Source organism: Botryllus schlosseri, chromosome 14 (genome assembly GCF_051294905.1).
Source record: "Botryllus schlosseri isolate E-star chromosome 14, Bs_hap1, whole genome shotgun sequence".
Lineage (NCBI taxonomy): Eukaryota > Metazoa > Chordata > Ascidiacea > Stolidobranchia > Styelidae > Botryllus > Botryllus schlosseri.
In genome coordinates, this window is record NC_137249.1 from 8901804 (window position 1) to 9044873 (window position 143070).

The 143070-nt window shown below is 41.5% G+C and overlaps 13 protein-coding genes across 17 annotated transcripts; 5 read left to right on the top strand and 8 right to left on the bottom strand.

The window, feature by feature from the left end:
• Positions 1-2964: 2964 nt before the first annotated feature.
• Positions 2965-8105, top strand: LOC145455747 (H/ACA ribonucleoprotein complex subunit DKC1-like). Its single transcript, XM_080333726.1, has 14 exons — positions 2965-3109; positions 3329-3360; positions 4901-5082; positions 5181-5365; positions 5574-5638; positions 6033-6159; positions 6392-6666; positions 6727-6847; positions 6921-7039; positions 7114-7217; positions 7343-7412; positions 7590-7641; positions 7824-7924; positions 7979-8105. The coding sequence occupies exons 1-14, from the start codon at positions 3088-3090 to the stop codon at positions 8033-8035; spliced, it is 1512 nt and encodes a 503-aa protein (XP_080189852.1). The 5' UTR covers positions 2965-3087; the 3' UTR covers positions 8036-8105.
• A 5157-nt stretch (positions 8106-13262) lies between these two features.
• LOC145454939 (uncharacterized) lies at positions 13263-30950 on the bottom strand. The gene is made up of 10 exons (XM_080332870.1): positions 29511-30950; positions 25146-25576; positions 24905-25079; positions 24314-24838; positions 21940-22084; positions 20896-20994; positions 19229-19368; positions 18841-18975; positions 17145-17273; positions 13263-14427 (listed from the first exon to the last, which is right to left on the bottom strand). The coding sequence occupies exons 1-10, from the start codon at positions 30225-30227 to the stop codon at positions 13825-13827; spliced, it is 3099 nt and encodes a 1032-aa protein (XP_080188996.1). The 5' UTR covers positions 30228-30950; the 3' UTR covers positions 13263-13824.
• A 10306-nt stretch (positions 30951-41256) lies between these two features.
• On the top strand, positions 41257-73984 carry LOC145455850 (low-density lipoprotein receptor-related protein 6-like). Of its 3 annotated transcripts, none has more exons than XM_080333868.1 (27): positions 41257-41853; positions 43640-43812; positions 44167-44408; positions 45443-45643; positions 47038-47297; positions 50859-50990; positions 51049-51255; positions 51310-51478; positions 52430-52560; positions 52615-52750; positions 53598-53808; positions 54342-54575; positions 60204-60430; positions 61060-61383; positions 62418-62617; positions 63411-63607; positions 64884-64988; positions 65049-65182; positions 65426-65575; positions 66941-67227; positions 67407-67526; positions 68019-68348; positions 69097-69210; positions 70020-70135; positions 71928-72284; positions 72345-72478; positions 72723-73984. In XM_080333868.1, the coding sequence occupies exons 1-27, from the start codon at positions 41784-41786 to the stop codon at positions 73495-73497; spliced, it is 5736 nt and encodes a 1911-aa protein (XP_080189994.1). In that variant the 5' UTR covers positions 41257-41783; the 3' UTR covers positions 73498-73984. The 3 variants fall into 3 exon arrangements, with proteins under 3 accessions (XP_080189994.1, XP_080189993.1, XP_080189995.1); XM_080333867.1 differs by having other exon boundaries at positions 41258-41853; positions 43637-43812; XM_080333869.1 differs by lacking the exons at positions 41257-41853; positions 43640-43812; positions 44167-44408; positions 45443-45643; positions 47038-47297 and adding an exon at positions 47349-49910.
• A 2545-nt stretch (positions 73985-76529) lies between these two features.
• LOC145455857 (NADH dehydrogenase [ubiquinone] 1 beta subcomplex subunit 10-like) lies at positions 76530-77435 on the bottom strand. Its single transcript, XM_080333876.1, has one exon. The coding sequence runs from the start codon at positions 77292-77294 to the stop codon at positions 76695-76697; it is 600 nt and encodes a 199-aa protein (XP_080190002.1). The 5' UTR covers positions 77295-77435; the 3' UTR covers positions 76530-76694.
• Positions 77436-77836: 401 nt separating this feature from the next.
• On the top strand, positions 77837-79360 carry LOC145455858 (microtubule nucleation factor SSNA1-like). Its single transcript, XM_080333877.1, has one exon. The coding sequence runs from the start codon at positions 78883-78885 to the stop codon at positions 79225-79227; it is 345 nt and encodes a 114-aa protein (XP_080190003.1). The 5' UTR covers positions 77837-78882; the 3' UTR covers positions 79228-79360.
• Positions 79361-80429: 1069 nt separating this feature from the next.
• On the top strand, positions 80430-86064 carry LOC145455853 (uncharacterized). Its single transcript, XM_080333872.1, has 7 exons — positions 80430-80588; positions 81583-81784; positions 81874-82007; positions 82512-82661; positions 84596-84845; positions 85474-85610; positions 85746-86064. The coding sequence occupies exons 1-7, from the start codon at positions 80501-80503 to the stop codon at positions 85832-85834; spliced, it is 1050 nt and encodes a 349-aa protein (XP_080189998.1). The 5' UTR covers positions 80430-80500; the 3' UTR covers positions 85835-86064.
• A 12462-nt stretch (positions 86065-98526) lies between these two features.
• On the top strand, positions 98527-103352 carry LOC145455852 (serine/threonine-protein kinase RIO2-like). The gene is made up of 7 exons (XM_080333871.1): positions 98527-98903; positions 100479-100616; positions 101712-101928; positions 101987-102168; positions 102235-102354; positions 102420-102525; positions 102769-103352. Exons 1-7 carry the CDS (start codon positions 98668-98670, stop codon positions 103252-103254), a joined length of 1485 nt encoding a protein of 494 aa, XP_080189997.1. The 5' UTR covers positions 98527-98667; the 3' UTR covers positions 103255-103352.
• On the bottom strand, positions 101128-105025 carry LOC145455854 (ubiquinone biosynthesis protein COQ4 homolog, mitochondrial-like). Of its 2 annotated transcripts, XM_080333874.1 has the most exons (6): positions 104897-105025; positions 104713-104839; positions 104320-104519; positions 103650-103758; positions 103487-103589; positions 101128-103424 (listed from the first exon to the last, which is right to left on the bottom strand). In XM_080333874.1, exons 2-6 carry the CDS (start codon positions 104810-104812, stop codon positions 103271-103273), a joined length of 666 nt encoding a protein of 221 aa, XP_080190000.1. In that variant the 5' UTR covers positions 104813-104839; positions 104897-105025; the 3' UTR covers positions 101128-103270. The 2 variants fall into 2 exon arrangements, with proteins under 2 accessions (XP_080190000.1, XP_080189999.1); XM_080333873.1 differs by having other exon boundaries at positions 103487-103758.
• Positions 105026-105959: 934 nt separating this feature from the next.
• Positions 105960-109692, bottom strand: LOC145455851 (histone-lysine N-methyltransferase EHMT2-like). The gene has a single exon (XM_080333870.1). The coding sequence runs from the start codon at positions 109690-109692 to the stop codon at positions 106342-106344; it is 3351 nt and encodes a 1116-aa protein (XP_080189996.1). The 3' UTR covers positions 105960-106341.
• Positions 109693-109742: 50 nt separating this feature from the next.
• LOC145455855 (retinitis pigmentosa 9 protein homolog) lies at positions 109743-114449 on the bottom strand. Its single transcript, XM_080333875.1, has 4 exons — positions 113969-114449; positions 113338-113498; positions 111234-111325; positions 109743-111162 (listed from the first exon to the last, which is right to left on the bottom strand). Exons 1-4 carry the CDS (start codon positions 114010-114012, stop codon positions 110788-110790), a joined length of 672 nt encoding a protein of 223 aa, XP_080190001.1. The 5' UTR covers positions 114013-114449; the 3' UTR covers positions 109743-110787.
• Positions 114450-114643: 194 nt separating this feature from the next.
• Positions 114644-117368, bottom strand: LOC145455720 (vacuolar protein sorting-associated protein 16 homolog). The gene has a single exon (XM_080333695.1). The coding sequence runs from the start codon at positions 117366-117368 to the stop codon at positions 114804-114806; it is 2565 nt and encodes an 854-aa protein (XP_080189821.1). The 3' UTR covers positions 114644-114803.
• A 35-nt stretch (positions 117369-117403) lies between these two features.
• LOC145455721 (uncharacterized) lies at positions 117404-118811 on the bottom strand. Its single transcript, XM_080333696.1, has one exon. It carries the CDS (start codon positions 118792-118794, stop codon positions 118120-118122), a length of 675 nt encoding a protein of 224 aa, XP_080189822.1. The 5' UTR covers positions 118795-118811; the 3' UTR covers positions 117404-118119.
• An 8924-nt stretch (positions 118812-127735) lies between these two features.
• LOC145455845 (uncharacterized) lies at positions 127736-136154 on the bottom strand. 2 transcript variants are annotated; one of them, XR_013920433.1, is made up of 7 exons: positions 133624-136154; positions 132300-132478; positions 131642-131813; positions 130919-130979; positions 130736-130860; positions 129247-130628; positions 127736-129215 (listed from the first exon to the last, which is right to left on the bottom strand). XR_013920433.1 is itself a non-coding variant. In XM_080333863.1 (6 exons), exons 1-6 carry the CDS (start codon positions 133748-133750, stop codon positions 130516-130518), a joined length of 777 nt encoding a protein of 258 aa, XP_080189989.1. In that variant the 5' UTR covers positions 133751-136154; the 3' UTR covers positions 127736-130515. The 2 variants fall into 2 exon arrangements, 1 of the variants encoding a protein (XP_080189989.1); XM_080333863.1 differs by having other exon boundaries at positions 127736-130628.
• Positions 136155-143070: the final 6916 nt, after the last annotated feature.

Here is a 143070-nt window from a genome sequence, read left to right on the forward strand (position 1 = left end):
GCTTTGTCATAGCAGTTCCAACCAATTGAACTTCGGTCCTATTCATTTATTCTGTGACCCAAAGTTGAACTTGGAAGCAAAGGCATACCACGAGTTGGTTGATATTGAACCTTATCAACAACTTCCTCCGGCGATTGAGCACTTAACTGATGAAGAGATGGAAGAATGCCGCGAGAAGCCTCTGATTTTGTTTCATCCATGCCACAATCAAACAGTGGAACGACCTGTAGGCTAAAGCTCGTAACAGAAGCATCAGAACAAGTTTCGGGATTTGAAAGACGAGATGGCCTCATTCGCCAAAAAAACAAGTCTCGTAAACTGATGAAAAAATTTGACACAAAAATGCATTTTCAATAAGTCGTTAAATGTGAGTGTTTCATTTTGATGTTTTGAACCGATTTTAAAAGGACTGTGTTGTGAATATGTTTGTATTATGGGCCCAATATTCGGTATTGTCAGTGTATTACTTTTCTTTTCAAAAAAACTGATGACGGATCACAATTCGTCAGAATAAATGCTGAATTTCAACAAAAATGTGTGTATATATTGTTTTTTGGTATAACTCATTTTGTGTTCACAATAGAGAAAACTTTCTTCTTAAGACCGATAGAAACATGATGCTTCCGCAGATTTTGAGCTATATATCATGACTCTACGACCAGCGGTTGCCGAGATGGGGGGTTGCCGGCTGGAAAATGGGGGTAATACCCTGAAGTCACTTGTTATTGAAGTTTTAGGTCATTTGTCAGGATTGAGGAAGCCCGTTTTTCGATTTGAAAAAAAAAAGTCATTTTCATTCCACCCTGCCCAGGATATGGCCGTACAGAAATGAACAGTTTACAAAAACCTAATAAAAGCGACGTTGTCATTACAATGCGATGATACATTACACGACAGGGCATAGTGCAGCGGTTCTCAACCTTTTTGACACGCGCCCCCCTGACCCCCCTTACATTTATCGTCATGTCAAAAAGAGCACATCATCTAATACAGAGGTGGGCAACCTTCTTGCTAATCATGGCCGCATTTCGATTAGCCTACTTATGTAGCCTAAGGCCGCATTCCAGGGCTTAGCCGCAATGAACGATCTGGACGCAAAATACCTATGGTAAACTGTCCATATCCATTCCCGGTGAACTCCGGACTATTCTACCTTTCACATCGGCCTATTGTACGCACCGAAATCGCGAGTGGCAATGGAATGGTTGCTGGGAAAGCATATTGTCGCGCGGGGCGCGAAAATTTTTCAGAGCCGCGAATGAATTGTTATTTCTTAAGTATTCCCATTCCTGCTCCAATTAAGAAGGGCGCTACTGCATTATAATCGAAAAATAAAGTCTTGTTGAGTTGCGCGGAGCGAGAAGAAGATTTCGAAATTAAATAAAATCTCTCGAAAATTCGGGCATGAATTCGTAATTGCAATTTGCATGTCTACGGCTGCCAACACATACTAATTGAATTAGGTGTCGACGGCCGCACAAATTCCCTTCTACGGCCGCATGCGGCCGTACTGGCTGCCCATGCAGTGCCCACCTCTGATCTGATAGTATACATAAGGTATATCTTAGCCAATTTTGAATCCGCATTCCAGTTATTTAGTCTTTTACATTGTTGACAACTTCCCCAAACTTGTTTGAAAATAACAAAAAAACATTGAAAAGGACATCAATTAATTTCAAGTGAGGTTGCACTGAGACTAATCCTGATGCTGGTAGTGACTACAGAGAAAACAGCGTCGTTCTGTCCTGCCATGCTAAATTTGATCAGTTTGGGAAATGAATTAAATTGTGTTGATTTATAGCCAAATTGAGGGTGAAACCTGGCAACCTATATTGCATCTAAGTCTGTCTTAGGCAGTGCAGTTCGCCAGCTATCAACAACAGCTACCTAGCGCACAGAGATTTAGGCTACTGCCAAGGCTATAAAGTAATGAAAGACTTGCTCGAAGGAATTTCTCTAAATCTTCAAAGAATATCAAAAATTTGCTCAGATGAAGTTGAAGTCAGCCTATACTCCGCTGAGCGCGACTGCTGGAATTTGAGCTTATTGGCAAGCCTTCTAGAATACGAATTAAGTTTAATCTTCAATAATAATCGTCTCTTCAGAATGGTTGTGACACACATGTTTAGTCACAATTTATACAGACATTGAGAAAATTGACAAAAATTTCTCGCGCCCCCGTGAGAGCCTCCCGCGCCCCCCATTTGAGAACCCCTGGCATAGTGCCTTGTAAATTCTGGGCGAGTATACAGAAAAGTATATCTCTGCTCGAAAAAACGTCGCCGCCGGACTGGAAGAAAACCGGTGTGAGTTATAATCGAGGTTGACGGGCGGTCAGATTGGTATATTTATATACGAAGACGTGTGAATATATGTATGTGTAGGTATATTTACATACGCATAGATATATTTCACTATAAGATTACTTCCAAGAAATCTATAAAATTCAGTCTTTCCTTGCTGATGTCGAACTAACTTGTATTTACAGAAGACAGACAGCAGAGATGAGCGGATTTGAAATTTCTATGTCCTAATCCAATCCAAATCCGAACCTTCAAATCCAAATCCATATCCTAATCCATAACTTTTTCATATTCAAGTCCATGTCCAATCCTAATCCGATTCCAACTGGAAATTCAGAAAAAATACTAATTTATGCAAAGGAGGGATTCGAAAATTTTCTTTCACAACCAACGATTAACTTGATTCAAGATAACTTAGTAACCATAAGTACATTAATAACTGATCTGAATAAAGTTTGTCGCCATTCGCCACACGACATTTCAATCTCCCAGAAAATATGTAAATCCAATCCTAATCCGTTCAGAAAAAAATGTCTAATCCATATCCAATCCAAATCCGACAAAATTTCACAAATCCTGTTTTTTTAAAACCTAATCCTAATCCATGCTCATCTCTGACAGACAGCACAGACAGAATGTGTGAAGGATAACCAGCGAAGCATGGAATTCGCTGCACGCGGTCGCATTGCGATCACCATGTGGTCTCATTCGCTGAGATCTCGCAAGCGACGAGCACGTCTTTATATTCGTCGTCTAGGGTAGAAGCCAGGCATCTACACGCATCATGGTAGCAAACGGCGATAAAGGTAAGAATATTTGACTGATATATAACAGTGTTCTGCGTGCTGTAAAATATAAATGCCACCGAGTAATGCTGAGGTATCTTGCACTGAAACTTGTGAATAATTATCAGCATGCGTTAATTCTCCGCGTCACTCCATATATGCAATGATATTGCTGATTAATCATGAGCTCGCGCAATCTATCGTTTCATCAACTTGCAATATGTATTTTCTTCATTTCAGCACGCAAGATTAAAAAGGAACATTCAGTTGGGGTAAGAATGTAGCAAAGTGATTACATAAAGTCGGCACTTTACGAATTTAGAAATGAAAATGTTGAGTTTAAGCTATTTTAGGTTTGGGACATTAGTTTTAAGAATTCCTTCTAACCCAATATCAAACTCCTGACATGAAACAATTGTGACAAATGACCGCAGGGCTGCAGTGCCAATAAAACAGTGGTTCCCAACCATTTTTCACACATGTATGTATACCATTTAGAGTTTTATGCAGTGCTCGCATACCACCAACATAAAGTTGAGCGCGCCAAAGGCGGTAAAAATGTTTCCACCTTGTTGAGCTTCAAGCTGCTGAAATCAGCGAAGTTGAAAACATACAGCGCTTCTTCGATAGTAGGAAGACATCAAACAATGTTCACCATGATCACCAATGCATGTTTCTCGTGAACACGTCAAAATGAATTGTTTTTTTCCTTTATAGTGACTGATATATTTAGGTTGGGAGAGGGTTAGGTTCAAAGTTGGAGTTGAGGCATCCCAAGGTTAGGGTTGGATATCGTGCCCTCACCCCAAACCTAATCTTGAGATACCCTATCATCCCTCTCCAATGCAAATATTCCCCTCTTCCAACCCTAATCTTTGGATACCCGAACCCCAACTTTGACCCTAACCCACCTCCAACCCAAATATTCCTCCAATTCTTATATCCCCCCTCCTCCAAGGGTAATCTTCGGATACCCTAACCCACATCTTGCCCTAATGTCTTCCAACCTGACCCTAATGTTCCTCGCCCCTAATCCCAATGCGGAGAAACACTAATTGGTGATCATGGTGAACATTGTTCAAAGAAGTGCCAAATGAACTGCCCATTTTAAGGCGCAGGATATGATTTCTGTAGTGGATCCATTTTGTATTCTTGTGGTCAAATATATTGAAACGGAATTTGGTAAGGTAAGAATTCCAATGCTTTACGACTAGATCTCTTCCCCGTGGGCAGTCATTAGTGAGATTGCCCCTACCCATGGCGACGACGGCTTCCAAAATCTCCAAATAAACCCCACCTGCTGGGTTGATAACTCCCTTCGGTAAAAAAAAAACAGAATCTACTCCCGTGCCACAGATTAGGAACCACTGCAATGGAAGAATAGGTTATGACTGACTTGAAATGTTTATGTAGTTGTAATATCATCTATTAATAAACATGAGTTGACAAGTTATACTAAGACTTCATCGGAATATATGGTAGAACATAGTATGAATATAATAGATTGAAGTGAGGTGTTTGATATTTTACTGCTAAACCAGGAATTCATGATATCTTGATTTGAATATATTGATAGATCATTAAATTCTGAGTTCACATTAGTTCTCCACTTCGATAAATAAGTGAAGGCGTCTCTTTGATTGTCCGCGTAGTGTTTTTGCTGACTGGGTTGAGTTTGAAAAAGATCAACGCGCGTTAGTCAACTATAAGATGTTAAAGTACCAGAAAAACTGATTCACTCTATATACTTAGTTCTAGTCTCTCAGAGTAGCAATACGAGCGGATGCTTGACAACTTCCTCTTTGTTTCCAGGATATTCAGCAAACGGCAGATTTTCTTATAAAGTCCGAAGACAAACCACCTCCCAAACTTGACACTTCTCAGTGGCCGTTGCTTTTAAAAAATTACGATCGTTTGAATGTTCGAACAAATCACTATACACCCCTTCCGTCTGGTTGCTCGCCGTTGAAACGAGATATTGCGGAATATGTTCGGTAAGCGAGTACGTTGATTTTCTGTACACTTAGAACATAGTTCCTATGTCCTAGTTGAATTTCAGGCTGAAGCTAATGTTCCTTTGTATCCTTCACAGGACTGGTTTTATCAACTTGGACAAACCTGCAAATCCGTCGTCTCATGAAGTGGTGGCGTGGATTCGTCGTATCCTGAAGGTTGAAAAAACAGGCCACAGTGGTACTCTTGATCCCAAAGTTACCGGTTGTTTGATCGTTTGCATCGAACGTGCCACCAGACTTGTCAAATCACAGCAATCTGCAGGTAATGCTTTACTAAACGAATTGCCTGCGATACCCGATTGTCACCCATGTATGACAGATGGTGATGACATACAAACGCTGAACAGAATGATGTTCAAATTTCTCTAATTTTTTTCTGATGGCAGTCATGAGTGACGATTGTAATGCTAAGATTGTTGCCAATTTGATTCCTGGATGTAGTATTAATCACTTCATATTCTGTTTTCCAGGAAAAGAATATGTATGCATCGTTCGGCTACATAACGCTATTGAAAATGAATTGAAACTTGCGAGGGTAAGCTGCAACGGTTGTGTGTTTGACAATATAGTTTTGCAACATGATGATAAGTTGATCCATTCTCCGAGGCGTTTCAGACTTCTGACTCGTGCGTCTTTCATTCCGTGTATCGCACGAGGGTATTCCTCTGTGACGCTCAGGTCTGATTGTCGTGCTTGTCAGCGGAACCTTACACTCAGTGCTACGTCATGCAGGCCGACCGTGTCGATAAGGCTTCACGGATTTTTGTCTTGTCTTATTGATCGTGCTAGTCTGCAGGGCTTTGCGAGTTTGTGTCTTGTCCCGTCGGTCTTGTTATGCCTATGATGTTTTCAACGTTCCTGATTGCAACCTGTGTTTGATAGTTTGTATCATGATTAATTATGGCTCGAACAGTGGTTTCAATTTGCAGGCGATATCTACCTTGACGGGTGCATTATTTCAAAGACCTCCGTTAATATCTGCGGTAAAACGACAGTTGCGTGTACGTACGATATACGACAGCAAACTACTTGAATATGATGAAGAGAGACGGCTGGGTAAGTTTGTCCTGTCTCCATTTCAATTCTCTATGTTAGCATGTCTTGGAACTGTACGTGTCTTGACGTGGTGCGATCAGGGTTAAGACGTGCGATATTAAATGGATTCCCAGATTGTCACTCGTAGAAATGTGTTTTGACAAACTGCGTCTCTCAACACTACCAGAATATACGCATTGCATAATTGTGTGCCCTATCATTAGCAGAGGAACAAATGTTTCATCGTTTGCAGGTGTGTTTTGGGTCAGCTGCGAGGCAGGAACGTATATCCGAACATTGTGCGTTCATTTGGGACTGCTGCTAGGTGTTGGCGGTCAAATGCAGGAGCTCCGTCGGGTGCGATCAGGCATCGTGTCGGAAAACGAGGGGCTTGTGACAATGCATGACGTTCTAGATGCACAATACCAGTATGATTATCACAAGGACGAGAGTTACCTGAGGCGGGTGATATGTCCTTTGGAAAAGCTACTAGTTTCTCACAAGCGAATCATAATGAAAGACAGTGCGGTGTGTTTTTCTGCCATTGGTCAGGTTTTTGGATGTGACATAATTACTTTATTTGTTCAGGTAAACGCGGTCTGTTACGGTGCTAAAATCATGCTGCCTGGAGTGTTGCGGTACGAAGATGGCATCGAAATGAATGAAGATATCGTAATCATCACCACGAAGGGCGAAGCGATTTGTCTTGGTAGGTGTTTCTTTGTGTTCTGACGTCATGATTTTCTTGTATGATTCTAACTAGTGTTTTAATCTATCGTTAGCAATCGCTCAAATGACAACTGCGGTCATGTCGACTTGTGACCATGGTGTTGTTGCTAAGATCAAACGTGTCATCATGGAACGGGACACATACCCTAAAAAGTGGGGTTTGGGACCGAAGGTAGATGACCACATTCTCTTCGTGTTGGCACCCTACACCAGTTATTTAGAGATATATTTCTTCTGTTTTCTTAGGCTACCTTGAAAAAGCAAATGATAAAGCAGGGTCTGCTTGGAAAGTTTGGTAAGCCGAATGAAAAGACACCGAAAGACTGGCTCACCAGCTACAAAGATTACTCGTGAGTAACTTCACCTCGTTTAATTTTGAGTGTAGTGACTAATCCCACTGTGGTGTCCACATGATAAACATTTGTCAAAAGCTTGTAGTGATTGGTGCCTTGAGCTCTCATCTTTATTTTGTTAGGAAGTCAGAAGATGCTCAGGCCCTTGTCACTTCAGTTGAGGCCAAGGAAGATCTCACAGTGTCTAAGAAGGTATGTGGCAAATGTAATGTGCATTGAAGGCCAGTCGAAGTGACCAAAATCTGTGATGATACCCTATCCCTCTGATCCAAGATTTGACGAACAATTCCTCGTTTCTGAGGATTTTGGTGAAGTGCTGATATGCGATATGTGATTGTATATTCTTGATTTCAACTGAGCATTTTACAGAGGAAGTTGGACGACACAATGAATACCACGCAAGATGACTCTGATGAAGCTGGTGAGTTACAATCTGGCCGTGCCAATGCTGATACCTGGTTTGAAATGATGAGTTTTTCGCGTTAGACTGCTGAAAATCTTATGAGAGACATTTTAACTGACTGATCAGACCCAATGTTGCTGTGTCATGGGTTTATAATTATCTGTAGCGACCTGGTCTGATTGGGCAATGTTCTTGTATAGATGAAAAAGCAAAAAAGAAGAAGAAAAAAAAGAAAAAGGAAGCGGATGAATCGGGGCCTGAAGCGTCACAGCCAACAGAAGCTGATGAAAGCATCGTTAAGGTATGTGACTCGATTCGCTTGTTAACAAGTTTTTTTATATCCAATTACTTCTAGACTCCAAAAGAGAAGAAAAAGAAGAAGAAAAAGTCAATTGTGAAAGAGGAAGACTGAGTTCATTTTCAAACTTACAATCATGTTTTATCACTGCCTTCTTTTGAAATTTGCAATCTTCGATTTTCGAGTTGGGTTTTCTATTTGGTATTCGGTAATGGGAGTAGATATTAGCTAGGTTCTGACGTCGAAACGTGATGTGACGATGTGGTCATTTATATGTAGTGGCCTAAATTGATCAGTATGAGGAGGTTGGGCTGGGTTTCTCAGCCGCTGGATTAGTCGGGTTCAAAAGACGAGTGAACGACGTGATCGTTTTGCACCTGTTGGCATCGTCATTTTTTCCGCAGCAGGACGATTTCAAAGAAGGTGCGCGTGCCCAAACAGTCCATCAGTAAAGCGTACCTACCACAGTTCTTAATTGATTTGTCTTTATCAGGCCGCTTTTCGACAACCATCATTGGTTTATTAGCAATTTTATCAGTTCAATACCCCACAAAAAATGCGATACAATGAAAAGACAGGAAGATGTTGAAGCGACTTGGAGTAGTCTATGGAATCAGACACCCACCTTAGCCTAGGCCAATGATTCTTAACCTTGTCTCAAGCGCCCCCCCCCCCCCAAGGGGCGATTTGGATTTTGAAGGGGGCGATATCGGGAGCGCTGGGCTCAGGAGGGCGGTATGGGGGCGCTGAAGAAAAATGGCCTCGCATCCAGGCATGTTATGCACATGAACAGGTCGTGTGTGATGTGCACCACGGCGCTTCCATATTCGATATCGATGCTCACTGCTCAGGTATAAATTTCTCGACAACGTCAGTCCCAGCAAGCTATATTCTTGACATTGGCCATTCTCGGTAATGGCAATCTCGGTAATGTCCATTCTCGGTAATAGTATAGAACCAGTTGCGGTCTCTTACTGGCCTCGACCTAGTGCCCGATGTCAATTCGATATTTGTCTCTACTCCGCGGCTCTTTGCTGCTTTTTTATTCCTTGTAAGTGCGCTCTTTCATCGTGTCTTTTTATCGCCGTAAAAACAACGACGGGGGAAGAGAAGTCCAGAAACCTCCGACGCGGAATCGAACCCGGGCGGCAGGCGCTTATCGTCGCCACTGCGCTATCTCCCCTTAGCGGTCTTCCAAAATCTGAAATCAGATCACGGACCGCAAAATACGACATCCCGCGGCGACGTGATGGCAGGGAAAAACGGGGCAGTAACTGCCGCACCTCGTTTTTTTCCGAATGCACCATGTGATCGACCCACTACTACTACTCGTGCTTCTATATTCTCTCATTATTGCATGATGAACCCTGAATAAGAAAGGGTGGGGCACAATGATACATCATGAGCCATTCTAGCAATCGGTATGTAGAATATACATTAGTTTCGATGATTTAGTACCGAGGTCTCAACCACGCGGCCCACATGCGGCCCGCGAGAGCATTTTGTGCGGCCCGCGACGGCATTTTGGAATTTCATGTAGCCTATTCCACAATATATTGAAGTGTCATATATCTTTTTTAAAAATACGAACTTAAAGTTCACCCTAAAAGTACTATAAAATCACTGAAATCTCAGCAAAGTTCATTATCACAAAACTTTCAAAAGCTTAAATGCGGTAGAAGATCAGAGAGAGAGAGAGAGTCTTTATTTTCATCAAACCAAAATACATAACACACGGCAGTGGTGGTGGTACAGAAAATTATGCATGCACAGTATTCGGTATTAGATAGGAATGATCGATAAGACCGTGAAGGTCATCTAGTCTGATCACACCAGCATCAAACAGGTACACTTGACTCTAAACAGTCTGGCTGTGAAAAATGTTACAGAGTTAAAAAAAATAAAATAGAAGAAAAATTAAACGATGGTAGCAAATGATCAATGCAGCAATGTCTGGGCGAGGTAGGGCAACAGTGTTAGTGTAACGATAAGAGGTGATCAAGTAGGGCTTTTTTGAATCTATTATAGGGCAATTCACGGATATGTGGTGGTAATGCATTCCAGATGATAGGTCCCGAGTAGTCGATGGACCTCTTAGTTAAGTTGCTATTGGGTGGGGGTAAGTAGATATTTCCTTTAGACGAGGATCTCGTGTAATGGGAGTGGACATTTTTAGCAGGCATGAAAAGGTCATCAAACATCAGCTATTACGTCACATTTCCAGTTCATGATGATAAAACATGACCCGTTGATGATTCGTGACTGAAAATAGTGATTTGGTTTGGTGCAAACTTCTCGTAAAATTACTCGATTTCGGATTGACTTGGTGATCAAATAAAAATGACTCGAGTTCAGTCGGGTCAAACGTTAAAATCGAGGGACTTACGACTGGGAACGGTGACTTGGTAATCCTACGGCCGCAACAATCTATGAAACTGTCATGGGGAATAGTAATATATCAAAAGGTCATAGCTTGCGATGCGTATGGTACATAGCTATCTAATCAGGTCAGTATGGATACCATTGGCTTTCTGTGACCCCCGTGACGTAGTCGGTTACATGCTGGGTGTTGTTTGTTCTCTTTATCCATGTAATTATCGGTGGCGAGTAGGATTATAGGGTATAGTACGCTCTACAGCTGTACCACCAATGAATTTTTCGCCGATTGGACATTTCTATTTCAGGGATTCTTAATCAGGGTCCGTAGACCCCATCGGGGTACGAAGCACCAAATTAGGGTGTGCGAGATGCATTGTGTGTCCTATTTGCGGAGGCATATTTTCTTGGCCAATTTATTCAACTGGAAATAGTCTTCGCGCTACGTGCGATTTTATGTGAATTAGCTTTCTGATTTTAATATAGGCTAGGTACCATCGGAAATTGTGTTAAAATGTACAGAGGCTACGATAAATCTTATTGGAAGCACAATATGGGTACGATCGCTAAAAGGGTTAAGAAGCAATGCTATTACTATGGCCCAGGAATGATTATATTTAAGTTGTTATTGATATGTTCCTATAATAATCGAAGGCAAAATCTAACGATGATTTAATTTGACTTTGGCAATGACAGTATAACAATAGCCTATACTTATCACGACTATATCAAATCCAGGATTAGGCTGCACTGCACAAATGCTCTGATATCAGATCCATCTTCAATAAATTTCAAAATATTCTACATAAAATTGTAGTACGTCAAAGCTCCACTAGCTGCAATATTACAACCCGACAGTTTTTGGATGTCCTGATGCATCCTCTCGTATGAGGTCTATAACTCATTAATTAAAAAACAATTTTATTCAAATATTTTAAAATGTGATTTTTTTTCGTGTCAAACGTGAATAATACAATAGTAAATTACATTTCCACGATGTTTGTGGAATGCCTGTCTGCAAGGGCCCGTCAAATAAGGCCTATACTTGCAAATTATACATAGACTATCCCTATTATCGATGCTGCGGCCCGCGACGTCATCAAAAACTAGGAAATTGGCTCGCGAGCACATTTGAGTTTGAGACCTCTGATTTAGTATAATGTCATATCAGCCGTAATACTGATGTGGTTTGATTTAGCCAGGGTCGCGCTGTCTATGGGATAAAATGACGGTCTCTGATTAATTTTGCTAACCTGCGTGAATTAACAACGCTACCTTTCAACCGTGTTTTAGGGGGTATATCTCGTTTGCTGTGCTTGAAATTGATACACAGCTTAGTCAGGGCTATTAAAAGTCGCCCTGTATGATATTTTTGACGCAGAATTGCGATTTTGAAGTTTTTTGGAGGGTTTGCTCTGAAGAAGTAGGTGGGGCAAATCGGTACAACTTGGCTGGGGCACAATGGTCCAATGATATCCAAACACAGATTTTGTAAAACATATAAAAATTAACAGAAGCGTGCGTAGAAGCAAGATCGTCACTAACACTCCATTAGCGGGGGACATAGCGTAGTGGTGACGATAAGCGCCTATCAATCTGGCGGACCCGGTTTGATTCCCATCGGAGATTTATCTGGGCTGCTCTTCCCCCGCCCAGAAAAAGACCCGACCAAAGAAGCACTCACACGGAATGGAAAGAACCAACACAAAGTGCCGATGCTTCAAAAAAGATCGAAAAGGACTGTGACATCGAATTTTCATAGGGCCAAATTTCGTTGAAATAAAGTTTTTTCATGTAAAAATTTGTCAGTTTTTATGTCAAAGAAGTTTTTTCAGGCCAAAATACTTCGGACAGACAGTTCCAACCGGAAATGAAGAGAAGTATGCTGTTCTAAATTATGTGGGAAAACACCTAATTTATATACATGAGGTCAAAATTAGGTTTTTTAAGGTCAAAGTCTTCCGTTTTTTTGGTCAAAAAAATCGCCCTAATCATAATTATCACATTTTCTCATTGCAAAACGAATTATCCACAATTTTATAAATAGATATTCGACGTAGTAGTATAAGTGATTGAAAGAACCACCGCAATGCCGTCACATTGGAGGCGAGGCTAGGAGGGGCGAAAGGGGCTACATGCCGCAAAAAACATCAAGGACAAAAATAAACTACGTCCTTTCCTTTTCCTTTCCCCAAAAACAATATTTTCGAATTTTTTCATCGTTGAAGTATTTTTGAGCAGATCTATTCAACTTGAAATTTTTCTTCACGCGATACACAATTTGTTGATTGTTGAGTACCCGCCTCTCGATGAATCAAAATAAAAAATAGGGCCGAATAATAAAATAAAAATACGCATGAGGTACAGAATTGAATCTAACCGTATTCGTGTATGCCGCCTGTGGCTGCGGGACTATGAGACACCAGCTTTTCGGCGCCAAAAAGACACACCAAGGCAGATAAGTTTTAGCCAACACGAAGTGCGATACCAGAAAGATCGCCAGTGATAGAACCTTGGCCGAAGATCGCTCGGGATGGACCCGGGGCACAAATGCGACAAGCAGGTGCAATCAATATTACGCCCCGTGAATAAATGCAAATTGGGAATCCTGCGCATCCCACCAAAAGCATTTCTCTGTTAATTGGTTGTGGTACGTGCGAGTGATCTTTTGAGTTGCGAGAACTTTCTTCGGAGGTAAGAACATGGTTCAACTCCTCTATACATAACATATACGTATTCCTGTCGTCGCGAAATTTCAAAAATATTCCCAATGGCAAATTGTTATCGTTGGTCTACATCGCTCAGCGGTTCGCCACAACTACAACCGACCACCCCATCGTGCGAAGGCAACTCCGATAGTCGAGAGTATGCTATATTCTCTTCTCAACCCATTTCTGCATAAACTTTTCTGCTCTCGTCCAGTAGTTCACTATATGTGAAGAGCTACCGTAATTATGCCCCAAGATTTGGAATATTAAAAATAATATATGAACAAAAATAGCATGGAACTTTCAAACAGGAAGGAAACATTAAGAAAACCGAACTTGTAAGCAAATTATTAGGCAAGCTCGAACTGGTGTATATTCCAAACAGATGATCATTAAATATTTTTTATAATGCGCACACAGTCTGAAAATAGTAAAGGAATTGATGACAGACGTTACAAATGCTTCAATCAATCACCGTACTGCTTCGTCGTCAATCGCGCATGGTCAGTCGCTGCTCAGGGAGATTTGTAATGCATAGCAGGTCGATACACGAGATTATCAAGGCGCACGCGGGATACATCGAAATTTGATACATGACGGGCGTGTTAATGTGTCTATACACCTTGTTAGATTCGCGGTAGATTACAAGTAAAAATAACGTGCCAAACGCAATACTGTCGTTACCATACGAAAATGTAAATTCGATACGAAAATACATGTGTCTGAAATAAAGAGGGTTAAAAACCGTGAAATTGTCACTAAGTCTGGCAAGGTGACCGCATAGGAAGAAAAGATATCAAGAAAAGGTTGCATCGCGTCTCAAACGTCGACTACTTTAGTTAAAATGGTTTTACCCGGGCTGTTTACGGGACACCCTGTGGTTTGCGGGGAAGGCAGAGCAGCCGATATTTGATTTTCGCCTTCGGGAAAATGCAAGGAAGACCGCTCCGACGAAGGGGTCGGTGACCCCGATGATTGTTGCGAGTGGTAGCCTTCTGAAGGCGAATCGACTTCGTTAGAAGCGGAATTTTCCGTATTGCTGTTGACTTTATCATCTGCGTGATCTAGTCCCGTATCAGAGCAGTCTACTAACCCCCGATCAGACTTCAGGTTCGGTGCGTTACGCTGCCGCAACGACGATCTGCCGCGTCCACTGTTATGTAACTGCGCACCATCGTCTTTTACTTGTTCGTTACTCGATTTTTTACAATTCGTTTTCTTTCCGCTGTCCGGGTAAAGGCACGGGCGTTCGCTGATACTGGGGGATGATTTGTTCAAAAACGGGTTGCCGATATAACCCGCCGGCTCCGAGACGGCGTGTCTGTGCTTGCGCAGGACCGAGTACAGCGGACTCGGCGTGGCGGCAGGAGCGAATGTTGAAAGCTCTCGCAGAATAGCGGTTTGTAAGTACGTGTGTTGCAACTGAAAAAGTAAGCGAGCGCGATTATTGCTTGAGTCACAGTCGAACGGTGGTAAGTGGCCAAGTGCGGGTGCGGTCAGGAACCAAGTACTTTCGCTTTTTCTGAGTAGCCTACTCAATAATAGGTTTTACCTACGTGTACAGCTTACTCAGGTTGTTATATTTTAGACTATACTTCCACGTGTACTCAATAGTTTTTTTTTTAAAGAAAGGCAACGTACTTTTAGATTTAGGATTAAGTAAAGTAAAAAAGTGTTGGGGGATACACCCTAAATTCAAGGCGTGCAGCTAGACCAGGGGTGGGCAAACTTTTCAGATCGCGGGCCGCATTCAACATCTGAATTGATTCGCGGGCCGCACTTTAGTAGAATCGTAATTATAAGCCAAAACTCAAGCATTTATTAGATGTTATAAAGCAGTTGTTCTCGAACCATTTCAAAAGCAATATAAATCCGAGTTTTAGTCGCATCTCGCGACCCACGCCTGACACATCAAATCGTATGCATTTTAAATATGACTATGCCACATTTTGCGAACATGTATACAATATAGAGAACGCGCAGACAGCAGTCGTACGTGATCCAGCTTGAACATGTCTGACTCACGCGATTTCAAAGTGTGTTATTTGACCACGGGTCGCACTTGTACAGACATTCTACTCAGACTATTCGGTCGGTGCCAACCATTTCGACGACCGATCATATCAATATCGAAGGTATTTTGGTTTTATCGCCGGCAAGGTTTGGCACCGTACTTCGCCTATCGATATGCTGGCCAAAACAAAATGTTTTCACGTGTCCTGTCGCAGTAGGGGTTGGCCTCGCAAGTCCTCTCTCTCATTGTCCCGCAACCGATCGTTGCGCACTGCACACCCCCACACTAAAGCATCCTAACGCTCCCCAACAGGCTTTTTCAGAGAAACCATGATCGGACAAATCTTGTGGTGGGTTCAAACCAATACAACGGTCGGCACATTTTTATGATCAAGCCAAGTTGTTGTGATGACTTTTCTACGCGTCTCGTTGATTGGATATAGTGGTTAAAAGAAATTCAACAAATATTACATATTAAAATATCGCTCAGATGCCATCGGGACCCAACTTTATAACCTCAACGACCCATACTTTCAGGACCCCTTATATAAAGTAACCGCAGACATGGAGATAATACAAATGTGTACATATGAATGTATATGAAAACAATTTAAATGTTGATTTGATGATAACACACACGCGTCAGAAACATTACCGAGATTCTATAAACTAGCCATCCGGAATCAATTTGGCAAAATAAGGGATGTAAGAAGGTTGTGCTGAATCTTAGGATAGGATGGTAATTTGAATATGTGAGCAACGATCGGCTTACAGATATGTTGATTCTGCGTCTGGTCAAACTTCAGATCACACAATTCTGACACCGACATGTTACCTGTAAATGAGTTTCCCCATAGTGCTTACTATATTCAACTTGACTTTTTCACGTTCTTTTATAAGGACGACATCAACATAATTTACTATTGTCTCGAACATAATTCGGTTTATTCATTTTGCACTTCATAATTTGATAAACTGTGCCTATAATTCGGATGTTTGGATTCAAATCGTGTTTTGAATTGCAGCAACGAATTCATTATTGTAATGCAGTGTTATGACAAGTAATACGTATTGCGTTACCATCGACGCCGGAACGGAGGCCCACCAATTTCTAAGTTGGTTCTTTATTGATTGCAGCAGTAATCATCTTTAACTTTCCGCTTTTTTAATTGCTTTGGACTACTCATTCGGGATGAGTAGAGACCGAAGTTATGGTAACTGCGCATATAGAGGACGAATCGACCAAACACGCGTAGGCCCCTAGGTTTGGCTATTGTGCTAACAATAAAATAAGAAAATGCAACATTAAGATTATAACTTAATCAATTTCATGATAAAATCTATTTTAAAAAAAGTTCAATCAAGTCGCTCTAGTGATTTGATTTTTTATTGCACATTTTCAACAATATTTATGACACGTTTTTCGATGCCTTCGCGGGCCGCACAAAATGGTGTCGCGGGTCGCATGCGGCCCGCGGGCCGTAGTTTGCCCACCCCTGAGCTAGACAGTGTAGACACCACTTTTCGATATATTTTATGTGTTAGCCAATATTCAGCTTATCAATGCATAATGTGGTGCCGCATAATGAATTCTAGACGTTGAGGTAGATACCACATCGTGCATTGATACACACAATATTGGCCAAGACAAAATATGTTGAAATGTGGTGTCTAACTGCACGCCTCGAATTTGCATCAACGTTATGAGTGAAATCGTCATACCAACTGGAGAAAATAGCCCCTGTGCCACGGCGGCAGAATTGATATTCGAAAATTACACCTATTGTAGTGTGAACCCCGATCAGTGCTAAAAATTTGCGGACCTTGGACCAAATTTACATTTTCAAACTACTTTCCGTGGTACTATTCCGACCTACTTGAGTATTCGATGAATACTTTTTCCACCTCTAAAGTAACGTCTAGTACGAGTACACCTAGCGATTTCCAAGTAAGTATTGTGGGCTTATTGTTATGCCTAAAATCCGAAACCTGTTAATCAGACGTAGAAGCAATACAAAACCATAAACTCTTGAGTAAGTGGTGCAAGTACGTCAAATCTACTTGGACTACCCGGAAAAGTAGACGTACTTCGTTACTGACCACTTCTGGGTGAGTGTCGGGCTTACCTTGAGCATTTGCGCGTGCTGTCTTGCGAATTGTTCTCTCGATATCGGTTTCATTTGCGCCGCGCGTGATAGGTAGTCCGATGGATCCATTTCGCTGATGCCTTCGTCGTTGGATGAAGTCGACTGCCGCTGTAAACGTTGATATGCTATTAGATCGACTGCATATGGTTACCTGACGTCGTGCAATGCAACAGGCTGTGTTGTTATTGTTCGACGATCTCACCTACTTAACGACCATTCGAGCGCGTCCATTTTCAGAGTAAACATTCTAATATTTACACAGAGCCCAGTTGATATAGCTATTTGTTTTGAAGCTATACACGCCAATAGCACACCGAATTCGATGTAAACAAGCCACCGACAATGAAATTCCAGGCAGAACGCGGCCGATTATTGTACGGGAGACTGTGTCAATTTTGCGCGATGACGAAAGGTCGTGAAACCAATTGACTTAATATATCATTATCACTTATTAGCTGATATTTTATCAATTTGATATTGATAATTCCAACCATGTTCTCTCCGCCGAATCGTGCTACCTATTTTGACATCGGATATGAGTGTATTGTATTTCTTCGCTCCCAATCACGTCAATTTCCATGTGCAGAATATATCTGATGTGGTCTTTATGATGCGCATCATTGACATTTAATATGGCTGCATTGTATGCGTTTGAAGGCATTGTTTCTCATAATTGCAGAATGCACATAAGGTATAAGGCAGCTCACAACAGTCATAACCCGTCCATCTCAGGCAAACGGGTTCATACAACATTTTTGTACGATGTTGCATTGATGATGAATTACGCAGAACGATGTATAATGACTCATATAAATACTTGTGATGGCACAGTTTGTAATTAAAAGTTTCATAACAAAGGGAGTTTATATTGGCAGGTTGTGCAGTCCAGCTGACGCATTTTCAATAATTCACTATGTAACAGATTTCGCGTGCGAGCAGCGCGAAGGCATTTGTATCATGCGGGCCACATAGTTTAGTTGCGCAATTCACACTTGGACGACGCGATTGCCTCCGGCCCGAGGTGTACATTTACGCTCTAAGAGAAGCATATTTTCAGACAGGAATGTGCGTTTTTCGAATTTCTGAGCAGCCGACCCATGAAAATAGCGATTACGCAATGCCTGTAATTTTCCATTCGTGAGACGCCCAATGTCAAGAGTAAATCCCGGAAACGCAGATTGTTGGCTGCACGTCCGCATGACAGAGAGGGAGGGGGAGAGAGAGGAAGAGGGGGACTGGGAGTGTTGGATATTTGTGGGATTGCAACGTGTCAAGAAAATATTGGCGTGATACTTCATTATGCGATCCTGTACTGAACGCACAACGCAAAAGCGCATGGTAGCTCTTGGGAAATAATGTTGTTGTAACTCCCGAATTTTCGATTTGGACCAGAGGTGGAATCGGGCCGTGTCCCGTGTACATTGGGAACTCGGCCTCAAGGTTAATTGAGACTGATAAGAGCCTGGAAAGCAGTAGAAATTTCATATCGTTGATTAGTCGAGTCACACACGGTCCCGTTAAATCCCGAATAATTTTCCTTCGAGTTCAAACCAGGCTTCCACTTCTGATCCGGACACGCTCACTCCATTGTCAATTCAACTCTAATCATATCAAATCCTACGGTCACAGCAGTGGTAAGCTGGATCTGCGTGGCCTGCATCGAATCTTGGCGTACCTGAGCTACGATTGCGATGTCGTTCAATTCCCTCTCCGCCTGTTCGCGGGATTGAATGATCTTAGCGAGCGACTCCAAAAACGGCGACAGCTTCTCGGCGTACCGGTCGAGCTCCTGTTTTTGAAGAAGTTTTTCCTGAAAATGAGTCGGTTTCACGGTTATTTCACGGGACACCGCGGAAAACGGTGACAAATCAATCTTCGCCGCGTGAGTCAACGAAATATTTCACTGCGATTACGGGATTTATTTTCCGCCGCCTCTGTTTACTCAGATGGGAATCGTCAAGATGTGGAATCGACACCGATTTTATAAATTCGAGCCCCCGCCGCGACTCTGACTCACGGCAGAAGACTGCAATGAAAATGTAATTAATAGTAGCGGTCGGTACCTTGAGTGTGGCGACGTTCGCCTGCATTCGCTCCAGCGATTGCGAGAGTAAACCGATGTCTTCTTTTTGCTCCGATATTTTCTCGAGAGCTTCTTCGTACTGTTCGGCCATTCTGCGTTCGTTGTTTTGCATTTCTTGAACTGCGCGAAAGAATTTATGCTTAGGCATTGTGCCGAGGTGAACCATTAGTTGTGATTACGTGTCGCTTTTAGTTGGCAATTGATACCAGCTATGTAAGGCTAGGCTGAGTTATTTGATTGCTAATCGAGTAGGCTTACTATTAGGATTCGGATCAAATCGAGCATTGGAGTATCACTGATCATGACGCCATAAGAGTGTATCTGGTGCATGATGTGGGAAGTTCTAATATCTACATTTTATGCGACCACTGGACCAAAAAGAACGTAATGCCAGTTCCACGCCCCATAAAGATTATCTGGCATATTTCGACCATATCTATTTCATTGCACTTCGCGGAAATGCTGTGTTGAACACGACTTGGCAGATATATCATTTCTACTAAAATGCGTTGCTTTGTACTGCATGTTTTGGCTGCTGTGATCGAGGTTTCAAGAATTCGGCGTTGGGGAAAGCATCGAAGCTGCATTTTTTACATGTAATTCATTGTGCTCAGCCCTACCCTCCCGTATAATGCCTATGGTGCGCGTCTCAAAACTGAATCTAACGAGTTTGCCTATTTGTGCGTCTGGATTTCAGTCCACAGACAAAAAGTTATCTTTAGGTAGGCTACGCCTCGCTTCTGTTCGACCTCAATCTCCGTGAGTGGGACTTAGGCTTAACTTCATTCTAGACGTAACATCACTAGGGCAGGTTTTTGTTGCAGTTAAATCCGTGGAAAGTTGCATTTATTTTTGACAAAAGTTGCAGTACAAAGTTACATTTATTTTTTCACAAAAGTTCGACTAAAAGACCACCTTTCGCTCGGTTGACTAAAAGAAAGGTAAACTTCCCAGTTTCACTTCCGAAATACAGTTTTCCATCCCCATTCTCTATTGATTGACTAAAAAAAGGTCAACTTTCCGGCTCAGCTCCCGAAATACCCGTAAGAGCGTTACTTCAGTGCTGATTTACGGTATTTCAGTCGAATTTGGCCGTGTATTTCACCAGAATCGAAATACTTTCATTAAAAATGTAAAAAGTTGCAAAATGTTGAAAAAGTTACATGAAAAAAAATAGACAAAAGCTGCTAAAAGTTGCACTATAAGATTCCTTCAAACAGCTTGGAACAGCATTCTACATATCTTCCGAGTATTTAGGAAGCTGCCGGAAGCTGTAAAAAAAGTTGCAAAAGTTGCAAAAACTTGCCCTAAACATCACATTTACTAAGCATTTGTATTTGATGGCACAAAACCCATTATATCCAGAGTTATGTCGAAATTTGCCTCGCTATGTCAACAAAATCGTGCATCGCATCTCTAACATCGTGCTAACGGCATAACCTAACAGGATTTGGATCGGAAAACATTTAATCCCCGCACTACCGACATACCTCGGGGTTATGGGGCAAGTCATAACGAACACAACGGCGATATATCATATTATTACAACTGCAGAGACAAGGCACTCTCGAAAAATCCGTTTTCGATTGTTCATGTTCATATTGTGAGGCAGACGGTAAACATTCGCGAATAACAACCATTCCTTACCTTTCAATTTGTACGCCGATATGTCAGCGGACGGGATGCTATCCTCTTTGCCCGAGCTTTGCAACGTCTCCACCAGTTCCGTGAGCGTGTTTATTCTCTCTGAAGGGCATGAACAGTAACGGTAATGTTCGTTTGATGGCACAAAATTTGGACACGGTACCCCAGAGAAGCCGGTCGCGTTACGAGGCACAGCGCTAGCGGCAAGGATATCGCGTTCACGAATAGAATCGATATGCTCGAATAGGTCTTGGAATTTCACGCGACTGACGTCAGCATGAAAATATCCTACTCGGAGAGTGCTTTGAGATACACAGGCATTCTTTCTTTATGAACTCGACACCGCATGCCGTATCGTTACTTCGCTCTAATAATCCATTACAGTCACGTCATCATGCGACTGATTTCGACTAACTTAAATAGTGCCCTTTTATGATCCGTTTGATTTTTGCCGATGTTACTATAAAGGTACGGGGCCGCAATAGGTAACGTATAGTTTGAGGTTTATTTGGTATATTTGGTGTAAATAACCTATCCCAAAACATGCTAGTATTGTGTAACGTATGCATAAATAGCGCACCGAAATTCCTACATATCACGATCCTTCGAGACAATCGGACCACATTCCTGTGGCGTGCGAAGGTTAATTTTCAAATAACATAACAACCGCCCGATCGGCCCATGCTTATTCGTGGACTTTTAAAAATACTTTTGCGATCGCGTTAAAAGAAAATCTTAATTAACAGCGTGCACTTTGCGTGCATTGCCGGTTCAAATACAGAAGCGTCAGTTCAAAGGAGACAGCACAGCACTATAATTATGGTACTCTCCAACAGGCATTGGTTGAGAAATGTAAGATTAAGCCATACCCGGGGCCTACGAGCCACTCCATGCGAAAAGTCAACGTTGATACGCAATATCATCTAATGAGACTTTTGGAGGTACAATATACATTTGAATAGTGCATTCATATTGAAGGAAACTATTCACGGTTTGTGTAATCGCAAATTCCATTCGAACTCATAAAAATGCATCGTTTTTACTCACCACGTAAAATCTCATTCTCCTGCTTGGTCCTATTCGTCGTCATTTCTAATTGCGACATCAAAGTGGATTGCATATTCTCGGACTTTGTAACGGAAAGCCGAAAATTGTGGTAATCCTCAGTGACCCGCGACAGCTCTTTCTCCACCTGGAAGTTACAGAATACTGTTTTTACGGTTCAACAGGATACATTTTGCAGTCGTGACTGGCGCGTCCCGTGGAGACGGGTTTAAACGGGAAAGCATAGCAATAGCTTTTCAATGATCCTTTTCGCGTGATTCAGTCCTAGGAATACGGAATGCGGACTGGCGTCGTTCGTGGTATCCGCATGCGAGAACAGTGGCATACCGTGACGCATATGGCGCCAGGGGCGGATTCGCTAATTTGCCGCCGTCGATAACAAAATATATGTTCGAGACCGAACAAAAATAGTATCGCATACCTAAGAGAATTCACTATCGACAGAACTACTATTAACACCGTCGCCCATATTGCCGCGACACTATATCTCGACAGCGGAAATCACCGTTGACCGCATCTCATTTTGTACTTCGATAGCAATTAACAGTGTGGGTTTCCAGGGCTTGGATCGGATTCGCGATCGTAAAATCCGGGAAAATTACCCGGCAAAATAATCGATTGGCTATGTAACGGGCTTTCAGACTAACTGCACGTCCAATATACATGCAGAGAGAGAGAGAGAGAGAGAGAGAGAGAATCAATGAGTATAGTGAGAAGCTGTCGGTGTATGATTCCGAGAAAGACATCCAGTCTGACACAAACATAAAACCAATTTGCTATAGGCGAAGTCGACATGTAACAATTATCCGCGAAAAATACTTTGCCATGTTTACGCAACGTGTGAAGGCCAGACATATTTTGTTGTTGAGTCAACACACATTTCTGTTTTCATGTCTCGACAAACGTATCGGCGGGTATACTATAATAGCGGCCTCGTTGTTTTGATTGCTTCCAATGTCTGGCCACGATAAATCTTCCTTTGCGATCTCAGTCGAAGTTATGTTAGCGGGGAAATGCTTTCTGATTGTTGTGCTGCGATGTGAATCTGGCAGCAGAAATGAGTCAGACATATCACCACGGCTGGCGAAGTTTCTGTGCGCGTTCGGCTCGAATTCAATGGCTCCGAGGACCCTCGCCCTCCCTCAAGGAAATGAACGGGCGAATTGTTTACAGTCCATGGATACCACAGATCATTATTTTCCGGTAACGATAATTTCAGCAGCGCAGAGTTTTATCAAATATCGGGAGTATGGAATTTTCAGTAAGCCGCGTGGCGCGCGCGACGAATTGATCATCCTGATTTATGTGCCACGCAATGTTACAGATTTGGATACGCGCAGGTCGCGTGAGGAACATTTCCCGCTTATCTCAGGATATCAATCGTAACAAAGTCAAATCATATTCGTTACGTCACGGCGGAGGCTGTCTATCACCATCGAGTTGCTATTCATTCAATATACGTATATTTGAAAACGGTTGTGAAGGCCCGCGGATTTCCCATCATCTTCCCAATTCAAAATCATACCGAGAGTGGTACTAATAGAAGAGCCTTTACCCCAAGGTTTAGACTTATACATTGGCGTTTGTATGTTTACGTTCCGTGTATTGACCTAAAAGATTTTTCACATTCCTTCGGCAGCGTGGCATATAGAAATGAAACAATGGTATGGAATGGACGCCGTGGTTATGTCTAATCGAAAGCTGACAACCGTCACGTAGCTTCGGGCAGTAAATGAAGCTTGGCATAGTTCAAAGCTTAGCAATTACTATAATATTCGACGCATATATATTTATTACATATACTTGCAGAAGAAAGAAAAGTAACTAAATGGTGACAACATAATATTCACAGATTTCATGCGATACTAACTACCGAGGTCGACTACCGAAATATTACAGCATTATCTAGGCCCCCCCCCCCCATCTGATCCGCAAAGGCGGTGTCTCACAAAAGCCTAAAACGAAAGTGGGCCGTGCTATAAGTCGGCAGATCAGGAATCATAAGAATTCATTGGTCTGCTGTAAAACCACAACATTTTCCAATGACGTCACAGTGGCTAGAACGATCTTTGACTACTACTAAATTTCTGAGAGAGAGCGTGGTCGTTAAATCTAAGCAACTACCGTGTTATATCGGTCGAACGTACCTACTACCTACCTACAGTCTAGGGGTATTGCTAATCAAAAATTTCCGAGTCGACACTTTATTGCCTAACGGCGACGCGTATATTACATTTGACAGAAGGTCATAAAGTTGAAGCCGTCGTAAAATGTCAATCGCATTCTCGCGTTCGCCAGGGTGAAATCATTCGTACTCAGCACGAAACCGGCATTAACACTATAGTCGAGGACTCACGTTCTGATACTTCTTCACTTTCGCCTCCGACGCGACCAGTTGAATTTTGAGCGCTTCGTTCTCGCCGATTATCCTTTCCAGGTAATCAGCGCTACTGTTCGGTCGGCTATTCCCAGTGCTGCTGCTGCTTCCGCTTATGTTACTGTAGTTTTTGCTGTTTCGCTTCGTCCTCCTGGCTATCCTACTCCCTCCAGAAGAAGTGCTGGCGTTGCTGTCGCTTTTACCGAGCGAGAAATTACTGGGCGTCGCGATTGCTGCCGTGGGTTGGTTGGGTTGGAATTCGGCAAACGAGTAGGACGGCGGAGGTAACGTAACCGGCTTGTGCGCGCTTGTGTTCGGGTTGTAACTTCGCGGCTGGTCTTGCCTCGACAGCGGCTTTATTGAAAATGCACTGTTCGATGTGTTGGACGTGTTAAGGTCTGCGTGACTCGGGGTGTTTGGGGCTTGAGACGACATCGAAACTTGGTATCCGGGTGCGGTTCGTGTGTAGTGCGTCTTTCGTATAGGAGATACCATTCCGAAAGCCTGCATCGAAAACACATTAGGTGTGTAAATATGATCCGTTAGCGGCAGCGTATGTGATATATTTACCGTTTCTGAAGATTCTTGATTTGAGTCGTGGTGTTTTGTAGTTTCTGGGAAACTACGAAAGAGACTTTCGTGCGGTGGGGTACCGGCGGATAACGGATAGTTAAAGCTGTTAAAGTGAGGTGTTGTCGTCGGTAGAGCCGGCGATGTCAATCCGGCAACCGTATTTTGCGTGCCACTGTAAAAGGAGCATTAATCGCATGTTATAACATACTTGATATCGTCGTGATTACGGTCAACGTACCTGTATTCCAATTTCTTCTGACTAATTTGACCGCTCAACGACAAAGAATTCGGACGCTGTGGATAGTTGTCGTCCTTAGCGCCACTGCTCTGGGGGTAGGGTGGGGGAGGTCCTCGCGGAATCGATGAATTACTTTGCGGTGTCCCGGGCGACGGTTGTTTTGACGGTGTGCCGGGATGCTTTTGAGGTAACTGGTGATGCCCGATCGTGTTTTGGGGCGAGGTGGCATAATATGGACCGTGGTGGTTGGTCGATTGAATAGACTGTTGCGGTGTCACTCCCATTCCGGATGACGATACCAGCACCATGTTATTATGCATGTGCGAGGAGCGTGGTTTTTCATGCGACTGACGCTCAAACTCTTTCAAACTTCGCCTTCCGTCCTCGCAACGAGACAAATTAGCGAACGAGGTGTTTTCATAAACGGAAACCTGAATATATAAAATCTAGGTGTAAACATTTTAGTACTTCTTGTAAATCTATTCCAGTCGATAGTTGAATACACACTGTGACTGTTGCTATTCTGTCAATTTCGGAAAGTATTTTAATATGGTAATTGTAGATAAATCGAATTAGCTGATATTTACCGAATTCGTAATTAATCTTGAAATATACATGTTCTCTTATAAATACCGGCAATCTGGCATCTATATTATTCGTCTACCAACTATAAGTAAGCGGATGAAAGTTTTTTTTAATTTTTTTCCCTGTCGACAACGTAGTCCACATGCAACGGCCACAATTTTCAGCTTCAATAAAGCAAAACATCAACAACAAAATTGGATGTTTAAAAGGTAGCGTAAATCACGCGGCCGAGAGTAAATTCAGTAATTTGATCACATCGGAATGAAGATTACAGACATCCATCAATGACAAGATATGTCATGGCATAGGAGACGTATTAATCACGTTATAAGCCAACTGCCCTGAAGCTATTCCGCTCTAAATACCAGCGAAGAGATAAAGCCATCGATCGGACTGGAATGCGAACAATTCCGTCTGTTTGTTTGCGCGATATCACATTAAGATCTCAGCAATAGGAGGGTTACTTGAGTGTGACGACGGCTGCCCGTAAAAAGGGTTACGAACAGAATTTCGATTTTGCTAAAGGAACCGGACACAAAGTCTTGTTAAAACAGCTTTGAGAAGATAGTCGGAAATGCGTCACCGCGAAATTGAAGGCCAGTTGATTCACCCATCGATAATAATCATATATCGCGTCCTAACGAAATAGGGCGATATTTCAAATTCTCGTGCACACGCGAAGTTACATGACTGGAATGCAGTTTACGAAACCAAGTTTGGAAAGAACTTCGCGGCTCGAGTTTACATGCTCGGTATGCGATATTGCCAGTAGTACGCGAAAAAAATATTGCAGATGAGACAACATTCTTGGAATGGTTGATTCTGATTCCACATGGGCGATTGCACCTTAAAGCCCAAGAAATCGATACACTTCTGTTACTTTGAGAGTGGCTATAAAAGAAAGGCACCGTAAAACCAATTTCCCACTGGGTACTTCATAGGCGTATTCAATTATACTGTATTTGGGATCTCGTGCGAAAGTGAATAAACTATTTTAATCTCGGAAAGGCCCATGCGCTAATTTATCAATAGCGCTTTGCCAAACCCAAAAAAGCATTCCCTCTAATGATCGTCGAAGCCTCGGGGCAGACTGAAACGTTTCTTGATAAGTTCGATCCATCGGCCTGCTTCAAGGCGAAATTAGTTCACACCGCCGATCTAATTAGGCTAACTTTCTCGCAGCAATTTTATCAATGTAATTGCGATGCTGTGTCATTTTGCTCATTCAAAAGCGGATACTTGTCATTCTATTGTAAAGTCGACTATAGCGAGATGGATTTCTAGGCATTTCCGCTAATGCCGAACCAACATAATAAAGATACTAGCTTGGAGGAAATTCGCATGCCTCCTACAGAGAGGACTCTTGTAAACGCTATCAATATAGATTGTAGAACGGTAGCAATGTTCCCTAATCATCGGCATCCGGTGCTCTACTCGCTATAATCGCTAATACACACTCGCATACAAATCAAAAAGAATCTGCAACCACACTCAAACATACTGGACTTGGTTGTACAATGTACATAGGTGGGCACGTAAGTCGTAGGATGCACTGTTCTCAGCAGACTATGTAGCCTAAGATCGTATCTTGAAACGAATTGTCGATTTACCATGACTGCGAATCATTGTGGTTGATATTACAAAAGACAAGAGTGAGGTTACTCTCCGTTCAAGATGATAGTGTCATCCAAGCATCCTCCTCAAATTGCATTTTATTAATCAGAACACCGTTAACCGAACCTGTTACATTCTCCTAAGCTTGCCGTAAAGTATTTTATCAACTTAGTCTAAAATTTCTTCCGCGTAATCATTCTCAAAATCTCTACTCGTTGAACTTTTCCGACTGATTCCGTTACGCTGGTTTTGCTAATACAGACTTATTGCAACGAAATTGAGATAACTGAATCGCGTGTCCCTACATTCACATAGAGTTGTACTTGCTAAGAAGCATGCCTGGAACATTCTTTTGATGCTCTGACTTTACGCTTCAATACTTAGTCACTGAGCCGCAACCATTCTTGTGATAATGAACGTATCCTAGTGGCTCGCGCGATACGCGATAAGCCCGTTCCTTTCTCGCTTTTCTTCGACTGCATTTTCGTAGCTGCTCTACTGTTGGAGCTAAATTAATCTCTCGTCCTGTTTTCCTTTACTCTCTTGAAGCAGACTTGACAAGTACGCAGGAAAAAATCGACAACTGCAGATATACATTTCTTGCGACTGTAACCTTTACTATGTTCTATACCGATTCCGCGCCTTCCGTAATGTTGATTTCATGGAACTTTTTACATGTCTGAAATAACGCGCTTCGGAGTTCCTCGATGATCAATGAATGCTGAATAATGAACACTTTCAAACTCATGTAACCTATAACACATACAATGTACGCTGCGCAGGAGTTTAGTTGTTGTTGTTGTTGTTGTTCTCAGCTCAACTTGACTATCTAGAGAATATTTATTGTTCATTTCCATGATGACTTGTCGGTTATGTCGCTACCATTAACTGTGTGATGCAGTTATTACTTATAATCGCATATTCCATTACAACAATTCACCTCACCAAAACGTGTTCATCGGTAGATTCTATATCTTTCTGCCAGAATTGAGTATCCCGGGGGATACTGTGAAAAAGAGGACAGAATTTGGATATGCTGATAAATATCCATGTATTGCATCTATAATTCATTTCTCGCGTCTGGAGAACGATCCACGTGATAAGCCTCAGGCTAAAGAACATACCACAAAGCCAAATCATGTAGCGAAACTAAATATCGGGCGTCAACTACAAAATATAAAAACAGCCATTAGGTCACGTTTAATGTGGTTAACCTGTGGTTCGATATTAGAAATACCGGATCAAGAAAAATTCGACCAATATCGCAGTTAAAATAACGGGAGCAGCGGGAGGAAATGTGCCGAATGGCATGGTACTCCGCAAGTTATTCGAAGTATGCGGGGAACGTCCAAAGAATTTCAGTCGTTCCTGCAGGACTCACTTTACCTTCTCAAGACATCGGCCTAGCTTACTTTGAACTTTAAATAATTTGTTCTGAGCTACAACCGTCCGGATTCTTAACGGATCGTAATCTAACCACAGTTGCGACGTGTTTCGGACCCGGAATGCGGAGCTTATTATATCGGGGACCAGACATGGTGTCGTAGTGGATCAATCTCAATCTCATGAAAAACATATTCTGAGTTCGCAATTATAATTAGGCAATATCGCATGTATACATTGAAATGCAGTATGAATGACATGATCTGATGTAACGTATCATAAATTTGTATTTTGTACCAAGTAAACTCCTGAAATATAGCCTATGCGTGCCAGAATACCCCAAATGAATTCCGTGAAATGACAAGTCTAAGCTAGTCACCAGTATAAAGTAACCATATGTGAATGTGATACGTATTGGGCTTCTTTTCTTAAATAGGCTACTACGCTGCGATTTATCACTTCAGAAATATGTCGTTTTCAAAACCGCAATGATATTTACTCCGTCACATAAGACAGCGAATGACGCAGGTAGAGTAATACTGCGACACACGAAAGAGTGCAGTGACCCCACATCGACATTTCATGACAGTGGGTACTGATGTAATTTCACACCCATTCAACAAAATATTCGATCAAATGATTCCCGTCCAGTCAGACTAAGCCTTGCAGGCCATTTTAAACTATAGGATATTGTTCATATAATTTACAAATTAGACATTTAGTTGTTCTAAAATTCAGAAAATTGGGATGTTGGGAATGTATAAAGACACATGTAATCCTTACCTGAAACAATCCCTCAGGTCCAGATGCAACTTCTGGTATCCGCGATCCAAGGTTAGCATTCCCGCTCGTAGCCTCTGTGTTCACTCTGTTCCCGACTCCGGACTTAGCAACCGCTTCCAACGCTTTCGTTAGTGCCGGCGATGAGGATTTCTCGGCACTGTGTAGGGACCTCGATCGTATAATTGTCGATGCATTTTTACCTCGCCTTTTACCGAGTTTGCCGTCAGAAAGCTTATTCGTCTTTCGACTGCTATGATAACCATCTTCACCGGCACTGCTTGATTTCGGATGCATGCTAGATTTAAGTTTGGGAGTCGACAAGGTATACGGCTGAGTTGGACATTTGTACACGTCCGTTATTTCATTCGTTCTCGTTTCATCGGCCCGAGGTATGGTGATTACATCTAATGTACAAGTATTCGGCAAAATGTCTGTGAAATTTTGATAACCTTTGAACGACGACTCTGTTGCGATTGAGTTTGATTTGCTTGCTGCTGTCCAACTGTGGGATTCCGTCATTGGAGATTCGTCGCTCATGGCTCGCCTGGGAGTGGGGTACAAATTCCTACTTTGCAACCCTCTCTGCTTCACCATCGGTGAACTGTCACGCGAAGATCCCATATGTGTATCTCCAGTAACTCTGTGTTTCGTGAATGGTTGTACTTGGTATGATTTTTTCTCTTCTAACAAATGACGCAGAATTTCCCCTCCTGACATAGTCTTTCAACAGCGGCTCAAAAACTAGTAATAAATAGTCAACGCTAATTATACGGAGTTCAGTTGTATCACTCACAAGCGCACATCACAAAATGTACTACGTATTATTCTCGTACGTTTCTAAATCATGCAGACATACTCTGTAAATTTAAACCAAAATTTTTATCACATATTATGAGTGAACAATTATACATTTTCTTTGTTCACTAACAGATTTACCATGAGAATGCCAAGCTGAACGTTCTATCATCATCAAAACTAATCTCACCATTCGTGTCGGTCATGCAATCTAGTCGACCGTCGATTTATTATGTCCCAGACTGACAAAGAGTATACGATACCGGGGCCTACAATACATTTTTTCGGTCGCTGAAAAATTTATTTCGCATGATTCACTTCGTCTGATCGAAGCGTTGCTCATTTCACGAATCTTTCTAATGAGTGAATACCCCCCGGCAAATATAAAATGAGAAAATTCGAATTCCTCCGTAATTTGTAAAGTTATATCAGTCACGAAAATGGAGCGAATGAAGTGAACTCGCCCGAACGAAATCGATTTTATAATAAACAACTTCACGTGCGGGAAGAATGAACGGTATTTTCATAAATACGCTCGCACACGCTCGCGACAACAGTGATTCTGCGACAGTGGTTATTTGCAATGCGTTTTCCCTCATTCGCCAAAAATAATGGTAAATATTAGAACCATGCTTATGTCCAGAAGTCATATTTTCCAGTCATAGGCCTAATGATTGAAACCCACTTACACGGTATAAAATGTAAGTGCGTACATGATTGCTATCTTGGCACAAATCTTGGACGCGCGAATTTTCACAAAACTCGGTCAAAATAACAAGTAGACCTACTATTTAGATAGCACTATGTCCATTTGTCAAATATTGGCGTGCACACTTTCACAGCTCCACCGCGCTGCTTTACCCCTTATCGGTATATAGACGATACTCTCTACATACTGAATTACTACCTTTACATCATATGCTGTTTCACTGTATAACGGTGATCAGGGCATAGAGAGTTACAAATTGATGATGTATATGCAATGAGTTTGTGCCGAGTTTCCTCAGATGCTTTTACTGCGAGACATTCCGGTCTGCGGGCAATACCTTCTTCGCTAACAGGCAAGTTGTCTCATAACATCCAGGCAGTTGTTGTAAGCGCGAAACGGCAGGCGTTTTAGAATTGCTATTAACTACGGGACGAAGCGAAAACAAAGTTGAATTCACTCCACTCATGGAAAAAATATTCCAGAGACGAGTCAGCGACAACGGTTTATCGAAATTCATTAAATTTTAATGATTCACCACCGATAGCTATTAATATAAACTTATTGTTATAATTACATATTATACCCGAAAGCAAGCCGTGTTAAAAATGTCGCCTTTTTTAGTGCTGTTGTATGTCGAATATAGACGGGATGGTATGTAAGCACCGAAATTACACACCTGCTTTGCAACAAATCCATCGGCAAATATCACGAAACTGACCTTATAAATACGTCATTAGACTAGATAATTAAAAAATATATATAATGATCATCTGTTCATTTTGACTGCGCACGGGGCCTACGATAATAAGTTATCGTAGGCCCCGCTGCGCAATATCGAAATACGTTGTGAAGTCCTTCTCGCCAAGAACAGTGACAATTAGGAAAGCAGGTTATATCCCAGTAAAACAAAACCGCGAAAAAACAATTGCAATGCAAAGAGAATTGTGGCAACTGCCTACACACGACACAGGAATGTTGACCAACTCACCATTAGCACGGTAGGCGCAAGGACTGATTCTACTTCACACGAATAAGGGCTTCAGCTGTCAACATTTGGTGCCGAGAGAACCAGCAAGATACCTCCGTTTAATTCCTAGAATCAGCAATGACATAATAAGATCTACTATGAATATCCTGTGTGTCAGCTTTGCTTTCTACAGCAAAGTATTAGTTACAACCTCTGGTATCTGCTACATTTCATTTTTCTGGTAGCCCGAAGCTAAGCGAGCCTTCCCAAGTAACACTTGATGTTAGCAATTACATTATGTAACGTTAGGGTACATGTCAAAATGATATGACATCATAATGCTGTGAGCCTAAAATAGATACGAATAAGCTACGCGCCGCACAACATTTTACCTTAAACACAAGCCAGTTAATTACTGGCTAATGTAAGAACTTTAAAAATATATATCTGTATGATTGATGACCTTTACTTGAAATTATTATTTCCAATTCCCAGCTCTAATTTCACACTTGACGCCGACATTGCGCCTGAAAGGTCGTCAATATTGGTCAATCGACAAAGAATTCACACGATCAATATAGGATCATTACACAAATTTGTTACATAGTGTCAAGGCAAATTGTTTCTCATGTACTTTAGCAGTTTCTGATGTACTTTAATATTGCGTGCAATTTTGTATAATAAGGTCAACGTCAATGCTGGTATCCATAGGGTGGTTGTCATTTTATTGCGTTGGTCAGAGTTAATTTACGATATGGATGCTATGGAATTGTCGTTTCCTTAAAAATAAACCAGATGCTTAGTGCGAATCGTAAGCACTTCGCAGCTTTAGTAAAAATACTTGGAATGCTTAACAATGCTTCGATTGAAGCAGTAGAAAATCTTAAGTGTATTATTTTATCCTGAAACTATTATCAAAATAAACAGACATCAAATTCTTTAAAATCGTGCATCAAATTTATAAAAAAGATCTATAATAAATTACAAGTCGGATGTGGGCGGAGTCGTTATCATAGAATCGGATGTTTAATCTCACCAACGAAACGATATGGATAAAAGTAAGGAGATAAAGTTTCAAAGCGAGAAGAGCATTTTTCTAAATACCAAATGAGATATACAGTGACGCATAGCTTCCCATGCAAAAAAATACTCAAATAGTATAAGATGCATGCCATTTGAATATTTGATATTCGTTATTTATTTTTTATTTGTGATTTATTCAACTTTTCAATTTGATTACGGGATATATGGCTATACCTCTCTATGCATATGATTATCTCGGCGTATGTAATGAATGAGATAGTTATTCAAGAAACTATAATTTCGTGTCTGCGGCACATGAATCTGAAGCATATAATCGATCAGGCTATAATAATTCTTGGTAGGACAATCAGAATAAAAACAGTAGGCCTACGTATGTTTTTCTAAAAGTGGCGTCAACCGGCACGTGATCCAATATAAAAACAAGAAAATAAACTATGATCCCGCCATTTAGATATTTGCTCCTGCCTGAACTACATGAAGTTCCTTCTACGGGGTCTTTCTCGGTAATCTCATTTACTAAAGCTGGACCTGTCTAGAATTCTATGTATTGTAGTAAGATTTGCTACGTATGCCGCCACCTCAACTATAGTCAATTGATCGCATTTGTGACTCCGTGTTCCCATCTCCTTCTTATATTCACGCCAATCTCTGGCAGAATCACCGGGTGACAGTCGAATAAATGTCTAACAGTTTAATTGAAACACTTTTTTCCACTTTCATAATTCGGTGGGTCGTGTACACATTGAAGATATCGATGAAAATATCCTACGCTCGCATCCCTTAGGGAGCATTGACTACATCGAAAAACAGGATCGATAGAAACGATCGGTGTACACTAACATTCCTGAAATTCCTGATACGCTTGAGTGATGATAAGACGAATACCGATTTAAGCCTATAGAGGCCAATCTTTTCATGGATCTTTTAATGTCAAAGATATTGAAATTGAACACCCACAATTCCTGGTACATATAAGTAGCCGGTTTCAAATATCGAACCTTGCTTAGCAAATCGACCATTAAGTTAACTTACTGAATCAAAGATACAATGATGCAATCAAATGCTTGGCTATGCACGACCAATGGACGTAGTAGGTCTATTAAAATTACAAGCATGCAGGCTATATACAGTTACGCACATTTGTGGAATTGTCATTTCTGTGTAGTCTTGATCAACCCTCGCGACTGTCACACAGTGCAATGAAATTGGTATGGTAAAAAAAGGAAATAAGAAAATGTAGAATTACCATATATTCTTTGTGGTCGCATTACATGTACCTGTACCACAGCAATTTACAGCGTTGTCACGCTGTAAATTGCTATTCATGTACTGTACATCGTACGCCTACGTCATACATATTTGAACTTTTGACATCATTCATTCTGTTGTGACGTCATAATAAGTGGTACTCGAATACTCAATCCGACTAGATTTAGAATCGAATGACTCGACTTAGGTACTCGATTCCCAGCGCTATTGACGACACGACATAGGTCTCGGGTAGTGCAAAATTATTTTCTGAATACAGTTACCAGAAAGACATTTTATTCTAACCTTTATATATTTGCTGCTTTATCTGAATTTTAGGGCTCAGTCTACATTATTCTTAGCTATTAAAAAATGAGATTGTATGATAAAGAGTATGGTATAGTCCAGTGGTTCTCAACCGTGGTTCCGCGAAGCAATTTCAGGGGTTCACGAAACCTCAAATTTGCAAAATGTGTGATAACCTAATTTCTATATTTTATTTTACCCTACATTTTCCATTTGAACTCTAAAAGAGCCATACATGTCCATCAACTAATACGTCACAATTGAAAAATTGTGACGTCATCGTAGCGCAAATTAGAAATCACTGCATGGGATTCGTCGTTTGCACCGTATTTTCTCTGTAAAAACTCGTACTAATCATGCTGGTTGCCTTTATTTGAGTAATGAGTATGCAAAACTTGAGTTACATAGATCTTTTGCAAGGCATATGATATTTTTCGCAGCATAACACAATTACCATTTAGATTACCAACAGCCGTAGACAGCAGTAAAAGTATGAATCTGCATTTTACACGGTTTTAGAGTTAATGCTTCTTTTGGTGTTGCATGGCATTCCTGATGACTTTGTAGTCTGGTTGATAATTGTTGAGGCCTTCATTCGAAATAAAGCGTGAAAGGAGAGGTAAGGCATAGGTGAGGCACGGCCGGGCGATGCCTTGCCTGTAAAATATCGCAATTCATTGTAAATATCATAGAATTTATAATAACTGATATTAATCGAATGTTATTGTCGCACTGATTCCGATACGACTTCTCAATTCGGCGGTAACATAACGTTGCTCAACACGCCTATATTTCAACAGCGACTACAAAGCTACGTTATCAATCAAGAACGTGGATAGCTATGGCGTTGTTTGTGATTTGAATTTGTAATTGTGAATATCACTTCCACGGTAGTTCATTTCTCGCTGTAGATTAGGAAAACGATGTGTATTTGAAAATTGCATTGTGATACAGGTGCCGCCACGTATACAATTCTCTTTGATCAATCAACGTATCGTGCAATCCAAGATTTCTTGGCGGATACATCGAATTAGAGAGTGATATTGGTCGCCGGCGTGATAGCAACTTAAATTTGAGGGTTTTGAAAAGGGGGTCTGAGCCCCTAACCCCGAATACGCCACTGTATCAACCTTTCCACGACATGTTTATACTGCCACAAGAATAATTACTGATCGTGCTGAAGATTTAATAACAGGCTGCTGCAATATAGATAAATTAAGCACAAAAATAAAAAAATTCACAAATAGCCATATCTTATGCCCAAAAGAGCCATGTATGGCTCGCGAGCCATAGGTTCCCGACCACTGATATATAGGGTGAACGTTATATTAATAAAATAATGATGATATTGGTGCCATGTATGTTACGATCAGACTCAAAGGTGTCGTTGGATGCGCTACGCGTTTTTATTACATCCACCACCACCCATCTTTGTGGAAATTAATGGATTTTCGGCACTCGTACATGTCAAATCGACGGCGCGGATTTTCGAGACACGGCAGTTTGGGTTGCATTTCAATCATGTTTTTAACAGTGTATTAAACAAATGCCTTTTCGAAAAAACAAACTTGTGTGTTTTTCAAATGTTGTCTAATTGTGCCATACTTGTGTAAATGCGTCCGAAAACCGTGTATTATGAGCCTACGGATGTTTAGCGCACAAAATAGTCGACGCGCGGCCTACGATAACTTATGGTGAGTTATCGTAGGCCCCGGTCGACGTATACGATGTGGGGTTGCTGAAACCCTTGAAATCGTCCTCCGTTAAACAAAGGTTTTTTTCAAGATGTAAAATTATGCCATAATTGTGTAAATACTTTCCAAAAAACATGTTGTATGAGCCTGCGGACAATTGCCACCCGATTTAGCCGACATATATCGACATGTGATGGTTGGAATCCTCTAAAAAATAGTCGGTTCAAACGTTATGGTACAGATATTTCGTCAAAGGAGCTATATTTACCCTATATTTTCAATTGTCAATCTCAATCCATTATGACGCCACAATTGAATATTCGTGACGTCATGACTGAAAAAAACGTTTCAAAGTAGAGCCTTGTTTTAAACATGTTTGTTTTTATTTGATTGTTGTTTTGTGTTAAATGCAACCCTAATGATTAGACTTCTCCAATTTTTAAATGCAAGCATCAGCTTCTACGGAATGAAGAAATAATCAGAGCTCGAGGTTTACCGGACCCAGGGATATCCCTGACCGGACCACGATATAATATGCCGACGTATCCTTCCGAGTCTTCCGACACATGTCACCTCATTTTTATCGCTTGTCCTTTTTTATCTACTATAAATTTCATTCGGTTTGCGTGCCTCTTCTTTACAACTTCTAGGGCTTTAGGCCTCTAGGCCTCTAGGTGTCTAATTTCAAAGACCCTTTGGCCTTTACACATGTAAATGAGAGGCATACACAATGAATGAAAAAAAAATAACAACAAAAAATAACATAAAAAGATCAGCGATAAAAATGTTCTTCTATACATGCATTTGGAAATTTATATTTCTTCATATATCCGGCGTATGTTTTAAACACCAGATGTTTTGAGTAAGCGACCTATAGTTGGTCAGTGCGGGTAACATATTCAATGTAAGGCATAAAACTTGTAAAATGCATCCCTGCGCCGAGCACATTGCACAACTAATGCGGAATGATGACACTGCGACGTGGAATTTTGCAAGTCCTATTCTATCAGGGATAACTATCTATTGGAGTCCGACCGATTTTATAGTTTCGCTGATAATATCCAGTCGATATTATACTTTAAAAGATATATCGATTCCGGTCATATAGAGGGGGGATATCGGCAATTTTCGTAACGTCACAACATGGTAGTATAGGGAGTCAGCGAACCCTAATCCTCGACCGCTAGACTAGAATATTCCTTTGTTTGTTATCATGCCTGTGTCCAGGATAAGGATGCAGCCTTTCTTCCAGTCTTCAAAGATTTAGAGGGTGCGTAATTATACATCTTGAACTATATGTTCACGCCACACGGTAAAACTATTCATGTGTTTCTCTAGGGTGAGCGTCGGGCAGACCAATTGTCACTAATTACTTTTTTGAAGCATGCTGCTATTTCGTGACGACGGGAACTCAACAGGCGACGGGAACTCAAAAATTAAAAATATACAGACACTATATATCGCGCCAAAGCGAATAAAATTTTCTAAGTTGAATACATCTGTTCAAAAATATCTCATCTTATGTGTTAATTTACGAAAATTTTCGAAAATTATTTTTTGGGTAGGGAATGGTCCGTTTGCCCGCGCCTGGCTACGCCTATGCCTATAGTTGAACTATTTGACCAAATTTTTAACCAGGACTGCAGCATTTTTACGTCGGCGGTCATCATCATCATCAGAACACCCATACCGTACCAATGTTCTATATCTACGTGGTAAAACTGTTTAAAACACTGGTTGTTTTAAATGCAACCCTACTAATAATGATCTCAAATGGCCCATGTCCTAAAACCTGCAACTTAAACTGAAGATAGGTCTGGACAATGAGTAAAAAATAGGACGTGTACAATCGCATTATAATGATATTACATATTTGATTCCACGTCCTTGTCAGCCTGCGTTTAATTTTACCGGATCTCGCATATATGCCTCTACACAGGACCATAACTGCCGAACCCCAAACCCCCCAATTGAAGGGGGCGCGAGCTCGAGGGGGGCCCCAAATTATTTCGTAAATAAACATAAATCATATAGCATTTTTTTTGAAAATTTATGCAATTTTTTCAAATTTAATGTTGTAGATGTAGGGTATCTTGAATATTGGGTACCCTTCCCCAATATAAAAATACGCATGATTTATAGACATAGACACTTCTGCGTCGGCCATTACCACGTCACAACGCACCAAGACATTTGAAGTTACAGGCCATGTAACATGCGACTCCGAGAAGTGTGTTAGAACCAGAGGTGGTCAGTAACGAAGTACTTATACTTTTTAAAGATTTTGCCTACTCACAATACATATTAAGTAGTTGTGATTTTAGACCATTTCTACTTCTACTTGACAGTTTTCAGTTTTGTAGGCAAAAATAAGCGTAGAATACCTACTTACTTACTTACTTGTGAACCACCACTCCTACTTCTACTTGAGTTCTACTTGAGTAGCGACGGTGATTACTTTGACCACCTCTGGTCAGAACGATCAGCAGCGAGAAGACCTTGGCCGAAAAGGACTACCCTTGTTCTGACGACTAAAACTTCGATATATAACATCTGTTTAGTTGCCCATAGGCACCTAAATTAGGGTTACCATATTTTTGTGAAGCAAATTCCGGACATTCTTTAGCACCCCCTAGCGGATTTTGAAATGAGTTGTAACACATTTACCGTCAATATGACGTCACACTAGCAAAGCATTGCCCATCGACTGTATGCACTATACAGGAATGAAGTGGAACATAGGTCATGAATTGGACCATCTGTAATGTGAGCTCTGGTGATTATTATTTGCTAGGGTTTGCAACAGATTCCTCCACGGGCCAGATGAAATCATCTGGCTGGCCGTGTCTGGCCTGTCAGGATTGTGTTTGACAGCCCTGCTATACAGTTAGGTCGGTGCGGCTATCTGTTTATGTGTTTTAATCAGGTCCGAAACAACATTAATTTATCCCCCCTTCCGCCCAAAAAAGCACTGATCTTGGGCCCACCATAGGGCAGTGATGTAACTTGTTGGGCACTTACTGTATGCATCTGGCTGTTAAATTTTCTGTCAATAATAATAATTCTCCGATATATTAGCCTACTATAAAATGCACCAGCAGGTTGCACATCCGGTGATTTCCAACCTTCTATGGTCGCGACCTCATTTCCCACTTGAAAATGTTCCGTGGCAAAGCTTAAAACTTGATAAGCTGATTTCTAAAAAAAATTCAGCTTGCCCACACTTACTCACGGCCTGGGAAGCTGATTACGTCCAACATCATCACGATCCACAGATAAAGGCGGACGACCCCAAGATTTGGAACCACTGTCTGTGATTGAAGCATCCAGCCATCCAATCGGCCTTAACCAACTCTAGGAATATGCCGTTAGCTTATAATTGCGATTACAATCAGACTTATTTCAGTAAATGATGGTTATTTATATTTATTTTGATTGCATTTTGTGGAGAGGGTGTTGCCCATACTAATATCATTATACGTTGCATTAACTCGCGCGCGGCGTGAAGAACAATTTTGAATAGCATAAATCTGCTTGAAAATAATATTGTTTACGTTGATTTACGAAAAACTTTTAAGCCTGATTCCAGCCTTCAAAATTCCGGACATTTAAGCATATTTCAGAAATTCCTCCCGGACGCAGATTTTTCAGTGAAATTCCGGACATGTCCGGGAAATTCCGGACGTATGGCAACCCTAACCTAAATGGCTGGCGCCGAATGTTCCTGTCCCGGCGATCTGAGCCCCACATAAGACAAATACCATCTCGAGGGAACATTATTTGCCAGTAAAGAAATACCAATTTGAAATCGTGTAAGCTAAATCTGTTAGTTTAGTACGTTTGGGCGATTTCAATATCTTTTTACTTATCAGGTCACGAAATAGCATCACGTAACGAAGTCATTATACCAACGGGTACGGCCGAATATGCTTAATTATTATTTAGGGGTCTTACCTTTTCCAACACACCTCAGCTCTACCGGTGAATCATCTGATTACGTGAGCAGCAAAGAGAGGATAAAAATTGATGGTAATATACTCACAACACGGACACCCAATATAGATGGTAAGTAGCGGCAAAAAGTGTACAGTCTTGGCGGATCTGGGGGGCAAAAAGCCCTCCAGAAGTTCGGTTTATCGCCCTATGGGGGCACAAAACCAACGTTTTGGGGGAGCCTGACGAAGTGCTGTTACCGTCCTGACTCTACATTGTCGTTGCTTTTACATTTGATGCATTCGTATGTTCTTTTCAATCAGTGCAAAATTCGGTTTTCCTACTTCTTCATGTGTTGCTCTTGTTATATACCTACAGGCACTGCATACTAACAAAATATCAATAATCGTTGTTTTATATTTTCATTTGAACAAAACACACACAGTAGACACTGCGATAAGACACAATGCGATGTAATGAACAGATAGGAGCCTAGGAGGATGCCGAACGACGCTCAGTTGCGGTCTTTTATACTGACATCCACCTCGGCCTACAGTGCCCGCCGTCAGTAGCGGTATCAGTTTATTAATATTTTCATCATTTCAAAACACCACAAAAACTGCGATACAATGAAAAGATAGGAAGGTGCCGAAACGATTGGAGTATAGAATAGTCTTGGAGATCAGACACCGATCTTGACACCCACAGTTCAGGGATATATATAATTTAATAATTTATAAAGGCTATGGTACTACGCTATCTCCCCCGTCAAGGCGGGTTCAGGCCTACTTGATTGAAAAATACTGATCCAAGTCGTTTCAATTTTTTATATATTTATTTGTATCACAATCTAGTGATTTTTTATCGATAATTATATCAATAAAGTCAATAAACGTAACCGGAAAAAGTCCATAAAATCGGGGAATGCGAAAAGCGCCGCCGTGCGGTAGCTTTCTCCTGTCATGACTCCAGTTGATAAAGCTGTTCACTGTTCAGTGTTTAGTTCAGTGTTGACTGGCTAGCTGGCATTCTGACGGCAGCGCTATGATGAAGTGAAGTGGAAACAGTGAGAGTTGTCGACTTGTTTCGACTTTGGTCCTTGTAAATCGTAAGTCTAATGCTGTAGTGCAGTGGTTCTTGAACTGGGGGGCGAAGCCGCAGTCAACAGAAATTTATTACCTCTGTTTCCTAGTTTTTGCTCAAGTGTTGTCCAAATGTGAAATGTCATATCCGAGAATACTCTCATCAACAGCCATAACCTTCCATGCCATCAAACTAACCGTTGGGGTTTCTAGCATTCTGTTTTACCTTCTTAATATTTTGTGATATCACGATAAGGGGGCGCGAAATTTTTCACGATCATAAAGGGGGTGCGTCTTGGAAAGTTTAAGAAACGCTGCTGCTGCTGACTGCTTTAGTGCTTTCATGGTCCGTTACCGGTAAATTCGTGGTCGCAACATAGTTATCACTATGACAGAGTACCGGTAACGACTCTCTGTATTTTTCTTATACGTAAGCAAGTATACTATAATGGATAGTAATTAATGTGAGAAATATGCCTGATAACGGATAACTGAATGGATTGTGTCAGGACCAAGTTTGTCCTTACTTTGCTGGCGCTGCAAGCATGGCGTCCGTCTTGTTCAAGTAAGTTTGTTCATATTTGAATGGTAGTAAGGTACATAAATATGTCCACTGTTAATGTAAAAGCCGTAGTAGCCTACTCCATAATGCATGAATTTTTCTAGCTCTCACTGCACTAGGTCCCTTCCGTGATTTGCCACCCCAATTTTTGTCACCTGCATTTTCTATACTATCTTCTTTCACTTTTCATTCAGTGTGCATGCCTCCTCTTTACATCGCCTAGGCCAGTGGTTCCCAACATTTTTCGACCCATCGCCCCCTTTTGAAGCTCCACACCGATCATCGCCCCCCAAATATCGGGAACCGAAAAACAGCACTTCGTCACCCCCCCCCCCGAAAAAAAAACGTTGGTCTTTGGCCCCATATGGTGATAAACCAAACCCCAGACCCCCCCTTAGCCAGTGGGCTTTTTGTCGCTACATATCAGCTATAGGCCTACCCTATTTCATGTACTGTTTGTTGAGTCACCGTATTTCGCCTAAACGCGTGAAGCTCGACAAATTTATATAATTCACATTTGAATCGGTCAATATGGTCGATGTGGTATGTTGGAAAAGGTACGACCCCTAAATAATAATTAAACATCTTCGGCGGAATCGTTGTTATATTGACTTCTTTACATGATAGCCTAATATTTCGTGCTATGTCAGAAGATATGGAAATCGTCAAGACGTACCAAACTAAAAGACGCACATGATTTCATATTGGTATCTCTTTACTGTCAAATAATTGTTTCCTTGCGGGACGGCATTTGTCCTGTAGGGTTAAGGTCGCCAGGACAGGAACATTCGACGCCAACCATTGAGGCGCCAATGGACAATTAAACATATATTGTATATATATCGAAGTTTTCGGTCAGCACAAGGGCATTCCTTTCGAACTAGGTCTTCTCGCTGCTGATTGTTCTGGCACACTTCTCGGAGTCGCATGTTACATGGCCTGTAACTTCATATGTCTTGGTGCGTCGTGGCACAGTAATGGCCGACGCCGAAGTCTCCCATTTCCATAAATCATGCGTATTTTTGTTGGGTGACGGGGATCCTAACATCAAGATACATACCAATATGAAATCGCGCGCAGCGCGAAAACTTTTGAAAATGTCGCATGAATTTCTAAAAAATTACTCTATCATTCATGTTAATTCACGAAATAAATTGGGCTTCCTTTGATTTCGGCCCCTCCACTCCCAATTGGGGGGGTTGGGGAGCGGTAGTTACGGTCCCGACTTCAATATAGCCGTTTTAACGCGCCATCACCCCCCTATCGCCCCCTTCGTTGTTTTCGCCCCCCATCGCCCCCTATCACCATTTTTGCCCCCCTAGACCGCCAAATCGCCCCCTGGGGGGCGATATCGCCCACGTTGGGAACCACTGGCCTAGGCCAAGGTGGGGGTCTAATTCCAAAGACTACTCCAAGTCGTTTTGACACCTTCCTATCTTCTCGTTGTATCGCAATTTTTGTGGTGTATTGAACTGATAAAATTTGCTAATAAACCAAATCTTTTATGTGTTGGAATTGTACTATTTTGAAATTTTGTGATACAATGTGTTGAAGCTGTATAGGCTGTTCCGTGATATACATTTTTTGGTTTTTATTCTTGTGTAATCGACTTGATGTGTTGTTTTAATGGAATGAGCTTTAGCATATGTGTAATGTGTATGTAGTAGGAATAGTGGCATAATCTTGCAGTTGTTTTGATCTGATCCGGCCATATGCACAAAATATTATCTGATCTTTACGCGATATGGTAAATTGTCGTAGTTTATGAATAAAGCCTTCTTTTTAGAAGAATCAGACGGTGGCACCAAGCTTCTTCTCGGGAATCGAGCTAATATCCATGTGATTGATACGAAAAACCTTAGCTCCGTTGAGTTGATTGTTGACGACATTGAGTACACTATGTCCTGCGATTATATTTACTCGGACAACATGATTTTCTGGGTGGATGGCGCGAGTGATTTTGTAAGTAAAAAGAAAGATTTTTTCATGTTCCAGTATAGGAATATACAAATGTGATTTTTACAGTTGAAATAAGCACACTCCGTGCTTGGGACCAATATGAATAATCCATTTTTTTCAGATGATTATTGCTTTCAAAATAAAAGTAATGGCCTTGTTGATGTGAGCAACAATTAATGCCTGAGAATAACATGAAAAATTCAGACAAGTTTATTTAGGCCATAATATCTTAAAAATCAACATCGAAACCTGATCAGTGTATAGTTCAAATAGAATACGTCAATTTTATATTTAGAGCTCAGATTCATGTTCAGCCTATTACCTATACTTACATTGATTTATATCAATTGTTTCTAGAAAAAGATTCAGTCTGTATACTCCAATGTTTCATATGACGAACGGAGTAAACATGATGTCATAAGCACCGGATTAGTGCAGCCAGATGGTCTTGCTTGCGATTGGATTGGAAAGAAAATTTATTGGACGGATTCTGATGCAAACCATATTGAAGTCAGTGAACTTGATGGCAGAGCCCGGACCGTTCTTGTTTGGGATCAAATTGATCAACCTAGGGCCATCGCGCTTGACCCTTTGCGGGGGTGAGTTTGAAATATCTGGAATTTTTTCACTCCAATGTGCTCACTAACAACACTGGATACCGTACACCCCTTTAAAAGCACGACAAAAATGATTTGATCTGTTGAAAGTACTGGTGCAGGTGACTTTGTTATCGTGTTATTTCTATATGAACTGTATTTTTGATGAAATTACTTCCCTCAGTATGGAATTAGAAATAATTCATATTTTTAAAACGTCATCACTGGAAGGAAGCATATCTTCTTCATTACCGCAGATAATAGCTACATGCATAACACCAAAACCAGGCTACTTCTCATCATGAAATCGCAGCAAAACAATCTGCTTGTTCTCGAACATAACCAGGCCATGGGTCAAAAGTCTTCTATCGACAAGCACGTACCGGAAAATCATACACGTGCTGCCAATTATCATTAGGACATGTTCTCTATGTTGGCTAAGGGTCGCAATTTATTTCATTTGTCTGTTTTTGAGTCCACCATCATCACTTTGAGTCAACCTAGTCTATGACAACTGAAAGAATATGTGTATCATTTGAAAATCGTGCATTAATTTGTTTTGTTTCGCCATCTCCGTGCCTCTGCTACAGTTCTCTCGTTTTTCAAACTTTGTATTTACTCTGTGTGACATCATTGTCAGCGATACCAGTAATGATTATTGTTAAACATAGTTATTTGAATGCCCGCCTTATTGATGACGGTATCCCCTGATGAGTGTCGGCCGAAAATCTTCCAGAATAAATATGAATATGTTATTCAAATGTGTCATGAAGTTCTGTACTACAAGGCATCTATTCTCATCATGAGAAAATCATTCATGGATTCGTTTTGGATTTTAAATGTATTCACAATTTATTGCCAAACATAATTTTAAAGCATTGTTATCAACTTCTAGCCTACAGGAGGATTTTTAGTATATCTTGGAAGCCATTATTTCTGGAGTACCGGTATATCTGAACTTTACTCATGCTCAAGAGGAAAGTTAGTGAGCACTTGGGACTACATTTGTGTTTTATGTTGGACTTTGGTACTTCTAGGTACATGTACTGGACCGATTGGGGCGAGAATCCCAAAATTGAGAGGGCGGGCATGGATGGCTCACACCGAAAGGTCCTCGTGGAAAGAGATGGGATATACTGGCCGAATGGTCTAACTATTGATTATGATGAAAACAAAGTATATTGGGTCGACGCCAACTACCATTACATCAATAGGATGAATACCGATGGATCTGGAAGGTATTAGCTTTGATTATTTCCTCTATTGAAATGTATTATTTCCTGTAACATGAAAGACGAGGGAAAATTTTTTAATAAGGATTTTCGCCAATATAACTTGAGCCTTATACAAAATCGGTTTGCATTATCGGAAACCTCTCACCGATGTTCTATAGCCTATTTCACAAGAAATATCATAGGCCTAGTCGTTGAATTGGTCTCTGATTGTATACTAGGACGTTTTCAGACAGGTGTCTTGAAGTGTGTCGAAGAGGGCTGCATGCACTCTGATCATTTCTCTCAATTTGACTGCAGGGCACGATTAATAATGCGAAGCACGAGTATCAAAACATGATTCAGCACTGAATCTTAATCTTGCGATCAATGCCCGGTACGAAATTACATTTTGTGTAACTGTGACGTCACAGATTCGCATGCAATCAGGACTTCGTGAGAATCATCAGATAGCAGACAAAATAAAACTCTAACGCTCATGTATTCAAAGAATAAAATTTTGAAAACGATTTCTGATATTAGATGTGTTAGGTGGCCTGATTAATTTTTTGGGTCGCTAGTTTTCAAGCATACTATATCTGAGCCAAAATATAAAAATAATTCAAAACATGAAGCGATCATTAAAGTTAAAAATATATACTCAGAGTCCTGAAGTGTTTAATGACGAGATTGAGTGGGACATTACAAAAAATGCTAATTAGCTCTCTCGAATGCGATTGCCACATATAGTAGTGATATTAGTGTTTCAAAACATTTTGCTACCAGCTAACGCAAGAGCGCTTGGAACGTAAACTCTCCTTATTCGAAACGCAACAAGACCCAGTTTGTTTGTGAATCGACTACGTCGGCAATCACAGTGAAATGACTGTGCCGCTGTTTCTAGTATGGAGACATTGCTTTCAAGTTCCTACGAGAATATAGTTGGACCAATTTTGAAAATTGAACAAATTGAACATAAAGCTACCATTCTTCAGATATCCACTTTTTGGCTTGCCTGTCGAAAGTGTATGCCACAGTGACTTGAAAACTGATCCCATTCAGTGTCATGTGTGCATTGAAAACTAAACAGCGAAACAGGCTGGTAGTTGAAGCCTACATGCCGCTTATACTTAAAAAGTTAAAATATGTCCCAATTAAAAAAAAATGAAAGGCATTATTTTTACATATGAAGTTATTCGATCGGTCAAAATATGACAACTATTACTTCGGATTGCAAATTTCCTTTTTTTAAAAATGGGTTGATTTGAAAATGTCTTGGGAACCACTGGTTTACTCTATCCACTGTTCAGCTATCCGTGTTGGAACGCCATCATGTCTATTGCGGTTTCAATTGTTTTCAAAATCATGTCGGTGTCTAATTTCTATTAACCACTCTAATCTCGCTGCCTTTCTCTATTCAGGGAAGTGGTTGTAAGAAACACCCCTTACAGCACTGGAGATAATACTGGGAATTATGACTCGGAAAGTGATATGTCGAGCGGATTGCTTCGACATCCTTTCTCCATTACTCTGTCGGGAAATCACATTTATTGGACGGACTGGGCTACTAACTCAATCCATTCGTCGGGCATTAACGGTACAGGACAAAAGACGGTCATTAAAAACGATATTTCCACCTTACACGATATACGCTCGTACGGACCCGGCAGGCAGAAACAAGGTACATTTGTCGTGTTGCAAGTATTTGTAAAATTCCTCTTCCAGAATGTGTATTGTATACTTCCCTAGCCTGGTTTCATGGCTGCGATTTTCTGATTTTGAACAGGGAAAGGCTAGTGTATTTCCGTACTTCAGCTATCCTTGATAGCATAAAAATTCAGCCAGAGGGTTTATTTTGATCAAGATCGCTAAAGACAATAAACAATCAATTTTAGGCTGTTATTTTCTCGAGCTGTGACAAACATTTTCAACATCATAAACGAAGTCTACTTCAATGATCTGTTTCCTCGTTAGGTATATTGAGCCACTACTTTGTACGGCATCATATGTCACATCTAGTACAAACACTGCACTTCTTTAGCTTAGGGGCCCCTTTTCAAACTGTTAAGACACCGCAGACCATAAGATTACGATAATCAAAATCTTACACTTTGGTATTTAGTTTTGCTTCAAATGCATAAAAAAAACATGCCATCAGTGATGGCAAACTTTGACAAAGGACGTAGGCCGAAAGTCAACTACGCACTGTTTCAATTTTCTTATGAGCCCATGAGCGGGTTCTGATATTTAGCAGTCTACAGCTCCAATGATTTTGACATTGCTTTTTAGCGTTATGTGAGATTGATATAGTGAAATTCGGGCAAATGGTCGTGCAACAGCGATATATCTTATTTCACATTGAAAAAAAAAACTTTTAGAAGTGTGTGACGTCCAGGCGTTGTAGCTAGAGCAGAAAGAACTCAATAAAACGATTCCACACACTTTATACAGAACATTATTTTGTGAATTGTGAAAGAATTAACGCATTCTTTCAACTTGTGACGTCCTTGCCTGGCCTGGTCTGGTAAGCTGGTCGTTGCTAGTCTGAGACCCCTCGTTTTAATTATCCCCAGTGATGTGTATTGAAAAAGTTTCTCAATCACATCAAACCTCTTGAATGTTTTCACCCCAGTAAGTTGTTTGTATTGCAGCAGAGCTCGGCCAATACATTGACTTCGAGTCAGACTCACACTTTCTGTATTTCCACAACATCGCCAATGTTTTGATAAATACTTGAGAAATGGCCCGAATTTGATAATTATTCCTTGACTTGGCGTTGGTCTGTGCAGATGGTATAGTAAACATCATTTGTGGTGCTGGGTGTGGGCATCAGTTCGAATTAGTTGTACTGAAGCACGCCTGGTATCAATTCAACTCTTTGAATATCTTCTCCCCACACAAAAAGTATGATAATAATGGCAGTCCAATTACTTGAATCTGGTGCGTCATAGCGTTTCTATTTTCTGCATCAACGTCTCGAGTTACATTTTCAGATCTTAACCCTTTTACAGTTATTTCCTTATGGAACAGTGAACTAAGATTTATGCCAATGTTCGCAGAGGGTTGACAACATGAGTCTAGTTTTTGAAATGGAATATTGTTGATTTATTGCTGTCATTTTTCTGCTCGTGGTGTCTGCTGTGAATACGCACTACATTGGTACATTGCCTATTGTTTTTAATATTCTACAAGACATTAGACCTATGCTCCCTCTGAGTTTCCCATAGCCGTGCTTTTCCAGTGTTTTTTTATGCACGATTAAACGGTGTCTACTTTATTAGTTAACCAGTATAGGGTTCCGGTGTACAGTTACCTGTAATTTGCGCCTAACGAGCTATGGGCTCCTGATACCTGTTGGAAAATATAGAAGGCCACTGTAAAAAGTAGATTATCCAGCACCCTTGAGGCAATTGGATGATTTTGTTTCATATAGTTTAGTGGGATTCCCAACAAAATGTTGAGATCGTGGCAAAGACTGTGTAAAGAACTGCAGTACAGTTAGTGTTAAGACTTGGTGTAGTTAACACAGTGGTAAGACAGTGTAGTAGTTCAAGTTTAGTTTCAATAATATTAAGGCTGGGGTTCCAGTAATGTCTGTGCAGTTGTTTACATAATAATTTCACAAAGGTCTTTATTAGATGTGTTCAACTTCTACTGGCAATAATGCACTGTGAACAGTTGGAATTTTTAGATCCTGTAATAATAAGGAAATGTGGAATGAGAGGACATTTGTATAAGGTTGAATAGTATCAGTGATTATTTAGTGATGTTTCTAGACTGGGCGAGGAAGTATCAGCTGGTGAAATGCAGCCTGCCAAAAATTCACAATTGCCGAAGACAGTATTTGGTCACGAGGTTAGTGCAGAGTAAAGTGATATCCCATTTTTTCACTTGTCGCCCTGATACTTGAAATTGTCACTCTGACTTATACCAGGTTCTGCCTCCACAATATAGTATGGCTTTGCCGTACTCTAAAGGATTTTTGCCGAAAATGACCCAGAAGTAGCTGTTGTACCCACGAATCTGAAAGTTATACAGTAGAGGGAAGAAAGTATATCTCATTAGTCAAGTTTTATCCTGGGCTTGAATCCTGTGAGCATAAAAACTGAATTTTTAAATGCAGCTTATCCTTATCCTAACGAAGTTGTCCTACATGCAACACATTTCCCTATGTCAAAATATTTCATGTTTCTGAAATATGTACTCGGGATTCTAATGTCGTGGATGATCGTTCCAATACTTGAACGTGGAATGAAAGCTCAAACTATTGGAACTTCCGAAGTACCGGTTCTAGGTCAGACCAGATTGCATTGATTTGAACTTGTCAATGTGTATACATCTGTTTGTGTATATGTGTAGGTTACACAAGCGTGCCAGTAATATGTGCCTTTTAAGCCTAGTTATCTCCTTTGATAATCGGAATTATTCTAATATCTTCGATTGGTAATTCGATTTTTGTAATCATTATAACAACACCGTACTGTGATAATCTAAAATACGATTCGCAATTTTTGAGACCTCCAGTTTTATCTTTCTATTCTTCATATTTAACTTTGCAAAAATACTTGGGTCAAAATTGTCATTAGATTTTCAATTCCCGCTCTTTGAAATTCCTATCCATCAATCACTATTAGGTCAATGTTAAAATGAGCTTATGGCCTTACTTTCGAGTAGGTACGAGGACAAAGACTGTAATTGTCACAATAGTATCAGACTATTCACGGCTAGTGTCACCCATACTACGAAATCTAACATGATTGTTCAAATTACATGTATCCATAATAAATGCGACTTTTCAGAAAATTATCTATTCCTAAGCCCATTGTTTGTTTGCCACAAGTGCTCCATCAGAATTCCAATTAAGGTTGTCTAAAAGCCGTGCGACCTGTCATTAGAGTTGATGCTACACATATAATAACATGACTCAGTGTATGATAAAATCTAATTTGTGTAAACTTACTTGGGCGTCAATAGTTTTTATGTCATCAAAACTCTGAATCATAAGTGTCATGCTCCAGTTAGTATGTTTTAGATTTCACGGGTATGAAATTTTAGGTTCCGTTTGACTGATTTAAAGACTGTGTACACAATTTAGGAGACTTATTCGAGAGGGCGACTGATCTTTTCTAACTTCATTCTGACCATTTATTCCGCCGACATGCCACACAATTAAATTTCTATGACGTATACGGTGGCGTGGAAGTGCAGCATGCACAATTATACTCTGTATTGTCGTTTTCAGCCCCGAATCCTTGTGGTTTCGACAACGGCGGATGCTCACATTTATGTCTCATTTCACCGAAAAGCCCAAACTACACATGCGCTTGCCCTACTGGCGTCTTGCTACAGCCGGATGGGAAAACGTGCAAACAAGGTAACGTTAGATTCGAGAGCTCCACATCGCAAATATTTCAACTTCAGTTTTCGCGTAGGGCCGGAACGCATCCTGCTCTTAGCCAGACGTCCAGATATACGCGTCATATCTCTCGACACTCCTGATTTTACGGATGTCGTGCTGCCGTTTAACGGCATTTCATCGTCGGTGGCCATAGATTATGATCCTGTCGACGATATGGTGTATTGGAGCAGCACAGTCGAACATGAAGAGGCTATACTTCGAGCAAAATTAGATGGAACAAGTAAGTCTTCCGGTGATACTCGGTAACTGTTTCATGACATTTGTGCTTGCGCAGTGGAAGAAAAAATAGTTTCACACGATATCGAGCAATGCGACGGCATCGCCGTGGACTGGGTGGCGAGGAATATCTATTGGTCGGAGGCTTTGCGGCATTACATTGCCGTGTCGCGACTGAATGGCACTTCAAAGAAAGTCATCATTGAAGAGGGCATAGAAAGTCCCCGGTGAGTCCGATTGGTGTTATCCAATTGTCGTGAAAGCCGCAAATATAACCACTCGATAAAAAATCGGAGCGCCCGTTTACAATGATGATGATCACTTGTGTCTTTTGTGCGTTTCTGAGTGCGCTCCCCATATTCGCGCTAATCCGTTTGATGGACTTTTCCTTGAAGTTTTAACGAGGCATGTCAGTTAGCGGAACGATCACAGTTCTCTGTAAGCTCCTTTACAATTCGTGGTACATGAGTGGGATGTCGTTTTGATATGGCGACGCTACGGTGGTATCGATATGTTCAGTAATATATTGCTATGGAATTACCAAGAAGTAGAAACGCATATTGTTACTGTTAAAGTGCGGTAATGTAACCTTGAATTCGCTGGTGTAAAGTGTCGACCTTGGACATAGTTATGTTCTGAAAGCAAGTCCTATTTCATGGATGTAATCGGATTATCATCAAATTTGTGGAATATCCTATTTTCCAATACAATATACGATTGAATAATATATTCGTATTGAAATAAACCTGACTATTTTCGGCTGACATTCGTCAGGGGTAATCGTCATCAACTAGTAGAGAATTGGAAAGAACATTGTATATCAATTCTCTACTCGGTTGCTGACAATAATCCCTGACGAGTGTCAGCCAAAAATATTCAGGTTAATTTCGATACTTCCCACTTTCTCAAACTGCCCATTATAATCTTGAGTCTGTTGCCCTTCACTTCTGTCCAGGATACTTGCCCACCTGTGGAACAATTTGAAATAGGGTCCTTGCGTCATTTAGGGTGACTTGTTGTCGACTTGATTTCCGTGACTGGATTGCTGACTAAATTTCCATCTTGGGGCTCGCGAGTCGTATGACCATTCTTCGATGCGGTTTCCCGTTGCCGATTCACGCACATATCGTCTTGATGCGTATCTAATCTCTAATACGCACAACTTTTTTTTTGTGCAGTGCAATCGTGCTTGACCCGTCCAAGGGCCAGATGTACTGGAGCGACTGGGGCATACCGAAAATCGAACGGGCGTCCATGGACGGTGGCGACCGTCACGTGTTCGTGAACACCTCCATACATTGGCCGAACGGTAAACGGTAGAATTTTTCAAATGCGCAGTTGCGCTAATGTCGCATGTTTCCAGGCCTCGCTATTGATTACAAGAGAGGGCTGCTGTACTGGGCAGAAGCGTCGTTGGACAAAATTGAAGTAATAGGACTGAACGGAAGTGGCAGGCGCGTGCTTTTGCAAGAGAAGATTCCTCACATATTCGGCTTCAGGTACTTGAGTGAAAAGTGGCGACTATTGTCGATAAGAGCCTATTGAATCCGTTCGCCCCGTTGATAAGTTTGGGATTTCGTTTTTGGGCACGATCGAGTTGACCGAGTTTTCTCGACCGTGTCTATAAAAATAATGAGTAAATCGCGCCAGGTGTTGATCGGAGGAAATTGTTGTGGCGTCGCGCAGGCATTACGGTGACAGGTGCTCCTTCTAAGTACTTTCTAGCGGGGTTAATCATGATCGAATTATGTAGCCGTCATATTTTGGAATCGCTTCAAATGTATTTTGAGTTCTTTGCGCTGCCTGTCACTTTGAGCATCGCTATCGGACGACAGATTCCGATAAATAATCTGGCGTGCTTGAAGACTGCATTTCTATGGACATAGTGCAGTAGTGTTCCTTACTTGATTTGAAAGGCATAGACTTCCCTTCATGCTGTGTTGACTTTCGCTCACCCGTAAAAGGTATATAGCGGACTGTGTGTCCAAACAAATAACAGGCTTACTTTCGCGGTGATGATTCGTGACATTTGTCAATATTAAAAAACAAATACCGGGACTTCATGCCCTGTGCTCTTATGATTCGCGGGGGTAGCAGGCTTAACCCCAAGGAAGCCTTCGAATCGGTGAATAAATATTCGATATACATAATACATATACTAATACACATGTATACAATATTTCGCTGTTGATATACAAAGTTCTTTTTAAATCTCTACGAGTTGCTGACGATTATTTCTGAAGTGTCAGGCGAAAATATTTGGGTTTATTTCAGTATGAATATACTATTCGATTGTATATTGCAGTTCTGTACCTCTGCGGTATCCTCAAATATCCGCTCTTTTAGCTACTTGGACGACTATCTGTACTGGACGGATTGGGGGAAGCGAAAAGTGGAGAGGATGCTGGTCTTCGACCGTAAATCGAGACACGCGATGATTGAGGAGCTGCCCGATTTGATGGGTATCAAAGCGTCTAGCGTCACCCCGATTGCGGCCGAGAATGCTTGCGTGAAAAACAACGGCGGATGCTCGCATCTTTGTTTGTATACTCCTCGGGTATGTTGGTGACGTTATGGTTGTGGCTAACGCTGATGTCACTCTCGGGTGCTGCTTGTTTTCGTGTGGATATCTCCTATCCTTTGCTGAGTAGGAAGAACTTTTTCGATCTGTCGTTTGATTTTTTCGATTCTTTGAAGGATGGAAATGTTTCTATTTTCAACATGACTTGTTAAATTATCGCTGACATTGACTGGCTACTTACTCCATTATCTTTGTCAAAATTCGCGTAATCTTATCTTGTACTAGTAGGCTTTTTAAACAGTTTGGTAGACCACTTGAAGTATTTTGACGTAGGATATGTCGAAAGTGTGATCATCAACTGTGTGTTAGGCAAAAAGCGTTCCAAATTACGTTCTAAATACTATAACAACTTGAAATTTGCTTTTATATTTCGATAATTAAACGGACAAGCCTTTGACCTATTACATTCTGCAATTGAGAATAAAATTGATGCGGTCCAGCAGCTGAGAACCACTGCACTATATAATTTCGATGTGAACTCGTCGATTGAATCAAGCGTTGACTTTCAGGGAGTGCGATGTGCGTGTCCGGACGGCCACGAGCTGCTCTCCGACAAAATGAACTGTTTCAAACCCGAAGCGTTTCTCCTGTTTACGCTCGGAGCGGACGGCGTCCATAGGATATCTCTGGAGATAGCTCCTTCCGCAAGTGTCGAGGTCTCTCTCAAACCGAACATAGACGCCACCGTCTTGGATTCGCTCGTGGAAACGGAGACGGTGTTCTGGACCGACTCAGATCACAAGGTGGGTACTGGGTGGTAACGAAAAAGCGATTGAGATCCAGTGGCGGTAGAAGTAGAAGAAAGTAGCGATACTAGTAGAAAAGTGGAAGTAGAAAATCAGTAGTGGAAGTAGTATGTAGTTTCAAAGAGTAAATTTGCTTGAGGTGCCGCACACTTAGCTGTAAATCAGAGGTGGCTTCTTTAAAAATTGCAAGACGCACCTTCGTGAGTAAGACAAACTTACTAGTGACAGCGCAAATAGGCACTATTTCAGAAAACGTATTCAGTTACTATATGACACTGGGATTATTTCACGCGATTTTATGACAATTTCACTTATAGAGCTTCTTGCAGGTGCGGAGCTTCAATATACAATTGAATAGTATATTCGTTTTGAAATTGTTATGTTCGTGCATTTACGTTCAGTGTTGTTTCCTAATTGTCTCCTAATTTCTATAGGACTAGTAATTAACTCCAATCATTATTTCCTTGTGTGTCGCGCTTGTATTTATATCCTGTGTTCTGTTGTCTCGTCGTCTTTTCATTTAACTGTACTCCGGATCGTGTCGCTGCCTTAAAGTCATACTGCTGTAAAATATACTGATTTCGTATTGCAACCTCGTCGTATTGAGTTATTGTTCAAACAAGATCAAGAACATAACAATTGGTGTCAGAAGTCGGATTCATAGTTATTTCTGCGACGAGTATATATCATGGAAGCAAGTATATTGAAGCTTCTAGAGAAGCAGCAGGAAATGATGGCGGAACAACGCGCACAGCACAAAGAAGATATGGCACAGCAAAAGCTACAGCATGAGGAAGCCATATCGCAATTAGTGCAGAGGTTGAGTCCCGGTACGTCAACATCTGAAGCTACCGCTCCCAAGTTTGATTCGTTTGTAAAATCAAAGGAGAAATGGGACCAATATCTGCAACGATTCAACCATCACCTTGCAATTTATGGCATTTCCAACATGGAGAAGAAAAGAGCGTGTCTACTCTCATGGGTTGGACCTGAAACGTACTCGCTCCTACGTAATTTGTTTGGTGCTGCTGATGTCAGTGCGCAAACTTTCGACGCGTTGACCGAGAAGTTGTCTACACACTTCAAGGACTCCATTCATGTGCAAGCAGCCAGGTACGAATTTTACAATTGCAAAATGCAACCGGGACAATCGTACGCCGATTGGATCGCAACTCTACGCGGAATCTCCAAGGATTGCAACTTCATATGCTCAAGAGATGGCTGTGATCAGAGCTACGTTGATGAGCTAATGCGCGATCTCATCATTAAAGAAACGCCGCACGCGGATGTGAGACGGCATTGTCTAACACAAACCAATCCATCCCTTGACGACGTTCTCAAAGTAGCTGCAACATACGTGAGAACGCTGGAAACCGATAGGGTTATCCAGGGCGAGAGTAACGGTAAAGATACTTCCATCGTCAACAAAATGACTGGAAGCTATCAGAAGGGGAAAAAACCTTCCAAATCCATTCAGGGCAACTTCCCGGAAAGACTGAAATCCTGCAGCCGCTGTTTCATCGATCACCAGAGAAAAGACTGTCAATATCGACATGCAGTATGTCAGAAATGTGGTCGTAAAGGTCATATCAAACCTGTGTGCATGTCTACCAAACCTAGTATCACGCAACAGGTCACATCCGTCAATTTCTGCTCAGTACCACTCCTTTCCTTCGACATCGATCAACTATATCGACGCGTAGGAAACCAGCTCTGGATCAACTCCAGCATCAACGGCATTCCGTTGCCGACACAGTGGGACACTGGTGCACCCTCCGCCATGGTGGGATTGACTGGGTACAAAACTTTGGGCTCTCCGAAACTCTCAGCATACCATTGCTCTTTCGTAGCGTATGGCGACAAGCCATTGAAAGTGAAAGGTATTTGCACTGTAACCGTGCAGGTGGGTTCTGAAGTTCGAGTTGGCTTAAAATTGGTAGTTCTCGACGAACACCGTGGGCAAAACATTTTTGGTCTCGATTGGAGCGATGCTTTCACCATGACCGCTAAGGGAACTTCTGCTTTGGATGCAATTTCCTCGCAGATGGTCAAATCGCAATCATGTAATACTATTGACATTTCTGATTCGAACGACAAATTGGCATCTTTTCAGTCCAAATTTCCGTCTGTTTTCTCTAATGTATTAGGACGATGCACCAAGACAAAGGTGACAATTCACTTGAAACCTAATGCCAAGCCCGTATTCAACAAGCCACGTCCTTTGCCGTTTGCAAGGCAAATCGCTGTTCAAACCGAATTGAATAGATTAGTCAATCAAGGTATTCTCGAACCAATCAATTACAGTGATTGGGCAGCACCAATTGTTGCCGTCACTAAATCAAATGGATCAGTACGCATTTGTGGTGACTTCAAAGCGTTGAATCAACAAATTCAGATAGATCAACATCCCCTGCCCTCCTTGGATGAAATTCTTCACAAGTTACAGGGTGGTTGTATATTCACGAAAATTGATCTTGCCGATGCTTATTTTCAGCTAGAATTAGATGATGATGCGAAGAATTTGTGTGTCATCAACACGCAATTCGGTCTATTCCGTTATCGACGCATGTGTTTCGGAGTCGCATCTAGTCCCGCAAATTTTCAACGCTGTATTGATGCCATGATCGCCGGCTTACCCGGTGTTGCTAGTTTTATCGATGACATAATCGTTACTGGCATTGATGAACGCGATCATTTTCGCAAGTTATCGCTACTCTTTGAGCGCCTCACCGAATACGGTTTCACCGTCAACTTCGCTAAATGTGAATTTTTCAAAAGTAGTATCGAGTACCTTGGTCATATAATCGACAAGGACGGCAAACGCCCGTCTCACAAATCCGTTGAAGCAATCAAACAGTTGCCTAAACCTCAGGATGTTCGCCAGCTACAGGCATTCCTGGGCAAAGTCAATTATTATCGCGCGTTTATTCCTAATTTCACGAATAAAGCCGCTGCCTTGTACCGTCTTCTTCAAAAAGACGCGAAATTCATTTGGAATACGGACTGTGCCGCAGCTTTTTGCATTCTCAAAAACGACGTAATCGACGCTACGCAGTTAGCTCATTATGATGTAAACAAGCAGCTCATTTTGTCAACGGATGCTTCTCAATTTGGAATCGGCGCTGTCCTCTCAATCGAGCACAATGGCGAAGAGAGACCGATCGCACACGCATCGAAAACGCTTTCGGATTCGCAAAAATCCTACTCTCAAATCGAGAAGGAAGCTCTGTCAATCATTTACGGAGTCACTAAATTTCGTCAATTGTTGTGTGGTAGAAAATTTACGCTCGTAACGGACCACAAACCGCTTTTAGCTATTTTCTCGCCAGACAAGAAAATTCCCGTGATTACAGCGCAACGTTTACAGCGATGGGCACTAACGCTCATGGCTTATCAATATGACATTCGCTATAAACCGACCAATCAGCACGGAAACGCCGACGGTTTATCTCGCCTACCAAAGGGTCCAGACCCTGAGTTTGACGAACTGGAAATTCGTGAAAACGCGTAGATCGTTCACGCTATTAATATGGCATTCGATGGCTTGCCGTTAACTCGCAATGAAATTCGCGACGCGACGCTGAAAGACAAAACCATGAAACTAGTAAAATTATCTGTCACTCATGGTAATTGGAATCCAAAGACGCACATTGATGATTTTTCTTGGTTTTCGACTCGCAAACGTTGGCTTTCTCTGCACGAAGACATTGTCATGCTCAGTATTGATGGTTTTCAGCGCGTAGTAATTCCGCAGTCACTTCGTTCGCGAGTCTTATCATTGTTGCACGAAGGACATTGGGGTATCGCGAAAATGAAGCAGATGGCTCGACGTTACATCGCATGGCCTTCCATTAATCGCGACATTGAAAATCTCGTGAAGAGTTGCGACGCTTGCCGTAAAGTAATGAAAACGCCTGATCGTCAGTATCGCAAATGGCCCAAAACGTCTGAAAGCTTTGAACGAATTCACTTGGATTTCGCAGGTCCAATAAACAATAAAATGTTTCTTGTCATCGTCGATGCGCATTCGAAATATCCTTTCGTTAAAGTAATGAATGTCGGTTCTACCACAACCTTGTGTGTGGTCAACGCTTTGAGGGAAGTCTTCTCTATCGAAGGCATAACAATTGCCACGGATGGCGGGCCGCAATTCACATCGAATGAATTCGATACGTTTTGCTCTAATTTGGCAATCAGCCATATCGTATCACCTTCTTTTCACCCTGCCTCGAACGGGGAAGCGGAGCGTTTCGTCCAGACTTTAAAAGCTGGATTAATTAAAAATTGCGACGGGGGAAAAGATCTCAACTTCGCGCTCCAAACACTTCTCGCTACGTACCGATGTGCACCGCACCCGGGCATAGACTGGAAAACGCCTGCCGAGATTTTACATGGTCGACAGCCGCGCAATTTGTTAAGTTTGTGCTCGCCCTTTGACAAATCGAAACCCGTTACGCCTGGACAATCAGTCACTCATTTCGAGATTGGTTCCTCGGTTTACGCTCGCAGTTACCGAAGCGGACCAAAGTGGGTTGCTGGCGTGGTGACGGAAATACTGGGGCGTGTTGTGTACATCATAAAAACAGATCATGGGTATTGGAAGAGGCACAAAAACCAACTCCAACCACGCTTGATTTCAGCTGGCCATAATAATACAGCCACACAGGAAGTTGCTCAGCCTCCGCAGTCGCAAGCTGAGCAACCATTGGTTAGGAAGAGGGCACAAGGTCCTGCAGCTAGTCCTGCCTGTACGTCGGTTAGACGTTATCCTTTTAGGAATAGGAAACCCCCCCGATTTCTATAGACCTACGTAAATGTGGGCAACCCTCTAACTTACAGGGGAGGACTGTTATGTTCGTGCATTTACGTTCAGTGTTGTTTCCTAATTGTCTCCTAATTTCTATAGGACTAGTAATTAACTCCAATCATTATTTCCTTGTGTGTCGCGCTTGTATTTATATCCTGTGTTCTGTTGTCTCGTCGTCTTTTCATTTAACTGTACTCCGGATCGTGTCGCTGCCTTAAAGTCATACTGCTGTAAAATATACTGATTTCGTATTGCAACCTCGTCGTATTGAGTTATTGTTCAAACAAGATCAAGAACATAACAGAAATGAACCCGAATATTTTCGGCTGACACTCGTCAGGGGTAATCGTCAGCGGCTAGTAGAGAATTGGAAAGTACATTGTATATCAACAATCGTATCACAAAATGTGACGTTACCAGCATCGAAATTTTGAATAAGAGAGCGTTCATTGTACCATAAACCATCTAAAAATAGTACATTGAACACTCTCGTATTCGAAATTTCATGCTGGCAACGTCATATTTTGTGATGCGATTGTTGATATACAATGTTCTTCCCAATTCTCTACTAGCCGCTGACGATTACCCCTGACGAGTGTCAGCCGAAAATGGTTGGAAAAGGTTCATTTCAATATGAATATACTATCCAATGTCACTTATAATTTGACGTGTTCCAAACATATACTAAAGATACTTTGTATAATATAAATAGATAGAAGCAGTCGAAAATCATACCCACTTGGTCAAGAAGGCAAAAAGAGTACCTACCTTTGACCGCCTCTGTTGAAATCAACGTGCAAATCGCGCTTTCTTTTAAGGTGATATTCCGAGCCAACATGAACGGTACCGATTTGCGAGAAATCGTCACGGTCGGCGTCGGCACCGTGGAAGACATCGCAATCGATTGGATAGGACGTAATATTTACTGGACCGACTCGGACAGCAACCGCATCGAGATGGCAAAAGTCGACGGCTCGAGCCGCAGGCCCGTCGTCCGGCAGAACTTGCATACGCCGTCGAGTCTGACGGTGGATCCCAACAACGGGTAAGTGACTCGGTTTTGTGCGATTGGAATCGACTTTGGCAAACTACCGTAGAACTGCTTTAATGGAATTTTTGCTTACTCTCCACCAATTGCTCGATGCGCGACGTAAATTTCCTGACATCGCATCGACAGTAATTTCTAGGCGCACACATTCGGTTTCTGTTTTCGGACTTGATATTCGCCATCACTTTCAAGGAATATCTGCCAGAACGTCAAGTTGATATTTTTGTAAACAAAACCAGTTCCTAAAGCTTTTAGAGTTTTAATATATATACATAATGACTATATTATTAAAAGGTACATGCCTATTAAAGGTTTGTACCCTCAAACTCGGTTTAAAACTAAGAGAACAAAGTATGCAGTATCCAGGTCTTTGTGAGAAAATGGTAGCCGCTCCCTTACCACCTAAAAAAACTGGAAGTTAGGGAGGCACACTTTTGAGTTGTCGAAGGCACTAGTAATTATTATTATTAATAACAGTGAATTCACTTACCGTGCGTCCATAACACACTAACACACTAATTCAAGTGGTATCACAATGTTGAAACGATGAATTCTGCTATGGCTATGTCAATCGTTCTTTAATCTGCTGATCCAGTTACACGGTAACCAGAACCTTTCTCATCCAGGTTCATTTATTGGTCGGAGTGGGGCGGTGGGCGACCGAGAATTTGCCGGGCCCGGATGGACGGGTCCATGGTGACCGTCTTGCTCGGCGACGGCTTGGTGGGACGGGCGAACTCGCTGCTCATTGACTTCCAGCAAATGCGTCTCTACTGGGTGGACCTGGACGCAAACGAGATCGCTTCGTCCAACATGACAGGCGGAGACAAGAGGAGGATATTTGCTGATAACGATAACATCTTCTTTTCCATTGCGCTTTACGACGACTACCTGTTTTGGACCAAGGGTACCGTGATCGAACGGGCCAACAAGACTGATGGTTCGAACAGGTGAGGATGACGCTTGCTTTTGTCCTGGCAGAGGACTCGCTACATGCTACCGAGGCAAAACGTTGCTACCCGTTTACAACTACGGATAGAAATTTGCTAAAGCGAGTTTGGCATAGGTGGTCAGTCATGTGTTACTTCCATTTTTTTAAGTAATCGAGCCTATTTGTTCCGCTAGCTCTAAGGCAGGGGTGGCCAACCTGCGGCAGTAGAAGCGTAGGCCTATATATGCCGCCGTGTACATGTATAAGTAATTCAATTAGCGTGTGTTCGCCATGGTTGTAATGACTCGAGTCACAATTTTCTGATGAGTCAACCTGACTCGACTCATTTTCTCAAAATATGGGAACGACTCGACTTGAGTCGTCTGTGTATTGACTCGACTTGGACTCGAGTCATTGCACATGACACAAACCAAGTCATATGACTCGAGACTCAGACGGCCAAGACCGAGATTTCATTGTAATTTCGGAGAATCGATAAGTCACCGCACTATTAGGCTCTCGTCTATTGGTACTGGTACTTGAAAATGCGACCAGAAACTGATGAAAATGAGAAAATTTGCTATGTTATAAACATGACCGTTCGATATCACCAAACAGAGTTATAAAAAGTAGGTTTAAAAAGACTTTAACCGTAAACCGAGCAGTCAACACAATTACTTGGACTCGGACTCGAGTCATAATATCATGACTCGGACTCGACCGTCTGCTCGCTGACTTGGACTCGCGGACTTGACTCGGAGGTGAATTGAAAACGACTCGACTTCACTCGAGTCAAAACTGTAAAAGTGAGATTGTTGTGTCAGTGGAACCTTGTGACGCCAACCCTACAACCCTAGTGTTAACGGCCGTCAACGTGCAATTTGAATTTACGTATCAGCCCTCAAATTATTAGAGTTATTATATTAATTCGACTTCAAAATTTCCTTTGCGCGATTCAGGACGACTTCAGTTTTCGTTTTTGATGTAGTAGTGTCTTTACAATCGGAGCAATTTGCGATCATATATTTGCTGATCGGTGATCCGTGTTCGCAGAGTTTTCATTCAAAACTACACGCCCAGTCCGAGTATCAGCGACATGCTCGTCTACCACGCCTCCCGGCAAACCGGAGTGTCCGCGTGCTCTCGCGATAACGGCGGTTGCCAACATCTATGCCTTACCCTACCCGAAGGCGGACATAAATGTGCGTGTCCCGCTCAACACGCTTTGAAGGGCGACAATGTCACGTGCAGTGGTGAGTGGATCCGTCTGTTTCTGTTCCCGTTTTGTGGTTGGAATCTGCATTAGTTATTCTCAGTTAACGAAGTTGTGCTGTGGTGATTTGGTGGCAATCCTTTACCGTTTACTGTTACAGCCAAATAGCAGTTCCTATTATGGCTAGAATCTTGATAAGTCATTTTCGCTTAATTGGCATTTTGGCGGCTAAAATCAGAATGTAGAATTGTCATATCTTCCGATTATCAGTGCCGTCTTATATCTGCTGATTCAGTTACTAGTACCAATAGCGATTCCTATCCCCCTATTGTTGCAAGAATGTAAATTAGGTAATTTCACTTGAAAAATGTTTATCGCAAGTGACATATTGCCAGCTCGTGTCAAAATGAAGAATTGTCGTATCTTACAATTATACTGATGATTTAATGGCAATTCTTTTTCATCTGCCGAGTGAGTTACCATTGCTGTCGAATAGCGGTTCCTATCACCATATTATGGCCAGAATCTGAATTAGTTATTTTCACTTGAATCTAGTTGAATGGTTACTGTTATTGCTGGTGGTATCATCCCAGCTCAAGTCGAAATGAAGAATAGTCATTATTGGTGCCGTGATGATTCAGGGACAATCCTATTTCATCTGCCGAGCGATTTACTATTACCTGCAAATAGTGGCGTTAGGGGCCTAGCAGTTCTTTGACGTGTGTTTGGATAGCCTGGTATTGGTGAGGCAAGACAAGGCAAATATTTGCCGACAAACACGAGTCGCGCTTTGATGCGGTAACGGGCGATTTATATTTTGTTTGTCTTGACAGAACCCGACGAATTTCTGTTGTACATCAAAGAGAACGAGTTGAGGCGTATCGTTTTCGATCACGGCCAGAATCCGGACGACGTGCTGCCGGTTCGCGGCTTGAAAAACGCCGAGGCCGTGGCGTACGATGCGGCGGAGAATTTTGTGCTGTGGATCAGCGACAACGGCATACACCGATCGCATATGAATGGAAACGGGGTAAGGACCAGGCTTGTGCGAACTACTGGATTAAGAAGTGACTTTCTAAAAGTCGCAACTATAACTACTCACTTTTGTAAACTCGCAACTAGAACTCAACTTTTGAAAATCTGCAACTGAAATACAAGTAACTGGATTCATTTCCCAAGCAGCTCATTAATTTTTATTCATTTGAATCAGATTGGCTTTCTGTTATTAGTACAGGACGGGGTTTTGAGATTGAAATGGAAAATCTTAAAAACCTCTCCTGGGCTACGCCTCTCTCTGACTCTGACGTACAATGACTGCAAGAACACCATACAACGGGGCATCGGTATCTCACCAAACGCAGCATATGTTTTCTAGTTGTTCAGCAACTAATTTCCTTTTTAAATGCACGACTAGAACTACCGAATTTTCATAGAACTACTCGAAAACCAGTAGCTAGTTGACCGTCACCTAACTAGATCAACAGTTTGTCCGTGTGCAACTGTGTATGTCTGGTAAGCATGGCGATTTTTTTTGTCGACATGGGCTTGATAAGATGCGAGGTCAGAAGTGAAGTTTTGAATGTTAACAGTCGCGTTGTCATTGAACCTTCAATTTATTGATTTAGTGACCGTACTTTTGTGTTGGTCCGCATAAAAGCAGAGTAATGGTTTACGATAGTTTTACGGGATCCGTGAGGTCAAATTTGAAGTTTCGAATGTCGCAGACGTAATGTCATTGATTGTTTGACTTAGACATTTTGTGTTCGTGGTTGGTGTCAATTCGCAGTAAAGTGAAGCGATGCTTATTTAGTTTTACGGGATCCAGGTTCCGATCCGGTACGAGATTGTTGGTAATGAAGTGTTACAATTAGGTTTTGCCTATTCGCACTAACTGCGGAAGCGATTTTAATTTTCGACTATTTTTTAGGCAAAAGTAGGTTTAGAATTGTTACTTTTTGCTACTTCTACCTACAGCCAATAATGACCACTTAGCCACTTCTGGATCTGTTCCAGAAGCCCGTTTCCATCTCTAAATTAAAATTCAAAATAGATTCAAATACGTTTGAGTGCCAATGATTTAACTCTATACAGTAATAGTCTGCTCTCAGATACATAGTTTAAAAAACCCTATATGTCAGCTAGTAAGGCACTTTACCGAATTAAGAATTTAGAGCCCTGTCCTGGTTCTGCACTTTCTGTCAAATAAAGCACAAATTCGGTTTCTGTAATACCTGCCTATAATACCTGCCTGATAGCCATCCAAAGCCCAGACCCCACACGTCTCGTAATGGTCGCGTTTTCTCCAGTCTCAGACTCTATACCAAGACAATGCGAGCGACATACAACCGTTCGGCATGGCAGTCGACTCCATCAACAGGATGTTATACTGGACCGATAGCAGGAAAAATACGGTGGGTCTATGTTTGTTTGGACATGTTTTTGTGACTTAATCGCGTAGCTTGACATTTCAGATAAGCGTCATGGGATTGAACGGAACTTTGATCGGGGATATCATCTCGGAATCTGTGTGGCTTGTCGGAGATGCTCGTTTCAAAGAGGCTACCTACGTCATGCCGAGACAAATAGCGGTTTCGCCTAAAAGAGCGTAAGAAATTTTGCCCGAGTGGGTTTTCCTGATAACACGGAAGTATCATATCAAAACTCCTGTGGTGGAAAGTAAATGCAATTCTCTGGCTACTTCTGCGAATCATTATGGTCAGCCCTAAATGTTACATTTTGATATTGATATTTTTGATATTTATTGCATCAAAATGTGTGTTACGCTGTGTCACGCCATGTATATGAATAACATTGCACTTTATGACTATTTCTAGACGTTTCTTTTCAGGCAAATATTCTTCAGCAGTTCGTGCTCCGATTACGTGGCGTGCAGAGAGTCGATATTCAGGTCGTACGTGGACGGAACAGAAGTAACGAAGCTCTTCTATTCAAAGCTGCGACGTGTTTCCGGGTTGATCGTTGACAACGGGAAAGACAGGTTTGCATCGTTGCGCGAATGTCCGAATGTGGGTCGATTCTGAGTTTGCTGATGAATAAGTGATAAAACAATTTGACGGCATGGAAAGGAGTAAGGAGCGGGCTTAACCGAAACAGGCCTCTGCATTCGCCACAAATTTGTTCCTCGATATCCTGTGATGTATTAGTCGATACCGATAAATCCAGTACCTTAGGTTTAGGTTTCAAGTCATGTATTCAAGTGCCACTGACGATGACGTCGTAACAGCCTGAATGATTTGGAAAGTCGAAGTATATATATTTTATGCGACTGCACGGAAACGGGCGACAGTCATATCACATTAGAGATATTTTGGTGTTTTTCGACAATACTCATTCCATTGTCCTTCGCTACTTATTTTGGGTTCTCTTATACGAACATATCAAAATCGAATGAATAATTCGACAAGGTAGCGTAATGGTGGAGCGCCCGTCTTTTTGATCGGTAGGTCATGGGCAGGGTTGTAACCGCGTCACAAGGCTCCGAGTCACAAGTCAATCTCACTTTTATAGTTTTGACTCGAGTCAAGTCGAGTCATTCATTCAATTCACCACCGAGTCAAGTCCAAGTCATCGACCCGAGGTTCCAGTCCGAGTCATGGTATTATGACTCGAGTCCGAGTCCAAGTCATTGTGTTGACTGCTCAGTTTCCAGCTAAAGTCTTGTTAAATCCACTTTTATAACTCTGTTTGGTGATATTGACTAATTTTCCTCACTTTCAACAGTTTCTTGTCGCCTTTCCAAGTACCAGTGCCAATAGTCGAAGTCCTGATAGGGTGGTTTCTTTATTATTCTTCGAAATCACAATGAAATGTCGGGCTTGGCCGTCTTGGTCTCGAGTCATATGACTTGGTTCGAGTCATGCGCAATGACTCGAGTCTAAGTCGGGTCAATGCACAGATAGACTCGAGTCGAGTCATTTCCGTATTTTGAGAAAATGACTCGAGTCAAGTCGAGTCATCAGAAAATTGGGACTCGAATCATTACAACCCTGGTCATGGGTTCGATCCCTGGCCGGGTCAGGTCAAAGGCCTGATAGTAACGCTGGTCTAACGCTGGTATCCATGACTTTCCGATTGGCGCTGGGCATTACCGGGATAGCATGGTAGGGTGGTGTAAGACTTGGAAAGCCTTACGAGGTTATTTCTGCACCTTACTTGTCCAGCTGCATATGCACATCATGCACTCATAGTGTGTATGTATGTATATGCCGCAAAAACACCAAGGACAAAAATACAATGTCCTATTCCTATTCTTTTTGACAAGGGGTGTATAATTTCAGTACTCCATTACTCAACTCAAATCTTTTTCGAATTTGAGTACCCAAATTGCTATACCTTATTTCAGACTTTACTGGAGCGACAGCGTCATGGACTCGATAGAGTCTAGCGATCTAGACGGCAGCGACCGTCGGACTTTCCAGTCCAATGTGGCGCAGCCTTACGGGCTGACCGTGTTCGGTTCCGGGCTGTATTGGGTCAGCGAGGTGTCGGACAGGAATCTGGCGTCTCATTGGCAGATTGAAACTGCGAAAAAATCGGAGCAGCGCTACAAGGCTCCGCGGAAAGTGAAGGGCCTCAATCACAAAGTGAAAGGTCTTTTCGGGGTGACAAAGATGAACAGAAAAGGACTAGGTAATGCGCTGTGGTCATTCTGATAGGTTCCCGTGCCTACCTCCGGGTAATTGCAAACGATATAAATCAGAATGCTAACATGAAATCGTTTCAATCGATACCAGGCCAGATGCTTGGTTGTCCTGCGCCCGGCCTGTGAGAAAACTTTTCGATATTCATTTCATCGTTATCTTCCACAGACGAATACAGATGTTCGGCAAATAACGGCGGCTGCTCTCACATATGCGTTGGGAAAGAAGACGGCACTGTGTCGTGCTCGTGCCCTCTCCATCTCAAGTTGATAAACGCTTTACAATGTGGTATGTATTTCAACATCTTAAACGACCATCATGCCCCTGTAACTTGTCATTTACTGACATATAAAATACGACATCAATCCCGAGATTTTAAAATGTTTACCGAGACAAATATTTGTTTCACGCTGTCTTAACAACCTGTTGTAATGTCTGTATCGTTATCAACTAAATTATCGTATCCTAGCGGTTGAATGTGCACGGTGGACATAATCGCTACGGATGTACGCGGGGTTATCAGTCGGCGACTGCCCTGCCAGTTTAATATCCATGAATGAAATTCAGCCCGAACCAGTACGGATTTGTAGTCCAGCGTTGAGAATAATATTTGTTTATTATTGACACCGATTATTATTGATAATTATAACCCAAATCTTGAAAATAAGGACAATGTATTTTAATAAGATATCACCCTTCGAAATCAGGGCAAACTTTAGAAATATGGACGATACGGCAACCCTGATTAGGACTAATGTTAGGCTGGTTTTGTTCACGCAGGCAAAGGCCCCACCTGCACCACCACGGAATTCGCGTGCACGCGGGGCAAGCAAAACTGCATCCCGCTGAAGTGGCGCTGCGACGGCGATCCGGAATGCGACGACGGGTCCGACGAGGAGAACTGCCCGCCATGCCAGGCCAGGGACAGCTTCCACTGCGGCACGGGCGTGGATGGCACCGACGGCGAGACGGCCCGGGCCATGGACAAGATGAGGCCGTTCCTCGGCGTGATACAGAATCTCGACACCAAAATGCAGCAGTGCGTTAAGATGGAGAAGCGATGCGATGGTAACAGTGACTGTCTGGACGGCTCGGACGAGCTGAACTGCGGTAAGCGCGCCGCTCTGCGACTGTGGAGTCGGGTTTCTTACTTTGCACTCTTTTGGGTTTTAAAAAGTGGATAGCTGTTTCGATATATGTTTGCAACTCTTTGGCGAGGGAATTCGGCATAACAAGTGGGCTGTAACCCGAGCATATTTTCGAAAGTAGGATCTATTTGTGGTGCCATTTGAAACTTGTTACTTGAGTACTTTTCATACCTTAATATTCTGCTTCCACTTGAAGTAATCTAGTGTTAATTCATTATGTTACTTCAACTTCTACTTGAGTAGCTACCATGGCTGTGGAATATGTTTTACCTCCGACTCCAGGCGTTTGCAATGTTCTGACTCCGAAAACTTGAATTACTCGGACTCCAGCTCCTAATGTTTTCTTTACAGAAAAACAAGTTTCCCGTAAATCTAATCGGAAAATGATGTGTTATTAGTTGAGAATTTTGTCTCACAGAAAGAAATTGAGTTTGCGTATATCTCCGTATGTGAAATAATGTATAACTTCTGTAACTGCGACAGCAACATTAGAGAGAATTTGGTTTATTTGAAGGTAGTCGTAGTCGGGGCATTTTAACTCCAACTCCAGCCAGTATGTATTTCCCAAACTACGACTGGAAAGGTTGTTACAAAATTTTTTGTGACTCCAACTCCATTAAGAGAAAATTTAACCAGACTCCGACTCCACAGCTCTGGCTGTCCCGTCCCACTGCACGTTGGGCGTGACGCTGATTTCTTTTTTGCTACAGCTTGTGCAGAACAACATTTTCGCTGCAGCAACGGTCGGTGTATATCGGGCGTGCTAAAGTGTAACGGGCGCGACGACTGCGGGGATCAGTCGGACGAGAACTGTATCGATCAAGGTTCGTTGAATACGGTGTTCCGTGATGGAGTGCCACGAGTTGGTTTCGCCTGCTTGATAGTTTTTGTGGCATAGTATTTTTTACATGATCTGTTTTGTGAAGTGAATAGTGGTTTTGGGTTTAGTCTGCATGTATTTTTCGAAAATTGCACCTATTTAGGGCCATCACTAGAGCGATTTTTTTACTTAAAAAGCATAAGATTTTGATCTAAAAAAAACGAAATTTTGACATTTTTTGACTCGAAAGCCGACAAACTCTATTTTAACACAATCTGGCCCACAATCTGGCCCTATGAAGAATTGCAATACATCACTGTAAGAAATCATTAAAATTTGTTGTAGTGCAACGAAAGATACTTTCCAACATTCTCGGGTAGAAAGTGTCTGTGCTTACTGAGTAGCTTGCCAAGAATGGAGAAAGAACATCCAACAGCAGCAGTTGTTGGCTGACAGCACTGAAGCTGTGCGTACACTGATGGGCGACACACCGTGTTGCTTCATTTTGACAATGGTGTCCACATCACAATTTTTCATCATGCACTAGTTGATATAAGAAGCATCCAATACTCACGCAGTCTTTCTTCGGTTAGGATATTGCGGTACGTTGAGCATAACACCGCGTCAACTTATTTGTTTGATCTGAATGTTTATGATTCGCAATGAGCAGACAATGGGCTGTCTACAACGATAGGCCTATAAAGTGGGCTACAAGCTGTAAAATGTCAAATGATAAGTTCACCGACTTGTTGAAAACATCCTCGCTTCACTACCGGTCATAATAAGGTGCCCAATGATGTGCGTTTGTGACAGACGGTGTCGCGGCCTCCCCTATACATGCCGACAACACAGTGATCATCATCGGTATCAGTTGCGCAGCTGGCGTGCTGGTCATCGGGATTTTAGTCGTGGTGAAATTTCGAAAGAAGGTGAGCGTGTCTTTGTCTCTCGGTTTGCAGCGGTTAGCATCGTTTGTAGAATTGTTGACCCTTGTGAACTGTTGCTGGTGTCTCGTGGCGCTGACAGGCAGAGGTGGTCAGGTTAGTTACTGTCAGTACTTTGAGTTTACTCGACTCCGCATATCATGCAATGGGCAAAATCTCAAACACGAGGACCTTGGGACGTCGGAAGCGCGGAAGAACTGATAAAATCTGTGGGCATGACAGTCGCAGACCTCCGGAAAATCGCAGCTATTGTTTGCGAAGGAGGTTTGCACGAATCAATCATGTGGAGCAAGTTGACTTGACGCATTGCTCGAAGGCCGCGATATAGACAATGAATTGCCCGTAAAGGACGAAGCCCCGAAGGCTCCAACAGGAATTATGAGTTAAGCTTTGCACATGCTTTTGCAATACCAAAGCGAATAAGGCATGCTTAGGACTAAATGGTATTTGCATGGTGTGTTAGGAGGGCCTGTGACCGAATTAGCACAGCGCTGTATATACTGCACCAGGCATTTATAAGCAATAAACCTTCGAAAATATAAGTATTATAGGCCTTGTTTTGCTTAAAACTGCAAAGTAATTGTAGAAGAGCAATAGTCTAACACAGTGGTTCCCAACCTTTTTCGACCCATCGCCCCCTTTTCAAGGTCAACACCTATCATCGCCCCCCAAATTTTGTGTACCGAAAATTGGGCATACAAACTGTAATCACCGGCGGGTTGACTAAAAAAAAGGTCAAATTTTCGGCTCGATGACCAATTTGACACCCTTTTGTAACTAAATTTCCATGGGTTGACTAAAAAAAAAAGGTCAGCCGTTCTAATGCGTCATCGCCCCCTTCGCTATTTTCGCCCCCCGTCGCCCCCTTTGTCCATTTTCGCCCCCCTGTCGCCCCCTTCGTCATTTTCGCCTCCCTAGACCGCCAAATCGCCCACGTTGGGAACCACTGGTCTAACATTACCAACCAAAGGTGGTCAAAGTCTCAAGTAGAAGTGGAAGTAATGCGCTAGTAAAAGTTATGAATTCTAAGTAAGTATTCTAGGCCTAATTTGTCCTAAAACCTTTCGAGTAGAAGTAGTCTACAACAGGGTTGAAATGAATCGAGTCATGAATCGATTCGAGTCCAACTAGAGTCGTGATTTTTTGGTGACTCGACTTGACTCGAGTCATATTTTCAAATGCATAAAATGACTCTACTTGTACTCCAGTAATTGTGTGTGACTCGAACCAAGTCATATGACTCCACAGACTAGGACGGCCAAGACAGACATTTCGTTGTAACTTCGAAGAATAGTAAAGTTTCCACGTTACTGGGATTTCATCTGTTGAAACTGAGGAAAATGACTGTATTATGAGTCCGAGCCGTGCGATATCACTCGAGCGGAGTTCGAAAAAGTAGTTTGAACCGGCTTGAACTGAAAACTGAACAGTAAACATAATGACTTTGACTCGGACTCGAGTCAAAACTCTATGACTCGGAAGCGACCCTCTACTAGCTGATTTGGATTCGGACTTGACTCGGTGGTCAATTGAAAGTGGCTCGACTTGACTTGTGTCAAAACTCTAAAGTGAGGTTGACTTGTGACTCGGAGTAGCGAGTTCTGAGTAACTAAAATGTCAGTATTCTTGGCCTAGTTTTGATTAAAAAGACGAGAACCATGAAGTAGAAGTATTCCAAAATTGTGACCACACGAGTAAGCAGTGCAAGGCAATAACTCCACGCGAGTACTTTGAAAAGCAGAAGTACTTCATTACTGACCAACTCAATTCGATTCAGTCGTCAAACGGAGTCACGGTGGGCGGAGTGTACACGAAAAAGGACGGCGGAAAGTTCCATTTCAACTTCAAAATCACCACCGACGAGACAGGCCGCGACGACTCCGAGACCCAGCACCCTAGGTCTTCCGGTGGCAGGTCCACGGCGTCAGTCAACGTGTCACTGACAGCGGACCGATCGGGTCACATCGTCCCGGCCGAGATGTCGACACAGCATCGCCGCCACGACATGCAGTATTGCGGGCCAGTACCGTACGCCGGTGGTCCGGGCGCGATCATGCCGCATGTACCGCGGCCGAATATACCAGGGGCTTCGTCCAGCACTTCGAGCGGGCACGGACGGAAGTTTTTCATGCCGGTATGAATTTTTCAAATTTGTTCTCTTGTCGATCATGACGACTGTACATTTTGATTTTAGACTCTTAACCCGCCTCCGTCTCCTGCGACGGACCGGTCCGGTTCGAAAATGGCAGGCGACGGGCATTACTCGACTGACAGCCAGTCCACGAGGGCGCCGCCTTGCCACAAGTGCCGCGGCGGACATCGGCACAGGTTTGTATTGATTCCATATTTTTGTCATGCTACGTCATGTGGACATATGAGCATGCGATGTTTGAGCATGTTGGTGAAAGTTGAGGTCAGAGTGGTGACCCTATTATTGGCCACCAAGTGCTCAATTCACTTGTAACCGAATGGCCACATGCTTGTACTTCCGCGGTCCGGTAAAAAGTCATATTCCCAAATATCGGGCAACAACATGACCTGTTCAAATGCGAACCATCAAAATTGTTTTCAGACGGACGCCACGGGGCTACGCCCACGTCCCCGTGCCGCACCCCACACCGTGCCCGTCTGACTCCTACGACGACTGCCTCTCGCACAGTGGAACCAGCGTACGGGAGTTTGACTCGATCAGCTGGCGCAGCAAATCAGGCGGCGCCCCATCATCCCCTCCCCCGCCCTACTGCTACTGCTGCCACCACGCTTACCCACCAGCCTACGTGGGCTGTGGCGGGGCACCTTACTACCCTTACCCTCCATCGTCGTGTCGATCATCACACCGCGGATACCGCGGGCCGACTGCCCCGCCAGACCCGCACCGCCATTCGTCGTCGTCATCCGGGTCTACTCGTGCTGGGCAGGACTATTTGGTGATGTGCTGCAACCGTTCCGGCGGCAGGTATCACCATGCGAGCGGGCGGAAAATGTTTGGCGCATTGCCTCGGCGTCCTTGCAATGGTTATGACGTGAATAGCGATTCGGACCCGTTTGCCCCGCCGCCGACCCCCCGTAGCCAGTATTTGTCAGACTATTGTTGCACGCATGATGAAGCTGATGAAAACCATGATGACGAACCATACTTGGACATAGGCGGAAAAGTAAGTGCCATCGTCGACGTGGACCAGGGCAAAGGCCAGGACGCTGTGTTTGTTTCCAACGGCGACAGTGACGATGAAAAAATAAGCGAAGACCGGCCCTTGCTGGTTGGGAACGAGTCGCCCGCTAACTCGGCCGAAATTGATTTCCCGATTCTTAACCCACCGCCTTCGCCAGTCGCCGAGCTGTCGTGATTTGTGAAAGGGTGTCGGAGCGTTGACAATCTTGAAAATATTAGCAGTGCCTTTTACCATTGTTTTGCTTGTAATCACTTTTTTTTCAATGTTCTGGTACTCGCATTTTTTTAATGTTCTCAACTTAACTACCAACTCTCACATTGTATATGAATTTTTTGTGTTTGTGTTCATTTAACTCTGCGATCTTACTAATTTCTCGAATTGTCACAGCCAGTTTGCGACACGATTATCTTTGAGTTCTGCTATACCTCAAGTTTGTTCGTGCCTATTAGCAACATCTGAAATGAAATCGTGGCTGCTGTTCGATTTTTCTTCTTGATACTGGCTGCACGTATGAGTTTGCATTCATGCCTACGCGACGTGTACATCGGTCTGAGATTCTGGTTCCGACTGCTCGAGATGCCAACTGTCCGATTTTTATGAACTTTTATTATTGCTTTTGGAAATGTTCGCCCGTTCATATAAAATATTGGCGATACTTCTATTTGCGGGGTCTTTTTCTGTTGTACACAGCCCACCCCACAGCCGTGTCAGTTATGAAACATTGAAGTGTCAAATGAAATATTTAGCCATACGCAACGAATTTTATGATGAAAGTTTGCGCACACGGCAGAATCACTTCAAATTTCAATAATGGTCAGTAGGTAAAGTTGCTATTTTGCTTCGTGAATGGAGATATGCTGAGCACTCTAGTGGACAGCTCGACCTTGTAGTCTGGGTTGGGGAGTCGTGTAGAAATTCTTGATTCATGGTTCGAAGGTATTATTCAATCGTTACTATTTCGACTGGACAAGCAATTAGACATCCAAGCAGCACTTTATTGAGCATGCAAACATGTGTGGCCTAGGTCAGTGGTTATTAACCGCTCTGGATGTGTTGAAAGATGGTATGTCAGGATTCCAATACAGTCCTTGTTGCTAATCTGCAATTGACAGACCTATCAAATCTCTTGAAGGTTTTTGAACTAAGAACATTAGAATGCGACAGTCAAATGTAAAACCGGGTGGTTTCGTGCCTTATGCACATAATTTTGGTCCGCGCACTTGCTCATATTGCAAATATGACATGAATGAATGGTTTTCTCTACAAAATGTTGACAGCTAGATATGGTACTGTAATCTTACATCATGTGACGTTACCAAAGTTGCAGAAATGACGCTTCACAACAGTGAGAGAATCTATTCCAATACCGTAGGGGCTTTTAGCTATAATTTAACTAAATTTCTTCTTCTAAATTTAGAGTTGCATGTATGCCTTCAAAATGATTCCGTTTGCATTGCGACTCACAACTCCTATATAGCCTTTTTTATACATTATGGGTTTTGTTTGCAGTATGTACATCGTCCATGTTGGAAGTTAACAATGGTACACAGTATGCCACATGCAACAATTCAAAACCCGGTACAACTTGACCTTCTCCATCACAGGGGAAATCAAACCTTGAAGGTTTGAGTTTACCCAATGGTTGTTATGTCAGCATGATAGGATCCCTACAAATAGTACTACTTTTATGCCATTGATTAGTCGACAAGTCATTCGCCTCAGGTTCAGCCATCATACTATACAGCGCCAGACGCTTCAGGTCAGGGGTGGCCAACCTTTTCGGTCAAAGGGCCACATTACATTGACGAAACGCGCCGGCGGAAGATTGAACAAAGTTCATAGGTCAATATTATGGCTACTTGAGTATATTCCGGGTCTGCTGTATGTTGCTGGGCTCAGTTTGCAAGAACTGGACTATTCAGCGAGTGGACATACTGATATCGAAAGCTTCGGCCAACATGCGTCGATCATTTTATGCCTATGTTTCATCGTCGACAGTCTTCCTGTGAGCGCAAACGCAAGGTCGCATGTTGGACGACACTTTCTCTCGTAATTGTGATTATAATTAGACTTAATCTGGCACTCTTTTCAGGAGGGGTAACAGCACAAAAAAAACAAATCGAGTGACAAAATATTGCGGAAAGTGGGAAGAAAATTTTTACTTTAGATAAATCTACAGCAGAATATTCTGCTTCATTGTAATGAACGAAGATCTACCAAATTTTGACTGGCCCATGGATCCGGCAATGCGTCAGGATTGATATCTCAGTTGTGCCATCCCAAGTGTTGCGGCCAGACTGATCAAATTTTTGGTGGGCCAAGAAAATTCACAATCTGGGCAATCCATTTTTGTTAATATTACTAAATTTTTAAAATTACCATGCGGGCCACGGGTTGGCCGGCCCTGCTTTAGGTGATCTCAAGTAGCATTTGCAGCAGCTCTGTTATTAACTAATAATTACGAAATTGTGGATGCCTTCCTACCATTAAACAAGCTCGACTTACATTGTCCGTCAACTCACTGCATATTGTCCTATGAAGAAATATGGCCAGAGCTACAAGAATATGATATATACGGTAGTGTAATAAGGCCAAAAATGCACTGTATCCCCTAGCAAAAGGATGAAAATTTGTAGTCTGCCAAAATGAAGTCCAGTCATTGATGTTGTGTTGCAAGCAGGACAAGGTTGCAGATTAGGCCACTTTTTTGCACTTTTAATTTTATATGAAGCTAGAGTCAGAAAACACTATCTGACATAGTCACAATTTTAGATCGGAGGTAAGTCCTTGTTCAAATTGATGTAGAGTTGGATGACTAATTTCATAGTAAAATTACCCCGACTCCCAATCGGATAGTAGTACCAAGAAATGGGTTGTATCGGGACCAGTATTCCGTCAACCAGTGTCGCAATTTGGATCTTACAACTGTATGGAGCAGAGTTGTTCGAGTCTCTGCTCCAGTCGTGATTGTCAGTAATATAAATGACGTTAGAGCACTTTTTAGATGACATAGGCTATCTCCATGTTTGATTCTTGCAAAATACCATAAATGCATCCGTAAAAATAAATTTTGAGTTTGAGTGATATTATACCGATTCGGATACCGCTGAAGTAGCTTGATTCAAAGTAAATAGAAGAAACCTGCTCGAACATGGAACTTCAAGATCATCACAGCCATGCTACACTATAGGGTCAACGATACGTGGCATGCTGAAATGCTCATTATTCATGAACAGGAAACTGACTCGAAACAAGGGCAAACTAATATGCAATCAGAATAACATTTTTTCGAAGATAATGGCCACCAAATAATTTGAGGCAAGTAAACACAATCATGAGTCCAATGAAAGTCTGTTCATAACGCCAAGCAATTATTCAGCATAATCCTGGAATATCCAGTCTTCTGAATAACCCATTCCCATTCGCTCCTTGTATCTTTTTTCTATATATCTATTCTTCTGCTTATTCAATACATTTCTTGCATTTTGATATATTCCCAAGTCAGCATACTTAGTGTGCCAGTTTCTTTTCATTTGCCAAAATTCGTCGATTTTTCCTTTGCAGTTCTCTTCCCATGAGACAGGATACACTCTTTTGCAATGGTTCATGTCTTTTTCCAGGAGTTCAATGATTTTCGTTTCTACCATCTTGTCTCTCCTGAACTGAATCTCAGCCTCGTACACACAGGTGTAATCATCGGTCTTGCACTCCCATATTTCGGGAACCCTATTGAATTTCTCATGATAGTATCGTCGCTTCGATGGTGATCGCAATCCTTCAACAAATTGCTTAAGCTTGAGCGACGGTAGATGAAGAGTATACGCAAAAAATGTGGAGAGATAAGGCGCTGGATTTAGCTTACTCCGCGTTTGAGTTGCGAAGCTGTCCGACACGTTTTCATCACGGTTCTTGTACACTTCACTCGGGTTCGGAATGGGGCCCGTAACGCCCGGAGGTAAGTCGCCTGCCATTGCCAAGAATACCTGCACTAAACTCGCCAGTCGCCACTAATCATACGCGGGACATGAAATTACCAACTTTTAACCTTTTTGCTTGGGTGAAAGGTCAACCAGTTGTGCAAAACAAACCGCCATTGATATCTTTCAAATTGTCATACTCAAAAGCAGTTTGTGTCTTTAGAATATTTTGACATAATTCCAAGATTTTTCTCCCTCATGAAGACTGATGTAAGAAATCCTGCAAAATTTATCTGCTTTGTGCCAAACATCACGAATGTTACCTGTAGTAACCGTGGACGCTTCTAGGTGTGCACTTTGTATATAGTTAAAGATTTTGACAGAATTTCGTTGCTCGAGCACAATAAAATTAAGTATTGTCCTATTTTTTTTTACTATTCAGCGTTCAAATTATGCCTATGCATATCGTTTACGTCTGCATACGCGATTGTAAAGTGAATGACATAATGTGGCGACGATGAATTTTTAGGGTCATGTGGAACACTGAAACCGCCGTCCTTCAAAATCCAACAACTCCTATTCCTAAGAATCCTAACTAGCGGTAGCGAGCGGAAGGGTCTTTACATGAGAATTATCCAACAGCTTATAAATATTGTGCACATATCATTTACGTTATGTTTGATATACTAACAAATTGTAAAATTACGTTTATCTCTGTAGGTCTATGTACGTCTAATCCGTTTGGATCAGTGTCCGTCTATCTTTCGCACGTTAGCAGTATGGCCCCGCCGTTATAACGATGCCGGTAGTTATTGCGTTGTATGATCAGGATATTTCGTAGGCCCTATGTATGATGTGCACTCTTGAAGTCTATGTAGAAGATCAGATTTGACCATGATTTATTTAGAGTGCTGACTGTAAAAGGAATTGCTGACTCTCTGTTCAGTATTCGCGGTGTCTATGCAAGAATTTCAGATTATGATAGGTTATTAAATGTTCAGGGATTGATTGGGCTGGATCTCGTTTCATCATTTTTTTTACAATTTTCTCTATTGCCAGAATAATAATGGTTCAATTTGAATTAATACAAGTACGGTACTATTACGTATTTAGTTCCTCTCCTTCATTTATCCACTAAATGGCCTCTTCAAATTTACATAGTAGGCCCCCCTATATTTGTATGTATAATGTTTTTGTTGACTGGTCATGACAGTGAGGATAGACGTATAGACCCCATTTATTGTGATGCAAAATTTTTGCTTGAATTGTAGAGTAGAATGTGTCACTACTTGGACTAATGTTTTAATTTGATCTGTTATTACAGAAAATCAACCAGATTCAGAGTAGGCATAAATTTTGTTTGCCAGTCTAAACACAAATACAGAGAGGCAAAGAAATCAGGGAGTCGGCCGCAACTTGATTGAAATTAGTAGCCTACTTCTGCTATAGTATTGATAATAGAACGAAATTAGGTTACTGGTTAGGTATAAGAGGAATCGTTCAATAACCCTGTTAGTTGTAAGTAACGATATCCTTTGTCCAATAGGTATTGCCTATGTGGACTGTCCAAAGTTGGTCATAGTCATCAATGCTGATTTCAAAAATAAAATTATGATTGCTCACTATCTTACAGCATTATAAAATGGCTCATCAAGGAGCTGCATTGCAAAGCTATAACAATGAACTGGTCAAATGCATCGAGGATCTCTGCTCGAAAAGAGACGATTTGCATCGTCAGATAGTTCGCGAAGAAGAAGAAAAGAGCAAACTTCAAAGCGATATAAGGGTTTTAACAGAACGGCTCGCAAAAGTGAATGATGGCCTCGCGAAGAAGCTGGCGTCCAGGAATGAGTATGATAAAACAATCGCGGAAACAGAAGCTGCATACATGAAGATTCTGGAAACTTCTCAGACCCTATTAAACTCAGTCAAGGGTAGCCTCGGGCATATTGATGGTGCCAAACATGGCGCTGATTTAACGTTATAGCAATATTCGTTGTTTTTTATTCTTAACCTATTGATATTCATTGCACTTTCAAACGCGTGTCGTTCTGGAATATTTCTCTTTGTGTGTCTTGAATCGGAAAGATATTTTAATTAATAAAAACATTTCTACTCAATGGACAATGGCGGTTCTTAGTTGGTACTGGCACATGCAGCTTTGTGACCTAATACGAATATTGTGATCTAATACCAATGAGTGTGATAAAGACTATGATATGATAACACTTCGATGCTCTAATCCAGTGGTTCCCACCCTTTTATGAAACGTACAAGCTGGTGGCCCGCTTAGTTTTTAAGACTGGCCTCTAAACTCAAATTTGTCAAAATGAGCATAGATTTGTAATAAGCTTGCAACAGGAAACTATGAGAACAGCAATTGGCAGTGGTGTGACAAGACTACATTTTCCTCACAGAGGGGGCCGGGTATTGCTGTTAGCCTATCAAAATAGACAATATTCAAGTAGAAGTTCATTGCGCGAAATCTATCGCAAAATACTATTTTTTCTCGATTTGGTAAATGCAACCTGACCCCTGATGTCCCATTTTTATCAATATATGAGAAGGTCAGTGAGTACTTCTGTGGTAAGTAATCAATAAATTGCCAGTGAACGCGATGTGCGTAATGCCATATCAAGCATTGTATTTTTAATAAATTGAGGATGGGACAATCACATACGTATTGGTCACATTAAATGATTTCACTGATCAGTTTTTGAACGCGTATGACTTCCAATGTTGAATAGACCTTTTACAGGGAAGCATCATAATACATACAATAACCCACGTAACAAGACCGATTAGGGCACCGCGAGTGTATGTATACTCCAAATCAGGTTTGGGAGTAGGTGGCTTGTCAGACTTGAAGCCTCAGGTGATCACATTCTGATCGGTCATCTTCAATGCACTGAATATATATGATCGCTAAATACTGTTGTGTTATGATTAGCTTCCCCGAAGACATCAAATATTTCGGTTGCCAGTGCGGACCGGAAAAATTGCATAGCAAATTGATGTTGATCGCAACATGCCGTCTCCACTCAACGGTTTTATGCGCGATAAGGTTTCCTAGAAGTAGCGATTCCGACCCACAACGTACAAGCCAACTACGCCGAATTGTAATTGTTCTGCCCCCAGGCTATATATGAGCGAATTTCCCTGCAAAGAAAGCTATAAAAATAATTGTCTGTAGAAGATCTTCAGATCTGCAACTTGCTAATTTAGATTCGGTAACGTAGGTGACAGCGCACTGCAACAGCATGCTGAACCGATGTCTGAAGAGCCTATTTTTGTTATATTTCACCCTGGCATGCGTAACAGTCATCATTGATGGATACGCTGTGTGCGGTAAGAGGGCATGCAGACCAACTTCAAATAAACAATTAATTTGTCGTAGATATAAAACAATATAATTGCCGTACTACCATTTGAAGTTTGTTGAATAAACTGGCCTCTGTCTGACTAACTACGCTAGTATAGAAAAACGGTATCAGTGACTCTGATGGATGTTTCCTCAAATGAACTCCTCGCTCGCTCTGCTATATAGCACTAGTTCTTAACCGGCAGGCCGGGATAAGCCTTCGAAAATGGGTCGCGAAAGCATTTCGTGTACGAAGCTATACTGTCTTACCGCTGACACATACGAGAAGGACTTTCAAGCTATGTGCAATATATTTGATATTAAAAGTTATAACGATTCGAAATTATCTGAGTTGGATGTCACAGCAGTCGCATCGCACGTCAATATGCGCTTTTTAGGGCCTGGGATGTCTCATCAATATATCAACGAGTGCCGGTAACGTTTTAATGCAGGCCAGTATTTATCCAGCATATAGTTATAATTAGTGTTTAGTTATGAAACTCGTATATGGTGTCTTACTATAGTTTTATCATAGCGTTCTGCTTTACGTTGTAAAAAAACAACCGAGGTAATTTAAAGAATGGGCAGTTCAAACTTAGTTCATCATTTTGACGTCGTCAATGTGGGCGGCCGAGGCTTCTATTGGTACATGTTACGATCACGGCATAAAAATTTTTGTAAGAACGTAAGAACCGCTCCGATATAATATCATTCACCCATTTTAGTAATAAGAAAGTTTCACTGGAGTATTGTTTTATTTTTTACACTGAGGGGAGTAGCTCGAATTCAAGAGATTTCATGTAGGCTAGGCCTGCAGGCTTGTCACGAACGAATGGCCAAATCCTTTCCAACGGTACGTATAGAATATTCTTTACAGTTATAAACCGTGGGATTGAAATTGACTTTTGTGCCTCAAGCGACGATATGCAATAGGCTAATCTTTAATTATTAAGATTACAATTTCTGAATTGTATCGCGCAGGGAAACCAGAGTATAAAGCTGCGGAAGCAAAAGAGGCTGCTGATGAAATCATAGACGTATTTATGCAACGCCGCAGATCAGATTGGGTTTGGGAAAGCATATCTACGATCACAGCCATCCAAGTTGCCGCACCTGACAAGCTTTTTGGGAGATCCAATACGATACGGACACTTCAAGGGATTGTCAAATATGCATGGGACGAGTAAGGCGACAAATGAGCTAACGCTAAGCATGTGTTGGTAGTTGGTATATATTCATTCCATCGTCTCAATTCTACACTTCAACTTACAGACTGGAGATAATTGATGTCGGAGAAATAATATTTGCTGCTCGATCGCTCTGTTTGGATCCTCGGAGGATAGAGGGTCACGATTTGTTAAGTCACGTGCATGATTCCATGTCTGTCTTTCTTGTCAATGAAAGCCGTGAGTATACCAACCTCATATGTTAGGCTTACCATACGTCCTCTTTTAAGAGGATTTGTCCTCTTTTTTGACTTTTTTGAAAGTGTCCTCGGAGGACGCCCTTTTGTCCTCTTTTTTGAAAATTTAGGTCAGATTTAGAGGAAATCGCGAGTGATATGCCGTAAATTAGCGCAGAAGTGAAGCTCCGGCGGGTATTTTGAGGTGATGACCTTTTTTTCTTTTTTTTTTTAGTCATCCACCTGGCAATGTAGAGAGAAAAACGTTATTTTGAGGTCTGAGCGGAAGTGATGACCTTTTTTTTTTTTTTTTTTAGTCAACCAATCTCACGAAGTGGGAAAAATTTACCGGTTTTTGAGAATTCTTCTCCAGTTTTGCATGTCTGAAATTTCTGAAAAAGTGTCCTCTTTTTACATTTCCAAAATATGGTAAGCCTATCATATGTGCATTATATTCTTTATTCCATTCTTTTTCCGAAGGTGATGTTTGGTTTTGTTCTCTTTGCAGAAGCTCTGGAACCAGATCACATTATCGATTTCTCTCTTATGTTAAGTACTCTGTGCCTCACAAGCTATCCAATTGATCCTCGTCTAGTGAATGGGTTAATGAAATTGCAAAATGAAGACGGAAGTTTTGGGCCGGAGGAACACGCTGCAGGTAGAGATACACAACTCCTATATACATTATATCTGAAATCGTAGCCCAGGTTTAGGTTTCTCGAACCTTTCCATAAATTCCAGTTATAGATATGAGTGGACGTTTGCTTCAATAACCCGATCAGCACGGTTGGATCACCATCCAGCGAATTTACACTAATACTCTTCATAATTGCTGTAAATGAAAAAAATACTTGTATTATCTATCACATTTATATGAGACTTATAAATATTAAATTTACCACATTGTAATTGTCCCACTCTAGTCACTATTAGTACCAATACGGCGAAATCGTCACGAAATACCGGGAGATAAAAACAGTTCGCACTCAGTTCTGAGTTTTCTGGAAAATAGACGATTCACAGGGGCGGAAACGCCAATACAAAACCGTTCTATGCAAGTTACACAGAGAAAAAGATGGTTAGGCAAACAATACAATGAAAATACGTGTGCTCGTCTTGGTATAATTATAATTCAAAAGATTCCTGATTTCCGTAGAAACCCTGAAGATGATGAAATAATGACAAACCAACGAAATAACGGCGTTCGGATTTACAGTTCGACTCTCGTTTTCCTCGCAACGCATACTCATAAGGCCAACGCCGCGTAACGACTAAAACATGGGATGGAGCGGGTTGGATTGGGGGCAGGACCGTAACTGCCGCACGCAAGCTCGAAGAGGGCCCAAAATGATTTCGTAAATTAGCATAAATTATAGAATTTTTCAAAAAAATAATTGAAAAATAAATTCGCGATGCGCGCGATTTACTGTTACCAAATATCTGGGTTATTGGGTACTCCACCCCCCCCCCCAAAAAAAAAAAATAACACAAAATGGGCATGTTTTATACAAATGGGTACTTTGGCTTCAGCCATTACCGCGCCACGACGCACCAAGACATAGATACAGTTTTAGGCCAAGTAACACGCGACTCCAAGAAGTGTGCCAACGATCGGCGGCGAGAAAACCTGGGCCGAAAAGTACTGCCCTTATTCAGACCGAAAACTTCGATATGTATACATAGGTCTAAATGTTTGAGGAAAATTAAATTGCCAGTGACGAAATACCAATTTGAAATCGCGTGCATCGTTTAGTTTTGGTTGATTTCAATATCTTTTGACATAGCCGACAGGAGGTCACGAAACAACATCATGTAATGAAGGGCCTTCAGTTTCCAAGACACTTCATTCAGCTCTACCGGGAAATCTGATTACGTGAGCAAGGAGGATAAAAAATTGATAGCGACATATATGCAATTCCCGATCATATTGACCGATTCAATCATGAAATGTTGAGTCTCAATAAACGGTACAATAAATAGCGGTTATAAGTCGCGGCAAAACGACTAACCTGGTGGGGGTCTGGGGGCGAATTTGTGTGTTATCAACCTATGGGGTGCCCCCCCCCCAGAATTTGTGTGTTATCAACCTATGGGGTGCCAAGACCAACGTTTTTTGGAGAGGGCTGACGAAGTGCTGTTACGGTCCTGATTGGTGGGAGAGGGGCATACAAATATGTCAATTTATATCGTTGTGACAAACAGGTTAGAGACGCCGTCTTGGCGATTTATACCTGTATTGTATGCAATCGGCTTCTTATTATTATTATTATTAATATTGTAAAAGTAGTAGTGGCGCCTATCTCCCATAATCGGCTTCAAGTCGTATTTTTCCCATTTCTGGATTTGGAGATAAGATTTCGTCATGATTTGACTGGTGCGACCCGCAAACGATCAAAATGTTTCAAGCCGGCCCACTACCTAAATGATATAAAGTTACTTAATTTTGGCGCTGTTTGCATTGATGTCATCATAATACACCATTGTAATCGCCGGATATATTCTTGATATGCCTATCATGCTCGCTGTAGGTAAAAAAGATAATGTCTCAACTCGCCGTTACCTATAGCAGATACATCTCGTAAAATTTAACAGATGTTACAATATCTATGCTTCGGCCGGTATTTTGCCTTTCTCGAATGACATCTACTGAATTCAACACGACTGAGGTGGCTCTCGGCGTTAAAAGAATGCGACAGTTTCTAAAAACACAAGTTGCGAAACCTCATCCGAAAAGTCTTCAAGTCTTCATCGGACCGGACGTTATCACCACTACTAATGCTCTAGTAGGCCTCTACAAATCGATGGAACCAGGTGAAGATCCAAATAAAGAATGGAGATGCAGGTGCTTCCAATTTCTTTAAAACAATAAAAGTTATTTACTAAGATAGGCGTTTTGTGGAGCAGCAAGACAGTACCAGTTTATCTAATGAATATTCGGCCTCTATAGGCCAGCATGTATGTCGTATGTTCCGTCAATGTTTTTGCTGTATAGTCTTCGACTATGTTGATGTCTGGAGTGGAAATATTACCTTCTCTTCACTCTATCATATATATTTTGTATTTATAGAGAATCACCAAATTATTTCATCAGTAGGCACATAAAATGTTGGAGAAGCTCTCGAGTAAATAATACACTAGCGTTCCGAAATGCTAAATTAATATTTTAAATGATTATTTGAGAAATTTTGACCTTCTTAAAGTCACGTTCGTTCATTCATAAAATCCTCTTTCGCTAATGCTACAATTCATTATTGCCACAGTCCCAATCATTGTACTATGCAAATTGCAATCTCTATAATTGTACGAATGTGTGGGTAGGCTACTAAACCGTACTATCGTGAAGTCAAGCATGGCCGTGAGGATAGACCAACATGCATTCGGATTGTTTTCGATTTGCGCTCGGCAAGATAACTTAATTTCGAAACATTCATGCACTAATCGAAATGACTTATTGATGTCTTACAATTTAGAGAAGTTATGGATTCCCTGGGCCTAAAGCTTATAGATACAGAAGACGAATATGATTTGCAAGAACGCCTATTAAGGGTAACAGCTACCGATTATTTGGACATGCAGGGTCACGACTACAAATGCCTCGATAGCAAAGGTTCGTATGTTTCCTGTCTGACTTCATATTCTAATTCAAATATATAGCTTGTGATATATATAGGCAACGCATACACGGTCTGCAACACTCACATAATATGGGCACAATCTGAAAATCTCACTCCTATTACTTTAGATCTCGAGCCTATTCCAGATGGTTACAAACCGAACTGCGACTACGACGAACCAGAAACGTGCGGTTTCTCTCCGAGCGAACCTAAATAAATTTTCGGAGCGAGATAATTTTTTATATGCAATGTTTCCTGTATAATATGTGTAGCCCATTGTTGCTATGCGGGCACACATATTGATGTCATAAAGGTTCTGTCATCGCCAATGGTATTCGAGAGCATGCCTTCTTTTCTGTGTTTATGTCGTTGTCTTTGAAATACAATGTTCGTTATGATGCAACAGCGACACGCCACAAATATATAATAAATATCAATATCATGGTACGATCATCTGCTTTGGAAAAGGTTGTTCCATTATGTCCGATGTAGTTGACAGTAAGTCTACGACAATTTCAGATAGCATTAAAATTAGGAAATGACCGGAACAAACCACACTCGACACCCTAAAATCTAAGTTCTTAACCATGCCGATTCCGAATCATGATAGTCAGAGTAACGATAGGCCTCCTAACTGGGCGCGTGAATAATATACATGAATTTACTAATAAATATGCGGATCTTCTCCGAAGATTATGTCACCTAATTGGTCTCTCATAATAGCACGCAACACTTCAGCGTGTGGGTTAAAGTCAGGGTTAAGGTTAATTTGTTTAGAGTTCAGAATATGGTAAATTTATCAGTTGTGGTTAATTTTGGAGTTGAATCCGAGGGTAGCTGGATCTGGTTTTTGCTCTTTATCTGGGCTTAGCGATCCAACTGTAGGCACAGCATTTCAGAGGCCCGGAGAAAACGTAATCCGGGCTCCAAAGGTCAGCACCAAAGACAGATAGTGAATAGCGTGGAAGCTGGAGTGAATGAAGAGTAGCACTCTAGAAATATAAGTCTCACACGGAAAGAAAATGAGCAATGCCTTGTGATACACAAAGGCCCATACAAATGATACGGGTCTCTGTTGTTGTCTTAAAAATAATAATATTATCATAATTTCTTCCAATTTTAATCCGCAATTTGCGCTATTTCATGACAAATCTGCGTTCTGTCACCAACCTCGAGTGGGAACATTGACTTAATTGCCTACAAAGATCTTATCACTTCATATACAAGTATATATGGTGTAGTGTGATCAGTGCATGACAGAATTAATTTCACCAGGAAACCTGTAAACAGATATATATCAGTTGTCTCGGAGTTTCGTAAACAAGATTGCAGACCACGGCAAATTGATGATACAAAAGTGTTGTTCCAACAATCGTCGTTCTAGTCAGCAAGCATACACTCCGCAAAAACACACCTCATTACCACTGAATTACATAGCGTATATAGGTTTTGTGTTTATGCTATAACAACCATTTTCTCGTTAAAACACGAAATCTGCATATCATCAGCATTACTGTACTTCAATAGCATACGTTTTAAAAACTTGCCTGTGGGCCTGAAAGGAAGAATTATATAGTGAAATGAAAGAAGTGTAAGCCTAAATGTGGGACGAACGATATGCAATGGGTGTAGACCAGTGGTTCCCAACCTTTTTGTCTCCATTCCCCACTTCAGAATTATTCCGAGCCTTCATTCCCCACCAGGACCGTAACAGCTCTTTGTCAGCCCCGCCAAAAAAAAAACGTTGGTCTTGAGCCCCCAGAACCACCTCAGCCCTGCTAAGCCTGTCCGCTTTTCCTGCAAATTAGCAGCTACATTGGGTCTATTGTTTAGCGCGTCGCCTTACTTCGCCTTCGCCTTATATAATTCGTGTTTGAATCGACCAATATGATCGGGAATTGCATATATTTTGCTATTGCTATTTTGCTATATTTTGCTCTCTTTGCTCACCTAATCAGATTTACCTGTAGAGCTAAGTGAGGTGTTTTGGAAAAGGTAGGACCCCTAAATAAGAATTAAACATCTTCGGGTGGACCCGTTGGTATATATAGACTTCGTTTCATTACGCCCTTTCGTGATCTCCTATATCTACTATGTCAAAAGATATGGAAATTGCCAAAACTAAAAGGCACACACGATTTCAAATCGGTCTTTACTGGCAAATAATTTTTCCCTGCGGGATGGCATTTGTCCTGTGCAGTTTATATCGCCAGGTTCATATTCTGTGCGTTCATTCGGTGTCAGCCATTTAGCCAACATAGGCTTATATATGTATATTGTACATATATATCGAAATTTTGGGTCACCACAGGGGCATTCCTTATCGGCTAAGGTCTTCTCGCTGCTGATCGTTCTGGCACATTTCTCGGAGTTGCATATTACATGACCTATAACTTCATATATGGCTTGGTGCGTCGTGGCGCAGTAATGGCCGACGCCAAAGTCCCATTTCTATAAATTCTACGTCTTTTCGTGGGGAAGGGTACCCAATAATCAGATATTCGGCAATATTAAATCGTACCCCCCAAAAAATACTTTAATTTATGTTAATTCACGAAATAATTTTTGGCCCCTTTGAACTCGCCCCCCCCCCCCCCCGTCCCTATTGGGGGGTTTGGGGTGCGGCAGTTACGGCCCCGTTCCCCACTACACCAGCACTTTTGTCATCACAGAGCAGCTATTTGCTGGTTTGACAACAAAAGACACACAACCATACCAGTACGCAAGAAAATCGCCTATAACTGCAACATAAAACGTATTGTGAACCGATACCAGTAACGCTCAAAATTTCGCGAAAGCGTCAAACTAGTCGTGCCGGATGCGTTCGTGACGACATCATTGGCCATCCAGAGTTAAAATGAGGTTTTGTGAACAACACACAATATAATTTTCGATACATACATTCCAGAGCAGTTAACTGGTAACGATAATTGCGGATGTGTCTCCGTGAATATGTAGACTGTCCTGTATATAATTTTGAACAAATGCGTCAATTCCCCACCTAAAACCATTGAATTCCCCACCAGTGGGGAATTCCCCACCATTTGGGAACCACTGGTGTAGACCAAGGGTGACAAACTCAACTCGGGTCGCGGGCCGGATTCAAAAGTTTTGTTCGCTCGCGGGCCGGACCATGTCAAATGATCCAAAATGTGACCTCCGAATGATCGACCGAAAAGATCATCGCTCCATCAAATATGCCGGACCTGATGTGTGGAACAGTATCCCGCCGGCCATCCGACAGTCGACGAGCAAGTCCACATTCAAGTCGAAATACAAGCAATTACTACTAAATAAATACAGTCCATCCTCAAGATTACCGGACCACGACTGACCTATCGATCTCGCTTCCCATGACATGCCGCCCTATTTCTTGTCGCATTCTTCTTCTACACTATCTTCTTTACTTTCATTCAGTGTGCATGCCTCCTCTTTACATCGCCTAGGCCAAGGTGGGTGTCAGATTCCATAGACTAGGCCTACTCCTTGTCGCTTCGACATCTTCCTGTCTTTTCATTGTATCGCATTTTTGTGGTGTATTGAACTGATAAAATTGCTAATAAACCAATGATGATGATGAATCCATACCGTAGTTTTTCACTGGAATGCTTTATTAACAACCGTATTATATATTAAATCACGGATCATAAGGGCTCTATTCAAGCAGCATCGTTATTCGCAAACAATGGAATTGACAAAATGCGATTACTGGCCGATTGAATACACTAATAAACCACTAAAACAGTGATATGACGATAAGTTGGACGATTTAAGTTGGAATAATGTAATGATCTCCTTACTTTAATCGTGATGCGTCGTTGGCCTTGCGTATTCGTGGTGTGGAATATAAGAGATTGCAGACGAGGGCGCTATAATTTCGTTCACCATTTTTATATCACCAATTCACCATTCGATTTCTCTGGAGAACGGGGCTGGGGGCTTTTGGGTCAGAGTAATATAAGCAACAGTGCGAGCAGCGATATATCTGAATTCTATTTTTCGTGTAGCTATTCTCCATCTATGTTACATATGCAACGGTTTCGAACTGTCGTTTCCGACTCCCAGAACACTCTGAACACAATGTGCTGTTTTTTGCCTGCCGATAATGTATTGTCAATGTCACCACCTTGTTCCTGATGGTTACTTGACTGAGAACTCAACACTGTCGACAGATCGTTATAATGTGGTCGATGAACATGTTCGACATTTACTGCTATTAGAAATGTAGGCATATACTGTATAATAGGCTACATCGCAATAATTTTTCAGTTTATTCGGAATGAACTCGCGGGCCGTATGTTTGACACCCCTGGTGCAGTCCTTTTAGACAATTCAGCAATCGTGTCAAGTAAATTTGGACGGACGTTTCCAATTTTCTTTGTAATCTTAAACCCTCAGAAGCTTGCCATCATTTTAATGTGAAATGTAGGGCCTGTATCGTGCTATATTAGCTATGCAAGTTACAATGCTACATATATCATTTTAAATTCATTGGGTCTTGATTAGAACTTTTTCAGGGTATTCTTAAAACACTAAAAAGCGAAAATGTACCATAAAACCCCGAAACGGCGAAATGAGTGAAGAATTCCGATTCCTAAAGTGCTGAAATAGCCTACAGCAGTGGTTCTCAACCGGGGGTCCGCAAAACATTTTTAGGGGTCACAAAACCTCCGAATTTGTAAAATGTTGGTTAATAACCTGATTTGCATTTTTTTAGTGAAAGCACGAGGTAGTTTCGCTTCATAATTGCTAAAATTCCAGGATTCACATAAACAGAACGGCCTTTTGAGATGAAATATTCTATTGTGCAAACTCATCTTAGTAGTCAAATAACCAAAAGCCTATTGATGCAAACATATTGCTGTTTTGAGAAGCTTTGTGCGGGATTTGGAAAAAAATTGTTTGCAAAAATCTATTTTCTTCTGTGATGTAGCCCAGTGCTCTTCAACCAGGGTTTTCGTACACCCCATGGTGTACCATAATTTTTAAGGGGTGTACCACTCGGATGGGTGTACAGGGGTGCACCAGATCTGCATTATAATGAACCGATGAGACGATGACTATATAGCTATCACAATAAATACGACAGTTTATGCTTCAGAACAGGTTTACTGGATGTGAAATATCGTACAATGTGATGTCATAAGCAAATGTTTCTCATCATTCAACCTTTGGTAATGGACTTATTAGTTCCTTTTGGAGTAGAACAGGGTGGAGTTAGCATGTGTTCAGCTTGCGATATCTGTCTAATGATTCTCGAGGAAACCACCGCTATAGTTCAGACATTTTGAATTGGTGCTTCCAGCGGCAAGCTTATAAATAGCGTAGAATACATGATTGCGCAGCCAGGGGGTCGGGTTTGCGAACCACTGCCTTAGATGGTGGTCTAGTAACCTCGAGCCCTGATTCGTATTTAGCATTTCCTATACGTTGCAGCTTTGCTCAAATGTTCGTCCTTATTTCGGTTAGGCCAGGGGTGCTCAACCTCCAGACGTACGGCCACATTCAGCTGTAAAACCATAATTTAGTGACCGTCTACACCAGGCGTGGGCAAACTACGGCCCGCGGGCCACATGCGACCCGCGACACTGTTCTGTGCGGCCCGCCAGAGTCTAAAGAAACTTCTTTAAAATATTGATAAAATGTGTACTAAAAATCGAATTAATGCCGGGAAGGGATTAAACATTTTCTTAGTATATTTCACCATGATAATTCTAAGGCAGTGGTTCTCAAACTGGGCGTCGCGAAGCTGAACGCAACTAAAAAAAATCATATCCAATTAATAATTGTATTGCTCTGTATTTATTCTGAATTTCATATGTAAAAAATCTCTCATTCATAGTCGTAACCTTCCATGCCGTCCAACTATCCGTCAGGTTTGCTAGCATCCTGGTTGCGTTTTGTGATATGACGATAAGAGGGAGGGGCGAAATCTTTCATCATCATAAGTTGAGCGTGTCTTAAAAAGTTTGAGTACCACTGTTCTAAGGTAATTACTTCCTATATTATTATTTTTTTGATTTCTGGCGCGACAGCCCAATCTCAAGGCCCACGAAGTTTGAAAGGTTTCAACTGCTAAACACCACAGAAATCCTAAACGAGATTGACATAATTCGGATCACAAGTGTGATACCAGATTGGCCTTTCCAGTTTTAATTATTTTAGTGATGTGCTTGCAAAAAAAACGATTCATGCGTGTCTTATGTAGATTCGTTATCTCTATATGCGTAGAATTAGGGTATTTATATTTTATCTTCACATAGTAGAAGAGCGTTTCAAGCTAACGTGGTTATGATGCTGTCAGCATTGTGTGTCCATTGGACACTGTCCAAAAACTGAACCAAAAGCGGAATTAGTAAATCTATGAACAGACCAATATTGCGTTTTGCTTTATAATTCCAATTTTATATAGTGCGGCCCGCGAATGGATTCAGATGTTGAATGCGGCCCGCGAGCTCAAATGTTTGCCCATCCCTGGTCTATACATGTCTAAATTTGTTGCTGGTTCGAGCCTCGGCTTTGGCATGTTTCTGTGTGTCGGAGGTTTATCTGGGCTCCTTATCGCCGACCCCCTGTTAACGTAGCGTCTTGAAAAGCCTTCCCAGCCTTTTTCGTCTCGTGGAACCCATGGCCGATATTTAAGCCAAAATTCCCCTCTAAGAAAAAGTTGCCCGGTGACTTAAATAGGTGCTTTTTAACGCACAACCATTTGTTGACTGAGCATTGAGCAACATATGCCCAAACATATTCAGATATGCAAGCCCAGCAATGCGGACCGCAATATATATTGCGTATACGCGTTGGTAAAGTATCGCGGGCTACTTCCATATCAATTATTTAACACTATATGTTTATTGTTATTTAGAAAGTTACTAAATCAAAAGAAATTAGGTCATCACTTCCGTAGTGGTAACATTGCTCTAAATTTGGCCTGTTTTTTTGCCGTTTACCCAGGTAGCACGCCTACTTGGGTACCACAAGGTATCAAGGTGAGATGAATTGTGGTAACCAGCTGGTGAAACCAATCGGGAACCGTACATTTTTGGCCCCATATTACAGAGGTATTTTCTGGGGAACCATGTGGGTAACCCACCAAGCTGATAGCGAAGACAATATTACGACCCCGGTCCTTGTGGCAGTAGCAATGACTATGTAAGTGGGCCGTGAATGCGATGTAGACATGTGCTAAGGCGATGTTAGGTAAACCCTACACGTTAGTTAACTTTAACATTGTATACTGTACAGTACATACCTGCTACCAACACTCATTCAGACCAAACAATATATACGGTAATCTGAGTATATAATAACCTTTACGGTGGGTGAGTGAGGCCATCATCACTGTTTAAGTGTAATCGTTGGGTTATATTTTCAACTGAACAAGACACACACAATGTACAATGCGATAAGATACAAAGCGATGTCATGAACAGATAGGAGGATGCCGACCGACGCGCAGTTGCCGTCTTTTAGACTGACATCTACCTCGGCTTAGAGTGCCCGCCGTCACAGTTACTCTCGATGTTGATCATTTTCGAGGCCACGGCCCTTGCTAGCGATTTCCATAACTTGTGAGTGCATTCTTTCGTCGAGTCATTCTCGGGTCTCATGTCGGAAGAAGAGGAGCCCGGACAAACCTCCAACGGGAGTCGAACCGAGGCCGCCCGATTCTTAGGCGCTTATCGTCACCAGTACCCGAATTCAATTCCTATGGTGGTGGAATTCAATTTGGAAATATCCCAGCGACTAGCATCGCAAATGAATAAATCGGAAACCGATTATAATATGACTTAACTATATAGATGAACAAACCTTGCTGAAGGAAAATATAATAGAAGCATCTATTTCGGAAAACTACTCGGTCACATGTGGGAGCCGTATGAAAAGTCGACCATTCTTCATTGACGAAAATAACAAGTTCCATTTATTTGATCACACAAATTTTACGAGTAAACTTAATCCTGAGTTAAAAATAATAGATACAGATGAGGGATAAAGGTAATGGGATCTACGCAAGAAAATTATACCGCACGCTGTGAGGAATTGAGTACTCTAGCAACGGAAATTTAAGTTCACTTCAGTGTGACAAACAGTCAATTTTATGGTAGGGGTTTTAATGTTCGAGGTTCGAGCAACCAACAGGGATAGCATAATAGCTAGAAAACTTTACTACATAGCCTACGGAACCACCTTTTATTATTCGATGAAATAAACCAAATAACATTGAGGGAAAATAAGGTTGGTTCCTGTGTGGGTGATATATGGGAAATCTGAGCTCGTCTATAAGTGGATTTCTCATGTTTCTAGATTATTTGACATCAAAAACTCGAGAAGTAAAACTCCCCCGAGTTCAAATTGATAGGTTCAATTAGAAGAGACTTATTGCAATCTACCTGGGATTGGTATGGTATAACCACGCATCTTTATGGATGGAAATCCCGCTTGGTTTCGATGTGGGTTACATGTTACTAACCCATTCCGATCATCCATCCCACCTAACCACTTAAATTCCACCTGGATACCAAGTGGGTGTGCTAGCTGGGTAGGTAGCTCCGACTACAAATAAATCACCAAGTTCGCTTTTGCGATGGCCTTCAGTTGAATCGATGACTTCGAATGTTTTTCACGTTAGCTCAGATGTTGGCTTAAATAGATGAAAATGTTCCCAAGCGCCCTTGTGCTGCATTCGGCATGACTTTTCCCTGCTTAGTGGCAATTTGGTCGAGAAGCTGTTGCGGGCCAAACGAAATCGTCTCGCGAGCCTCACGTTTTCAGGGGGTGGAATTTCTACGGAAAGGAAAGATTTTATGAAGCATTTAAAAATATATATCTAGCTAAGAATCTACCAAAAAACATACAATCGTAAAGAACTAGTTTCATACTTTACATTTCTGCCATAAAAGTCGAAAAATCTTGAGAACCCAGAGCCTCTTGCGTTACTACCCTGAAGCCAGATTTCCCCCTAAAAATCCAAAAATCACACTTTCTCACATTTATACGCGCGATTTTGGTATAGATATATTATATATTGTAAGCCTGCTGGGATGTTTTGCTTTTACAATAAGAAAATTTACGCAAAGCATCTCAAGAAATTAGTGAAGGCACAGAACACCGCAAGGGCTATCAGCGGCGTCAAGTTCCCATCAGTAGCAAATTTCCTATGAGTATATTTGTCGTCCATGGGCCATGGCGACTCCCCGCTGGAATGCGGACGTATTGTTAGGTAATCGAAATGCGGCTTTCTGCGTTATTGGTGTATTGTATGGTCATGGGTGTACGAGTTTTGAGAATATGTTAAAAGGGTGTACCACGACGAAAAAGGTTAAAGAGCTCTGATGTAGCCTACACAACTTCAAGATAAGCTGCTGGGTAAAAATTACTATAGGCTGGACGTTATGTATTCATTAAAAAACCCGTTTCTCAATTTTGATGATATGTTATTGTGATCATACCCAAAGGTGTCATTGTTATCATTACATTCGCCACAACATTTTGGTGGAAATCGATTTTCGTCACTCGTTTATGTCAAATCGACGGCTGGGATTTTCTAGATACGGCCGCATATCAAGGAATGCAGCTATACATAATTCCCTGTGAAATGAAAGTCTTTCCAATGATTTCTACATGAATGATATGATGTTATTTCCAAGAAAACTCGTTTGGTTGCTATATTTATCATTTGCCTACAGTCAGCAGTAGGCTATATGTCCAAGATAGATGAAGGTTGCACGATAGCTGAGTTACCTGGAACCGAAACCTGGGGCGCGGGAGCGTGTGACCTTCTAAAGGGCGTCTGCTAAGTAAAAAAATTGAGAACTACTGACCTATACAGGGTTGGCATGATTACATGCAAAATAAGATCAGTCGCGAATAAATCCAAATCTTTGCTTGAAATCCAGATTTCAAATCCAACATTATTCTTATCAAAAATACATTTAAAATATCTTTGCCATAGATATAGTACTTTCAACATTGAAATTCGTTATCTAGATCCTAAATATGAAGAATGAAGATATTTCAATATGAGCAGTTTCGAAGTGCGCAATAAGGTCAGTCGCGTGTAGAATATGGTCTGGTCAGTCCGCGCATAAGTCCAAATAGGTTTTTCAAGTCTATGTTCGAAATCCAATTTTTTCTTTTCTTGTGAAAAATCAAATGTTCAACATAAAGACTCCTTATCTTGATACTTATCTTGATGCTTCAATATGAGCACTGAGCAGTTTCGATGTGCACAACAATAAGGTCAGTCGCTACAAGCAGAATAATATGGTCAGCCACATACAAAATAAGGTCAATTGAGTATATTCATATTGAAATAAACCCGAATATTTTCGGCTGACCCTCGTCAGGGGTAATCGTCAGCAACTAGTAGAGAATTGGAAAGAACAAAAGGTCAGTCCACGCATAAATCCGAATTTGTACTTCAGCCCAAAGCTTCAAACCCAACTTTTTTCTTATGTGACTGCATGATGACCTTATTTTGCATGCGACTGACCTTACCAACTGACCGGAGTTCAAGACGAACATATCCGAGCGATATCATAATGGGTTTGGCAGATCGGAGGCTTCTTACAGGGCAGCGGAACATGAGCATTTAATGCAGAAAAAGAAAATGTGTTTGGTGAGGTTCATTCACTGTTAATACCAGTCACGTAGTCAGTGCTCGATATTACTGTAACACTATAGATTATTAGCATACGGATTGATACGCAACTCCCGTCGTTATGCTAGGGTATAAACACTAAAACAGTTTCTAATATTGCTGAGCATTGAGCAATTTAAGAGCAGCATAGGGGAGACCGGGGACAATTGTAACACTTTTCGTATTTTCCAACATTACGTGTTTTTCTCGTGGAAATTTCACTTCCAAAGTTTTATATAAAGAAGCCAACAACTCGATAGTTGATATGAAAACTAAATTGGAACTCAATCAACAATCAATCATGGAAATTTTGGTTCGCAAAAATCGCTGCTCAAATGTTACAATCGCCCCCGTACCCAGGGGCAATTGTACCACCCTTGCGGGGCAATTGTAACAGTGTTATTTAAAACTAAACACCAATTAAATGAACAACGAAAACGGAAGCACAAATTGTAATATTGCATGAAACTAAAGGAAGAGACGTTTGAACGCTTCCAGGCTACGCCCCATCGCATTTATGGCATCTGAATGCAATATCACCCTTCGTGTCTTGTTCAAGCTTAAAGTGTACAAGAGACACATTCATTCCATCATCTCCCTACACATATTCGGCCTCTTCTACCAAGGTTCTGTTGTTCAGCGGGCATAATGGGTTGGTCATTCGGTCACCTACGAAGGTGCGAAACCGACCTGGCCAAAAAATCTTGGTTGAATGGGTCGATGATAGTATAGTAAAACGAGGACGCAACATTGTGTGGCGTCAAAGCTATAATGACATTTATCTGTGCTGTAGAAAATTTACATAAATTGTTCACATCAAATATCAAAATGTAAGTGGGCCATGATCAAAGTCAGAGGACGAGAATTAAGCCATGACTATTGAAGTTCGACACACCAAAAGTCGATCAACATGAGAAAGGATGGTTGAATCACGAAAATAACCGAACCGCCAGATTCACATCACCACTATTGTATGGCCGTTTCGACAGATGATCATGTTAGAATTGGTATCGCAAGGCAGTATCTGTTCTGGTGAACTTCTGGCTGTTGCAAAATTATTCTGCAGTAGATGAATGGTAATACCAACATATGAGCAAAGACATTCAGAATTGATAACATGTTGTAACGGGGCAAAAGTAACAGAGTGTTACGATTGCCCCTGACACGCTCGATCATGATTAGTGTCTCAGCATGGTACCTTCCCGGCGATGCAAGTCCTATTCTTTCCATCACCACGGTAGACTATAGTAACATTGTTCCGGCTACACATATTACGTTGTAACTACTTGAGGTACTATTCGTCTAGACAAATTATTCCAGACCAGAAAAACTTTACTCAAGGGTCAAAAATTTCGTTTTTTGCAAATTATTCCGGGGTTTCGCATCATAGCTCAACGTAACTCCAGGTATAATAGGAGAGATAACTACTGCATGCGCACTTAAAATATCAAGCTGATTTCTCCATCCTACTAGCGGTGAGGTCGATTGTTACATTTGCCCCTAGTTACATTTGTCCCCGGTCTCCCCTAGTCAATAGTGTTGTACTATAGAAATTGAACATGGAACGGCAACGACCGATTTTGCAGCTTCATTCCGCTTCGCCGAGGCTGGACTGGGGAATTGTTTTTCGTAAGCGACTGTAGGATTTCTGGCAATCCAAAAGCTATCTTCCCGAGCGCAGAAATGATTGAATCTGGTCTTGATCGAAAGCTACTGCTGTTGCACTGATTTCGTAAATATAAATTAAAATAATGATCAGGCACTGATCCACCTACAATCCGTCCTCCAAGTCTGAAATATCGGCATTGTTCGAACAATTGGAGAGTCGCAACGGGTCATTGTTAGGGCCATTGTGTTGCGGTTACCCGATTGGTCTGAACATTTGTGTGGCTGTGATTGTTCAGAACAATGCTGATTTTCAGACTTTGAGGTGTATTTCGAGGTGGTTCCATTGCCCTGATCAAATTTTAATGTATATTTTCGGAATCAGTGCGACAGTAACTTTCAAATAAGATCAACTTTATTTAATTTGAGCACTCGGGTCGCCAGCTATGGGATTAGCAATTACGTTGCGTTCAGATTGCTGAGCAGTATTTCCCTCCAAGCAAGCAAGCGTGACGACGGGTGTTGCGTATCTATCCGTAGGTTAGTTATCTAGATAGTTATACTGAAAGTATCGATTTAATACGAATGAGAACGAGACTAGTCGAATTTTAAAGTCTTCGTTCCGCACTGCTAACCAGGCCTGTGGTCATTGCATTCGATGTTTATATGTATCTATGGCTCAGTGATTCGATGGCTTTCCAAAACATCGCACGTGAAATATATGTAAACGTTTTGGAAGATTGCGAATCAGCTGTTGTGGAAGTTCATCGTAATTTTTGACTGAACAAATCGATCTGATAATAATGGGGAGGCTTGATGTATCATTACTGCGTTATCTCACTCACGAAGATTTGCGGGCGTTGACTGCTGTTGAAATGGGTATGAAGAATCATGAGATTGTTCCCGTCAGTCTGGTTGCTTCCATCGCAAATTTGAAACACGGCGGGTGCCACAAAGTGTTGCGTGAACTGGGAAAGCACCGTCTAGTCTGTTTCGAAAGGTCCAGGTCTACGGTTGGTTACAGACTAACAAATAAAGGGTATGCATTCTTATGGTTATTTTCATCATTCAGCATATGTGGCCGAAGTCATAGACTGGACTCGTACCACCAATACAGATACCCAGTAAATCATCTTGCCATGACCTAAGCTATATGTATCATGTTGCTCACTGTGATTAGTCTGCCTGATTCTGACTCTATAATAGATGATTTTACCTAATTTTAAGTCATGTCGATCATTGAGCAGCTTATACCATTAGATTACCAGTGAACCCAGCCCTCGGTAAACCCAGCCCTCGGTAAACCCAGCCCTCGGTGAACTCGGCCCTCGGGAACTTTTGTAATTAAGTGTATTAACAAGTATTATTATGAATTATTAAACTAATAATGTTATTATCCACTGATTTGTTGATCTTGTAAGGAGGTCAGGGCATGCGTAGATCACGCAGTCACGGCGTGATCAGATCACGTGATCACGATTGCGCAAGCGCGGCCTTACAAACTCGGCCCTCGGTGAACCCGGCCCTCGGGAAATTTTGTATTCACCGGCAACCTTAATATCCCCTCCCCCAACCCTAATATCCCACCTCCACCAACCCTAATATCCCCCTCCCCAAACCCTAATATCCCCCCAACCCTAATATCCCACCTCCGGCAACCCTAATATCCCACCTCCCCCAACCCTAATATCCCACCTCCACCAACCCTAATATCCCCCCTCCCCCAACCCTAATATCCTATCTCCGGCAACCCTAATATCCCACCTCCCCCAACCCTAATATCCCACCTCCACCAACCCTAATATCCCACCTCCACCAACCCTAATATCCTACCTCCGCCAACCCTAATATCCCAGCTCCCAGCTTTAATTCAAAATTGTTCGGGGGCGGAATTCACTGAGGTCCATAGTATTCGAGAAACACCATGAATACCACAAAACAAACAAGTAGAGTATGTGAGCGTCGCGTTATCTCCCCCGCTTACTCAATCCGTGAATACAAAATTTCCCGAGGGCTTGGTTTGCCAAGGGCTGGGTTTACCGAGGGCTGGGTTTACCGGCAACCTACCATTATACTATATTCATTCATTCATTATCTCGTATTGGTATGAATATGTGTGTGTGCCTGTATGGAATCGGTGTCCTGTGCTCCCACTATGTTTTATTTTTTAATTAATTTTTATTTTTTAATTAATTTTTATCAAATAACTTTAACTTGGAAAATCATCGCTGCTCACCTGATATTTCAGGCAAAATGGCCAGCGATTCCAATCAGGTGTGTGTGTGTGTTGTGAAATTGAAACCTGAAAATTTAATACATTCAAATTTATATATGACTCAAAGACGACGTTTGTTGTAACCATTCCCAAGCAATGTAGCGTTTATTGAGCCAGTAGCCAGATAAGATTCGAATGTATTAGAGTTTCATAACAAACAAAGATCTATATTCATACCAATACGTTGTGATATGTCTAGTGCTACTGATTTGAAAAATGAATAAATTTTGTTTTGGTAGCCTATTTCTATTTTTGTCCATAAAAGTTGCCACACCAGTTAGCAAAACCTGTAGTAGTGCCTATTGTGTTGCCAAAATTTACAAAAGATTTCTTATTCAGATACGATTATCTCGCCTTGCGTGTTCTCTCTACAAGAGATGTACTAACATCGATCGGAAATCAGATAGGTGTCGGAAAAGAATCTGACATTTATATCGCTGCTTCAGATGAGGAACAACTTGCACTGAAAATTCACAGGTAATGTCATGGTTATTGGCTACTTCTGTCAGTAGCCAATGCCCCATGAGTCTGTTGAACCTCATCATCTGAATTAGTACCACCAATGCCAATCGCAGGTGGTTGTATTCTCTCTCTATATATATAAATATAATATGTATGCCTAGCTATTCACAGGTATGCTTTGGGAGATACTCAAAGTGGTTCAAAATTATTAATCTGCATCATAGTTGTGCACTTGAGCAGTAATGAAATTGCTCATTTGTCAACAGAGTACTTAGAAGTTGGCGTCTACTGATTGGTTTTAACGTGCTGTTTCCAATCAGTTCTGAATCCAAAATGATAACTTGATTCAGCAAAAGTGAATTGTTGATTTGACTTCTTCACTGAACACAAAGTGAAATATTTGATCTGAAGATAAACTTATATTAGCCTATATATGTTTCGACGCGACACTCCGCTGTAAATTAGTGCCGACTTAGCAGGCGTCGAATCCTGTCTGCTCAGCTGCATCTGCTCTTGAACTCGCTAACCTTGCGTATCAGTCTTGTATTTCAACAGAATCAAGCAACCCAAATCGAATATTAAACAATGTGAACTTCGGAATTGCTTTGAAAATGCTAAGATGATAATACAAGCAAGTGAGATTCGCAATAGTGCTCGCTCGTCCGTTGCTCGGTGGTATGGAGGACGAGACAACGGTAGCGAGGGAAATTTATACAAGCACAAAAGGGCAATTTAAAATGGTAATTGACCAATCAAATCACTAAAATCGTACAAATACAATTAGTACAAACACAAAATACAAATAAGGACAGTCGAAAGTCGAACTGATTCCTTTAAAAACGTTATGAAATAAAGGATAGAAAAAACATGCGCAATCGCAAACAATATATATATATATTATACAATATACATATATATATAACTGACATTATTGTCTTTTTGGTCACATAAATTAAAATTCAAACTTTCGTAGTCTTGTGTAAGACCTTTGTCGCAACGAGTTGTACTCAATTACTCTCATCGATTCAGTCGAGTAGTTGATTATGCCCAGCCGTGCTAATAATAAATAGGAATATCTGCTGGGTATCACTAGCATTGCCTTTTTCATAGGCTTGGACGTACAAGTTTTCGACAACTGAAGAATAAAAGAGATTATCACAAGCACAGAAAGAGCGTGTCCTGGCTCTACCTGTCGAGGTTATCGGCAATGAAAGAGTTCGCATACATGAAGGCGCTTTACGACAGAGGATTCCCGGTGCCTAAGCCCTATGACTTCAACAGACATGCAGTTGTTATGGAACTGCTGAATGCGTATCCCCTCCAACAAGTCGGTATATTTTCTGTTCACGTTCAAGGGTCGACAGCATTTCAGTTGACTTTCTCAGATACATGAACTAGATGACCCCGAGCGGGTATACTACGGCCTCATGGATGTGATCGTGAAACTAGCGAATCACGGTTTGATACACGGCGATTTTAACGAGTTCAACATCATGCTGGACGCTCAAGACCGAGTCACAATTATCGATTTTCCGCAGATGGTTTCCACGTCGCACAAAAACGCAAAGTGACTCGATTTTTACGTTGTCGGTGGTAAAATTTGGTCTTTGATTGTAGATGTTTTGAAACGCAGGTACTATTTTGACCGCGATGTGGAGTGCGTGCGTAACTTCTTTTGCAAGAGATTCGGTTACGAAAGCACTTACATTCCTTCCTTCGACGATGATATATCACGGGAGTCTGCGTTGGATTGGTAAGTATTTTGGATGCCAGACAAGAGTTCAGGCGAGTATCTCATGCTCTCCATTTATGTTGCAGCGAAGTGTCTGCAAGCGGATTTTCCAAGGAGCACGAGACAGAATTTGAGAAAATGGAGGAATATTTCCGACATCAGCCTGACGATAATGACAGCGACTCAGATGATGTGTGTTTCTATCAATGTGTATCCGTAAACTCCAATTTTACGCAAACCACACCACACACGAACTGGCCTTATTAGTTTGGTCTTGAAAATTCTGCACCTTGGTTCACTGCACACGATTATAAAGATATTCAATTTATAGAATTCACACACACTCGTAGTGCACAAATAGAACTAATTATTTTGGATTTTCATAATCTCTCAATTTGTAGTTTTAAATGATATTATCCAACATTCTTTTGTCAGGAGACTGACAGTTCGTCGGATGTTGACGGTGCTCATGAAGAGCCAACAGATAACCGTGTCACTGAGACGGGTACTTTACAATCAACAACCCATCCAGTCAACGATGGCACAGCAGAACCCGAATTTGAAAGTATCAAGCCCGTGGCTACTATGGCGGATGAGCTTGCAGACACCATTGACCAACTGGACGACTTGGACCTTGATAATAAATCTTACCGACCGTTCCGATCGGAAGACAGCCAGCAACACACAAATCATCACGTGGTTAAGGCTACCAAGAAATATGCCCGGAGCTCAGCGACATCGACGACTAGCGTTCCCCCCGAACAAATCAAAGCCCGTGTCAGACAGGCGATGACAAAAGAGAAAAAGGCGGCGTTGCATCGCAGACTCGTGAAAGGCGAATCTGCCATCGTCACCAAGCAAAGGAGAGAGTTGAAAGATGATATTAAATCTTCGCGAGACGTGGACGCGTGGTTTGGGTGAAATATATATCTCTCGCTTATAGATATATTTTAATTTCTTTCCGGACATCGTCAATCTTAGAATCGAACCGCTGCTCATAGTAAATGTTCATGAAGAAATCCGCATCGATTGCTGTCTTAGCGATTTTCGGAAGGTTCGCAACGAATTTCCGCCGTCGTTTCGATGGTAGCCTGTCAAGAATATGAGGAATTTTTTAATGGTTCAATTGCTAACAATATATATCAAAACTGACCTCAAGGGGCCAGCTAGCGCAGCCAGGTAACACATTGGCAGACCGGTCTGCAATGCTTCAAACCACTTCACGTTTACCTCTCCGAGCATGTTGGTTGGTTGTCCTGGAATACACACAGCGTGAGACGATAGAGCAGAGAGTAGGCTACCGGGAGTTGACTTACCGAGTAATAGATGGTTGAAGTCGTGTACTTCGCGATACCTCTGCATAACGTATGCCAGGTCGGCGTCATCGACGAATCTTACTGGCATCCTGCTGTCTGGAGTTATATCCTGCAAAAATGCAGTCGTTAAGCTGGATAATTATCGAAACACATGCTATAGCATACAGGATTGTTATAGGGAATGTGCTTTAAATATGTGACCTCAAATTAAAGTTTATAGGTAAAAATATTTGGCAGCTTAATGATCTTTGATTAATGTACGATATCACTCCATTTATCTCACGCTTCATCGCTTCTTGATACTATACAAAATTTCTGACATCCATTACCTCACTATCTAGTAGGCAGTTGTCAGCTGATATTGTGAAGGAACTGTAGCATCAAAATATGTAACAGTAAGTAGTTCATGGCAGAAGTTTCGCAGAGGTTAAATATTTGATGAAGCGTGACCTTGATACCAGGGATAGATGGAATTGAATGATACATTTCTTGATAATTTGTCAGCTGCAGTTTGGGTATCTTGGCTTTCGGACGAAAATGGCTGCAGCCAAAATGTTCTTCACGCGTTCAAAGTTTATTTGAAGACACCATATTTAGAGCGCCGTGCCCATTTAAACTGTCACAAGATTTTAACTATTAGTCACCCCAACCAAAAACAATATTTCATTACATATTTATCCATCATCTTCACATATTGGTTCCCAAGAGTGTCCCCGGGGAGTTTCCGTAAATATTCAAAGTCAATTGTAGACGTGCTGATCCTGGGACGATTCTCCAATATCTCACGGCCAACCTTGTCCTCGAGCATTTTTTTACGCATATATCGAAGCGCATGTGTCCCGGTGGTCTCGCCACATACTGCCACCATGTCTAAAGAGGACATGGTAACAATGCTTTCGAAACCAATTATATCGGATGCAATGAATTGACAAAGTTGATCAAGCTTTCGCTGTCACTTTGAACTTAGATATGGGTCAAAATGTCGACGATATTCCAGGTGTCAATTTATCACTAACAGTTTCGTCGTTACGGAATACGTTAACACAAAACGATAAAAACTTACCGTGCCGGTATGGATCTCGCAATGACGCAAATGCTGATCCCACTGCCAGAATGGAGTTTTGCAGAGCAGTTCTGCGAATGTGCCCTGCATACAGGGCCATGGCAACACAGTTCCTTGAACAATATTTCTGAAAATACTACACGTCACAGCTGGTCCACAAATCAACACCTGAGACCGTGTTTACTTTGATTAATCTGGTGGCTAGCTATGTTGCGATCGGAATGAAATTCCTTGTTATCTTCCAAGTTGATATTGCTTCACCTTTACATAACCATAAAATATCAACCTGAAGAAGTAATTATTTCTAAAAGAAAGAGGCAAAACAATGTTTCACACGTCACATAAATGTTGTGGACAAGCTTATTCAAGTGTTTATGGTGGTTTGAATGCGATAATTTGACACTAGGGATACCATATGTTCTCTAGGATTTGTCCTCCGTTATCAGGAAATCGCAAATGTCCTCCATTTTGGCAATCCAACCTTCTTTATAGCTTTGACCTAGGATTAATGGACACGTTCAGCTGAAAATCGGCATAAATGACACAAAATAGGTGATGCGGATGTTGGAGTGGGTCATTCAGTAGTCGAGTCTTTTTTCAGTCAACACAAGATTTCCAGAAAATATTTTAAAATCAGCTGTTGTCAATTTGGATAAGTGTCCTCCTTTCCCGATGCCAAAATATGGTAACCCTATTTGACACCGCATTGTTCGTGCATTAAAGCATATGTTTGCTGATCATCAACATTGATTGTCAGGGATATTCTGTTGAATTGAATCAAAATAATGATACATTCAACGATATTTTGACTTAACATAATCAGACAACCGGGCTCCGTTCAACGATCTGCAACATCGTACAATAAACAATTCGAGCACATTTTGAGATCTAGACATAATCCAGCGCCCCTCGGAATGCAACTTGGGGAAAACAAGGCCAGCTAAAAGGCTATGATCATGCCAGTTTGACCTTGCAATCGCCGATCTAAAATCCAGACCACGACAGCACTGGGCTGACTTAGCAAAACATAGCAAGTTACTACCAATCTACCTTATGAACAGCAACACTGAACATGTCACTGACACTTGGCATCAAGATAATACGAACGGAACACGTTTAGGCATGATATGAGTATAGGTAATTCGTGAAATCGAAGGTTACTGGTTGAATTTTTGCGGTCATGATTGTCGGTTCGCGGTAGGCCAAACTCTCAGCTTGAGCATTGAATGGAAATAGATGTCCAAGTCTGGCACATAAAATTTTTTGCTACTAGAGATGCATACATAGCAACATAACGAAAACACTGCAATCGACAACCAGCACTAGTGCAAAATCTTGCAATCACAACATAATCACACGCATGAAAACTGGCAGTACTTTTTAAAGGTGGAACATAGAAAAGGCAAGAAAACACATTCTCTGTGTCCAAAGAGATTTTACTGAAACCGCAAGGTCCTATTAAAGTCAACTTCATCAGATGACCGGTCGGGATAAAAGAAACGTCACGGGATGTATAGCGCTTCAAAAGCAGCGCAACATGATTTACCGACATTCCTGCAGGCCGGACGCTAGAATTAATCTTGAAGCACGCGAGGGTTTGAGTCATTTAGCACTAAAATTGCCATAGTCTTACATACTATCCTCGGGTGTCACGTCACTACCGTTGTTAAATTCATCATCACCAGTCGGATTGAGCACCTTTTCTGAATACCTACACACGTCAGAACCGCACTCGCAATAGAACGTCTCGCATTTCACAGTCCAAAACTGCGGGCCGTAATCGAAACCCAGCTGTTCGCCTGGACGTATTGTTCTTTGCGCGAAAAATCCGATCCTTGGAAAATTAGCGTCTTGATGATCGTAGAAGAACCTGACCGGCACCAAGTTGGGTTCGCAATGATGATTGAGAAAACGAGCCACGTTGCCGTATTTCGCCGCGTCGATATAGCGATTATCATCTGGATTATCGCTCAGATCAAAAAGGTAACTGTCACCGTCTCGCGGGTCAGCCCCCGACACTATTTCCCCGACATATTCGCACACAAACGAACCCACGGGTATCGTTTCAAGTGCGCGCACGCCCCAGCCTATCTCCGTCGTGCGGAACAATTGAATCCGACAGCGCACGCCGCCAGTTTGCGCGACCCTGTTCATGCACGATTTTGGGCATCTACAAAAATTATTACACTCCACAATAGAAGGGGGGTCGCGGTAATCAAACGACGGCAATAAGCAACCGGACGCATCATACCAACACGGTCCGCATTTGCACGAAGTGCAAGCCCTCGCGCATTGGCACGACGTCATGATATCCTTGACGGCATTGATGGTCGAGTGTTTGTTTATGCTTTTGGATATGTACAAAAACTCGTGGGGCGTGCTGACAGGGCACGGGGCTTCGTCCACCGCGTTTACGCAAGGTATCGGGATATTTTCTTTGCCGCGAGAAATATCTTTGCACAGCAGCCTCTCCCTGTCCAAGGGTTCGAAACCGCGGTGGTCAGCGACTGCGCATCGCGTCATCATGTTTGTCAGAAGATTAACTTGGCAGAGAGATGAATCTTTCGCGCAATCAGACGGAGTTTGATTGTCGGAGTTGCGGATCAGCGGGTTCGCGCCCCACGCTAGAAGCGTTACGACACACTGTCTATTATTCTGCCGTGCTGCGATATGTAACGCTGTGTCACCGACCGAATTCTGATGGTCCACGTCAGAATTCCTTCGCAAGCACATCAGCAAGATCTCGGAATTACCAGCTAAAGCGGCCCATTGAAGACAAATATTCCCGTCGTTATCAACTGTCTGTACGTCAGCGTCATAGTAATCCAGACAGCGGGCGATATCAATTCTCTCATGCTCTGCAGACCAAACCAACGAAGTCCACCCACCATCGTCGGTAGTATTGATAGCCCTTCTGCCAAACTTCAGCAACAAAAGACAAGTCTTCAAACGGCCCTCTTTAGCTGAATGATGCAAAGGCCGCATACCGTCCGTGTCGCCCTGCAGTAAATCGCTGCCCGAACATATAAGATACTTCATCACGTCGAGGTTGTTCTGTTCTTCGGCATAGAAAATCGGGGACTTGCCTTGCTGGTCTCGTAAATTCACGTCTGCACCAGCAGTAATGAGCAGGTGTATCATGGGAATGTTTTCGCGGGCTACCGCTTCATGCAGGCAAGTGCGTATATCTTTTGCGCCAGGCGGCCTGTAGTTGGGGTTGACACCTCCGAAACAAATCAGCTGCAGTGCTTTAACCACGTCGCCCTGCTTGACCAAGGAGAAGAGGTTTTTCGACTGCAGCCTGCCCTTCTTGGGAATGTCTTCCCCCAGACAGCCCAGCATCATGTCCACAGAGCTGCGTTTCAAGCGAAAAGGCGAGTCTGCGGCTACGCGTAAGTTCTCCGGCAAGGGCAAAGTAACTCCCGGCATTTTGACGACACAATCCGGGTACTGGTCCCGTTTCTTTTTATCCGCGGACCGATCCCCCACGCCTTCACAGTCAAATTTTTTCAAATACCGCGGCGTAGGTTCTAAAGTTACCACGTGGACTTCAGTCATAGATGCGCCACAGTGCGGGCAATCTCGCGAGTGCTGCGTCACGGCTAGGCAGTGCCGGTGGAAGCGATGCTGCCTGTCTTTCGTCGCGCTGCATATTAAAAAAGTCCCGCCCGTGCAGAAAGTCCCGCAGCACGGGCAGCACTCGTGAGCCACCATTCTCGTCTTGTGTTCGGAGCACATCGCGATCGCAGGAAGATTTTTCGAAGCGCGCATCATAAAGGATTCCGACACCGGGTTCGGGCAGCCAGACACTTTCCCGTCCACGTTGTCCAGAGCCATGCACGTGACTTTGTGTTGCGCGAAATTGATCGCGAAACGCGATTTCATGACGCAGATGCATAGCGGGCTGACGTCGCTCATGGCGCCGGTGTCGTCGAATAACGTCCGCATGTCGGCTTGCATCGACGTGGAAGTTTTGACGTAGGTGGCATCTGCTTTGTCGTTGTCTGAAACGTCATCTGCGATTTCAGGCGATTTTTTTGTTCCTTTCTCCTTACCCAAAACCGGCTTCGATTTTGGGGTTTGTTGGCGAATACGTGGTTCAGCGGGTTCGGGCAAGTTGTCAAAAATTGGCTCGCTCTTGAGTTCAATGCTGTCGGTTGTGATTTTTCCAGACTTAACGGGAGCCGAATCCAACTCGGTGCTAGCAGATCTCTTCAAAGACGCAATTTTTGATATCGACAGCCCGCCGTTTTTTCTGGGAGTTGGTGATTTCGTTTGGACAGGCGAACTCTCCAACGCCGCATCAATAGACAGGCTGTTATCGTTAGAGTCCAACGTGACGTCGCTATCGTTATCAGATGATATCACGATGGCTGCGTCATTCTCATTTTCGCGAAAGATAACGTCATACTCGTTTCGGTCGACCGGGACGCTTTGCCGTTTTAGTTTCCACGCAGTTTGCAGTCCGCTGATTTCCGAAATGTACTTGGTGCAGTGCACCAGTTGCTCGTGACAAACTTTCTTGACCGTTTCCTGGAAGATGGCGCGCACCGTGGTCCTACGCATGGTGGCCATCACGCTTAAAACGCCCTTAAACTCGGCGAGTTGCTGCTCGCAAATCGGATCGTGGAGAGGTATGACACATATCCTGCTCTCGGACAATTCCTCCGATTTCGGGTCGAAATACGGGGTGGGGTACACGTCTTTCTTCATGCCGCATTGCTTGCGTAGTTTCGACGCGCACGTGGTGCTGGTGCCGATCCACAGCACGGGACAGCCCCTGCCCAGGTTTCCTTCGATTCGGGTGATGCTCTCCGCGGGTATGAAGAGTCGGACGTGTTCTTTTTTGGGGTCGTCTAAATCCACGCGTAAACGGAAGCCTTTTTTGGTGAACTTGATCCGGTTCAGGAGCTTGGACGGTTTGGCTTTCAGTGATCCGATTCGGAAGGAGCGGCATGGAATCTCAAACTTTGGATCCATGATCCGCAGGTATTACGACACAGCAATTTAAGTATAAATACGGTTACGGATCTGAAAAACACAGTTACATTGTACAGGAGTTCGTGCGCAACTAGTGTTTCAAACACCGTTCTCAGGGTTGCCCGACATAGGAGCATGCGACACAATGGAAAACGACAGTTCAGCATGTTACGCTTGAGCATGCGTTATTTCAGCACGTGACTCTATAACCCAAAAACTTACCCTAACCCTGAAATCGGCCCTTGTATACATCATAACCCCAAGCCTTTCCCACCTATAGATCCAACCATAACTCACCCTTAACCAGTAATATTTAACCCACATGCCACATGTGTCGCATGGACAATTGTCGTATGCTGAAGTGTCGCATGCTCGTATGTCCACGGACCCATTCGCAAACCTCTGGGGTTCAACAACGTTACTTTCCCCTTCTTAGTATGCAAATATATCATGCAGTTAATATAAAATAATATATAAATTTTTTTCACATTCGGGCAAACATACTATTCTCCCTTCTACAGATCGCGTAGGCTAAATTCACATCGATTTCATTTGAAAGCAAGATCTCATAAGTGCAAATCTCAATTCGTTTCGAGATAAATAGCCTGTACACCAGAGATGAGCATGGATTGGGATTTTAGACGGATTAAATACTAATTTGAGGCTGGATTTGAATTCGTACGTGGATTTTTCTAATATATTCCAATTTTCAACATACTTTTGTAACATTTCAGTCATTTTCGGATATGTGATACGAAATCAATACCGGATGTGACCATGCATTAGAGTCAGAAACCCGTTACAGGATATGGATTTGAATATATCTAATCCAGTCATGTGCGACCAGTACAGTATAAAATGATATGCTGAAACATATTCACACATCCGAAGACGTCGCACTTTTCGTTCAACATATAGCGATAGCACCGTACGCCAGCGAATCAGTCATGGTGAACTCATTGGCCGAGATCACAAATCATTCCCGGTTCCGTATAACTGCCGATACCCGCTACTTTGGCACAGCATTGGCGCAGGGCAATGGCAGCGACATTGAGCTTCATTCACAATGGGTAAACCCATGGACTAAGTCAATTTTCACGATTTAGACTTCTTTTTGGAATAACCGGATTCATCTCTCTCCCTATGTCTTTTCTTAGAGCTGTGAGACGATTTGCGGTCTTTTGACGGACTCTCCTTTTTCTCGTGCTTCCTCTTTTTCTTTTTATCCCGACGTTTCGAGGACGTGTCAGGTTCAGAATCGGAATCACTCGAACTCGCCTTACGCTTCACTTTTTTCGTCTTCTTCTTCGACTTTTTACGCTTTTTTTTCTTTTTCTTCGGAGCGCTATCATCGCTGTCGGAAGCCGACGTGGTGTCCTCGTCGAGCAGTTGTTGAAGCCACACCTTTTTCTTTTCAGTCTCCTCCCTTTTCTCTTGTTCGACAAAATGATACATGGGATCTTCGTAGACCTGACAAATGGCGCGACTTGAGATTTTTGTGAAAATCACACCACCGGAAACAGCGCAAATTGTGAACTTACCTCGCGAAATTTTTCCATCGCCGCATTACCAGACTTGAACAACGGACATTCTCTATCCCCCGTCCGATGACCGTACTGCTTGCATCTCCAACCTACATCGGAATATTTTGTATTTAAATACACTCTTGGAAGTACAAAACTTCAGTATACAATCGAATAATATATTCATATTGAAATAAACACGAATATTTTCCGCAACTTGGTGGTGAATTCAAAAAAAAACTTTGTAATGTTGACAAAGATCTTTTGAATTCTATATTGAATACTAAAGTGGTTTTCAACCGAGGGTCCACGGACCCCTGACGGTCCGCCAAGCATTTCCAGGGGGTCCGCAAAACCGCTCAATTTGTAAAATGATGATAACCTAATTTTTATTTTTTCGATTAGGAAAGTCATGAGACAGTTTCGCTTCATAATTGCTAAAACTTTAGGAGTCACATCGTTATTATGGTCGTCGGAGATGAAATATCCGACTGTGCAAACTAATTGTAATTGTCAAATTGCCAATAGCCTGCATATGCAAACATATTGCTGTTTAGAGATGTTTTGTTGGGGTTTGTGGAAAAATGAATTGTTGGAGATGGCAAGATCAAACAGGGTGACTTCGAAATCTTCGCGAAACATTTTGGATTTGTCAGTCTCAGCAAATTAGTAAACAGTCGTTTGAAATAGAAATTCCGGAATTTCTTTTCTAATCGGTCCCAATGAAGGAATTGTAGCTTCGCCACGAAATCCGTTTTCTCCTGTGATATAACCACTAAATAACTTCAAGATGAGATGCTATAGATAGAAATGACTAGGCTGGACGTGATATGTTCACTAAAAACGCACAACAAAAGCTGTCGTCGTTACATTCTCCACCAATATGTCTTTGTGGAAATGGATTTTCGATCGGCACTTGTTCATATCAAATCGAAGACGTGGATTTTCAAGACAATCAATTTTCAATACTGCTGCAAAATTCGCTTCGAAAAAAGAAAAGTCTACCCAATTTTTATGCATAGGCTATCGTGTGACATTATTTTCTAAGAAAGTCATTTTGTGGCTGTTTACCACTACTAGCCTACAATTAATGTTTGTGCAATGCACAAGAAAGATGACGGTAGCACGATAATTGAGCTAATTTTCAATGAAAACTTGAGGGGGTCCGTGACATTTCTAAAGGGGTCCGCGAAGACAAAGCGGTTCAGAACCACTGCCCTATTACTACCTGACGATTACCCCTTACGAGTGTCAGCCGAAAATATTTGGGTTTACATCAATATTATTATTCAATCAGGTATTTTGTATGTACGCTGCTAAATTCGCATGTGGTCAAAGAGGTCTTATTTTGATGCAATGACAACTACAAGGCATGCTATTACTGTCACCAGCAATCTTCAGCTATAATTCGTTGCAAACATACAGTTCTTGAAAACTTTGCCTTAGGCTTTCAACCAGGGTTGCAATGGCTCGATTCATGACTCGACTCGAGTCACAATTTTCTGATGACTCGACTCGAGTCACAATTTTCTGATGACTCGAGTCATTTTCTCAAAATACGGAATTGACTCGACTCGAGTCATTGCGCACGACTCGAACCAAGTCATATGACTCGAGACTCAGACGGCCAAGACCTACATTTCATTGTAATTTCGAAGAATAGTAAAGTTAATACACTATTGGAATTTCGCCTATGGGTAATGGTAATTGAAAATGCGACCATAAAATAGTGAGGAAAATTCCAAGTAAATTATAAATGCGAATCATTTGATATCACCAAACAGAGTTATAAAAAGTGGGCTTAACAAGACTTCAACTGGAAACTGAGCAGTCAACACTATGACTTGGACTCAGACTCGAGTCATAATACCATGACTCGGACTCGACCTTCTGCTCGGTGACTTGGACTCGGACTTGACTCGAGTCAAAGCTATAAAATTGAGACTGACTCGTGACTCGGAGCCTTGTGACTTGGTTACAACCTTGTTTCAACGCATTGTCGGAATAAGATTGTCCAAAAGAGGAAATTAATAATCTAACAAAAAAACTGTGACAGACATAATAGAGAAAAGAAATTCCAGATAGGTCAACACTGGCATCCAGATTCAATTTAGTCGCTTACACTGCATCACTTTAACTTCTTTGCCAAGAGGCATCCATAATCCTTTTTTAGGCGCGTTGGCGAGGAACTCTCTTGCTTCTTTATTGCAATCTTCGTCAGGGATGCAATCCTCGGGACGTTCTTCTTCATCTTTTACATATCCGGGAGGCGCTTGTTCGTAGCTAAATAGAATATGGATCGCAATTAAACAGCGGGTCGCTCTATGCAGTCTCCAACGGAAGAAGGAGCGATTTCAAAATTGATTCAAACACTCCTTGGACTGGCATCTATGACAAAACATGCAGCATCTCCATTCTTCATAGAATCAACAAGCTGAAATGCTCCACATAGCATGAGCGTCAAGATATCTGTTGTGATATGGCTTGAATACGTCAAAGCTTGACAAGTTTACTTTACTACATGCCAGTTTCACGAAATTTTATTTTGCGTCAATTACCAGTTGCTTGATATGCTTGACGCAATAGAAAAATACAGATAGCATATTCGACTTTGCATCAATTATATGGAAATCATGTGTGGAGCACATGGCCACAATGCACTGCCTTCAATAAATCAAATCCTCAATGTCAAAGTCCAATCTTACCAAGCAAAATATTAAATTCATCCATAATCCAACTACAGTGATACTTACAAAGTTTCAATATGCTTGAGTCTGTTGATGATTTCCTTGTCCATAGTACCAGTGACGGGAATAAGTAGTTATGTACGATTAGCTGACAGAAAGAGAACAATAATATTGCGAACGATACCAAGGAAAATAAACAATATATGCATAATCATTTTTGACTGACAAGAATATAAATGTTAACGGAAAACAATCATTATCGGGAAATATATTTGATACTTATGCCAAGCCCTGCAAGTAATAGTGACGTAGCATACGTTGCAGCAAACGACAGTGGCAATAATTTTCTGGAGTAATTTTTGAGACTCTTTTGAAACCAAACTAGCCTAAAATGCAGTTTTGCGGTTAGAAAAACAATGATCCATGTTGATACCTAGATGACAAGTGACAACTATAAATCAGTACCAATATCATGAGTTCACGACACATCCGAGAATTTCAGGACCAGAGACACAAAGAAGTGAATTGCATCGAAATCGTGATGTCACATATAGTATATGTGACATCACGATTTCGATGCAATTCAATTTATATCATATTTTTATATTATATTTATATTATAAATACATCCACTGTTTCTGTGGAGCTGCGATTGTAGAAATATTCAAGACTCTTTTGGAGTCATTTTGGCATGAAATGCAGTTTCGCAAACAATGATCCGTGTTGATATCTAGATGATGATTATTGATTATCACGAATATCATCACATATTCGACAATTCTAGGACCAGAAATACAGAGAAAGGCATTGCATCGAAATCATGATATCATATACATAAATACATCACATCCGGGATACGATTCGGTGAAAGGATTTGAAGCGAGACAAAAAAATTTTAAAATCAAACTTTCTGAAGTTGATTCAACATCGTCGCGACTTTTTCAGCGACGTCCCGATGCTCAGCGCCGCACCGCCTGTGAACCAAGTCTAAATCGGAAATGTTCCTCGACTGCATAGCCATGTCGCCGGCGGCCCTGATATTCTTCGCCTTAATCAGCGCCAGAACGCGCTGGTCCTGCGGCACTTTGCCAATGTACTTGTTTACCTCCTGGTGAGCGCCGTACTTGGCGCAGGCTTCGATAAACGGAATGTAACCGACGGGCGACTTTTTGCTTTTCGCGAACGACTCGAGCTCCGCAAAATGGCCCAGTTGCGCCAGACTCGCGATTCTCAAGTTCCACCAGCGCTTGTCGGACACCTTGAATTCCTTTCGGAAGAACTCTGCTTTTTTCAAATTTCCGTCGAGCAACAGGTTCCATAACGTATCGTGCAGCGATGTCTGTAAGTACGTTTCTCCGGTCTCTTCTTCCAACAGCGCCTGTTGTCGCACCAGCTTCAGGTGGTCCTCTGCGGCTTTGCTGAAGAAATCGTCTCTGACCTTTTGAAAGTTGCTCAACGCCTCCTGCAGCGAAGCAATACGCTCTTCTTCTCTGAAGGTGTCGAAACTTTCGCGGACGTGGCAATGCGCCAGCTCCCGAAAATCGTCCTCCTGCTCATACAGATTCTTCACCATCTCTAGCTTTTGTTCCCGACACGACTTCACGAAGAGACGGAACGAGGTGTTGTACTGACGTATCGTCATCAAAAAGTCGGATAGAGACCGCCGCTCGCGTAATCGCCCTATCGCCTCGTGGATTAAATCTGTGTTGCCGCTGCCGACGGCTTTCCCCAAAGCGAGGTCCGGCATCTTCATCTTAATCAACAAACGCACTTGCTCCGAAGCGCGTAATTCATATTCCAACAGCTTCACGGCAAGCTCCTGCTTTCCGCAGTCGACCGCGCGTTCCGCCACACTCGCGTAAGACACTCCTTTGGCGTTACCAAGTTTGGCTTGAATAGACTTGGCCGTGCCTTCATCGTCGTTCTTAGACTGTTGCACTTTGTAACACGCCCAATGCGCTAGAACGCGACTGGAGCCTCGGTTTTCCGGCATTTTCACAAACTTGCATACCCGAAACGCCATCGCAAATTGCTGGCGAGCGATCAGCCGGTCAATTACAGTCTTGACGGTCAACTCGCCAAGTTGATGAGCGGTGAGAAGAATGCCGATTTTGTCGTCACGTATGTTATTCAACAGCCGCAAAGTCCGGCAAATCATCACAAACGTGTTGGTCACTTTCACGTGAGGATGGAAGGTCTTTCCGAACGTAGCGGCGCGCAGGAGAGTTTTCTGCGTTTCAGGATTGAACTCGGACTCCGCGCCGATCATGCACTGATTAATGGCAACCTCAAGCTCGTTCTTTTCTATCAAAAGCCTCATGTACTCGTCAGACTTCTGGCTGCAAATCTTAAATTCTTTCGCCGCCGCGAGCAGCAAAGCCCCAGGCGCCATCGATCCGATTTTGAATATCCCTTCCGTTACCGGAGGCACACGTTGTATGAATTCGTGCTGCGTGCCGGTGACCAAATGCACGCCGTCGATGTCCAGTTTCAAATGGCAAGACGGCATTCCATCGGCAGGCTCGTTCACCGGAAATCGTACCCAGTTCTTGCTCAAGTCCACGAGCAGAATGGTTTTGGGCCAATACACCACGATGGCTGAACCCAAGCGTTCAATCTTACTGCTGTTCGTGCTACTGTTCAACGAATTGTCACAACACCACAGGAGTTGCTTCGGCCTGCTGCCGTTGTTTGCGTTGAATTCGCAATATTTAGAATGAAAATCAGACGAACCCATCCACATCACGCCAGATTCTGTGTACAAGACAACATATTTCCCATTGTACGAAGCCGACATCTCGATAAAGGATGTCACTTTTGCTTTCATATCAGTCGGGTGCACCAGCGTACAATCCCCTCCTAACTTGAGAAGGTAAATCTCATTCTCATTCGCCGCCAACACTCTCGGCTCCCGATCGGACGTAAGCACACACCAGCTACTCGGGGCAGTTTTCAATCCGGGTATGTCCGACAATCGCTTCAGTGATAATTCATACACATTTCTCACCAAGTGAAAGCGGTACAGACCACTCAGCACGACCAGACCAGTGCCGTAATGGCTGTTGAAGATTTTATACTCTAGCACTTTGCTGTCGCGGCACTCACTACCCAGTGCGGACACTTTTTTGAACTCTCCATGCATGGAATAGAGAAGAACTTGACCGTCATCCTGAATACACATCAGATCTTCTAAGTGCGTCCATTCGAGACCGATAACAGAGCCGCTATTCCAACGGAAATTGGAAATGAGCACACCTGCAGCATTATAAATGCTTAATATATTTCTATTGCTTGCTCCTCCCGTCAAATTGTCATCCTTCATCATTGCAATGAGTCCACCAAATTGTGAAATCGCTACTAGATTTTTTGAAAGGTCCAACTTGGAGCTCCAATGCATGGAGCCATAGATAAGAGATCTTCTGTAGATGGCATCGCCCAACGGACTCCAGTTCAGCGTCTCATTCATATCTTTGCTACACTTAATAATGCAGTATATCCTAATTATCCTATATGCAAGATGAAAATGGAAATGATTAGCCTAAGCTCAACAGATGTAATGATAGGTTATCAAAACAATCAAGAAACAACTGTAGATAAAAATGGTGAAACTAAAAAGGAAAGGCAGTGAAAATAAAACACAATATAATTTTTGTACAAGTTGAAATTTTCAAGCAGCTACGTTCTCCTAAGACGCACGACAAAGCCATATTTTCTTCTCCGGAAATAAAATAGCAATATACAATCAGATTGTTTTGTGCAATAGTAAATCAGGGTAATCTTTGTTAAATCAATGACTCGGACTCCTGTGCGAAGATTGCTTATCCGACTATACATCAGAAAATGTATTTACGATCATTAGGCTATCAAAGAAGACCAATTATGCAAATGCCCAATACAACGCTCTGGTAAGAACAGGAATTGAATTGAGCAAATGATGTTGGCGAGTTGTCAGTATGAAAGACTTTCCTATGCTACAAACTGAACAAAATATTATATTCAATCCAAATAGCATAATTCCTCATTCAGATATCTTTGAGCCATTATTCAGAGGGTCACTTTATGTGACCATGTAATCCTTGCAAAATTTACCAGACAATAGTCACTGTAAGCACACACGAAAAATCCTATTATCGTACTGCGAAATATTAAAATCGAATCCTCCACATCTCAAAGCTATAATACAGACAAAACGTTAAATATTTTGAGGTTAAAGACAATCAACATTTCTCCTTCAACAGTTTCCGGACAGTACGGATAAATGCAGCAAGATTGTTTGTTTTATTTAATGCATCTTCCAAAGTCTTCAACTCGTCAATCTCGGGGAAAGACTCGGTGATCCTGTAAACTTTTGCATCTTCCAAACGCAAAATAACAAAAGCAAACACGTCTGGTTTATGTTGAATCATATTTTTGAACAGAAATTGCATCCTGCTACCTTTCAGGGTGACAATTTCGAGACCGAGATATTTATCGCAGAGACGGCAATTTTGTTCTGCTTTTAATATCTTGGCAGAATCACAATCGTCTTGAAGACCTTCCGACTTTGAGTGCAAGTGTTTTTGTTTGTCGATGGCTGTCTGTATCTCGGCTTGCAATTTCAAATTGAATGATCTTTGATCTTCGCATTTCTTTTTCAATTGCGTATTTTCCGCTGATTGAGCATCGATCCTCTGTTGCTTGATTTCCGTAAGACATTTTTCTAATCTTTTAATTCCTTCAATGGATTCGTGGAGTCGTTTTATGTTCTCTTTTATCGTCTCAATTTCGTTTTCCTCTCTGGTCAAAACATCGGGACATTTTCCAGTGATGCTTTCAATTTTCTGATCGGCAATTTGTAGACGGTAACCCTCTTGGTACTCCAACAGCTCTATGTAAGTTTCGTCTTTAGACATTTTGATTCAAGCTCGTTAAATCTAAACATGGAAGAAATACATTTGATAACAAAATATGAAGAATAGGAAGTGTACTAGTATCGAGAAGAAACAATACCAATAACTAAGGCTGGGCAAAAGTGATACGATACTGAACACACTATGAGTATTAGGCTTCGAGGCGAGTTGAATATCATGCATTATGACTTCATACCAATATGAAAGATGTGGTGAGTTCAAATATGCAGGCTTAGGCCTATACCTTTTATGCGAACACAAATAGTAAAATGCCAGTTATACATTGCATTAAAGATAATTTAGTATTTTCATTGTTCTGTATGACAATGTTGTGGGTTGATCACGTCTTCACAGAAATGTCATCTCCACTAACATGCTTAGTTTTGTATTATATATTTCGCATACTGCGATACGATCAATCGAGGTTCCAATGCGTCCACAGTGGACAATAGCATCAAAACTACACTTCTAGTTGATAAATTCAGTATTAGTAGCAGTATGCTATGTCTATAATTTGAGTATTCGAAAAAAATCATTGTGCCCAGCCCTTTTAAAAGCACTTGAATGTAAAACAACAGCTAGAATAACTTGTACGAATATCAAGCTTTCATGTGTTTCAATGCTGTTTCCTACAGTGTAATTAGCCTCCAACTGTATTTCAGTACTCAACTCATAACTGGGTACAGTATTTTACCGACGCAACATTTAGAATGCACATTGCACATCAATCTATTTAGGATCTGTAGGAACCAAATCAAGACTTCTCAACGTTGCAGAGAGCATGTTTAGCTTCTCCAAGCGACTCTCTTTAGATTGGGTAAGTTCTCGCATACGATCTTCGGCAGTTTCTTTGACCGCATTCATCTTGTCAACAATGAAATTCTCATGTTCGAAGCTCTCGTTAAACGCTCCTGCATACTCTTCAAAAACTTGGCTTATGCTGTCAAACGCATTCCTTAGTAAGACAGGAACACTTTCCGCCGACTCTGTATTGCCTTCACTACGCTCTGCAACCTCCGAATGGCAGTTAGTAGCTGTATCTGTATCGATTGCATTGTTTACATCGCGTTCAAAATTCGAATCTACACCATGCCTATTATCCGAATCTTCGCCGAACGAAAGATCACCAGTATTAACCTGATCATTATCTTTGGAATCATAAGCCTCCATAATTGTGATAGAATTGCGGTCGTTTGGGCGAGAAGCCGCGGGAACGATTTGTCAATGGTGAGCGAAATAAATATTTTCAAGTCCAAATCCTGCTCCGGATTTAGATTGACATACGCGTCCAAAATCCAAATCCGGTAATGGCGGAAAGTTGTCCAAAAGTATAATAAAAAATCGAAAATGGTTGCAAATTTTATTTTCAAGCCTAAATCTGAATTCAGATCCGAAATAATCATAAGTTCAAACTACAAATCCGATCCTTATCCGCCCAAAATCAAGAACTACGCTTTTGTTCAAATCCAAATCCAAATCCATGTTCATCTCCGGTCTGGTCTTTCTATGGATAACTAACCTCTGTAGGTTAGTTATCTATAGTCTTTCAGCCTTTACCCACTTCCAGTGTTAAGAAATGGTCGGATTCCCTCACTGAGCTTCCCTAGTGTCGGAATCTATAGATAACTAACCTAGGTCCGAATCCATCCGCTCCGGCGAGCAATTTGAATGTCGGGGTTCGAAAAAATCCAACTGGAGAATATCTAAAAAAAAATCCTGCCAACATCATGCAAATTTTTGTGTATTTCAGTGGAAAAGTCCTGCAAATTCAAGATCCGGATCCAGATCAGCTACGTATAGAAGAACTGGCCCCTGAACTCTGGTGATAAGAGATGCTCGGATTCCCAAATTTTGGGATTCGAATATATCCGTCTCCGGCTGGAAATTGAAATTCAGAGTCCGAAAAATCCGGCTGGTGGGTTTCCAAATCAGAGTCCGAAAAAATCCGACCAAAATCATGCTAATTTGTCATATATCAGCGGAAAAATCCGGCTAAAATCCGAACGCTAAAGCAAATTTAAAATAAAAAACCAGTCCGGCTACGTTAAAAATCAATGAAATCAGGCTCCGGCTCCTGAACCGGACTGTGACGATCTCTGCTGGTGATTAGGGTTGTCATATTTTGGAATCGGGAAATGAGGACACTATTTCAAAATTTTCAAACACAGAATACCAGTGGAAAATCCTGAAAAAGTGGTAAATTACTACCACTTCGTAGTCGGTTGACTAAAAAAAAGTCATCTTTCTCGCTCGGTGCCCAAAATACGTGGTTGACTAAAAAAGTCAACTTTCGCTCAGCTCCCAAAATACCCGCCGGAGCGTCACTTCGGTGCTGATTTACGGCATCTCAGTCGAATTTTGCTATAAATTTGACCAAAATTCCTAAAAAAGAAGACAAAATCTCAAAAAGGAGGACATTTAGGCGTCACCGGAGGACATTTTCAAAAACCCGAAAAAAGAGGACAAATCCTCCTAAAGGAGGACGTATGAGAATTGAGAACCCTACTGGTGATGAGCACTGAGCAGAGATGGTCACGATCCACTTCAGGAACCGGAGTAGGGGCATGATTAAATCGATTATAACAAAGTCGGAGTCGGAGTCGTAAGTGTAGCCAGAAATGGACCATGCCCCCCCCCCCCCCCAATGTAAATTACATATAGTGGAATATTGTTGGGCGGATGACGTGTCAAAATTGAAATTTTTCTTTGCCCTTCGCGCGATATAGAGCCTACAACGTGAATAGGTTATATGAATGTTGAGTATGTACTTTGTACGTACCTCCCGATAAATAAACATGAAAATGGGCCTATAGGCTTAAAAGTACGCATGATTTACAGAATTGAATCGAACTATATTGTTGTGTGCTGCCGGCGGTTGCGGTACAATTAGGCACCTGCACTGCACCATGCCACTGTTCAGCGCCAAAAAGACACACCTAGGTAGAAGTTTGAGCCATCACGAACTGCGATCCTATAACGATCGTCGGCGAAAGAGTCAAACAAAGATCACGCCGGATGTCCCTTTCCTTGCAATCTGAGTCCCGTGGTACAAGTGCGACCAGCAGAGGAAAATATTAGACCTCGTGAATAGATGCAATTGGGGCAGTGGCGAGATAGCGTGGAGGTATAATCTATAACTGCAACACGAATGAGTTGTGGATTGGCGTCCGGTCGGGGAAGTTTATCTATGGGCTCCTCCTTTCCATCTCATACGCTCCAGCGGTGTCTTAAGAAACCTAGAAGTGAGCCGTGCCGTGTCGGCAGATACGGAATCAAAAATAAGAATAACGGCCTGGTGTAAATTACCATTGTAGTCGACAAACACCATTAATACCACAAAAGAAAACAGACGCAATTGGGAATCGTGCGTGTCTCACCAAAGAAGTTTCTCTTTATTGGAGCATTTGAGTATCGAATGTAAATGTTTAGACTCGATAATGTGAGCGGAGACAACTTTCTCTTTGATGTCACAAAATAACAGCATGTTTCAACAAGTTAATTAATAACAATTCGCCCACCTGATGCTCACCCTCGAGAAACTAATGAATAGTCTTACCGTGCAGCAGGAACAGATAGCTCAAGATGTATAGTGCCCTCCATATCTTTGATGACAACGCTTTCTATCACCTCTAACGGTAAATCAAATAATGATAACAAATATGCAATATGCAGGTAACAACATTATTGACCAATTTCATTCATTTACTTTAAACAATTTTATTGCATGACAATTTTCGATAACATTAGTAGGCCTAACATTTTGTGGGTAGTGAATTGAATATATGTAGCCTATTACGATCCCGGATGTCGTGTTAATCATCCAATAAGGGTCCGAGACCATTGTTTTATAACTATATTTTACATATACTACCTCATAAAATTTTTGCATGATTTTGATAGATATCTTTTTGGACTCTGAATTGTAAATACACCTGCCGGACTCTTTTCGAACTAGAATTTCAAATTTTCATACAAATCCGAATGGATTCTAGTTCCAAAATTTGTAGATCTGGTTATCTCTGGTGATAAGTACATTGAGCTATATAATCATAATTCGAATTCGGGTAGCATTCTGACCGGATTTCGCATAATTTTAAGGCATACAGATTCTATTTCAGATTTCGCTTTGGATATTTTCGGATAGTTGCAAATTTTGTTTCGAATATTTTCGGATAGACCAGCATCATCATTGGTTTATTAGCAATTTTATCAGTTCAATACACCACAAAAAAATGCGATACAATGAAAAGACCAGGGGCGGACAACTACTCCAGTCGGCGGGTCGGATATAGGAAAATTAGGTAGGCCTACATGGCGGGCCGGATTGCGGAATCGATACATTATTCGCCCATTTATCCATATATATGAGGAATAAATCGTATTTAATGAATGCATTTTAACGACAGCAATGTGACTGCAAAGCCATATCTCGCCGATAATGACGAAGACAATGTGGATTCGAGAACAGCATTGTCATACGGGTACCGCCATGTCTGCTTCTCTCTGATCAATTAACACATGGTGCAATCCTTAAATAAGATTTCAAGGTGTTCTATAAGCCCGGTACCCCAAATTTACCAAGATATCAATTCATTAGCGTTGAGTACATCGTAAATGCCGATAACGCAAGTCTTCTTGCTTCGACTAACTGACGCGAAAGCTTTACTCTCGCACGCTGCGCGCACACGTATATAATATCATACAGTCACTAAAATTTGCCGTTTACGCAAGTAGTGAGGAATCTCGGCGGACATGGGGTCGCGGGCCACATTATCATGTAAGACGGGAAACTGTCCGCGGGCCGGACAAAATCCCGTCGCGGGCCGGATCCGGCAAAAACTTGCAAAAACTTGCAAAAACTTGCAAAAACAAAACAAAGTTGCAGAAACTTGCCCTAGTGATTGGTAATCACTAGGGCGGTTGTTGTTTCTTTTTGACCTAAAATAAGAAAAATTTTGACCAAAAAAAATCATAATGTTAAAATTGTACCACTTAATCTTCATATCTGGTTGGAACTAACTGTCCTAACGAAGTAGTTTGGTCTGGAAAAAGTTTTTGGCTTAGAAACAGGCAACTTTGTACATGAAAAAAAAACAATATTTTAACGAAATCTGGCCCTATATGAAGAATTCCAGTGGTTACATGTATTATGGTAGAAATAATTTTAAAAAATCTGTAGTACAACGAGAGATACTTTCCTACATTCTTGGGTAGAAAGTGCGTGTCCTTACTAAGAAGCTTGCCAAAGACGCTAAACAGCAGCAGTTGTTGGCTGACAACACTCAAGTTGTGCGTACACTGCTGATGACACACCGTGTTGCTTCATTCTAACAATGTTGTCTACATCAGTGGTTCTCAACCTTTTTCACCTCGCGGACCGGTAAAATTTCAAAAGATGTTTGGCGGACCGGTGAACCTTAAAAAAATTTAAATCAACCACAAATGTAATGTATGCATCCGTTGTTCTGGAAGTATGGTACTAGAGCAGAGGTGGCCAATCTTTTTGCTATTCACGGCTGTATTCAGATTACTTATACGACCTCATTCCAGGACATAGTCACAATGAACTAACTTTACACCAAATACCCATGTTAAACTGTCCATGTCCGTCGATTTCTAGTGAACTCGGGACAATCTACTTTTTCATATCGTCTTACTAACTATACGCATCGAAATCGCTACAGTGGTCATGTTATGGGTAATGACTGGAACAGGTTATTGTCGCGCAATGCGGGAAAATTTTTTCAAATTCACGAATGAATTTCGTCATTAATATTCGTATTTTCACATATTACTATCAAATACTTATCCTTTCTTAACCAAAGTGAGCAGATTCGTCAGTAGAGTTGACGGAGGGAGTGTTTTCGAAAATTTAGAGCAGATGATACATCGAGTGAGCCTATTGTTATTATAGTCACTTTTTGGCGTGTTGTTATTGAATCTCTCAAACGTACCAGAAACAAATTTCTTTCTGGAGGAGTGCACGATTCCAAATTGTTGTTTCGATATGGGGTGCATCATTTTCGTCCGCTGTTCGCATATACTGTGGGGCTCAAATTGCAAAGGACACTACGACTATATCAAAATCGAAAAATGAAGTCACATTGAATCGCGCCTAGCGTGAAGAAAATTTCAAGTTTAAATAAAATATCCTAAAAATTCGGGAGTCAGTTCGTATATTCAATTTTCCTCTCGACGGCCGCCAACACATACTAATTGTATTACATGTCCACGGCCGCATAAATTTCCTTCTACGGCCGCAGGTTGGCCACCTCTGTACTATTGAGTGAAATTCTGAGGGTTTTATTCGTAATTAGATATGTTTGTGGTATTCAGTTGATTTTACGGCAGTATCTGCTGAGTGCTGAGTCGAGGAAAAATTGACTGGCCCAGATAGGTTAATTTGTTCGCCCCGAAGGCCGTGGATTAATCGACCGCGTCAACTGGAATAAAATTCCTCTCTTCGACAATATCCAGAGAAGAAGCGTTTTGGAGTAGGACCAAGCAACTTGTCAAGCTATTTTGCTCATTTCCCACTACTACCAACCGGAAGACGTAGCCTACTACGTGTACCCTGTACAATGCTCCGCACGAAAACACCTGACTACAGCGATACCTGGCCAATGGCCATCCACAACATTAATGAATCGAGAACGAATGATCGTACGGATTGCCCGGTTTAGCGAGTCAGCTCGTACTTTGCAAGTCGCTAACATGTCGCCACCGAAGAGAGCTTGAACTTTAGGTCAATTCGAACATGTTTCTGGGCCTAATCTTACCTCACGAAGTTCTGTATCAGTTAAGAATTTGTCGTTTTATTTATTTTACCAATGGACAAGCCTTCAACATCTTGCCTCTTGTAATTAAGGTATAACATCTTAATTTACCTCGCGGACCGGTAGAAAAGTCGTCGCGGACCGGCGGTTGAGAACCACTGGTCTACATCACAATTTTTCATCATGCGCTTCTTAATATAAGAATGATGCAATGCCCAAGAAGTCTTTCTTCAGTTAGGATATTGCGATACGTTGACCATAACTCCATGTCTACCTATTTGTTTTATTTGACCGTTTATGATTCACAATGAGCAGACGATTAGCCGTTCACAACGGTAGGCCCATAGGCACCGACTTTCATTTTTGCGTGGGGTGGCGGCAGGCGCGTAGCCAGGTGGGGTGTCGAAACGCAAATCCCGTCCTTTTGAAATGACCATTCTGACGCAAATATTCAGTTGCAATTCAAAAAGTCGTGATATCAGTGTTAGGCGGGGCCGCGGCCAATTAGCGCAAGATTCGTCTGTGCTCGCATATCGCATCGCACAATGCAACGCGACGCGATCTCCCGTTGAAATGATTGCGAAATTAGGTCATTGGTTGCCGCGACGCTCGGCATTCGTCGCTGGACTGAGCAGTAACACAGCGCGACAATTCCGGAACACGAAAGACAGACAAGAACGATGATTACAAACGCGCGCGGCCAATCAGTAATTATCCCTTACCGCCAACACAATGGGTTTTTACGTAGTATTGAGTAGCTCACATCGCGACAATTCGTTGCTGATTAAAACATCGATTTTGACTGCATTGCGGCATTTCCCGATTCACGTTCGCAAAGCATAATTGGATTAATATTATGGGCACTGGAATAAATTCCAACTAACAGGCACACACAATAATACTATATTCAACTTTGCGCTCTGAGAATATTTATCACAAAAATGGTTCACAAAATATTTTGAACGCGGCTTGCGGCGCTTATCGCAGCGAATGCCCTTTAATTAATCGCGATAGGAGATGGTGTTTCTCAAGAGCTCGCGATGAAATCTACGTTTCTAACGATGAGGTCGAATTTGTGCATCTAATAAGGATCGTTGGTTTGCTGAAATCAGCATCAGTACGCTGTGCGAAACATACAGTAGTGATAAATTTTATCGGACTGTACCATCGGCCGGCAAATGTGCGCTGATAACGAAATTGCAGACATGACGCAAACCTGCAATAATTACAATTACAGGGTGCGCTAGTCATCTAAATACCCAGATTCGACAATGGCAACGAGCACAATTTGATCAGACGCGGGCGTAAGTTCCAATCAAAAAGATACATAAACAGAAACAATATTACACTTAGAGATTGTTACTGTTGGGCGAAAGTGTTTCTGCGGACGGTAGCAGGCCTGCATGCGGACGCGCTAAATCAAACCACCGACGATTGTGTTCATGAGATATCGATGACCCATTTCGCATACAAATGATTCTCGCTAATTTGCAGTACGCAGCGTCGATAATACGAATTAGTGAATTGGCATTTCAAAAGTACGGGATTTTTAATTATAAATGAGAAACTCCCTGGCTACGCACCTGGGGTTTTTATGCCGACAACGCGCTGGTTAATATCAGCCCAGGGCCTACGTAGGCCCCGATTAGCCAGTCGAATTTCATCGTAAAATCGTGCGCATAATTATCCACGTGTTATTGCAGTAAGAGCAATATGGACGGATTGGGCTCATGCCGCGACCTTATCAATAAAAATACATATCCCAAATGTTGAAATTCGAACCACGAGATGGTTGCGCTCGATAGAGTCCGTAAAGCAATGGAGTGTATTGGAACATATAGAACAGTGGTCGGGAACCTTTTTTGTCCGAAGAGCCATATTGGCCCTATTTTTTCCATCTCAACTCCCAAAGAGCCATACATGTCAATCAACTGTTACGTCACAATTGAAAAATTATGACGTCATGGTAGCCCCAATTCGAACTCAGTACTTGTGGTATTTATTGTTCGAAAATAAAGTTCGAAACGAGAGGTAAGGCACAGACGGGCCAAGTCTCATTATTGATAACGCAATTCCCCGTAAGTACCTTATAATTTATTATAACTAATATTTATCGAATGTGACTGTCACACTGATTTCGAAAATCTAAATACTTATCGACCTCTCAATTCACAAAGTATTCGGCGGTAACACAACGTTGCGCTACCGTATACATTTTATTGCCGGCGCTACACAGAACTATACTTACAAATCTAGAACGTGGATAGCTATGGCATCGTTTGTAATTCGAGCTTGTAATTGTGAATGTCCTGTCCACAACAGTTCGTTTCGCGCCGTAGATCAGGAAGACAATGTGTATTTGAAAACTGCGTTTTGAAATGGGCGTCGCCATGTCTACTATGCTCTTTGAATTTGACTAATCAACGTATCGCACAATTCAAGATTGCGAGTCGGGTACATAGAATTCGCGAGTGATATTGACCGCCGGCGTGACAGTTACTTAAATTTGATGGATTTGAAAAGAGGGGGTCCGAGCCCCCAAACCCGAAGAGGGCATTGTCTTTGCCTCTCAACGACATGTTTATACTGCCACGAGAATAATTATTTTGGCCGTGATGAAAATTTACCAACAAGTCGCTGCAATATTGATCAATTCAGTACAAAAATAAATATTTGGCAAAGAGCCATATCTCATACCCAAAAGAGCCATATATGGCTCGCGAGCCATAGGTTCCCGATCACTGATATAGAAGGTTCCCGTTCAGACTAATCGAATCAATTCAGAATTTGAGCCACCGAGAATCTCGTGTTGCATCAATTTTGACAACATAATTCAACGCCGTGCACTGCACAATGCGCAGAATTAATAACAAATCAAACACTGACAAGTGACACCGAGGGAATACGAGTGTAGAAGGCAGACAAGAATTAGTAGCCTACAGATGATAGCAAACGAGAAAGATCAGGTCAGTATGGCAACCAGCGGCAATATGTGACTCCCGTGACATATATAGTCGGTTGCATGCTGGGTGTTGGGTGTTGTTTGTTCTCTTTATCCATGTAATTATCGGTGGCAAGTAAGGTAGTAGTACGCTCCACAGCTGCAACACCATTGGCGATTGGAAATTTATCTTCGAGGGGTTCTTAACCAGGGTCCGTAGACCCCTTCGGGGTACGAAGCACTACATCAGGGGGAACGAGATGCATTGTGGAATTAGGCCTATATGCTGTGGAATATTTTCTTGGCCAATTTATTCAACTGGAATACGGTCTTCGCGCTACGCGCGATTTTATGTGCTGAATGGGCGTTCTGATTTTATTATAGGTACCATCAGAAAGTGTGTTGAAAATGAACAGGGACAACGAGAAATCTTATTTGAAGCACGAGGTACGATCGCTAAAGTTACGAAACAATGCTATTGCTATTGCTCAATAATAATTATATTTAAGTAGTTATTGATATCGATGGCAAAATCTAACGCTGATTTAATTTGACTTTGACAATGACAGTAACAATAGCCTATACTTATCACGACTATATCAAAACCCGGATTAGGCTACACCGCTACATCTGCTATCAGATCAATCTTCAGTAGATTTTAAAATATTCTACATAAAATTGTGGCACGTCAAAGGTCCACTAGCTGCCTTATGGCATATTATAACCAGACAGTTTGACAATGTCATGATGCATCCTCTCGCATGATGTCTATAACTCATTAATTTAATAAATTAAGCCCGGCATAAAGACAATTTTATCCAAATATTTAAAAATGTGATTTTTCCGTGTCAACCGTGAATAGTAGCCTACAATAGTAAATTACAATTTCACGATGTTTGTGGAATGCCTGTCTGCAAGCTCCCGTCAAATAAGGCCCACTTGGAAATTATACATTGAGTATCGCTATTATTAATGCTGCGGTCCGCGGCGTCATCAAAAACTAGGAAATTGGCCCGCGAGCACATTTGAGTTTGAGACCTCTGCTCTAGTCTATAGTGTTGAGTTATATAGCTCAATTGTTCGTACCTCAAATTAGGATTACAGCGATGCCTTCCAGCTTACTCTAAGTTGCACCATCTGTTTAAATCATGAATATTTGCAGAGAGGAATTAGATAAGTCATGTAACAAGTTATAGTTTCACGTAGACGATACTATACTGGAATTAATTCACGTATTGTTGTATAGTGATATGATTGCATCGGCATGACGTAGCTTTTCTGTTTTGTATGCAACGTCGAAAGTAAAGAAATGATTAGTATAGATGAAGTGTTGGCTTCTTAGTACGACTTTAGAGGTTCAGAATGCTTTATGAAGTACAATATTCGATCACCGAAAATTTTGCTCAGAGTCATTTGATTTTTCTCCTACGTCGAGTTCGAGTCTAAGTCAACTCCGTTTAAGGTGGTAAATCGAGTCAAGTCCAGACTTTAAGTCATGAATACAGTCATCCAAACACTGTCTCAACTATAGCTTCATACATAAACGCGCGAAAAACATAACACGAAACATACGATATGGACTGAGGGCGAATTCTCGTGGAGCCATTTTTCATCATATCGCTGCACGGAGGGAAACAAAGAAAAACCAGCAATTACAAGACAAGTCGGAACTGAAGAAATATATTAGGTCGCATGAGGGTACCCCCACGATCGGTCTCACGAGCCATCATCGAGTGAAGGTCCGTGCAATATAATGATAAACGTAATTTCGATGCTGAATTATGCGAACGAGATATGTAGCGCCACCGTAATGTTTCTATACAAATTGAGATGCGTAGTAGTTAACTCAAAAGGGAAACTTCTGCGGTCATTTCCTACATCAGTTGTGTCTTCTTCTGCGACCACAAACCGCAACCATGTCCATATGATTGAGTAGGTTTTATCGCCTATAGTCGCAATATGAATGAGTAGTTGAGTACGCAAGATCGCTAGACAAAAAGTCCCGACTCAAGTCGAAGACTCAGTGCTTGATAGGTCGCTGGTGAATACTTTCTCGTCGATTGTGTATTCATTCTTCGGCATATGTGATGTTGAAAATGGGTTTGCAGGAAATGGAAAACCTGTAAAATATGTCGCGAGCCATTACACCGCTATACCTTCAAAATTTTCGGCGATGCAGTCAATAACATCGTGACGTATAGTACGCCGAACTTATATTAAAGCTTACTTGTACACGAAAAAGGTAGCAAGCCCTGTGATATAGCAATCATTTGGGCAGACAGTTGTGGCGATTGGTTCCAGAACATTGGAATGTTATTTGTCGGAGGTGCATTGTTATGGCTGCAATTTGCCCTGCACAAGAGTACATATTGTCGAATTAGATGCAATGCCATCGTATCTGACAACTTACTTTGACATATCACACGGGGTGAAGTTGCAGGTGTTCAAGTCCGTGCTGTTTTCTAAATCACCTAGTAAAAATAAATTAGTCAAAGTCCAAGCAATCCACATTCGTCATTACATATAATTATTTCGCCTATATTGACACATTCCACTTCGTTTTCATTTTTATATTATATTCCTTTACTTTTCCTTCAGTTCTTATTTACATGCTCTTTTATTACTATCTGTAGGCCAGGGTAGGTGTTTGTTTAAAAAACTATCCTAAATCGTTACGACTCCATCCTATTTTATCATTGCATCGTAATCTTGTGGTCATGGCTTGGACTGATCACCATTATAAAATAAATGATGGTGATGATGAGCCATTATTTCAACGATACGTTTTGAACATGATAAGTATATTAATATTGAGAGATGTATCATGGACACGGACACCCGAGCAAATTACTCTTAATCATAGGTAAAAGGTTAACAGGAACAGCCTATAATGATATGTCTTAACCTTCACGAAGGAGCAAGAGCATACCGTACCATCATGGGAATACTGAAAAGTTAAAACTGTAGTAGGCCTATATATAAGATATTTATACCAATACAAATATTGTTATTATGCTATCAAACTACATCCACCATATAGCTATTATGCCAGCTGACTTCGCTACATATTTGTCTCATATGGTGCTGTTCGGACAGAGATCAAACTACAAAATAGACCTATAATATTTATTACTTTTTCTGTCATTCTTCGCAAGGTTCTGTTGAACGTTGTCTTCGTCGCTCGTTCGTACTTTCTTTTGATCAAGTTTATCATCTAACTTGTCCTCAATTTTCGCAGAATCCATAGTCCCTGCGTCCAGACGCTGTTGCTTGCGAAACTTGGCTCGTCTATTTTTGAACCAGACCTTGAAATGAAAATGAGTAATAAAAAATAATCGACATGCGTGTGCTGAGCGCAAGGCTCGATTTATCTGGGCAGATATAAATGAATATTGCATTTTACTACAATCCTCACACAAAACAGTTTTGTTTCATTGAGTTTCATACATTTCACAATTCGAGACGACATAGCCAGAACGGAAGTTCGAAAAGGGGAAAACCAAAATTTTAGTGATGTAGAGCGACGTCACAGATGCATCGTGACATCGCTAACGAAAATGTCAAAATAATAGCTAACACTTGAAATGTGAAAAGGTAAGAGCCTCTTTTAATCCCTTAGCTTCGCTGATGTCCGCAATACCGAGAAAAATCAAAGTATATGGCAGTTAAAGTATATAGTCCTTCGCAGCATGTGGACGAGTGGACGTATTACGGTATCAACTAGAGTTTTTATTATTTTGCCCACTCATTCGCCCATTTGTATCAGTTGGATTAATCAAATAGATACGAACTTGAACTCTCGCTTCCGGCAGATTGGTAAAAAGAGCCAACTGCTCTCTGGTCATCACATCCGGGTATTGAGTTTCCTTGAACGTTGCTTCGAGAGCTTTGAGCTGTTCTGCAGTAAACGCTGTTCTACTTCTTCGTTGCTTATGAGATCGCAAGCCAAATCGAGATTCGAAATAAGCGCCTAAACAGTTGATATTAGCATTGATCACTTGGTTTGATTAATTGGAAATTATAAAGACAGGAATCTGCTCTTTGAGCCGCACCAAGGATCACCAATGTATTTTAGATATTCGGCAGTGGGGTGAACTTCGTATTTTTTTCGCCCCTAATTGTTCGCTCTTGGCGATTATACTATTTGCTCTATTGTGTTATGGTTGTTGATTCTATTGTTACTGGTCAATATATTTATCTCAGGAAAGTGTACCTCTATTTTGTTGTTGGGAATAATTTAGGTATTCGTCTTAGTTATCATATATACTGACCATGGTCATGGACTGCAGTCAAAATTAAAATGATGTGTAGTTTGATAACTGATTTAACGACTGATTGTCTGGCACGAGTGATACATTTATTACGCTGACTCGATTAAATCGATCATCAATTACGATCACTGGTATCTATGTATGTATAACTAGATGGGGGCCATTTGCACCATGCCTGTCAATTTATGTAACTAGTCCACCAGTGATTGAGCGGTGTAAGGGATTTTCAATAGCGAGCTAAGTGATAGTGGAGCATTGTATTTAGGGTTGCATTAAAAAAACGGTGTTTTAAAGCACTTTGTATAAAACATGTTTTAAATAGCGTTTTAAACAAAGGTCTTTAAAAAAATTGTGTTTTTTTCAAGCTGAAAAATTATGCCATAATTGTGTAAATACTTTCCAAAAAACATGTTGTATGAACCTACAGACAATTACCACCCGATATAGCCGGCGTATACCGATATGGGATGGTTGGAACCCTCAAAATAGTCGGTTCAACAGCAATAGTACAGATATTTCGTTAAAGGTGATATATTTACCCTATATTTTCAATTGTCAATGTCGATCCACTATGACGTAACAATTGAATATTCGTGACGTCATGACTTGAAAAAAACCCATAAAAAACAATAAAAACATGCGTTAAACAAAGGCCTTGTTTTAAACATGTTTGTTTTAAAATGATTTTTGTTTTAAATGCAACCCTAATTGTATTGATTCGTAAACTATGAAAATGAAAAGATGAATTTAATGAAATTGTAGCATTTCTTTAACAGTTACTCAATAGAATTCCTATGATTAACTATGGCATAGACATAGGCCTATATATAATATCATTTCTTACCGGCAAATTTTTCAAATGATAGAAGTTGTTCCCTGTACGACTGTAGATGCGGATATTGACAAGCCATTTGAGCATACAATTCTGGAGAAATTTGTCCAAGAGCTGAGCGAAATCCTCTGAGATCCATGGCGCTATGGAAATCTTTAATATATATGCAATAATTCCGCTGTCTTCAAACGAATAACCGAAGTTAATGGACAGCAGTATAGAAAATTCCATTCCAACCATATTGGCTAGAATTGCAGTCAAGGCAGCAGTGAACTTTCAGCTAGACATAAACTTTCATTGAGCTATGGTAAGCCTTCATTGGAGTACTATGACAGCCGCTATAGTCAATCGTGATAATTATAGGTAATTTAGAGCATATAATCAGGCATAGACAACCGTCTAAGGTGGAATGAATGATTTTCGATCGTCCTACCATTCCGCCATCTGCACAAGAGTGAGGAGCACTAAGCCTATTACATTTAGAATGTATCGATGGCTGTTTTCCGAAGCCTAATCCGCAACGCTGAAATGCTAATGCGATTACCTGGATCATAATTCGTGCGAGAAACAAAATGTGAGTAACACCAACGTCGTTACCTTTTCATGTACAGAAGGAAATTCTAAGCGATTGCACTGTCTGGGGAAACAGCCGTTCACAATAAGACCCAATCTCAACCAAATCCTACATTCAACTGAAAATTTGCGATCACGGCAAATGGGCAATTTTTCATTTTGTATAGCATCACATCACTGCATCAGGAGTTGTCAAGGGACAGAACCACAAGTCACTCAATACATAAGATACAGATGGAGATATAGTTGTTTTTCGCAATAATAATGTAATCATTGTGTATGATGGTTTCTCCAAGAAAGCCACAACGGAATGCGTATAAGAGCATTCAATAATTATGCATTCACGTTTGTTTCATTTGGGCGTGTGGTTAGTGATTTTGATTATATGATAAGACAGCGCAGGTCGTTGAAGTTTGATCGACATATTTATTACTCGATTGGATTGCTTTACAAATGTATGGATAATTCACGTCAGTTTATTGATAAATTCATCATTTCAAATCACCACAAAGTCGCAATCCATTGAAAAAGTTAGGAGGGAGTCGAAACGGCTTGAAATAGTCTCTCAATGAAACCCCCACTTGCACTCGGCACTTGCCTACGGATAATAATAAAAGAAAATATAAATATGAGGCATGTCGTGAGTCATGGCCCATATTTACATCTTCTTATATTGCTCACTGAATTAAAGTAACAGAAGATAACATAAACTGGATAGGCCATGAAAATGAAGTGGTATCCTTAGCTAAGCGAAATCGATATGCCAGATCGAGGTAGCGCAGGCTATAGTATTCATAGTAGAAAAATTAAAACAGCAATGAAGACCATCACGATAAGAATATGGTACATATGCGGGATTACGGGTAGATTAAAATAGAATTAGCAGAGTCGGGCCATTGCTTGCATGTGGCCTGAAAACTGGGCAGTCCTATCGGATGCGATCACGCACAAATTATGCTCAGGTTATCGGATGATAAATCCAATCTGACTATGTGAAACGCCGAGTCAAGTGTAACGAATCCGCTTCTCGTTGGGCATCATTCTAGATAATCCGACTAGAGCGAGATAAATGAATCTTCTTAATCCTATTACGAATATCGTTAAGATATTTGCACAAGAACCTTTGGAAAAAGAGAATAATACAAGGGTTCTATAATCAGATCGCCTATAGGACAGGACCAAATCCTACTTGAAGATAGAATTTAAACTTGGCCGACGAAATTAAACGGATTACGAAAAGATGGGGTCTTATCCCTCATGGTTCCTGTGAAAGTTCTTCCAATTCAGTGATCCTATAGCCCAATCGTTTTCTGACTAATGAGAATCGGAATGCGGTACGAAAAAGACTACTTGCTGCAGATGCCAATATGCACTCAATTAAAAAAAAAACAGTCTATAAATGTACAATTTCGTTGGCGTATGCAGAGTGTTCCAAAATGCGCATCACACAATATATTGTAGGTGCAATAAGCAATAAGCATCAAGCTCATTGCTCTTGTCTCGAGTCTATAAGTCCAAACACATGTGACCTCTTATATTGAGAAAGTCACGCATTCAAATATGGATAACGTTGCTGCACTTGAAAGTAATTTGTTCATGAATATTCGTCTGGTACAAAATTTACTAAATAAGTGCCTTGATGAATCTTATAGATTACTAAAACAACAATATAACAGGGTGTCTCGCATCGTCCTATCTGATTGATTGAGTTGCGCTCAAGAGCTGTATTGCTATTTCTTGTATTATCTAATTCGAATAACATTGTAATTCATATGATGAAGATGATGATGAAGAGAGTATATATTTTCGCATTTTATTTCGCGTTTCGATTAAACAATTACACATATCAAATACAAACAAACTATCATAAACGATATCGTACTAAGCTTCAATATTACGTCACAGTTTTGCAGTCTATCAATTGACGCTAAATATTGTTGTATGGATCTTTGATGTAATTATACGAATCTACCACAGCTCACACGTCTTACAATGATATTAGGAAAAGCGATGGGTTGAAAATTATTGTAGGTATAAGTAAAATTTCTCTGAAACGCTCTTGATTTATGGATATAACGCTTCGCTATACTCCCTGTGAACAAGACGCACTACTGTCGCTTTTTGCAGGATTCATAGTTACTGTATCACCTCATCAGCACAGCCATACACTCATGTTTGCCCATCATTCTCGCGAAGTGGAATATACGAATTTATTCAGTGTTAATGATGGGAAACTTTGGGCTCCGAATCCCGTCATCCACTCTTGAGTGGATTAACGCGTTCATTTCTCACACATCTCTACCCTTTGATGGCTTTCGCGACGCGATTCTGGGAGTAAATCCCCCTTGAAATCAGAAGCTTCGCGCAGGTGCTCAAACAAGCCCCTGTAATCGGATTATAAAGATCTCCCCTTTCGTAAAGCTCGATGTTTTAATCCGTTCTTTTTGACCAATAAGCGGTGGCGTATCGCAATGGAAATATCTATCCGTTGAAGTTGAGTGCTATATTAAGTTCATGAGTATTTGAGCTTAAAACGACGAATAGAAAATCACACGTTATCCTGTCTTAGTTATTGGGACGGATTACAATTTTGAGCTTCTTTCACGTGTACAGAGTACGTGGGCTGGAGAAGGAATTATCCTTCCGGACTAAACCCCTTTGTTATCAGTTTACTAGCATTTCGCAGTTGACTCATCTGTTATAGTTACCCTGTGTTATATTAAACCGTGAATAACTGAGAACAGTAGCCTATCTCTAAAGATATAAGCTGCATGCGACCAAACGTTGGACGTATCCATCATTAAAAACCGAAAACCAATACCGAATAACTAAGCGATTCATCTTTTATATCACTCGTTGCGATCGAAAACTGTTAGGTGGTCACTTTGCCAGAATGGACGCAAGGGATTCACAGTTTAGTCGTAATTACCTCTTTCAGAGTGAAATAGCCTATGGCCGACGTTGGAATCTAAGCAATCCTAATTTCTTATGCAAATTGCAAAGATTGGCTTGACAAGGTTTTCCTAGGCAGAATAATTGAATTTTAATTAATTTGAACGAATGGATCAAAACATTATCGATGACGTGTTTGCTTACTTCTACAATGATACGTTTAAACGCGTCATGGCACATCTGGGCGGGGTTGAACCGTATTAAAATTGCGAATTGAGGATTTCGCAATCTCTTCTAATTGTAAAATGTTTTCAAATTTGATCAGTGAACTCAAGATGGTTGTTATCCATATCTGTATGAATGAATTCCTCCAGCGTATTACCAGTGTTGACGGAATTCTCGCAATAACAGCAAATACAATCAAAGATACTTTTGAAGAGCGTACGCTGTACGGTTATGGATTTGGCTTCCTTCGTCCCCTTAACATCATATCCCGACAGTTCACATTGAACTTGAAAATACATATAGACCTATTAAGAAATTAATTTCTACTTAACTGATTGTTCTTTATTTTTCGGCGTCTCCATATATAGACCCTGCTGATCAATCAGTGCAATTCGGCGTATAGAGGCGATGAAAATGATAAACATTTCTTCTAGTAGAAATAGAAGTAATCCCGTAAACGCATGATGAATTACATATTACAAGTAGTGTAGTAGCAGTTTCCAAGACCGAAACTACTTCAATAGGAAGTTGAAAATTTACATATGAAAGTACTCAAATAGTTTAACGAAGTAGATTTGGTCGTATGATTTTAACAGTTAATTGGTGGTGGCTGATTCCGAATTTGTAAGGTGTGCAATGTGCATCTTCGAGACTAACGCCAGATGACTATTAATGCTACAACTATCGGTGTAGTGTAGGCTATATTTATATACGAAACTATATTTAGTTAACGTGATACGCCGGTTAATCCGCCCGGTTCTTATGATTATTTCACTCTTACAAGTGATATAAACTTATCGCAAAACTACTTTCTACTTGAAAAAATCCAAACTGCAAAAAGTATAAGTAGTAGCACTCCAATAGGTAGAAGTTATTCATTTAGTTATCTACTATGAATTTATGCTATTTGAGTAGCAATTATTTACTTTTGATCACAGCTTCCAATACAAATGGCATCACATCTTCGAGGTGACGAGGTTTACTGCTGCCTAATATTTCAGTTTTTTCAATCATTTTATGATCCATAATACCATCGCCACCCTTACCCTGATTTTGGCTGCTTGTACTGCAGTGCTTGCTCAAGCGGTAAGAATTTTAGATTATTTCTACTTGCTAGAGGCTAGACTTGTATATTCTCGTAGGATAATGCATTTATATATTCACAACTTCCGCGGTATTCCGATACACACTATAGAAAAGGTTTCTTGGTAGGGAAAAAACACAACAAAATACCTGCAATCGGAGGCAGATTATTTTGTAAATAAACACAAATTATTGAGTCTTTTTTGGGAGAATCATTAAACTTGACACCTGATTTTATCGCTTGTCATTTTATATTATCATCTTTTACTTTCATTCATTGTGCATGCCTCCTCTTTACATCGCCTATAGGCCCAGATGGGTGTCTGATCCCAAAGACTACTCCTAGTCGTTCCGGCATCTTCCTGCCATTCATTGTATTGCAGTCTAGTGATGTTTTGAAGTGATGAGATTGTATGAATAACCTTAACTTGTAAATTTTCTTATCGCCTTGCGCGATTTCATTTCGCTACATGTCTTGATTTTAATATGAATACCCCACCCACCCCTAAGAAAATCGAATTTAGTTTAATTTATATAGAAATAGACTTTTCGGGTCGGCCATTACCGCGCCACGACACTCCATTACTTATCAAGTTTCGACCAACATGAGACTCCGCAAAGAATGCTGCTGAAACATCAGCGGCGAGAAAAGCTTGGCCGAAAATCATTCATTTAATCGCCTAAATGACAATGTGAGAAATGATGATGCAACCAACCAACCACAAAATAGCAACATTCAACAGAGTAAGTAATAACAACGGGCCCCCGTAGATATTATATAATTAAACATCGTATGGTATATTGTTAACTAAACGTGCTTTTCGAAGCCACCACATCCTTAATTAACCTCTATACGGATTATTCTGGTCACGTGGGCTGAAAAAGGATAAGATATGCAATTACCGATATCATTGACAAAATTCAATCATGAATTTTAAAATTTCTTCGCGCCAAAGACCACCCAAGTCCGTGGAGGGGAGCAGAGAGATTAGGCATGTAGGCTAGGGTTACCTTATTTTGGAATCCGGAAAGGATACACTTTTTAAAAATCATAAAAGTTAGTTTACCGAAATTACAAACAGCTGATTTTGGAATATAATTTCTGGAAATGTTGTTATGTTGACCAGAAATAAAAGGAAATCGCTTTAATTCGACTCCCGCATTATACCCACTATTTTAGGATGTATCTGGTGTTGACTAAAAAATAAAATAAGGTCATCCCTCTGATTCAACTCCCGAATGACCAACTCGAACGTCCCCATCCATTACCCATTTCGCGTCATTTATACCGTTTTTCAGTTGACCCTGTCCGATAGCCTAACTGTAAAAGCTGTAAAAGACCACGACATAACATCGACCTCGCCCCCCGCCACCTCATTTTGTCGCTTGCGTCTCATGTTCTCTGCATTATTTTTCATTCAGTGTGCATGCCTCTTCTATACTTCGCCTAGGCTAAGGTGGGTGTCTGATCTTAAAGGCTACTCCAAGTTGTTTCGACACCTTCCTATCTTTTCATTGTACCGCAGTCTTGTGATGTTTTGAAACGAAGAAAATATTAATAAACCTGATTGATTGAAAAAAAAGGACGAATTTCGAAGAAGGACGACATCGGCGCCCTCGGAGGGTATTTTCAATTTCCTGAAAAAGGATGGAAGTATGGTAAAACCCTAATGGGGCACAAATGCATGTTGTGCTCTTCCATATTGACTCGCTAGAAATGTGATACTAAACGTTGTGTGAATCTGTAGGCACACGCCACAATGTCTTGTGATTGAATGGCACATTTATGACCTCGAGAATATGACCAATTGGCCAAGGTATATGACCGAGATTGAGAAGATCTGACAACATGTTGCCGTTAATTTGAGTGAACTCGTAGTAATTTTGAGAGCAATAAAGTATCGCTCGCAGCTTCATTTACCATTTGTATAAATTGCCGCCAATAACATTGTTGTCGTTAGATTTCTGATGTCACCGACGTCAAACGCTCGTCGTAACGTCTGCGCGTCCCAGAATCACCGCGGTTGGAGCAGGCCGAAACTGGATATCTTGGCGAAAGGCAGATGCGAATGTTCATATCGATAAAGGCCGTTCTGGTATTGGTCGTTTCGACATTCTCTTGCCTTATCCGTTCTTTCCATCGCATTGCAAAAACAAGAACGTCAAAGCGATTGCAGGAACGCATAAATCAGCATGTCCCTAGATTCATTAGAACACGCTCGGTGAAAAGCTCACCCTTAACTCATCCGCTCAAAAGATTGATGCGGAAGAATCAAAGGCCATAAATTCTGCAATTGGCAAACACTTGTTGGATAATCCCGCCTGTGCGAAAAATTATCGAGACGACAGATTTCGCATACTCGGAAAGGGTCGCTCACACTTTCATTTGTGTGCCTTGGAGTCGACTTTTATCAAAATACACCAGCCAAGGCTGTGTCAACAAAAAGAGTTCGTGTATCATCTAAAAATAGTACATTGAACGCTCTCGTATTCGACATTTCGTGCTGGTGACGTCCTATTTTGTGTTACGATTGTTGATATATGCTGTTCTTTCGAATTCTCTACTAGTTGCTGACGATTACCCCTGACGAGTGTCAGCCGAAAATATTCGGGTTCATTTCAATATGAATATACTATTCAATTGCATTGCAAATTGTGAGACTAGAGCTGATTAAGAAAAAAAGACTTTCTCGGATCCCAAGCGGTATTTCCGTGCCATTTTGTTGGCTATGCAATTCATGTTCGCAAGCCGGTCGATGAAGTCAAGTATATTTGACGATGACGTGGGTAGATTCATGTTCCACGATTCTAACCCTGGACATTTGATGCTGTTCGCGTGATCTTTACTCCAACCAGCTCCAAGATTTGCCAAAAATATACTATTGACACAATACTATTCCCCCTTCTTTGAAGTAGGCCTACTCTCGTGGATTGTGGCTACGCTGGGAATTGCTATGGTCATTGGTCGTACTGATAATAGCCTACTTCCTCTCCAATAGTCTTTGAAGATAGATTACCGACTTTTTACGTTTTAGGATTTCATCAAAGGGGTAGTAGTGTTCTGATATGATTACAAGTTAAAACACTATCATCAAACTTTCATGATAACTGGGCAATATAGACGGTAATTGATTATAATTTCAAAAGTTGCACATATTATTTATTGCTAGGGTTATCATAGGTTCTCTTTTATGAGAATTTGCCCTCTTATTGGGATGTGTCCTCGGAGGCAATGTTCCCTCTAAGCTGCGCACGTGCGCAAATTCGCAGTGCTGAAACGGTCTCTGCGCACAGAAAATCTCCGTTGCGCACAAAAAATCAGATTTTTTTTAAATTTTTTTATAGTTGTTGCGCACTGTTGTCCAATGGACCACGCAGGCGCGCAGATTCGTGTAAATTAAGATGGAACATTGCCAGGGCCAAATAGTGTTATCACTGAAGTCTGAAACCGAGGTACAAGTGTGCCCCGCAAAGGTAACTATTGCGCTCCATGAAGAAATTAGAGTTCACAATCACCTGCGCCTCACGGAAGATATTTTTTTAGTATGGCCTCGTACACGTGAGCGATACTGATATCATTTCAATAGCGCATTATTTTCTGGGAATGGCGAAATAACCTGGTTTAACAAAGTTATAAATAACAATGGGCTAGCTCAAAGTTAATCTGCGAGAAACTAACGAATGATAGTATTCTTCGCGTGGCATGAACATTGCGTAAGATTTACTCAGGACCGTAACTTTCGCAGCCCAAACCCCCCAATTGGAGGGGCCGAGCTCGAAGGGGGTCCAAAATTATATCGAGAATTAACATAAATCATGGTGTATTTTTTGAAATTTATCAGGAATTTTTTTTCGCGCTACGCGCGTTTTATTGTTGTAGGATATATGATTATTTGGTACCCTTTCCCAACAAAAATTAGGCATGATTTATAGAAATGGGCAGTTGGGCGTCGGCCATTACAGCACCATGACGCGCCAAGACATATGAAGTTAAAGGCTATGTAATATGCGAATCCAAGAAGTGCGCCAGAACGATCAGCAGCGAGAAAACCTTGAGCGAAAAAGACTGCCCCGGTGCTGACCGAAAACTTCGATATATACAAATATATGTGTAATTGTCCATGTCCATGGGCGCCTAAATGGCTTGCGCCGAATGTTCCTGTCCTGGCGATCCGAGTCTCACAACAAGATAAATGCCATATCGAGGGAACATTATTTTCCAGTTAAGAAATACCAATTTGAAATCGTGTACGTCTTTTACTTTAGTACGTTTTGGCGATTTCAATATCTTTTGACATAGCAGATAGGGGGTCACAAAATAGCATCATGTAACGAAGTCATTATATCAACGGGTACGCCCGAAGATGTTTTATTATTATTTAGAGGACCTATCTATTCCAACACACCTCACTGGATCAGGTCTACCGGTAAATCTGATTATGTGAGCAGGGAGAGGATAAAAATTGATAGCAATATATATGCAATTCCCGATCATATTGGCCGATGCAATCATGAATTATAGAAATTTTTTCTCGCTTAGCGCGTTTAAGGACGCTACTACTAGACGAGCACCCAATGTACATGATAAGTACCGGAAGAAGCCTAGAGCCGTAGGGGGGTCTGGGGGGCTTCGCCCCCCAGTAGTTAGTTTTATCACCCTATTGGAGGGTGGTTGCGCACTGTTGT

Bases quoted from the DNA above. Each gene is read 5' to 3' on its own strand.
- LOC145455855 (XM_080333875.1), bottom strand. From the start codon at position 114,012: ATGGACAAGGAAATCATCAACAGACTCAAGCATATTGAAACTTT. The intron at 113,499-113,968 runs GTAAGTATCACT...TATTCTATTTAG, and splicing joins CTCAAGCATATTGAAACTTT to CTACGAACAAGCGCCTCCCG. The intron at 111,326-113,337 runs GTAAGCGACTAA...ATTCCGATGTAG, and splicing joins AGAAGTTAAAGTGATGCAGT to GTTGGAGATGCAAGCAGTAC.
- LOC145455858 (XM_080333877.1), top strand. From the start codon at position 78,883: ATGGCTCATCAAGGAGCTGCATTGCAAAGCTATAACAATGAACTGGTC.
- LOC145455857 (XM_080333876.1), bottom strand. From the start codon at position 77,294: ATGGCAGGCGACTTACCTCCGGGCGTTACGGGCCCCATTCCGAACCCG.
- LOC145455747 (XM_080333726.1), top strand. From the start codon at position 3,088: ATGGTAGCAAACGGCGATAAAG. The intron at 6,667-6,726 runs GTGTGTTTTTCT...TTATTTGTTCAG, and splicing joins TCATAATGAAAGACAGTGCG to GTAAACGCGGTCTGTTACGG. The intron at 7,642-7,823 runs GTGAGTTACAAT...GTTCTTGTATAG, and splicing joins AGATGACTCTGATGAAGCTG to ATGAAAAAGCAAAAAAGAAG.
- LOC145455852 (XM_080333871.1), top strand. From the start codon at position 98,668: ATGGGGAGGCTTGATGTATCATTACTGCGTTATCTCACTCACGAAGAT. The intron at 100,617-101,711 runs GTAATGTCATGG...CCTTTTTCATAG, and splicing joins CTTGCACTGAAAATTCACAG to GCTTGGACGTACAAGTTTTC. The intron at 102,169-102,234 runs GTGACTCGATTT...TTTGAAACGCAG, and splicing joins ACGTCGCACAAAAACGCAAA to GTACTATTTTGACCGCGATG.
- LOC145455850 (XM_080333867.1), top strand. From the start codon at position 41,784: ATGGATTGTGTCAGGACCAAGTTTGTCCTTACTTTGCTGGCGCTGCAA. The intron at 60,431-61,059 runs GTAAGTGACTCG...TTTCTCATCCAG, and splicing joins ACGGTGGATCCCAACAACGG to GTTCATTTATTGGTCGGAGT. The intron at 70,136-71,927 runs GTGAGCGTGTCT...AATTCGATTCAG, and splicing joins TGGTGAAATTTCGAAAGAAG to TCGTCAAACGGAGTCACGGT.
- LOC145454939 (XM_080332870.1), bottom strand. From the start codon at position 30,227: ATGTCAGGAGGGGAAATTCTGCGTCATTTGTTAGAAGAGAAAAAATCA. The intron at 25,577-29,510 runs GTAAGGATTACA...TTATATATTCAG, and splicing joins GACCTGAGGGATTGTTTCAG to GTTTCCGTTTATGAAAACAC. The intron at 14,428-17,144 runs GTAAGCCCGACA...TTACTTTTTCAG, and splicing joins AGCACGCGCAAATGCTCAAG to TTGCAACACACGTACTTACA.
- LOC145455720 (XM_080333695.1), bottom strand. From the start codon at position 117,368: ATGAATGAGACGCTGAACTGGAGTCCGTTGGGCGATGCCATCTACAGA.
- LOC145455853 (XM_080333872.1), top strand. From the start codon at position 80,501: ATGCTGAACCGATGTCTGAAGAGCCTATTTTTGTTATATTTCACCCTG. The intron at 80,589-81,582 runs GTAAGAGGGCAT...TGTATCGCGCAG, and splicing joins TGATGGATACGCTGTGTGCG to GGAAACCAGAGTATAAAGCT. The intron at 85,611-85,745 runs GTTCGTATGTTT...CTATTACTTTAG, and splicing joins CAAATGCCTCGATAGCAAAG to ATCTCGAGCCTATTCCAGAT.
- LOC145455851 (XM_080333870.1), bottom strand. From the start codon at position 109,692: ATGGATCCAAAGTTTGAGATTCCATGCCGCTCCTTCCGAATCGGATCA.
- LOC145455845 (XM_080333863.1), bottom strand. From the start codon at position 133,750: ATGGATCTCAGAGGATTTCGCTCAGCTCTTGGACAAATTTCTCCAGAA. The intron at 131,814-132,299 runs GTTCGTATCTAT...TTTCATTTCAAG, and splicing joins TGCCGGAAGCGAGAGTTCAA to GTCTGGTTCAAAAATAGACG. The intron at 130,629-130,735 runs GTAAGCTTTAAT...CATATTTTACAG, and splicing joins GCTACCTTTTTCGTGTACAA to GTTTTCCATTTCCTGCAAAC.
- LOC145455854 (XM_080333873.1), bottom strand. From the start codon at position 104,812: ATGGCCCTGTATGCAGGGCACATTCGCAGAACTGCTCTGCAAAACTCC. The intron at 103,759-104,319 runs GTAATGAAATAT...GCATTTTTGCAG, and splicing joins TGAAGATGATGGATAAATAT to GATATAACTCCAGACAGCAG. The intron at 103,425-103,486 runs GTCAGTTTTGAT...TATTCTTGACAG, and splicing joins GCGCTAGCTGGCCCCTTGAG to GCTACCATCGAAACGACGGC.
- LOC145455721 (XM_080333696.1), bottom strand. From the start codon at position 118,794: ATGTCTAAAGACGAAACTTACATAGAGCTGTTGGAGTACCAAGAGGGT.